General features: G+C 39.6%; 1 protein-coding gene and 1 pseudogene across 1 annotated transcript; one reads left to right on the forward strand and one right to left on the reverse strand.

The window, feature by feature from the left end:
- The first annotated feature begins 13,425 nt into the window (after positions 1-13,425).
- On the forward strand, positions 13,426-80,456 carry LOC131903418 (zinc finger protein 420-like). Its single transcript, XM_059253983.1, is given in 9 exon segments — positions 13,426-13,561; positions 49,952-50,215; positions 62,557-62,801; positions 64,033-64,156; positions 64,770-64,862; positions 69,868-69,953; positions 75,545-75,671; positions 76,590-79,195; positions 79,197-80,456. Coding segments are annotated over 9 exon segments (3,807 nt in total). The 3' UTR covers positions 79,323-80,456.
- Positions 80,457-114,563: 34,107 nt separating this feature from the next.
- On the reverse strand, positions 114,564-117,868 carry LOC131894156 (zinc finger protein 883-like; annotated as a pseudogene).
- Between the last annotated feature and the right edge of the window lie 26,311 nt (positions 117,869-144,179).

Genomic DNA, 144,179 nt, shown 5'->3' on the forward strand with positions numbered 1-144,179 from the left:
TATGGTTCTAACTAAATATTGTATAAAATTATAGTAATGAAACCATATAATATTGGTTTAAACCCACAACCAGCAATGTAAATGAAGGACAGACAGCATCACTCCCATGCACAGTCAAAAAAATGTATTTGCCTCTGAGTACTAATAATTATTGATAATTCAAACACTTACAATAGGATAATCCTGAGATTTTATTCATCAGAATTCACTAGAATCGTTTATAATGAAATAGAATGTGGCAAAACCAACCTCATTTCCTGTTTCTACTGTCACTTGAACCCTTCCCCATCCCTTCACCCCTTCCTCAAACCCTCTAACACACCTGGATCCTTTGCTACTGTCTCCTCTCTCCACCATCCAGGACTCTTTGTTCAGATTCACAGGTGAGCAAGACTCACTGAGCAATGTGGGCCCTGCACAAGAGAAAGAGATTCTTCAGAAATCACCTAAAACTTTTCATGGAACAAAAATAAAAGATGCTAACAACTGACAAAAGAATAAACTTGAAGGATAAAGAAAATATCAAGAAAAACTTCTCTCTCTGAGGATGTCACTTTACTCTCTGAGATGTGAGACTCATTCACACACATCTCACATAAATGCAGAGTAGTTTTCTCAGGAACCCTGAGGAGGAACAAGCGAGACTGCAAGAAAACTATTCTCACCCTCAGAATCCAGAGTGCTGTACTTCTACAACTGATCTCTACAAAAATCCCTGCGAGCAGGGTCAAGGCATTCTCACTTCTCCCACAAGAAGTACACAGTCACAGCACTGAACGTCAACAAATTCTGAAATAAAAAAGGACAGTTTGGCCATGGGTAGTGTGCATGGGTAGAGAGCTTTCCCTCAACCAAGGAGACATTTTCCTGATACAGGTGAGTGCTCATAATTATTCAAATGATGCTTTCTAAAATTTTGATTCAATCTATAATTATAAAATACTGCAGCCTCATATACTGTCACAGCACTCATACTGGGCTTCCCTGGACCAAAGATGTAACATGAGAACACGGCATATGAAGACACATTGCTGAATGCTGTATTTACATCCTAGACTGCACATACCTCAGAAGAAAAATTAATAAGGAGTAAAAGGTCTGCTAAATGTTTACAACCATATCTGTGGCACTCGATTAAATATATTATCTGTTTAATCATATCTGCACTGCTTCCTCATGTCATTATTATATACAAAGCTCTCTGAGGATGTCTAGTCTCAGGAGCATAGGCAAGTAGTAAAACAAGGAAGTTCGAAAGCATGAATGAATTTAAATTCTAGGAGCCTTGGCACTGCCATAAAAGTGAAGAGAAGTATGTTTGCAAACAACAGACAATGCAAATGCTCTACTAGGTTATTTTAAGAATTATTTTATGGCCGGGCGGTGGTGGCGCACGCCTTTATTCCCAGCACTTGGGAGGCAGAGCCAGGTGGATCTCTGTGAGTTCGAGGCCAGCCTGGGCTACCAAGTGAGTTCCAGGAAAAGGCGCAAAGCTACACAGAGAAACCCTGTCTCGAAAAACAAAAAAAAAAAAAAAAAAAAAGAATTATTTTATGACAGAATAGCCTGGCAACCATAATTTATGTAGATGTAACCAACCTTCTTATTAAATAAGAAACACAGAACCAATGCAAAGAAGAAAGCCAAGAGGTCAGAGCTAAGAGCTAAAACCTTACCCTTCCTCCTGCAGTGGTCCTACCTCTCCGAACTCACTACCCCTGTGTTAATGTCTTTATATAGTGTTCCTGTTCTGCCTTCTCATTGGTTGTAAACCCAACCACATGACCGCCTCGTCACGGCCTGTCTGTATAGGCCTCCAGGTTTTCCTTGCTTGGTATTGAGATTAAAGGCATGTGTGTCCAATAATGGCTGTATCCCTGAACACACAGAGACTTACCCAGCTCTGCATACCAAGTGCTGGGATTACAAGTGTACGCCACCACTGCTCTGCTTTCCTATGGCTTGCTAATAGCTCTGACCCCCGGGCAACTTTATTTATTAACATACAAATAACATTTTAATACAAATAAAATATCACCATAAATTTAAGTGAAAAACATTATGGTAAGACTCACCTGATGGGATTTCAAACTTCCCAACAATGGAAAAATATCAACAACAGAGCATTGACGTCTGTGTCTGTAAAGATAGTGTCAGAAAATGGGTTACCTCTGGCGGCCACCCGGGGTGGGCCGCTAAGAGAACACGCCACATGCAAAAGGCCTAGTGCAAGAAGTTCATTTGGGGAGGAGGATGAGCAAAAGCCCGTTCTCACATGGGGACATAAGAGAGGCAGACAGACAGACAGAAAATAGTTAACAGAGCAAGTGAGGAGCAAGAGAGGGAAGTGTGAAAGACAACTAGAAAGCTGCCATACAAAGCTGGCTTTACCTCGACACCCAAATTTGGTGAGCCCCCAAAAAATATACGCAAGAAAAAAGCAGAGACCAGTTGCCAGGATGGACATGGACACAGAAATTGTCTATAAATTACATAGAAATGGAATGTGAGCTCATTTAATGCCAAGAATGAAAAACCATTTCAACCCCTATGAATTAATCAATGTAAGACACCAAAAATGTAGACTCAGTGAGAGAAGAAACATGACTGTCAATAGATCCATGAAAGACCCAGGTCAAAATATGACATTAGCTCCATATAAATGCTCTGAAGAATGTGAGAGCAGAAGCAACATACCTCAGCATAATAAACAGAATGAGATACAAACTAAATACTATAACATAACACTAAAAAATGACAGCTGGAATAATTTTGCTCTAATCAGAACAGAGAAAGATGTTCAGTCCCTCCATCTTCTCTCAACCCAAAGAGTCAGTGAGTAGACAGTTCAAGAATGACAGAGAAAAATTTATAGGAGACAATATAGGAGAACGAGAGAATCAAGTGGACCTCCTACAGAAAAATATAATTCTGCAATTTAAAGACTATAAACACCTACAGGAAAGCTCAGATCTGATAGCCCTGTCAATAAGCTACATAATCTATATTGATCATCACTTAGTTGTTTTTTTTTTTTTGCTCTTGTTTTTTCATACAAACAAGAATATGCTGAAAAGTCAACAGACCACTCACAGTGCCTAGGAATATCTTGGAGTCCCTGTTGGTAGCATTCAGAGAGTCAAAAAACATGCAGGCTTGGATTGGGGAGGAAGTTTTCCATGGCCTACCAGCTTTGCATCCTGTGTGCTACAATCCTAACCTCCCAAGGAAGGCATATGCATGGGTATCATAGAGACAAGACTATTTTGTGGGTAACAGAGGCTTTCTGATTCAATCTGAGGCTGGCCCACTGAAGTAAATACATAGGTGGTAAAAGGAATGTCACCAAAGCCAATGATGAGGAAGGAAACAAGCCCTAGATGGGAATCAACTATTGTCATTTTGCTACATATGCAAATACTCAAACTGCCTTTAAGTGATTTTGTTCACTCTAATAGCCTGGTGATGCTTTCAGTCTTTAATTCAAACTATGATTTCAATGGGCAACAGTCATGTCAGAGGACTATAGAGAGAAAGCCTCTCAAAAGGACAAAAAACAAAGACACCAAAAAACAAACAAATGTAAAAGTCAAAATAGTTCCTTAATCCTAGTAAATAGCAATGTTTAAGAAGTGTGTTCTCGGGCTGGAGAGATGGCTCAGCCGTTAAAGGCTAGGCTCACAACCAAAAATATAAGAAGTGTGTTCTCTCCAAGCAATAGTGGTGCAGGCCTTTAATCTCAGCTCTCAGCAGGCAGAAGCAGGTGGGTCTCTGTGAGTTTAAGGTCATCCTGGTCTATAGAGAGAAATTTGTCTCAAAAATAACAACAACAACAACAACAAATCCCCAAGGGCGTACGTGAATTCACTTTTGAGTACTGAAGAAAAATGGGGAAGTGTTGACACCAAGACTACACAGAGAATCCCTGTCTTGAAAAACAGAAAAATCACGTCTTTTTCAAGAACCTGGAATGCTGAAAGCAACAATATTCAAAAAATTGAAGAATACATAAAAGACATGTAGTGGGTAGCCATTCCAGCTTTGATCTGGAAGTTCCAACCCCCATTGAGACTTCGGCAACTGTCACGCCTACAAGGCAGGGCCAAGGGAGGCGCCTGGAGACCCGAGATCTGGATCGGCGAGTGCGCTCGGTTCCGGGACCCTGGATGGTGGAGGTGGGCCAAGCAGAGCTCCAGAGAACACCGCTGGACTGTGATACACCTTCCCCAGACCCCGTGCGACCTACCTATCCCTTAATTTGTAAGTTACGCCATTAAATAAATCTCCTTTTAACTATGTGGAGTGGCCTTAATAATTTCACCAATATCACATGTGAACACTGAATTACTAATGGCAAGTTCTCATTCAAACATATGAAGAACATGAAAGCATGTTTGTAAGAATCTAAACTAAAAAAGGCTACAGGCATTTTTTTAACATAAAAAGTGAAATCTTCCTAAAATATGTAATATTGTGCAAAACCATGAAGAGGTCAAAAATTTTGAGAGAAGGTTCAAACCAAGAGTTAATTTTTAAAATATTTTAAAATTATAGCAACACAAAACATTGAGAGCTGACATGAAGACAGAAGAAATAGGATATCAACAGGAACACAATATAGATGGAGTTTAATACTCTGTAAAGACATTAAGCAAACTTTTTTTTCTTTATTTGTTTTTTGAGACAGGGTTTCTCTACATAGACTTGGTGCCTGTCCTGGATCTCGTTCTGCAGACCAGGCCGGCCTCAAACTCACAGAGATCCACCTGGCTCTGCCTCCCAAGTGCTGGGATATATTAAGCGAATCTTATCAAAATCCTGTTGGCATTATTTTAGGAAATGGAGAAATTAACCTTAAATATAGAGAACATGAAAGAACTACAAAATGCTCCAAAACTCTAAGAGCAGGAAAAGCCAAGAGGCATCAATTATTCTATCAAAACATTATATTAAAATTATGACGAAAACATTTAATATTCATATGAAGACATGATCAGCAATGTGAATAGGAGAGGGACAGCATCACTCACATGCAAAGTCTAGTAAAATTATATTTGCTTCTGAGTATATTAATACTTACATAGAATACCTACAATAGGAATTAATACCTACAATAGAAATAATCTGATATTATACTCAGTGGAATTTTTTAGAAACATTTTAAATGAAATATAGTCTTGCATTTTCATGTCCTGTTTCTCCTATCCCTTGAGCTCCTCCCTATGACTTCCTTGATCCTTTGACCATACCTGGATTCTTAGCTACTGTTGCTGCTACCTTTTCCATCCAGGGCTCTTTGTTATGCTTCAATGGTGAGCAGATCTGGTTGAGCAATGTGAAACCATAGGATAAAGAGATTCTTCAGAAATCACCTGGAACTTTTCTTGTATCAAAACTAGAAGATGCAGAAAAGCTACCAAGTGAATAAACAGAAAGGAGAGAGAAAATATCACAAAATGTCTTTTTTCCTCTCAATATTTAACTTTCCTCTATGAGATGTGAGACTCATTCAAACATAGCTTATAGGCATGGAGAGATGTTTTCCCATGAATCCTGAGAAGCAGCAATGGAGACTGCTGGTCACCCACAGAAACCAGACTGTTATACAAATCCACGAGAGTCTGTTAAAGGGTATCAATAGATTTATTAAGATATAAAATGGGGAGAAATACACTCATGGATACAGAACAAAGTATAAACAGCTGTTGTCGTCCTCAGTTCTGCCCGGCAGAGTATGGAACCAGTTGTCCGGTCTCCAGCCACCTCAAGAGAGCATGAGTGCATGGTCCCTCCTCAGTTGTAAGCAGTCACATATCCAGAGAAAACCATACCTCTATTGGGCCAGATATCCCAAGGCCACTAGTGAATGAATTCCCACATTTCCCCTTTTTGTCTAAATAAGAAGGTTCTAAACCTAATACAAAGTTATATACAAAAAGAACAATTATCAAGTATTGTCTAGAAGAGAGAAAAGGTAATAAGATAAACAAAAATGGAACTACAACCAACAAAAACAACATCAAGCAAGAAGCATATACTAAATGTTCAGGCCAAAGATAATTGGCAAGTTACAGAGATTACTCCAATATCTGTCCTATTATGAAGAATTTAAATCATGTACCTGAAATGTTCTTAGTTAAAATATGAGAGGATTGTAACTATAATTACCTAGTCTTCAACCCCATCAAAGACCTAAGAAGAAAAATAATATTACCTGAGTAAGTTGGAAGTATAAACAAACAACTTCAAAAACATGCAAGGTATGACTGAAACAGCTGGCTGCCTGGACATTCACCCAATGTTTCTCTGCAGCATTGGGGCAACCACTATTGGATACAGGCCTAGAATATATGAGACCATATTCAGAAGCAGGAAATTTTGAAAGAGTGTCCTACCCTGTCTTGGCAAGATTTGGCAGTTGCTTTTTCCTTTGTCCTGCTCATCTGGACTGGAAAGCATGCTTACTGTCAGCAGGGCAGTTCTTTGCCCAACAGGCTACTTTTGCCAAGAAGAAAACAAACTCCATATGCCCATCATCCTCTTGGGAGTAGATCAGTGCTACCAGGAGCAATTGTGTCTCAGGTCAACAGAATTCTAAGTTATTAAAACATTTAAATGCCATATTCTCTAGGTCTATGAAGTGTTTGAAGATTACCTATCCATCTGACGTATATTTCTGTATATCTAGAAAACATAACTAACATGGCTATAAGTATGACAAGTATGGGTGAATATTAACCTTTAATTCTTACCAACCTAAATATCTTAAAGACTAAGGCTTGAGATTATAAAAATAATTTGTAGACAGATGTACAGTATAAGGACAATGATCTCAAATTTGTGACAATATACAAAAATCTTAATCATAGGTAGAAATGTATAGTGCAATATGACAATACTTTAATTTGTATCAATATACAAAATATCCTAAATAGAACTAGAACATACAAACAGTTTGACAAAAATAATTTTACATTTGTATCAATTATACAAAAAATTTTTTGAACAGGAGTTGGAACATATGTACAATATGACAAATACAGTTTTGTATTTGTATCAATATATAAATTATCTTAAACAGGAATAGAAAAATAATTTTACATTTGTATCAATATACAAGAATCCATACCAAGGCAAATTACCTAAAGCTGATAGTTGCTAAATTAGTTTACAAGTAGATACAATAATCTACCTTATTATTCTATTCTATCTATTCCCCTTTTCTTTTCCAAAAGAGATTCCTGAGCCTAAACTTTATTGTTTCACTCCCAACACTATTACAACTTATAACCAACCACTAACACATGACAATTATCCATAACCCTGAGAAAACAAAAACCTGTTGGGAGAGGGGACGTCTTCTTCTTAGAAATGCTTCCTGCTATCTAGGGGGGCAATGGTAACTCTATGGGATCCTGTAAAAAACTAAAACAATGATTAAGTCTCATTAGGACTAGCTGTATCATTTGTAGCCAGTCTCAGAGTGTTTGGTAAAGCTTATCTGAAGTTCTGGCTACAGGTAAAAAAAAAAAATGGTGGACCATCTCAGATGGAACTGTCTTGAACAGTTTATAGTCCAATGCTGATCTTTGAGTAATGTTTATTGCATCAATGGCATCATTACGGACCAGGTAGAATTGTTATGGAGCCCCATCTTCTTTCTGGATACTTCAGATATCACTGTTATAAAAATTTATTGTTCACTATGGAAAACTTAAACATTATTAATATCAAAATGGAAAATTTAAATTTTAGGAAAGCACTATATATCTAAAGAAAATTTCCAAAGAGTCAAGAATAAATATGGGGAGGAATAGAATTTTGACAACAATAGTCCCTAGATCTTTGGTTTTCTTCTGTCCCACACCATGTAACTCTTCTAATATGAGACAGAAACTCTTAAATGTTTCTTTTAAATACATGCTTGGATTTAGAGGAGAAGAGAGCCATGCTCCAATTCCAAAGCCAGCTTTGATTTATACTTGAGTTAGGACTACAATTTTTCTTAGAAGTAAAGGATATGGATGTTTAGGTAATGAGATTTTACCCTGTAGAGAATATTGGTACCATTAGGTCTGGTTTTTCCTTGCTTGGTAATTTTTTCTGGATGTCTTTACTTCTTCTTTAGATGTCTAGATATCCAAGGTCTTTCGATTTATTGAAGATGAGTATTTTAATTTTTCTGTAAAGACAAAAACAGAATCCTGCCCCGACCTTTGTTTGGTGAGTTTTCCTTACAACTTGTAGAATTGTCACATTGTGGATGAACTCTCACTTCCCCTTATTAAGAAGTCTCTCCTGTTCTAATCAAATCTTTACTAATTTTGATGGTATCCATTGCTTTTCTTCTTCTGTGCAAACAAAAATGAAACCACTTCTCCAATATAACACATATCCTAGTTTCCATTCTGAGGTCAACACATCTTTAAAGTACACAGACTGATTTAACTCAGTAGTGTTTTCTGTTGTCCAATATCTCTCCACAGCTATTGTTTCTTTCTCATTAGCATTAAGAAAATTCAAGGTTATTGAGGCATTACACAGTCTATCTTTGGGAGTTTTAGTTTCCCCTTTTCTGTTTTTAAGCATTTCTTTTAAAGTATGATCAGCTCTTTCTACAACTGCTTGTCCTGTAGGATAGTGTGGTATATCTGTAGTATGCATTATATTATAATAGGCAAAAACTATCATTTTGCAGGAAACACATGCTGGAGCATCATCAGTCTTAATTTATACAGGTATACTCATTGTGGTCATAACTTCTAATAGGTGTGTAATTATACAATCAGCCTTTTCAGAACTCAAAGCAGTTGCCCATTGAAATCCTGAAAACATATCTATTGTATGGTGTACAGATTTAAATTTTCCAAATTCTGCAAAATGAAACACAACCATTTGCAAACTTTGTATAACTTTAGGATTACTTCCTGCAGGTAATGGAGTTTGGTTATAGAAGGAACAACTAGGACATTTTTTTTAATGATTTTCTTGGATTGTTGCCAAGTGATAGAAAAATCCTTTTTTTAAAAACCTTTGCTATCGACATGGTGATTTATGAAATTCTGAGGCCTCCAGAACATTTCCTATTGATAGGCAATCAATTTCATCATTACCTTGTGCTGCAGGACTTGGCAGATCCGTATGGGATCTGATGTGTTTTATATATATTCCTATTCTGACTATTTTCTGCAATTGTATATGTAAGGAAGTTAATTCTGATTTGTCAGGAACAAATTCAGCAATTTCAATATGTAAAAGAACTCTTTCTGCATATGGAGAGCCAGCAACTATAGTGAGAGGTTCTGTAAGTACATCAGTACCATAAGAATGGCATACAATTCTTTCTTTTGCATAGAATTGTAAGGGCTTTGAGCCACTTTACTTAAATTTCCTGATTTATATCCTGTCTTTCCTGATTTATTTGCATCAATAAGGAATGTAGGGACTCCAGAGGCTGGTGTTCTCTGTGCAATGTGAGGAAGGACCTAACTGGTTCTTTTTATGAATTTAAATCTCTCATTTTTGGAATAATTATTTAATCTCTCCCAAAAAATTACTGTAAGCTCTTTTCCAATATTCATTATATTTCCACAAAGAGGAAATTTCCTCATTAATTAAAGGTACAACAATTTCTGCTGGGTCCATTCCTGTCAATTTATAAAGTCTTAATTTTTTTTTTAAAATCAAATCAGAAATCTTTTAAACATAGTCTTTAAGTCTTTTAAGTCAATAACTATAACAGGCCATTCTTTAGGTAACAGAGGAGGCAGAGGCATTCCAGGCTGTAGAGAGCCCATAGGCTCAATTATTTACTCACTCAATTACTTATGACTCTCAGATCTCTCAGCATTCTCCATTTTCCAGATTTCTTTTTAATAACAAATACAGGAGAATTCCAGGGGCTGGTAGAGTCTTCAATATGTCGAGCATTTAGCTGCTTCTGAACCAGCTGTTCTAAGGCCTGTAGTTTCTTTGATGTCATAGGCCAGTCAGTTAACTATTTTAAAGGTCGGGCTGTTAATACCTCTGAGAGTTCAATAGCTGTTGTGCCCTGTTTTTGTACACCCTGAATGGCCAGTGACTGTTTTTTATAGTGTCTTATAATACTATTCCTAGAAACATGAATTGTTTTATGGTCTGTTTCTGAGACTGGGGGAATGTTAATCTGGGTATTCCATTGCTGTAACAGATGAAGACCCCATAGATTCACTGCTACATTGGCCACATATGACCTGAACTTTCCTTACTGTCCTTCTGGCCCTATGCATTCAACCCATCTTGTGTTTTGTTTTACCTGAGATAGGGTTCCAATCCCTAGGAACTGAACATCTAACTCCTGAAGAGGCCAATTCAGATGCCATGATTCTGGTGTAATTATAGTCACATCTGATCCTGTGTCTGGAAATGACTGGACCAAGTTTGACTTGAGGGACTGCAAGAGGCCACCCAAGGAAGTCCCCAGTGGTAAAGGGTTGCCTTGTTTATCCCTTGTTGATCTGCATTCGTTCATCCAATGTTGGCCTTTGCCACATCTTCTGCATAATCCAGAATGTTGGAGCATTCTACTGGGGTCATTCCTAGAAAGAAATATTGTTCTTAGGAATGCCCTGTGTACAATTTCTTCTTCTATGGCCTGCTTTACCACAATTAAAACATTTGGCACTTTGATTTCTCTTTAGGCCATTGGAAATAATCTCTCCTATCCAAGCCTCATCACTATAGTTATTGCCTATGTGTTGGATCCATTCTTCTATGGTTGTTGATCTGACTTTTCAAGGTGCAATTATCTTTTTGCATTGTAAATTAGCATCTTCAAAAGCCAAAGATTCAAACTAGTACTCACCTAACTTCTTTTTTTCTTTTTTTTTTTCTTTTTTTTTTTTTTTTTGGTTTTTCGAGACAGGGTTTCTCTGTGTAGCTTTGCGCCTTTCCTGGGACTCACTTGGTAGCCCAGGCTGGCCTCGAACTCACAGAGATCCGCCTGGCTCTGCCTCCCGAGTGCTGGGATTAAAGGCGTGCGCCACCACCGCCCGGCTCTCACCTAACTTCTTGATCTGATAATGCTCTATTTACAGTCAATCTTCGCAAAAAGTCAGTGAAGGGTTCTTTTGAGCCTTGTATCACTTTAGTAAATGGCTTAATTCTTTTTCCTGATTCTTGAATCTTATCCTAAGCATTTAAGGCTGCCATATGGCATGGGAACAAGATGTGCTCATCAAAGGCAGCCTGCTTATTTATGTCAGCAAAACAGCCCTCACCAAGTATTTTATCTTGGGAAATCTCAAAACCTCTATCTAATCTTACCCTGCTGCTCAAGGGCCATAGCTTCTCCTCTCAACCAACTTTTCCATTGTACTGATGACTATATTCTAATACTGCTGAGACTAATTGATTTCAGTTATTTTGAGTGATTTTGAGTCTTCCCAGAAGACTATCTATTCAGCATCTGTCTTACATATGCTGAATGCGTATCATAGGAGACTATTGCCTCCTTAATATCTTTTAAATCTTTCATATGTATTGGTTCCCATTTACAATCTGAATATCATTCTAGATAATTATGATTTGCTGACATTTCAAAAACAGTTCACAGGATTAATAAGAGCAGGTGAGCTGACCAATCTAGGAAGCTCATCTCTAACTGTGTAAGGTACTGGTGAATTTAAATCCACTGTAACTTCTTTCATCTGTACCTTAACTCTCTTTTATCAGTTTTTACAAATTCTTCTAAGGCTTGGAATCTACTTGTAACTGCCTTCTGTAGTGTCTGAACCTCTTGAACAGTGAATGCTTCCAAAGACTTCATTAGATCAATCAGTCTCTTGTTTTCATCAATGGTGTGTAATTCTAAAGATATTGTCTTATCCATCAATGCTACTTTGTCATCCTTAGAGATTGTCTGTATGGCATGGAAATTGCCTTCCAAAAGCAATGTTCTATCTGCCAATTTCCCTTAAGCATTTTTCATGGAATAAATTTTGTCTGCAAATTTATAACTACCATATTCCATGGAATAACTTTGTCTGCCAATTTATCACTATCGTTTTCCATGGCATAAATTTTTAAGCCAGTTTATCAGTATCATTTTTTATGAAATAAAATTTTCAGCAAATTTGTCATTATTATTTTCAATGGAAAAATTTTTTTCAGCCAATTTATCATTATCATTTTGCAAAGTCTGTATCGTATCAATTAGTTTTTCATCTTTGGCTCTGTTATCAAACCATTTTTAAAGGATATGATGTGAATTGAGAGACTGATAGCAACTACAGCTAAAGATTTGTACATCTCAGGTTGGTCGCATAGCTCTTTTAATTTTTGTTTGTTGGTTTGTTTTTCAAGATAGGGTTTCTCTGTGTAGCCCTGGCTGTCCTGGCACTAGCTCTGTAGACCAGGCCGGCCTCGAACTCACAGACATCCGCCTGCCTCTGCCTTCCGAGTGCTGGGATCAAAGGCATGAGCCACTACCGCCCGGCACATAGCTCTTTTAAAATTCCATCCATTGCACAAATGAGAAAAATTTTAATTTCCTGCATGGTAATATTATCTGCCATTGCTCTAGAAAAAGTTTACAAATTCTTAAAAAAAAATTTATTTATTTATTTATCTATCAGTTTAAAGTGTTAAGTTATGTAATTTTACTCAGATAAAAATCTTAGGAGAGTGTCCTAGGTAACCAGAAAGGTATGGCTGGCTGGTTTGTGAGATAATTTTAGTATATAGTGATGACGTTTGGCCTCCAGGTGTCACTGGTGTAGCACCAGAGGGCGTCCTGGGACACTGTAGCTCTACTCTGATTTGCATTTCTGAAGTTGACTGACCTGTAAGTTCTAAGAAACTACATTGAATTGAAAGCAACTACACCAAACAGATTTTGGTTAGAGAGAAAAGAAAAAGCGCAGCCCGCTGGCACTCATACACGCAACAGGTGCTGAGGGGCCGCTGGCCATTCATGAGTGGGCATAATGTACCCGCAACTCCCGCAGTGAATTTCAAGCAGCAATTGGAGCCCACTCAGAGCAGGGCAGGGGCCAGTGGGACGTGCACTAGCTGGATAGCTGGCGAGACGGAACACGGACAGTGCAGGCCAATCTGCCATAGGCAGCATTCCAATTTCGGACCTCCAGGTGCAGAAGGACATGCAGCTGCCGCCGCTGGCCTCTGTGGCCCTCTGTGCTTAAGCAGAGAAGAAAGGTGCTGTGGCCACACTGCAGAGCAGGCCCACTTGGCTGAGGGATTGGCCAGCAGGAGGCACTGCTCAACCCCTGCAGAGACTGTGGAACACAAGTGGGCTGGGGATGGGGGAGTTTAGCGGCACACTGTGCAAATGTGCCATGCAGTGAGAACCTGCCTGTGTGTACATAGCAGACCTGATTGGGCTGCTTGCCCAGGGACTGCAAGGCAATTGCCAGGGGAGTGGCAGAAATGCTCCTGGGCCAAGGCAGGAACCAGAACGAAGCCGAACAGAGGAGGGGGCAGGAATTTCAGGAGATTCGAGTTCAGACCCGAATCAGGGAAATCGAGCCAATCGGGAGAATTGGGCTTCGAAGGGGGATTGCTGGTGAGGGTTATTAATCTATCCCCACCGTTGCCGTACAGGGCAGTGCGCCCCAGTAGGGGCATTTGGGGTCTGAACACATGGGCACCACAAATTAAGTGAATCCATGAGAATCTGTTAAAGGGCATCAATGGATATATTAAGATATAAAATGGGGAGAAACGCACTCATGTATACAGAACAAAGTAAATACCTGTCGTCCTTGGTTCTGCCTGAGGGAGCATGTGACCAGCTGTCCAGTCTCCGACCACCTCAAGAGAGTGTTAGTGTGCACCCCTCCTCAGTTTTTAGCAGTCATGTACCCAGAGAAACCCATACCTCTATCGGGCCAAATACCCCATGGTCATTGGCAGAGCGAATTCCCACCCACCAGACTGCTAGAATCCTGCAAAAGCAGGTATCTGTAGAAAGGCTCGAAAACGGGGTCTTGGCATTCTCCCTCCTACCTCAATCACAGCACGGAAGGGCAACAAAGCTTGAAATATGAAACAACACTTTGGCCCATGTATGTACAGGCAAAGTGCTTTTCTTGAACCAAGGGGACACTTTTCGGATGTAGGTGACTTATCATAATTATTCAAGTGATGATTTCTAATTTTATTTTTACCTACACTGGGCTTTCTAATCATAAAAATAATGTGGCTTGATGTCCTCTCACAGCATGCAGACCGGGCTTGCCTGGATATAAGCTGTAAAATGTGAGCTCAGCATATAAAGACACATTTCTAAATGCTGTATTACATCCTAGAATGCATACATTTAGACAGAAAATTAATGGGCAGTAAAAAGTTTTCTTAGTACACGTTAAGGTTCTTAGCCATAAAAGGTACATTGGATGATATATATTTTTTTAATCAATAAAATCTGAACTGGTTCCTCATGTGATTATTATCTACAAAGCTCTCTGGGAATGGCTATTCCCCAGGGCCATAGGCATTCTCTATAATAAGCACGTGGTAAAACAGGAGTTAGAAACTATACATGAATTTAAATTTAAAGTGCTTTGGAATCACCACAATAGCAAAGAAAATCCTGTTTCTAAACAACAGATAATGCAATTGCTCTATCAGATTATTTTATAACTGAATATTCTGGCAATTGTAAAGTAGATGAAAAATTACGTTAAGATTCACTTCATAGAGTCTCAAACTTATTGACAATGGAAAGATATCCACAACAGAATTTTGAAAGCTGTGTCCTTCTGAGCAGCCTCAGTGAGTACCTGAGTCCCTTCCTCCTGTGTCCCAGCCCCGCTGTTCCTTTGACCTGTGGGTTCCAGAGCCACCAGGCTGTGGTTCATGCCACTGGTTGCTGACTGGTGAATTTCCCAAGCCACAGAGATGGTCAACTGCAGCTGAGGAGAGCTTTGAAGTCCTCAGAATATCTGACAGGGATCATTTATACCGAATTACGGACTATGCAGATCCCCAAGGTCCAACAGAGAATGTTGAATTTTCCTGTCACTTAGCCAAGTTACTTGGAGTGACTCCTTCTGGCCTCACACACTACAAAACCAGCTTCCTATCACATGGCTCTTCAAAACTTTGCCTATGGCACTCAATATCTCTTAATTAATTTCTCAAGTCCACAAATCTTTTTTCTTTTCCTCAAAACTGGCAGGTGTCCCCATGCACACCATAAGGGACCACTCTGTCCTCTTAGTGTCAGGCTGCCCTGGACCTCCTCTGCACAGCCTCCCCACATGCTTGCTGCCAGCCTAGACCAGAACTGGATCAATTAGGATACTGCAAAAAGTTACCTAGCCCACATTCTGGGTTCTAACCCCTTCAGACACAATTTATTCCTTCTCACTTCTCATTGGGGGTTACCAGCCTACTGGGCTAAAAGTGAACAGCAAAACACAGACAAAAACAAACAAAAAACAAACAAACAAAAAACCCTGTAAACTCTGATGCTCAGGTTTCATTCCAAAAAATTAAATAGTTGAGTATTAAAACTAAGACAAAACACTCTTGACTCAAAGGACAAACCGCAGGAATATCTCTTAAGGACAGCAATTTAAATGATGTCCAAGATATGTAATACAATTTTCTGCACCTGATAATATGTTTTTCTGCTGACACAGTAAGCATGAGCAAGCTTTACTGAAAAACCATAGCAGGTTTATTTGAGCAAAGAACCCCCAGGTGGGTTCTCTAGTCCCAGAGATCAAAGCATGAAGAGCCATGCTCACTAACAAAAGCAGGGAGACTTTATAGGTTGCAGGTGAGGAGTGACGATGTGTCAACCACAAGCTGGGTTTGTGCCCAAGTATGGTCAAAGGCTGAGCACTTTAGGCAGGGACTTGGGCACCTGGCAACTTCAGTGAAGAAAACTGCAGTAGCCACCAACAGACATAACTGGGCTTTTTGGTCCATTTCCTTTGTTTGGTGACACTCTGAGTGGTGGGTTTTAGAGAGAGAAAGAGAGACAGAGAGACAGAGAGAGAGACAGAGAGACAGAGAGAGAGGAATGAGGGTTGGCTGATCATGCAGGGGGAGCTAAAGGTGCCAACCCAACAATATGGAACTCAGAAACCAAAGTTATGTTCAAGGAGATCAAAGCATTTATATCATCTGAATCAATTCAAGGAAATAGAATCAAAATGATACCTAGGCAAGTAAACATTAGCAAGTGATTGTAGAGATGAGGACAATGTAAGATATGAAAATTGAATTCAATAAAAAGTTGGAAACACAAAAGAAATCTCACACTGAAGTTAAAGAACAAATGAAAAATACAATAATAACTGAAATGGATCATGTAAGAGAGAGAATATCAGGGGTTGAAGACAAGGTAGAGGAGCTGGATGGCTCAATCAGGGAAAATAGTGGATTAAAATAAAATGCTTGATGTAAGTAGTACTAGTTAAAGGTAAAAGGAAAGTTCCACCTGTATATTCTTCTCTTATACTAAATATTCTATATTTTAGACACAGTAACTCACTCTGAAGAGCTTTCCTGAGAAGCTGTATAAACACTTCATCACTATGTAAATGAAATACTACTGAAAATCTATTTTTATCATTCCCTCTCAGACCTCCATTATTACCAGTCAATATCCAGAACTGTAATGTTAGCAATGTTGACATGGAGGAAGACATGTCAGGAACTCAGGATTTGGGAAGGAAGTAGGTGTCTGAGGAAGTCTATGGTCAGTTAGATCATTGCTAAGAACCTAGTGTGAATTCATCCTCTTTCACCACCAATTTGCTATATTGTAGATTTACTCACTAAGAAACAAGTTTGTCTTCTGAGAGGCATGCTAAAGGTGCTTTGAAGAAAGTTATGAAGAAACACATGTCATCTATTAAAGCGCCATGGCAGATCATAGTTAGAGCAAACTATACATAGAAGAATACAAGAGAAATTATTCAGGCAAAGGAAAATCACAGACCAGGTTTCCGGATGAAAATAGACACAGAGTTTTTGTCTATGTTATACAGAAACAGAATACAAGTTTGTTTAATGCAGTAGATGCAAAATTGTTTCAGCACATAGAAACAAATCAATATATGTCATTACATATCTAGGCTCAATGAACAAAGAAGCATGACCATGCCAATAGATTCATCAAAACCCTGTGGGAAAATAACACATTATCCAGTATAAAAGCTCTAAAGGGGAAAACAGAAGGAATGTGCTTCAGCATAATAAAGATAATGCAATGAAATCCTAAAGCTAACATACCACAAAATTAGAAAATGGAAATAGTGCCATGCTAATCAGAACATAAACAATGGTGGCCCCTCTCTCTCTCTCTCTCTCTCTCTCTCTCTCTCTCTCTCTCTCTCTCTCTCTGTCTCTCATAACTCAAGAAAATGCATCAGTTTGTGCCCAGAGTAAAAAAAATGCTTTTTAATAGACATATTCAGAAATGTCAAAAAGATTGTTATTCCATATATAATTGCAAAATTCAAAACATAAATATTCCAGTGATGGTCACATATGTCTTTAGTCTCAGAACTCGAGGCAAATACAGGTTTTGTGAAGTGAAACCATGTTGGTCTACACAGCATATACCATGGCATCTAAGGCACCTCAATAAGAACATTTTTCTAAAATAAATTAAATTAAATTAAATTAAACGGAAATATAAATATACCATGAGAAAGTTCAGATCTGATGACCATATTGAGAACATATAAAATACCTGTACAATAGAGTTTGGTTTTTTACATAGCAACAGATGCTGAAAAGTCAGAAGACCACTCCAATTTTCTTAGTAAATGGACTCACCAGCATGGCATTCAAACTTGAAATATGCCTCTCCAGGCTGCTGAGACAGAAGAATCACCAATGGCTTTATCCGATGCTGACCATGCATACTACAATACAAACCTTCCAGGCAAGGTATGTGTACTGCTGTAACATTGCCAAGACTATTTTATGAGTTACAAGTGTTCTGGTTGGATCTGCAGCTGGCTCCACATAAGTAAACTCAGGCATGTCACTTGAAATCTGGATAAAATTCTACGAATGGAATGGTCAAAGGCCCTAGGAAGGAAATCATTCCTGACATTTTGTTACATGTACAAATTACTCAAACTCTCTTTACATGGTTCTCTTTGTGGCATGGCCTAGAGCTGCTTTCACCCAAGGTCAGAGAAACTTGTTCACAATGTACAAGACTATTTCAGAAACTCTTAATTAGTCCAATGTAGATAACAAGTAACTGCTGACTGCACAGCTTATAATGAGATTATCATATCAACACATTCAAACCACAGGGATCATTACAGTAGACACAACAAAAGATTGTAGAAACTGGAAGATGGGGAGTTGACCAATGCTGATTTGGGGGCAAAATTTGTAAATTTCAATATAACTAAGTATTTAGAATGGCTTCACAATATGCTTTTAATGCTTGGCTTATTCTTAAAATGAAACTGTAAACAAAAACTGTTTGTGTAAGGAGAGGAAAAAGGAAAGTAGAAGGCAGACCTCTACAATGAAAGGTTTGACTGATAAAAGTAATGGAAGAAAAACTGCAAGCTGAAAAGTCCTCCCACACTCATAGAACACTGACACATTACTAGCACATATTCATTCGAATAGACAAGACAATGTAAAAGGAAGTTTGTGTTCTGTAAATATCTGAAGCAATTCCTATGAAAATCCTCCATATATTTTATGAAGAAATAGCAAATGATATGAAATGTGAAAAAACACAAAGCACTTAGAAACCCTGAAAGTAAGATCAAACCCATACATGACATGAAACTACATTACCATAATGCCATGAAAGGAACAGCAGGTATGAAATGGAAGATAAGGTTGATGGGGTTTAACACTCTATGGAGACACAATGCAATTCTTCCCAAAATCCTGCAGGCACTGTTTTAGGATATGGAAATTTAATTCTAAAAGAGATAGAATCTGTAATAAAATAAAAATGTGCCAAAAAAAACCCTGACAGTTGGAAAAAACTTGAATGCAGAAAATTTTGAAAGTTTATACTAAATTCAACAGATAGTAATGGCAACCAGTCAACATTGGTATGAAGACATGGCCAGTGATATGAATGGAATAATGACAGCCTCATTCCTATGCAGTCAAAAGGATATTTCCTCCTAGTATTAACTCTTACAGAGTATGTCTTCTACAACAATTCTCAATAGAACTCTCCAGAATCATTTCAAATGAAGCAGAATGTCACAAAACTGATTTCATGTCTGGTTTACAGTGTCACTTTAACCCCTAATCACCGTTGCCTCAATGCTGCCAACATTTCTGGATTCTTTGTTACTGTCTCCTCTCAATTCACAATCCAGTGGTTTTTTTTCTACTCCACGGAAAGCGAGCCTGGATCAGAAGTATGAGAAAGGCATATGGGAAAGACATTCTTCAGAATGCACCTAGATTCACTAATGTAGAACTGTGCTCAGTAGAAAAAGATTTAAAAAAAAAATAAGAAGATTCTAGAAATGATTTCTTAACAGGCATACAGTTTGAAAAGACCAAAATTTATGGAGCATTTTAACCTTGGATAACTTGAGGCCCACTTCTAATTGAAATTCACTCAAAACTCAAGGGCATAAAGGAAATGTCAGATTGTCATAACAATATTATACAATATTGAGTTTCTGAATTAATCATGGAACAAAAACAAAAGGAACCTACCACCTGACAAAAGAAGACACGCAAGACAGAGAATGCACCATGACAAGGTTCCTTGTCCTTTGAGAATTTGACTGTATTGGATGACACATGAGACTCATTCACACACACCGCATGCATATGTAAAGTACTTTGAAAGGGAATCCTGCGAACGAACACAAAAGCTGGGCATTGTGGCAGGAGGTTTTAATCCTTGCACTCTGAAGGCAGAGGCAACAAGTTTAGCATGATCTACATAGTGAGTTACAGCAAAGGGAGGGCTGTGTAAAGAGACACTGTCTGGAAAGATAACAAATAAAATAAATAAATAAAATGAGCACTTTATTGCTGGGCATAGTTGTGCATGCTTTTAATTCCAGCACCCAGGAGACAGAGGCAGGTGGATCTCTTAGGTCAAGGCTACCCGGGTCCTCAAAGTAAGCTCCAGGACATTCATGGCTGTCACACAAAGAAACCTTGTCTTGAAAAACCAAAAAAGCACTTTATTTGTAATATAATGTGCATACAACTTATGTAGAGCACTGGGCCTTGTGCACTGGAGAAGCCAGGAAAGCTTGACACACAGCTTGCCTCTTCAACAGAATGAGGTTGAAGCTGCTATTCCTAGAACACTAGGAATGATGTTGTTTTACAACCCGGTGATCCTTTGCTGTCTGTTGAGACAGGCTCTGCCTTACCTCCCAGAATATGTTTTTACTTATCCAAGACCTTTCCCCTAAATCTTCAGCATTGCTTTTAGACCATAAAACCCACTGTTATGAGTGAGGTCACTAGTGCTTTACAGTAGCCTGAGTAACTTCTATGTTATCTTAGGTCAGGCCAATCCTAACAGCCACAGGCAATGTGTTTACCTCAGTCAAACCTCTATACTCTAAATCTTGGGCACTATCACTGCATCAACAGTACTCATTCTTTTGAAAAAGCCAGTTGTACTTTATAAGGAATCTCAATGTAAACATGTCTTAAATTGTTGTACACTTGGGATTCAGTTGTGTTATCGGACTACTTTTTTCAAAAATTGTGTTGTGCTTAAATATGACTAAAGCAAAATGATCTGGGTCAAACTCAAAAGTCCTGTTCCAGCACCCATTACGATAAAATTGGGCTAAGCTATATTTCATTCTGTCCCTTCGTTGATTAGTTTTTCCATCCCAGCTATAAAGCCGGCAGGGAAATCACCACAGCTGGCACAAAAACAAGAGGCACACAACTCTCAGAGAAGGTAAGAAAAGTTTATTGGATGGACTGAGAAGAATCAGAGCCTTATAGTTATAATGAGTAGTGTTCGATCTCCAGTTTACAGACCTTCATCCAAAATCGGTATCCTAAAAAGATTAAGGCTCAATATTAACTGACTTCATGTATAAACTAGCAAATAGAGGAGAAAATTATCTCTGTTCTAAACTCTTTATCTCAAGATTTATATGTTCATTGAGTATAGTTAAAAAATTTGTAAAATCTGTAACAAAATTTTAACTTAAAACTTGTAACAAAGGGCTGATAATTAAATCTATAAATAGGTAATTTTTATTTACTATAATGTATATATGTATGTATATATGTGTGTGTGTATATATATATATGATTCTCCTTTTTTTTTTTTAGAAAAATTGGCCTGCTACATTTTAACATAGAAAATAGTTTTTTTTTGTTTTTTTGTTTTTTTTTTTTTTGGTTTTTTGAGACAGGGTTTCTCTGTGTAGCTTTGTGCCTTTCCTGGATCTCGCTCTGTAGACCAGGCTGGCCTCGAACTCACAGAGATCCACCTGCCTCTGCCTCCCGAGTGCTGGGATTAAAGGCGTGCGCCACCACCGCCCGGCGAAAATAGTATTTTTCATAACAGTCTGTCTTCATCTTAGCTGATGCCTAATGAGGATAAAAAGAACATGTACCTGCTAACCATCTTTACAAACGCTTAAAAATATATGCCATGTAATTTACCACCATCTTAATATGACCACGTGGCATAAAACAATTAAGACTCTTAAAATTTAGTCTTACTAAGCCTTCTGTTTATTATGTCTTCCTTTTAGGCTAAAGACACAATGAAAAGTCACCAAGTTGCTTTGGATTAGAATGGATTTTTGTACAGTAAATTCCTAAGGTTATTGTAGTCAGGAGTTTTCCTGTGTCCTGCATCCACTTGATGGAGAGTAAACACACAGAGGTTTATATTAATTACAAACTGTTCAGTGTATGGCTCAGGCTTACAGTTAACTAGCTCTTTTATCTTAAATTCACCCATTTCTATTAATCTATGTATCACCATGTGTCTCGTGACTTTACCTGTGTTCCATTATACCTTGCTCCCCTGTCAGCACTCAGTGTCTCTCCTGACTCTGCCTTCATTCTTCCTGTACCTTTGCTCAGATTTCCTGCCTAGCTGTAAAATGTCTTGTCATAGGACAGAGCAGCTTTTTTTATTAACCAATGGTAGCAACACATATTCACAGCATACAGAAAGACTATCCAACAACACTTCCCCTTTTCTGTCTAATAAAAAAAAGGTTTTCATTTTAACCTAGTAACATTACATATAACAGTTATAAAATAAGAATTAGTCACAATATCTAGTCTATTTGTAGTTGCCAAAATTAAAGAAAACACTCTATCATCTATCCTATATTTGTGAATCTAAAGTTTCATATCTAATTTATCTTTTATCATAACTAAGTAAAATTATAACTATCTAATCTTCAACTGCATCAAAGACCCCAGAAGGATATAATATTACATGAGTAAACAGGAAGTGTATTGTAAGCAACTTCCAAAATTCTAGAAATGTCAGACATCTGGTTGCCTGGACAATAATCCAAAGTTCCTCTGTAATGTTGGGGCATCTATCTTCAGCCTGCAGGTGTAGAGTCTCTCGCATACTTTTCAGTAAAGCAGGAAATTTGAAGGACTGTTCTGCCTAATGGCAAAGTTTGTCAGTACTTTCTTCTGTGTCCTGAAGAATGTATGGCAGTTTCTTCTGCAAAGCAGGAACTTGAAGGACCATTCCACCTTGTTTGGGAAAAGTTCAGTGTTCACTTTCCTACAGGTCCTGCACATCCAGTTTATGCAACATGCTATAAGCAGTCTAGAAAATAGCCGTTTCTTATCCAAATGGCTAGCCTTTTCCACACTGTAAGCAAAATCTTTAATGAGATTTTTTTTGATGTCCATCACTCTCTTTAAAGTAATTGTTGCTGCCAGGCACAGACATGTCTCATTGTGCAGAAAAGTAAGTCCTTAAAACATTTTAAATGTTATATTCTGTATGTCTTTGATGGGTTTGAAAATTACCTACCTAATTGAAATATATCCTTGTATACCTAGAAAACTTAATATGACTGTAAGTATGATTATCATAGATGACTATTAATCTGTATTATTTAATGATACATTACAATTTTAAATGTGTTGCATAAATGTACCTTAAACAAGAGTAGAAATATACAGATAGTATAATAAAATTGCCCTTAAGTCGGTATTAATAAACCAAAATCCATATCAATGTAAAGTATTTTCAGATTAACAGTTGTTTGATTTGGATTAAAGTAGATTCAATAATCTATCTATTGTTCACCATTTCTATATCATATCCTTTTTTCTTTAGAAAGAGATTGATTATGACCATTAACCATATATAATCAGCCCTCTTTGAATAGGAACAAAAACACATAAGTAATATTTTGTTGATTTGGGTGTAGCTTTCCATACAACTTCCTGCTAATTGGGGGTGCTGGCAATCTTATGGGGATCCTGAGACAATTTAGAATTATAGTGAAATCTTGGCTGTAGTTGCCTTGAAGGTGTTGTAGATGTTGGATCATCTGGGTTATGGCTGTCATCAGAGGCCTTTCAGGGGATCTTGCTTGATTGTGGGGCGTTTACCCAACCATCCTCACAGTTCCCCAGAGTTTTCTTGAGTACGAGCAGCAGGAAATATTAGATAGAAGGATTTATTGTGGAGAATCTTGTAGAGATAAACAGATAGAAAATAAAGGATAGCCTCGAGAGGGCCTGGAACCTATTCCAACGGGCCCCGGACTGTCTCTGACCCAGGGTTTTTATAGAGACGCCAAGGGGTGGAGCAAAAGACCTCCTCCCCCAGCACAGCCAAGTGCAGACCATCCCAGACACCTGCACTCAGGCCCATGGTATAATCATCCTCTATGCAGACCTGCTGGGTAAAGCCACGAGGAACCCGAGAACGGGCTCCCACAGGTCCCCCTTTCTTAATATATAAAAAATAATTATTAATGACTTACAGCAATCTCCATAGCTGTTACACCTTCCAATATGGGAGTAGAGGATGATAAAGATGGCATTTCTCTTTTGAATTAGGTCCAAGGTGACTACAGCAGTCTTAGCTGCCTCAAGCCCTTTCTAAGTCAAAAACTCTTAAGGCGACTACAAACTTAAAGAATCCCTTAGATTCATCATTACCATTAACAGGTTAACATAAATATTGCTATACATAGTCACATTTCTCCCAATCTTACAACTCAAAGCAAATTCTTAACAGAACCATTTGAATTAGCGTATATGGTGCTATATATAGTTAACAATTTTCTCCTTCTTACAACTTAATCATTTGAATTTCCTTGCTGACAGAACATAGGAAAAACTTCGATGTATTCACAAACTTAAATATTTTCTTAATTCCACAAAACCAGGGTGAATTAATATCAATAGTTTTCTGCAAACATAATTCAGTCTCATAAACTCCTCCTTTTCTTTATAGTTTAAACAAAATCTCAAACCTAGTTAGAGGAACCCAAACTTATACAATTCCTACAAACCCATATTGAAAAACAATATTTTTCAATCTAACCATTAACACTTTAAAAACTTTAGCAAAACATCCAAAAGCAGTTTCTTAATAAAACTCTTTACACTTTAAAAGTAGTCTCTTAATATACTCCATTTGCATTTCTTACTAACAAAACATGGCATTAATCCACTCAAACAACTTTTGAAATTAGACAAAGGAATATTAACTCTCCCCCTTTTCTTTATAATTTAAGCAAAATCTCAAGCCTAGTTAGAAAACCCAAACTTTTCCATTTAAACAGTTCCATTTGTAACACAAAACCAGTTCTGTAAGTAATTTCATTTTTACATAAACAGTTCCACAAAACAATTCATGAATCATCAATTAATAAAGCATATATGCATACACAAAACTGCATCTTGATTCTAGGTAGAAATAATAAATTTCTTCATTTAAAGAGTTCCATTTTTAACCCAATTCCAGAAAACAGTTCCTAGGTCATTACTATAAGTAAACTCAAAATTGTCCCATTGCAATGAAATCTCTACTGTTCATTTCATTTCTTAAGTCCCAAAATTCAAATGATAAATTCTGGTATGAGCCTTCCAAATATGAAGAAATCCATAACCAAAATCTTTTTGTAGTTTTATCTCATTTTAAGTTTAAAAAGTTCAAACAAGAAATAAATTCTGGTATCAGGCTTTCACTTCCAAATATGAAGAGACGTTTTACAACCAAAACTTTTTGTAGTTAACAATTTTAGTTCAAACAAGCATCTCTGCAACTTTTGTTCTCACAGACCGACCTTTTTATGTACAGTAGTATTCTAAACCGCACTGTTTTTGATGTTAGCTCAGGTTTTTCTGTATTGCGTCGATTTTCCACGGATCTCAGCTGCGGATGCCTTGTGCTGGTTCTGGTGTCCGCCATTCTTAGCTTCTTAGCGGCTTCTGGAACTTTTGAAAACCGCTCAGACTGCCTGCTTTGCAGTCTGCTAGGACACTAAGTTCTGTATCTCAGGTTTTTTCACCATATACATTAAGCATAGACTCACACTCAATATTTACACTTTTTTACAAACTCACATATAACTTTTTGCCTTGCAAAGCATTTAGACTCACATTCAACATTTACACGTTTTTACAAACTCATATAACATTAACATCTACTTATTTATACTCCTTAAGGAAACTATAGAACTACGTTAGCAAATATATTTCTTATTACTTCTTATATACTTATATTCATTCCATCTTATTTCTTATTTAAACTTACATTTACAACTAACATCTTTACTTCTTACAAGCTTATTACTACATGTTTTAAGACTACTTTAGATACTTCTTGCAAGCTTATATTCTTAAAGGATCTATAGATCTATTTTACAAACTTATATAGGGCTAACATTAGCATATATTTAACTTAGCAAACACCTAAAGATTTCTTAACACAGATCTAACAAGAGAATTTTTACAAATTCATGTATCTTATTTTCATCTTTTTCTATGTCTTACTCTTAATTATTATTACTATCTCTATTAGATTCTCTTAACTAGGCAAGAAGTATGTACATCATTTCTAAAGTTTAGAGTTTATAGTCAGCTTTGCTATAAAACACTGGGATTTAGTGAGTGTTGTTGTTATAGAATTGTGATAGTTGTTGCTAGGGGACTATAACCTTCCCGGGATGACGCCACACTCCAAAGTTGCCAGTTCTCTCAGTCGTTCCGGAACCAGCAGAGATGCACTGTCAGCGGTAAACAGTTTTTAACTAGAGGCTGTCCCTTCACCCAAACTCATGATAGTTCCCCTAAGTGCTTCAATTCAGACAAATGTTTCTATTACAGCAGTACTTTTGGTTTGTTCTACGGAAAAACTTCACTTCACGCTGAGGGTGAAATTACTGTATTTAGCTGCTGTAAAGCTCCTCGCCAAATACTGCACAGCTATTAGATGATATAAAGTATTTTTCTAAAGGAGCTAGTAAAGCCAAAAGCGGCACAGCTCTGAACTCTATTTCCTCACTGTTTGCATTAACCAGTGACAAAACCTCAGAAACACTAATTGAGCCACTTTCATTCTGGTTTCTTTATAGGAACGTCATTGGAGCTGACCCTTCCTTAGTTCCACGCTCCTTACCAAACGCTCCGGTAACCACCGAGCTTCATTCTCCTCTTGTGAAAAAACACAAACATGTCCTCGACCCCATATTAACACAGGATCGGGACCCTTCCATAATCCCAAGCAGGAATCTTTCCATTTTGCATTACCCTCAGCTAAAGGACCAGGAAGATTGGAGTGAGCTCTAATACGGCCCACAAAGCATGGCAGCTTTCTTTTGTGAATAGCATCTTGAATTTATTGAAACATTTTGACTTGGTTGTTGTTAGTTCCAATATTTTCACCAAAACTGTTACTATTCAAAAGGAGTCAAGAACATAGATGTTCTTTTGACCCGTCCCGGGGCCAGGTTATTGGGTGAAGCCTGAGGAGGCACCCCCTGAAAGATCAATGGGGGCGAGAGAGAAAGGAGACCAGGCGCATAAAGAAAGACAAAGTCAGTCTGAGTCGCGTCAAGGTCTCACTTATTGCAAGGGGAGTCAGGCTTATATATGCTGGTAGCTAGCCAAAGTAGGTATGGGCATGGAAAATTACTAGGAGGAAGTTAGGGTAGGATGGGGGTCAGGGTAAGGTCTTTTTGTTCCAGGGCTTGATCAACAGACCATGCAGCAGACCATCATGTTTCAGGAAGTTAATCTAAAAGTACATACTGCGGTTTTGTTAAGAAACGGTTGCTATTGAAACTGTTAACAGAAGATTAGGTAAACAGCTTTTTCCCATGAGAATCAGCTAGGCTACTTGGCTCCTGACATTCTTTCATGAAACATATCCTTCATTAGCTTACTCTGAAAAAAAGCATTTCCAGGATTTAGTATTTTCATTTCATTAGCTTTAACTCCTGATATTAGCAGCTGTGATATTTAGCATTGATTTCTTATAAGAAACTTTCAGGTGAAGCAACTCTTTTGTAAGACAGCTTTTCTGAAGTTTGTTTCCAGTCTACAAAGCAGTCATTTCTTTTTGAATGCCTGTTTCTTATCCCCTTAATTAGATTTGCAAAGGAATCACTCATTGCAGGCTGTTTGTTCAAGAGGTAAATAATTTTTAATTTCACGTAAGTTTCTTCATATCTAAGACAAAGTTCAGTGTATAAACTGCTCTCTCTTGCTTTCTTAAGGATTTTAAAGTGGCTTGTTTGCTCTTAAAGGTAGCTTTTTGTCATCCAACTACCATGACAACTTTGCACAGCTATTAGGATAAATAAGGCATTTTACCAATGGAGCCCCAAACCGCGAAGCACCTAGCTCCGTATCCTTTCAATTTTTCATTGGAACTGACACTTAAACTCTTAGATGATTTTCCTCCTTATTCTTTTAAAAGCTGTATTTTAAGTTTATCATGAACGTATTTTCGAGCTGACAAAAATGTTTCAGGGCAATGTCGCCGAAATCTTTAGTGGAAAAACTACCTTTCCCAGAATGCATTTCCCTTATATCAGTCCATCAGTCCCTTATATCAGTCCCTTATATCATTTCCCAAATCAGTCATTTCCCATAGTTCTTTTCAGGTCTGAGAGTCAACTAGTTCTCTTTTACCAGACTTGCTTACAAATTCTTGCCCGGGAGGTTTGAACAAAGTTTTTTGCTTTTGCAATGGGAGATTTGAACAAGCATTTTACATTTTCAGCTTTGGCACATTGGAGATTTCTGGTCTCTCCTCAGCTGGCTTCAACAGATGTCTCTCCTTCATTTGACACTGGCCCCCAAATCAGAACTGCACCTGCCTCGTTAGCGTGCATCGAGGTGGGCAATTTCTGATAGCAACTTTCCTAGGGGCTTGTGTTTGCCTTAGCCAGTCAGTGAAAAACAAGATCATTTACAACAGAGCTTTTCCATAGCTCCTTCAGAGAGATTTTCTCCCACTGATTTTATTCTCGTTTTGCTTGTTCCTTCCCCTCTAGATGCAGAGCTTCAGGTATCTGTCTGTGGCTCTGTACCTCTGCTAGCTGCCTTTGGGGATAGGGCCTTTTTTCTCCCCCGGAATCTGCCTCAAATTCTAGCAGCTTTTCACAGGTCATGTATTTTCTGGGGAGGAATACGTCCCTTCTGTTTCTTCGGAGTCTTTTTCCCAGACAGTTCCCAGTTTGGTCTCAGTTTATCCCCTCTACCCCAGAAACAGTTTTCGACACTACAGTGGGGGCTTTCCCTGCTACTGAAGGTAGGGGCTTTTTGTCTGTTTTCCGGGTCTGTGTGGTTTGCATACAGACTGAAAATCTAACAAGGGAGGTTTTTGCCATTTCTAAACTCCCATTAGAACAGGCGTTTTGCCTCATCAGGCCTTCACCTGGCCCAGTCCCCCAGTGGGTTGTGTTTGCTTGTCTGAGTGCTCAAGGACAGAGCTTATGCCAGAGATCGGGAGCTAGTTGAAACAAAGCTTTTCTCAAAGAGATGCTTTCTCTGACAGAAAAGAAAGCTTTACTCCTGGATAGTGCTGTTCTGCCCTAGCTGGGCTCTTTCCCCAGACAGCGTTCTGACTCAGCAGCACAACTGCTTCAGACACAGTTCAGCTTTACTCTTTTCCCAGAAAGGTCCTTACTCTGATAGAAAAGCTTTTCTCAGATTTCTTTTTTTTAGCTGTGGACCTATCAACCCGGGACTTGTAGGAAAGTGGACAACTGTGCCATTCTCACTGGCTTTAGCTTTGTTCATTGGCAATCTTCCCCTGGGTCCTGCACCTTCCTGCCTCAGCTCTGTGCTCCAGGAAGTTTACAACTGCAGGAACACTAGTATCCCCGAAATGCACTCCAACTCAGAGACCCTGGCCAGTCGCCACTGGGTTTTTGCTCCGAAGGTAGGATACAATGCTTGAGGGGATCTTTGCGTTAGGAAGATTAGGAGCACTTTTTCAAAGACGCTCACTCAGAAATAAAACCCTTGATGCCTCAGCTGGGCTGTAACTGAAAAGCTTGGCTTTTTTGCTTTGCCCAGTAAAGTTTCCCGCTCTTTTGGGCTCTCTGTAGCTCTTTACCCACACTCTCCCAAGCATTTCCCTCATGGTACTCTGACCCACTGTCTTTTACTAGCTTGAAGAGACAGAGCTTAGAAGAGGTTTTTAGGAACTTGTCCCTGCCTCCTGCATTGCAGGGAGGATTGTTAAAGCTTGAAAGAGAACTTAGAGAGGTTTTGTGGTCTTAAGAGGTTTGTTGTTTTCCCTTTGAACTAATCACAGGTGGTCCTCATACTAATATCTTCAGGTGATTCTAATTTTTGTCCTTCTGAGAGAGTTCTGAAAGGCTTTAGTTTTTAAGTTTTAAGAGCTTTTGAGAAAGATTAAGGCTTTTTAGAGAGATTTTTTCCCCCAAATTTTCCAAGAAAAGCTTTATAGTTTAAGAGAAAGATTTTTTTTCCCCAAGAGAGAAAGACCAACTTTTCCCAAAACTTCCCAACTTTAAACTTTTTGGCTTTTTACATCCCCATTTTTGCCTCAGGGAGAAACCACTTTCTCCTGCCGCTTGGACTTAGCATTTCAGCTGTCCCCAGGTCAAAAGCTTCCATAGGAAACTTTTTCTTCCCCATAAGCTCAGAGAAGAGCTTTTTTACTACCCATAAAGCCCAAAGAAAGAATTTTTTTCCCAGTTTGCGTTCATAGCCCCCAAAGTTAGAAAATTGAGTTTTTCTGTCCAGTTGCCTTACTTATCTTAAATTTTTTCTACACAGTCTTACATTTCTAAGTTTTTCCTATACTATATTACTACCCTATATCTTATACTTATTTTTCACAGATAGAAATTGAGAAAGGGATAGAAGATAGAAAATTTTGACAGAAGAGAATTTCGCTGCAGCATCGGACATCCTTCCAGTCCGCTTTCCTTTTCTCTCCAGGATAAAACTCCTGCCTCTCAAAAACCCCACTGGCAGGGCTGACAGCACTTTCGCCAAAAACTCTAATAAAACTATTATTTTCCTTTATCTTTAGTCCCTATTATATTGTCTTTAGTCCCCCCCTTTTTTTCTTTAGTCCCTTTTTTCTTTTTTCTTTAGTCCCTGTTCAGGCGCCATTCTGTGGGGCGTTTACCCAACCACTCCCACAGTTCCCCAGAGTTTTCTTGAGTGTGAGCAGCAGGAAATATTAGATAGAAGGATTTATTGTGGAGAATCTTGTAGAGATAAACAGATAGAAAATAAAGGATAGTCTTGAGAGGGCCTGGAACCTATTCCAATGGGCCCCCGACTGTGTCTGCCCCAGGGTTTTTATAGAGACGCCAAGGGGTGGAGCAAAAGACCTCCTCCCCCAGCACAGCCAAGTGCAGACCATCCCAGACACCTGCACTCAGGCCCGTGGTCTAATCATCCTCTATGAGGGCCTGCTGGGTAAAGCCACGAGGAACCCGAGAACGGGCTCCCACACTTGATCAAACCATATAAACTGGAAAGCAATCCATAGGTTCTCATCTTCCATGGAAACAAAAGCATCAACTCTTTTCCAAGGCAACATATCCTGAGATCCAAATTTTGAAATCAAGATACATTTAAGATACATATGTTGGTTTAAATTAGTAGCCCCCACAATCAAATGTCTCTCTGGGGATAAAAATCCCAAAGTAAATGACTACAATTCATCAATAGAATTGGGAGAGCACTCCCTAAAAATACTGATGATACTTTGCATCTATTAGATCCTGTAATTATTGAAGCCACTTCAGTGCATTTATTGCCTATTCCAGGATCAATTATTGGAACCCAGAGAGAAATATCTAAATTGGTCAGTATGAATAGTAAAACTACAAATATATTAGTAAAAATTCAATCAAGAGATGGGTGAACTGAGGTCCACAGTATTACAATATAGAACTATAGATTATTTGTTGCTCAATCATAAATTTGGTTATCAACAATTACCTGCATGTGTTAATCAATGTGTCAGATGTTTCTCATACTATTGACATAGAGTCAATGGATTCAACCAGGGCCTCTGTTAAGGCTGCAATTTTTTCTTCAAAAACTTAGAAATGGGGAGATGTAGAGAACATAAGAGCCTTGTGCACACAGATAAGTACTAGAGAATCCAGCAAAGTTAAACACACGGCTTACCTCTTCAATGGAATGAGGTGTAAAGCTGTTCTTCCTGGAATGCTAGGAATTATGTTGTTTTAGAACCTGGTGACCTTTTGGTATCTGATGAGACAGGCTCTGCCTTATCCCCAAGAATTTGTTTTTATTTATTTGTAGTAGGCAAGGCCCATAGGGCCAAGGAAATTGGCCCAAACCAGTTGTCAGGGCATGCACAGAAAGTATTTCCTTATGAGCCAACCTGGTCTGCCTGAGGGCCTAGCAATAGGTTCTGTCAGCGTTCCTGATCACTGTCAGAGTTCCTGATCACTGTCAGAGTTCCTGATTGTGCCCAGCCAATGAGGGAAGACCACGCAATGCCACCAGATTGGGACACAGCCTGGGTGCTGGGAGGAGGGTATACAAGGCCTTCCCTGTTATTGAATAAACGATTCTGCTGTTTGCCTTCAACTGACTCCTGGTCTGTGCCATTGATGCACACCTTCTCACACCCTCCCTCCAAGGCAGCCGTTAGTGTCAAGCAACATCTGGCATCCAACATGGGGTTCTGTTACTTTCTCTTTCCCAGTGTAGATTCTGATCATCTCCCTCCCTTCACTCATGGTGCTTGACAGCACCCCCTAGATGGTGTGTTTTGGTGAGAAGGACATTCGGTTTTGTGTTCTTTTGGTCCCTGAAGCAGGTAAACATTGGGATCTCCATTTCTTTCCTTCTTTTGTGTTGTCTATCACGTTTGTCTGGCTATCCCATTAGGAAGGCACATTTTTTTCTGTTTCCATTCAACAACTCCACAAAAGGACTGATAATCCAGGAGGGGTGCCTAGAGACACCTTGTGGGCATAAGACCATGGCCTAAAAAAACCACAAAAGTGCCCTACTAAGCACAAGACATAAGGGTCTGATACAAATTTTCACCCATTGACAGTCATCTTCTATTGTCTGCTTTCTATTTCCCTCTAAAAGATGGGTAACCTTTTCATCACCCCTACCACTTCCATGTCAGATATCTCTTTGATATTTGATGATAAGAAGACAGTCAGTTTGAGCCCTGCGAAATGTGTCAAGGAGAATTCAGCTCTCATTAAATCATGTGCTGCTCCAGCTTCTGCTCCACCACCACTGTGGGCAGCCATGCCCCCACCACAGAATTCTTTGGGTGATATACTCCAGTGCACACCTCCCTGAGGAGGTGGCTACTCTCCCGCAGGGCCAGGCATCTTACAACTCTCACAGCCTACACCACTGTCAGTCTGTAGGCCCATAGAAGGCTTCCCTGTCAAGGTAAACAGCTAACACATGAAATTTTCCAATTAAGTCAGACAAAGACAGAGGTTATAGCCTTTGATTCTTTATTTTCTGGAAAGGTTTGGCATGATGTACAAAGGCTGTTTGATCCCTCCTGGATTTTAACTCATGTTTTGATTGGCAGGGTGGTGCTCTTAATCTTTTTTCTTTTTAAGTCTCATACAGCATACCCAGCAACAGGCAGAAGCTAAGGCGACTCCACAGGTGTTAAAGGCTCTTAGACATCCAACACATAGCCCTCCAAAGCAGGTTGTGCATGTCTGGCTTTCTGAAATTGATAAGGCTACTGACTAACCGTCCCTACCCAGGGTGACTCCCCAGGGATGAACGCTCTTTGACGGCTGATAGTATTTGGCAAGCCCACCTAAGATAGGCACAATCTAATTGCTGAGCAACTCTGAGGCCGGGTAAAGACCGCCTGGGCATAGAACTCTGACTCCTGCTGAGCACCTACGTAATAAAATAAAAGTGTGGATATGTGGTAGGACAGGCCCATAGTGTCGAGCAAAACTGGCTCAAACCAGTTGCCAAGGCAAGCACATAATGTACTTCCTCAATGGCCAATCTGGAGTCTGCCTGAGGGCCTAGCAAGAGGTACTGTCAGAATTCCTGATAGTGCACAGCCAATGAGGGATGACCACGCAATGCCATCAGATTGGGTGATTAATAACCAACAACCTTTTTAGGATAGGTACTCACAGAATCTAAATGCCACTCTCTAGAAAAAGTTAGTGGTAGAACATGGAAGTTGGGAAAGAAGAATTGACTTGACATTTCAAAATTTTTGTTGTATCCAAAATAGAAAAGACACAAATTTAATGCTACAAGATTATGTTTAAGAGAATATTCTGATGCCAGCTGGTGGTGGTGCACGCCTTTAATCCCAGCATTCTGTAGGCAGAGCCGGCGGATCTCTGTGAGTTCGAGGCCAGCCTAGTCTACAAAGTGAGATCCAGGACAGGCACCAAAACTACTGGTACAGTATCAAAGAAACCCGTTTGCAAACTACAGACACTGCAGATGCTCTACGAGATTATATGGTGAAAACATTCTGGCATCTATAAAGAAAAAAATCACGATACACCCCACTTCATAGGATCTCAACCTTACCGACAACAGAACGATATCCACATCAGAACTTCAGATCCGGCTTCCTCGAGCACGCAGGGAAACTGCTCGCACCCCGGTCCCTTCTCCCCTCCCGTGTCCCAGCCCCGCAGCTCCTCTGACCTGGGAGGTTCCAGGGCCGCCGGGCTGCGGTTCCCGCCACTGCGCTGCTGACTGGTGACTTTCCCAGGCCGCCCCGCGCGGAGACTGCGGCTCCGGGGAGATTTCGTGCCCCCGAATATGTGACTGGGTCTTCATCATGCAGTTCGCGACAACGCGGCTCCACGAGTCCAACAGGGAATGGTGGAAATCCCTGTCCCTTCAGCCTGGTTTACTGAAACCTATCTGTTCGGCCCGGCCAAATACATCGGTGCTTCCGGTTATGTGCCTCTTTCAAAACACCAATCTCCAGCTCTTTTTCTTACTTTTTATCTAAGTCCACCCCGCTGTTTCTTTTCTCCTAAAGGCCAATGATCAGGCAGGTGTTCCCTGCCCCAAAACTCCTGTGATCTAGATCAATGTCCCTCCTCCTTGGAGACCCGCTCCTCCCACTGGGTCTCAGGCTGCCTTCCCCACAGCTCCAGCTGTCAGGCTGCCCTGGACCCGCTCTGCACAGCCTCCCCACATGCTTGCTGCCAGCCTGGACCACAACTGGATCTAGGAGGACGCTGCACCCTGGGTTCTGACCCTGTGTTCTGACCCCATCAGATACAAGTTATCCCGCCTAAGTTCTCATCTTGAAGTACAAGCCTCCTGGGTGAAACACACAGCAAAAGAAAACAAACACCCTAAATTCTGATGCTCAAGTCTCATTCCCAAAACAAATTAAAACTAAGATAAAACGCCCCGGGTTCAAAGCACAAACTGTATCTGTATCCCCTAAATAAAAATAGTTAAATGATATCCAATATACAGAACTCAAAAACCATAGTCATGCTCAAAATGGTCAAAACATGTAAAGCATGTGAATTAACTCAAAGAAGACTGGAACAAAATGATCCGTAGGCAAGAAAACACTAGCAAATGCCTGAAGGATTCCAAGACATTGTAGGGTATGAAAATTAAATTCAGTAAGTACTTAGAAACACACGCACACACACACACACACACACACACACACACACACACACCCCAAACTGAAATGAAACAGGAAATGAAAAATACAATAATCCTCATAATTCAAAGAGATCAATCAGGTAGGAGACAGACTATTAGCCTTGAAGACAAGGTGAAACAGCTGGATGGCTCAAAGAAAATAATTAAAATAAAAATGTTCAGGGCTGGAGAGATGGCTCAGAGGTTAAGAGCACTGACTGCTCTTCCAGTGGTCCTGAGTTCAATTCCCAGCACCCACAGGGTTGCTCACAACCATCTGTAATGAGATCTGGTGCTCTCTTCTGGCCCGATGGCATACATGCAAACAGAACACTGTATACATAAGAAATAAATAAATCTTAAAAAAAAATAAATAAAGTAAAATAAAAATGTTCTATGAAAGTAGCAATAGTTAAAGTTAAAAGAGAAGTTCCATCTGTATTTCTACACTTATTCTGAAATATTCTAAATTTTTGAAACAGTAACTCATTCTGGAGAGCTTTCCTGAAAAGCTGGATTATCATTACCATCATTATGCAAATGAAGTGACACTAAAAAGCCATCTTTATCCTTTCCTCACAGACCTCCACTCTTACCACTCAAATATCCAGAATTACACTATTAGCAACATTGACTTGGGGGAAGACAATTCAGTTACTCAGAGTTTAGAAAGAAAATAGGTATCTCAGGAAGTCAGTAGTCAGTCAGACCATTAACAGCCCAGGGCTGAAGTCATGCTGTGCTGTGAGATGGAGATGTTGTGCTTGTGCTAACACAGAAACAAGTTGGTCTTCTGGGAAGGATACTGAAGATGCTTTTATGAAAAACACAGAAAATTCCTTTTGAAAACTCAGGGGTGAATGTAGAAGCTTGTGGCTGTTCAAGATGCATAAAATAAGCCATTGAAATGGGCACAGCCTTAAACAGCTCAGTTACACTATCCCATCAATGCTCTGGGAATATTGAGGAAGGGACAGTGGGAAGGAAATAAGAAAACATGGGGAACGGCCAGGACATGTCATGCTCTAGACTCCACACAGCTGTTGTAATCAGTAACCCAGAGCAACTGTACTCACCTGCACTGGGCTCAGTCAAGGCAGCCTTGGACACAATTAGTCTAGGAAGGGCAGAGGCTCAGAGGACCCCACCCTTATAGCTCTCAACTGTGGCTATGGAGAGATTTTAGGAGAAGGGGAATCACTGTCTTTACTTGTGTCTCTTCTGCTAAGCCCAACAGGTTCCAAAACATAGCTCCAAACTCACATTCTCACAGATGGCCCTGGTTAATCTTGGTGGGTCAAAACAAAATGAGTAGAAATGAACATGAGAGAGAGTTATGGAATAAAGGAGAGAGAGAGAGAGAGCAGGATAGAGAGAGAGACAGACAGAGAGAAGGATGTGTATGGGCCAGAACTGTAGGGAGTAAGGGATCAGAGAGTGCACTAAGCAAGGTACATCATGTGGTATAGCAAAAAGATAACAATAAAAGTTAAAGTTTTTCAATTTCTCTCTTTATCTGGTTTGGTATCAGGTAATATTCATAAAGAATCTGGAATCTGGGCTGGAGAGATGGCTCAGAGGTTAAGAGCACTGACTGTTCTTCCAGAGGTCCTGAGTTTAATTCCCAGCAACCACATGGTTGCTCACAACCATCTGTAATGAGATCTGGCACCCTCTTCTGTATACATAATAAATAAATAAATCTTTTTTTTTTTTTTTTAAAAAGAATCTGGAAGCCTTGACTCCATTTTTTTTTTGTTTTGTTTTGTTTTTCGAGACAGGGTTTCTCTGTGTAGCTTTGCACCTTTCCTGGAACTCGCTTTGGAGACCAGGCTGGCCTCGAACTCAAAGAGATCTGCCTGCCTCTGCCTCCAGAGTGCTGGGATTAAAGGCATGAGCCACCACTGCCCAGATACCTTGACTCCTTTTTACACTAGAGAATACTTTAAGTAGATTCAGTATCAATTATTCCCTGAAATTCTGACATAATTCTAGAATGAATCAATCTGCTTCTAGGGTTTTCTTTTGAATCATGGTGCATTTATTTCTGCTTCATTGTTGTTGCTGCTTATGAACCTGTCAAATTAGTTCATGTTGGTGTAATTTTGGTGCTTGGTATGAATCAGGAGTGATCATTTCTTTTAGCTTTTCCTAATTTAGTTCCATGAAGGCTTTAAAGTCCGTAGGTATCAGATATGTTTGTACACTCATGTCTCCTGATTAGGCTGTGAAGTTAGCTAGGGTACTCCTCAAGTCATGTTGACAAAGAGTCCTGTATGCATAGATATCAGGTAGATGCAGACTAGATCTTCTTAAAGATTCCATCTCACCCCAGAAAGAATGACTATAACCAGGATAAATAACAAATTCTGACATGAACGTTGGAAAATCGACACTGTTGTACACTGCTCGTTGGTGTGTAAACCACAGCAGCCACTTTAGAAAGGATTCTATATTATTCCCAAAACACTAGAAATAGAACTATCATGCATGCTATATCAATTACCCCTTTATCCATTGATCTGATTGTTGCCTACAATTCCCTGTGTACTCCCATTTCCATCTGCATAGGTTGAGGGAAAGAGATTCCAGAATTACTCAAGCCCCTTTAGAAATTCTCGCTAAGAAATACATTTGTCACGATTATGAGGATCAGGTTTCTCTGGTGTGTTCTGAGGTTTAAGCTGTGCTGTCATGATCATGAAAAGTAAATAAGCATCCTAGCTCTGCCTGGAGGTGTGCACACAGGAAAACCAACGCAAAGATAGGGGTCTGTCCTTAAAGCACAGGGTTTGGAGCCCATGGACACTCTTCAGATGACAAGACTGCTTGCTTCACTTTGTGATAAGTTCTATTGTTTCTCTCCATATGGAAAAACAATGATGTCATTAGCTAATAGATTCTGCATATGTGCATGGATTAAACACATTAGTGATTAACTCCATATCACAAATAATCCTAGCTGAGTCAAGTAAAAAAAAAAATGAGAGCATTTTCCCTTGGACTCATTAACTAAGAACAAGTCCAGATGTGAATTCTCTACTTGAAGTTCCCTGTTCCTTACATTCCCTGGTTCTCTGTTCCATGAGTTTGAGTCTGTGTCTGCCTGAAAGTTGTCTTGTGAATCTACCCTGTGTGTCTGTTTGCTCTGTGTGTGTGTGTGTGTGTGTGTGTGTGTGTGTGTGTGTGTCTGTTTGCTGTCTCTCTGTCTCTCTCCCTCTGTGTGTGTATGTGTGTCTGTCTGCCTGTCTTTGTACTCTATATATATATCTGTCTATAACAGTGATTTTCTCTGTCTTTATTAAATAGCATAGAAAGCATCATATGGAGTAGGGATGAGACATTAAACCCCTTGGAACTGGAATATGGATGGCTACAACTCAACACATGAGTGCTATGAACTGACCTCTGGTCCTCTGCAAGGGCATGAAGTGTTCTTTATTACTGAGCCATCTCTCCAATCGCCAGGTAACATTTTCAAGACAAAAGTTTTAAAGGTTTGCATATTCTCAATCTATGACATTCCCAGGAAAAAAAGTTGACATTACATTGAACTTGAATGTATTTACTGGAGAAGCAACCATTTTTCCCTGAGATTGTGTCTCAGAAAGAATGACTGGACCTCTTCTTGCCTTTTCAAATCAAAGTGTCAAAAATGCACATATAAACTACATTGATGTTAACAACAGATACTGGAGACAAAACAAGAGCAATAACATACACCCACAGTATTAGTAGAAGTGCAACTTACTGCACCCACAGTGCAACTCAGCATGGAGCCTCTTGAAAAATAAAACAAACAAATTAAAAATGAGGCTGGGTGTGAGAGACAGGACGAGGTGGAGCTCTGTGTGTTGGAGCCCATCCTGGTGTGCATGAAGAGATGTAGGTCAGCCAGGGCTAAAAAGTGAAAATAAAATTGAAGCATGTATTTCCCACAAAACATTCACTTCAAATCTGACACAACACACTGAGAGTGAAGGATTTTAAATGACAAAAAGATTTGCTCTGGGAATTTATTTCATGCGTTCTTAAAGAAACACTTTATTTAATAGTAAACTTTTCACACTTCAGCACTGGGACTGTCACTGTGTCAAAGCACCAGGACAGCTGCGTGACCACGCAGAGCCTCGGTGAGGAAGACGATGAGTAAGGCAACCATCAAACAGATGACCCCCGTGGCCTCAGACAGGGAAAAGCCTGCTGTGGGCCGCAGGAACATATCATAGGAACTCAGCTGGTTATGGCAAAGTCACTACCTGAAGGGACCAAGGAATTCCTCCAGAGGAAGCCAAATCCCAAGGAGCATTTAGTGTTACTTGGCTTGTTGTAGATCAGCTGTCTTCTGTTATGAATATCACGTGTGCCTTCATAGTTTTCCCAATTGACTTTTCCCTCAGAAGGGTTAACAGTGTGGACTGATCACTCTCTGGACATATACATTCCAGGTATTTGGAGAACAGCCTCAGGAAAGGCTTTCTCTGGAATCAGATATCTCCCTTGGCCACTTTCAAGGACTAGCAGTAATATAACAGTCCACATGCAAGTCTCCTGATTTAAGGTAAATTCAACAAGGAGACACCGCCTAGGTCTGGTGGATCTTAAGTAATAGCTTTACGCAATTCAGCTCGGACCCTTCTTTTCTTACAGCCTTACTAACTTTATAGACCTCTAACTCCTTATCTAACCACTTCTAGGAATATTTAGATAACCTTCTGCACTGACAGCTATGCTCAGCCAGAACCCCAGTTCAAGCCTCCCTGTAATTATCATCATTGGCAGCATCCAGCCAGGTCCATCCCCAGATGGAGGAAAGTACCTTATCAGAGATACCTCTGTACCTCTAAGAACAGACATAAGCATCCAGACTACCCATTTGAGAAGGCCTGGCGGATGTGCCAATTAAGCTTAACTTCCTCCTTTCCCAAATCTTACCTCCAGTTCCAGATCTCCCTTTAACTATCACCAGAGGCATCTAGCTCTACGCAGGTTGCCTAGCGACTGAGCACACTTTCCCCCACCCTGCATAAAAATGGCAGATAGCTTGGACAGATAGGAGCCACAGGAAAAAAGGAGACAGTTTTATTTTCTCCCAATGAACTAGCAACTTATAGATTCTTAACATTTTCTACCAATCATGTTTAAGACTATAGTTGAGCACGTAAGATCCCTCTTCTTAGATATTACCTGAATTTAGCTTTTAGTTAATTCATTTCCACATTAGTCACTTCCCTTTTGTGTTGCAAATGATAATTAACAATTACTGCCCTCTATGTGATTCGTATCACCGCCCTGTTTGACCCTGGCAGCCTGGCTTTGCATGGCTAAGGGATTACCGCTTCTAAGTTTATATATACCAGGACTCCCAGGGCACGGGAGGATGGAGAAGAAGATTGGGAAGAATAAATGACTGGACTAAGAGCTCGGTGTGCTGAGATTCTATTTCCTGAAAATAGTCCTCGCTGTTCGTAGTTCTCTCTCCTGAGACCCTGGGATGTATAGTGGTAAGGCTGATCCCTCTAATATATAAGAAAAGCCCAGGACAGAACAGGAGAAGGGCAGCTTCTTGGGAGATGGTTTCCTGGCATAGCCAATAACCAAGCTGTCAAGCACCACATCAATGCCAGCCCCTGATCCCTGATGCAGCCGTACCAACTTTGGCAGCCCAAGTACCAATACACTCTGCTGTGCTGTGAGTATCCCAGGAGGACACAGTGACCTGGAAATCCCATCTGACCTGCTGGACAAGGGAAATGTGGGGGGTTGGAGGTCTGTTGAGATGGGGCCTGTGGTCAACAAAGAAGCCAGGCAGACACCAGCCTGTTTAGATCACTGGCAAGGAGAGGATTAGAACTGGAGAAATAAGCACTATCTAGCTGGTCTGCATTACTTCAATCTAGCCCTTATCAATTTACCCCTTTTCATGCCAGATCTTAAGAACACCAAATGCTGAGTATGAAGGAAGGTTTTAAAAGAAACATCATGAACCTGGATAGTAACAAAGAAGATAGGCAGCCACAATTTTGGAAGGTAGCAGACACTCCAACACAAAACTCTCAAAACACACAAAGAAAGAATACTGACCGAGGATAAAATGTAGCGTTTGCTAGAAGGCTATATTATCAGCTTGGGTTCATTTTACTCAACCGTTTCCAAACACATGACACAATCACTAGTAGAATGATATGGAGAAAATAGACAGAAATGCTGGGAAAGTTCAATGTCTAACACTTAGTGACAGATAATAAAATCCAACAGAATATTAGTGAGAAAGAAAATTATGAAGAGCATAGAAAACGAATAATGCCCAGCAGCCTAGAGAGTCAACCACACAACAGGAGAAGATGCCCAGTCTTCCCCAACTCCAAGGAACATTCTCCAGTGTGGAAGACTGAGAAAGAGAACAAATTTTCAAATCTATCAAAGATAAATGCTGGACAATTTTATTTTTGTGCCTAACTGGAATTCAAATATCAACAACAGAAAGAAAGTAAAATACGTAAATGGCCAGTGAAAACTGGTACATTACTAGCATGTTCATATTCAAACACGAGACAATATAGAAGGTGAGTATACCATTACACTCAGGCAAAGGACGACATTAAAACAGAACTAGAAAATTAAGCTCCTCTAATGTTAGGAATGGGTCTGAGCATCTCAAAATAATGGTGAGTTAAAAAAATCTTACTTCTGTGGGAGCAAGCATAGCTGTGCCGAGTCCAGCATGCAAACACATTCAGCAAGGGTCCGACAGGACTTCGTTCCTAACTGGAAAGGGGCCAGTGTTTGACTGGTCAGACCTCACCTCACATACTTTTGACAATGGCTAAGATAAAACAACGCAGTTGACAACCTGAACACAGTGTTGAGCACCAAATGAAAATGTTATTTAACATTTTGACCTCAAAAGTATTGTTGACCCTTGAGAAATTTGAAATAATCCCAAGCAGCATAAGTTATATTTTTCTGAGATGGAATTGTGTCTTATTTCAGCTTTTGACAGAAAAGATGACAAATTCTGTTTACATTTCTCACACTTATTTGTACATTTCAAAATGTCTGGTGAAAGCCACGAATGGTAGCGCATGTCTTTAATCCCAGCACTCTGACCAGCCTGGTCTACATAGTGAATTCCAGGTCAGCCAGGGATACTCAGTGAGATCCTACCTCAGAAAAGCATGTCTGAGGGCTGGAGACACGGTTCAGTGGTTAAAGTACTAGCTGCTCTTTCAGAGGACACAGGTTCTATTCCCAGCACCCACATGGCAGCTCACAACCATCTGTAAATCCAGTCCAGGGGGAACATTGACCTTTTCTGGTTTCCGTGAGTACTTCATGCAGAGGGTCCAAAGACATCCATGCAGATAAACACCCAACACATAAAATAAAAATAAATAAATAATTTTATAAAAAGCCCAGTGGAACCATCTGGGGTGATGTTTTCACTTTCTGATTTACGTATAGGAGGAGAAAAAGAAGTATATTTTATTTATCTGGGTTTAGCAGAGGAACCTGAGCTCAATACAGCCTTGGTTTTACAGTGAGTAATCTAACACACTGCTGCCTGCTACCTTAGTTTTTAATGTTACTAATCGTTTGTTCTGTAGTGTTGGTGGTCAAACCCAGGGACCCACAAAACTACATCAGTGCTTTATGACCCATCTACCTCACTAACCCTGTTAGCAATTGTGAAGTCTTTGCTCACAAATACCATCTGCCTTCCTCCTGTATCTACAGTGGAGGCACCAGCCCATGTATCCTTGTAATCAGGAGAAGGCGGGAAGCTGATAATGGAACAGGCAAACTCCTGTTCTGCAAGAATGGAATGGGGCCAGGCTGGAGAGATTGCTGAGAGGTTAAGAGCACTTGAGGCTCTTATCCAAGCACTTAGGTTCAATTCACAGCTCCCACATGGTGACTCATAGCTGCTGTGACTCCAGATCTAGGGATGCAACACCTTCTTCTGACTTCCAGATACACCAGGCATGCATGTGGTTCAAAAACATACAGACATAAAAAAATACATAAAAATTTAAAAGTGAAGGGAATGAGAAGAATTATTGAGGTAAGTGAAGTAAGAGAAGGGACAAGGAATTCGAGAGAGGGAAACCTACTTATTCCCATCTCTCTCTTTCCCTTCCTTCCAGGCTGGCCTCTCACTCCTTACAGAAATTAGAAAGCCATACCTATCGAGACAGCACCATTCTTAAAGAGTTTAAAGAGATCTGGAATAAGGAACCAAGAATGCATGTTAGCACAACAGGCTGCCTGTAATTAAGTCTAGGAATACAGAGAAAGAGGATGCCCGAGCAAACTGAATTGTAAGTCTACCTGCATCAGCAAGCTCTGAGTTTGATTTAGGACCCTCTGCTGGTTTGAATGAGAACGCTGCTCACACTCCACTTTTCCCTTCTGGGCACATTTGCTAAACTTTATTTTGAAGGAGGGATGAAAGAAATAAGAGAAAATCAGAATAGATTTTCTCACTTAATTAGAAGCGCACTGCACTATACAATGCTCCCAGTCTTTTTGGATGAAGTTCTTTCCGAAGAAGACCCACTCAAAAATCCTGTTGGAGAAGGAGTGAATATGACCAGAAAGAAGTACTGCAGGCAGATTATGACGTTTTCCAGATTTGGAACTTCCCACACAGTCTCAGACTTAAGGTGAAAATAGGAAAGTTTAACCAATATCTTCCACATGGTGAACAGTACTAGTTATCTGAAGACATGATAGAGTGTGTCACAGAAGTGGACAGGTGGGTCTGACCTAACAGTACTGGTTTACACTACCCAGCTGTAACCACTGTCAAGTGGGGCCATTTGTGCTTTCTGAACTGAAACAGATTGTCAAGTAATAATCAATTTCTGCTCTCCTAAAACTGTCATAGTAGAAATCATAGCTGTAAAATGCATTTGGGGTCTCCAACATTTCATTTGCAGATCTCTGGGAAATGAGTTCTTCTTTCATTTTCTCTTTTTAATAGGGGATTTTTACTGATTATTTGAGGATTCCAGGCATGTATACAGCAATATTCTTTTGGTACCATTCTGATTACTGCACAGTGTTTTCTTCTCTACTGCTGAATCTCTGACTGAGCGGTTAAAAACATTGAGGCTAATTGTAAGTAAGGTGTTGGAGAAAAGAGAAAGCATGCAGGCCACTAATTGATATTATAAAATGTTGTTCAAGCATTTTTACCAGGAGGTCATAAATGGGAAATGTATCTAAATATACATTAAAGTTTTCATGGCTCATTTTAGATATTTTACAAATTATAAACTTGGGTTTAATTAAATTTGTTTATTTTCTTTTTTATGTGCACAGATGATTTGCCTGCATGTGTGTCTATGCACCACATGACTGCCTGACACCTGTGAATATCAGAAGAGGGATTCACATCCCCTAGAAATGGAGACAGCTTTGACCCCATTTTGTAGGTTCTGTGTATGAAACCTGCATCCTCTTCAAGAACATCAAATGCTACTGACCACTGAGCGATCACTCCAGCCCCCAAACCTAACCAGTAGAGAAACTGGTCAGCAGATGACTCTTCCTTTGTCCCCTTCCATCTTGCACAGCTTCTTTAAACAAACAATAAGTTGTTAAGATTCTTTATCTGAGTGAAAAGGTACTGGTAGTAATATACAATTGCCTTTTGGGAGTGCTGCAAATGAAATACTGTGTGTTTCCCTGGGAATTTTAGGGTATATTCCTAATGTGTCTGGTTTTATAGTATTCGCTCAATACTGCCTTGACTTCAAAGTTGTGTGTTGAAAGGCTTTAGCTTCAGGAAAACCTTCAGTTTGATCTGAAGTGATAGCTCAAGTCACTCATATAGAGTGAAATCAATTGTGACTATTATATTCTCAGAGAGATAAGGAGAATCATGCTCAGAGAACAGGGCTCATGGGCAGAAATTTAGCTACTGAGTTACAAATGCAATTCAGAGGAGAGAAGCAAATCTCAAGCCTGCCCAAACTGGCCCCATTTCAACATTACCAAACCATCAACTGGAAGGAAATGGAGGACTGAAAAACCCCATCTATGCTCTACTCCCAAGTATACCTAATTCAATGCAGAAATAAAAGACATGTGAGGATATCAATATGACATGACACAAAATGCCACAACCCTGTACTTAGGTGAGAGTAAACTCAATGACATACTAAACAAAGAATTCAAAGAATGGTTAGGAGAATGTACCATAAAATAAAAAAGGTACCAATTACTTCCTAGGGGGATTCAGTGAAATTCCAAAAACTTGCATATCTTAAGGAACATATTTATGATGTGACAGAAATTCAATAAAGATAACAAAATAATGGAAAATGAAATGGAAGTGGTGACACATACCTTTAATCCTGGTTTATTGGCCTTTTTTTTGTTTTGATTTTTATCTTTGAGTTTTTGTAATTTTTTTGGTTCTTGGGTTTTTTTGTTTCTTTTTTTAAAGATAAAGAAAACATAATGTTTAGTGCATAGGGAGTTGTAGACTATTTGGATATTTGGTAGGATATAAAATTGATCAAAATATATGGTATGAAAAATATATCAATAAAAGGTAGTAAATGAAAATAAGTTCAAGTCATTAAAGAATGAAATTGAAGATTTCAGAAGATGGAAATATGCTTCATGCTCATGGATTGGTTCAAATAATATAGGAAACATGACCATCCTAATGAAGATAAACAACAGATTAAAATTCCCATCAAAATCCTGACATAATTCTTCATTTTATTTTATTTTATTTTTTTACTTCTGGTGTTTGGTTTTCTCTTTGTAGCCCTGGCTATCCTATAACTCACTTTGTAGACCAGGCTGGCCTTGAACTCAGAGATCTCCCTGCCTCTGCTTCCAGAGTGCTGGAATTAAAGGCGTGCACCACCACTGCCAGACATCTTCACAGATCCTAAAGGAACAATTTTCAGCTTCTTTAGTTTCATGGAAACATGAAAAACCCAGGAAAGTCAAAACAAACCTGAATAATAAAAGAACTGTGGGATATTGCACTACAAAGCTATAGCAATAAAAACACCATGGTATTGGGGGGGGGGGACAGATACGTTGATCAATGGCATAGTTAGTGAGCTAAAAATCAGCTAAAGAATGAAATATTGTTGGGCTCCCTGCTCCAGGGTTTTAGCCCCAAATCCGATGGTTTCTTTGATATGGCATAGGGGGAGACAGAATGAAGTGCTTTGGAGCTTGCAGAAGACAGAAAGAAAGTGTGCTACAAAATTCTGTAAATGACACACATCCTCCAAACTGTGCTGTGTCAGTGAATGACATTGAACTCATGGGTAGATCCTTATGATTCATTGTCTGGGAAACATTTCTTCTCTACACAAAAATGTAGTGATTTACTAGGGAAAAAAACTTTACAAAAGACTGCTTTTCCCTTCACTGCATGGAATACCTTTTCCAAAGTCTCACATCCCATGCTGTAGCTTTAACTCAGGCTGAATCCTTGCCTGATAATCAAAGAGGGCTGGTGTTCTAATCCAGTCATGGCCCAGAATTCCCAACTATAAACTGCTCAGCCTCTCCTTATGCAAATTCTGTGGTTTTGGCTCCCATTTTACACACAAGAAAAACAGTACATGACTGAAATTCCAGGTCTGAAATAGGGTGTCCATCATCAGCTCAGGGATGTTCAGAAATGATTTCATGTCATTGAGCCTTGCTTAGGAATTATTTTGGACACACAAATCAGTCTATAGAGAACTTATTCATGTAAACACTGTTTAGAACATAAAAAAGTTTAATTCCCCCAAGTTGAAAATAACTCCCTTTAGAAATTTTCTTTTGGTGTTTTCATGTTAATGGGCCATCATGAACTTCATTAATTTTTAAAATATAGCATTTTTCTATTTTCCCCTTTTATTGAAAATACTTTGCTCACTGAATATATACTGATTAAAATTTCTCCTCCCTCTACTCCTCCCAGTTCCTCCTGACCTCGCCTCCCATCCAGATGAACTCCCTTTCTGTCTCTCATTAGAAAAGAACAGGTTTCTAAAAGGCAACAGCAAAACATAATGAATCAAGTTATAATAAGCTAAAATAAAACCACCACTTCAAAGCTGGACACGGCAAATTAACCACTACGACAAAAGAGCCCCAATAGAAGGCACAGGAAGTTGAGAGCCACTGGTTCACACACTCAGGAGTCCCATAAAAACACTACACTGAAAGCTACAACATATACACAATGGAACTAATGATTATCCACCTTGGCCCTGTGCTTGGGCCTTCATTCTCTGTGAGTTCATATGATCTTTGCTCAGTTTATTTAGAAATCTTGTTTTTCATGGTGTCGTCCATCCCCTCTGTCTCTTATGCTCCTCCTGCCTCCTCTTCTGTGGGTTACCTGGGCTCTGAGATGTGGGATTTGCGGGAGACAATCCATTTAGAGCTGTGTGTTCCAAGGTCTCTCTCTGCTTAATGTCTGGCTATGAGTCTCTGTATTTGTTCCCACATGCTGCAGGAGAAAGCATCTCTGATGGTGACTGAATAAGGGACAGATTTATGAGTATAGCAGTATACCACTAGGAGTCACTTTGTTGTTGTTGTTTAGACCAGTAGTATTTTGGTTTTACCACAGTCTCTGGATATCTAGTCTCTGGTTCTTGGTCACCAGAGCAGTGTCACGTATGGATTCAGGAACTCTAAAAGAAACCATCACTTCTCCTGATTCATACCACACACCAAAATTACACCAACACGAACTAATTCTAGAGGTTTATAAGCAGCAACAACAATGAAGCAGAAATAAATGCACTCTGTTTAAAAAGAAAACCCTAGAAGCAGATTGGATCCTCACAGAATTTTGGCAGAATTTCAGAGGATAACTGATACTGAAGCTACTTAAAGCATTCCGTGATGTAAGATGGAGGCAAGGATTCCAGATTCAGTATGAAGTTAAAATTACCTGATATCAAACCAGATAAAGTGCAAAAATGAAAATTTTTAACTTTTATTATTATCTTTTTGTCATTTCACATGGTATGCCTTGCTTAGGGCACACTCTGATCCCTTACTACCTACAGTCCTGGCCCATACACATCCTTCTCTCTGTCTCCCTCCCTCTCTATCCCCATCTCTCCCTCTCCCTCATTCCATAACTCTCTCTCATGTTCATTTCTACTCATTTTGCTATTAACCAGGGCCATCTGTGAGGATGTGGGTTTGGAGCTATGTTTTGGAACCTGTTGGGCTTAGAAGAGACACAAGTAAAGACAGTGATTCCCCTTCTCCTAAAATCTCTCCATAGCCACAGTTGAGAACTATAAGGGAGGGGCCCTGTGAGCCTCTCCCCTTCCTAGGCTGATTGTGTCCAGGGCTGGCCTTGACTGAGCCCAGTGCAGGTGAGTACAGTTGCTCTGGGTTACTGATTACAACAGCTGCGTGGAGTCTAGAGCATGACGTGTCCTAGCCCTTCCCATGTTTTCTTATTTCCTTCCCACTGCCCCTTTCCTCAGTATTCCCAGAGCATTGATGGGATAGTGTAACTGAGCTGTTTAAGGCTGTGCCCATTTCAATGGCTTATTTTATGCATCTTGAACAGCCACAAGCTTCTACATTCACCTCTGAGTTTTTGAAAAGAATTTTCTGTGTTTTCCATAAAAGCATCTTCAGAATCCTTCCCAGAAGACCAACTTGTTTCCGTGTTAGCACAAGCACAACATCCCCATCTCACAGCACAGCATGACTTCAGCCCTGGGCTGTTAATGGTCTGACTGACCACTGACTTCCTGAGATACCTATTTCCTTTCTAAACTCTGAGTTACTGAATTGTCTTCCCCCAAGTCAATGTTGCTAATAGTGTAATTCTGGATGTTTGAGTGGCAGTAGTGGAGTTCTGTGAGGGAAGGATTAAGATGGCTTTTTAGTGTCACTTCATTTGTATAGGGATAGTAATCATTATCCAGCTTCCCAGGAAAGCTCTCCAGAGTGAGGTACTGTGTCTAAAATTTAGAATATTTCAAATAAGTGTAGAATATACAGATGGAACTTCTCTTTTACCTTAACTAGTGCTACTTGCATGGAGCATTTTTATTTTAATTCTTTATTTGGGGGGGGCATCCAGCTCCTCTACCTGTCTTCAAGCCTGATATTCTGTCTCCTACCTGATTGATCTCTTTGAGTTATTATTAGGGTTATTGCATTTTTCATTTCCTGTTTTATTTCAGTTTGGATTCGTTTTTCAGTGTTTCTAAGTACTTACCGAATTTAATTTTCATACCCTACAATGTCTTGGAATCCTTCAGGCATTTGCTAGTGTTTTCTTGCCTACGGATCATTTTGTTCCAGTCTTCTTTTGAGTTGATTCACATGCTTTACATGTTTTGACCATTTTGGACATGACTCTAGTTTTTGAGTTCTGTATATTGGATATCATTTAACTATTTTTTCTTAGGGGATACAGATACAGTTTGTGCTTTGAGCCCAGGATGTTTTATCTTAGTTTTAATTTGTTTTGGGAATGAGACTTGAGCATCAGAATTTAGGGTGTTTGTTTTCTTTTGCTGTGTGTTTCACCCAGGAGGCTTGTATTTCAAGATGAGAACTTAGGCGGGATAACTTGTATCTGATGGGGTCAGAGCACAGGGTCAGATACCGGGGTGCAGCGTCCTCCTAGATGCAGTTCTGGTCCAGGCTGGCAGCGAGCATGTGGGGAGGCTGTGCAGAGCGGGTCCAGGGCAGCCTGACAGCTGGAGCTGTGTGGAAGGCAGCCTGAGACCCAGTGGGAGGGGCGGTCCCTGATGGGGCGGGTACACCTGCCTGACCATTGGCCTTTAGGAAAAAAGAAACAGCGGGGTGGACTTAGATAAAAAGTAAGAAAAAGGGCCGGAGGTTGGTGTTTGGAAAGAATCACGTAACCGGAAGCAGCGATGTATTGGGCGGGGCCAAGCGGAGCCGCTTCAGGGAACCAGGCTGAAGGGACAGGAAATTCCACCATTCCGTGTTGGACTCGGGGAATGGCGCGTTACGGGACTGGGTGAGGAAGACCCGGCCGGGTATTCGGAACCTGAAACCTCCCCGGAGCCGCAGTCTCCGCGGGGCGGCCTGGGAAAGTCACCAGTCAGCAGCGCAGTGGCGGGAACCGCAGCCCGGCGGCCCTGGAACCTCCCAGGTCAGAGGAGCTGCGGGGCTGGGACACGGGAGGGGAGAAGGGACCGGGGTGTGCTCGCCGAGGCTGCTCAGAAGGACACAACTTCCAAAATTCTGTTGTGGCCCGGGCGGTGGTGGCACACGCCTTTAATCACAGCACTCGGGAGGCAGAGCCAAGCGGATCTCTGTGAGTTCCAAGGCCAGCCTGGGCTACAGAGTGAGTTCCAGAAAAGGCGCAAAGCTACACAGAGAGACCCTGTCTCGAAAAACCCTAAACAAACAAACAAAAAATTCTGTTGTGGATATTTTTCTGTTGTCGGTAAGGTCGAGATCCTATGAAGTGGGGTGTATCGTGATTTTTTTCTTTTATGGTTGCCAGAATGTTTTCACGAAATAATCTCGTAGAGCATGTCCAGCGTCTGTAGTTTGCAAACGGGTTTTCTTTGATACTGTACCAGATAAGCGCTCCGAGAATTGTAATTCATCCATGGTTTCTTAACTCCCCTGCTGCACTACTTGCCTATTCAATAGAGTGGGCTTTGGCCGGAGGAATTGACTTCCCCAGAGAGCTTTGTAGATATTAGTCATATGAGGAACCTTTGTAGATTTGATTGAATTAGAAAATGTACGTTACAAAGCACCACAGTTATGATTGTAAATATTAACATTTACTGAGCAAAGTTTTACTCGCCATTAATATTCCATCTGAGATGTATGCAGTCTGTTGTAAACACAGAATTCCGAAATATGTCTTCATATGCTTAGTTGTTGATATTACACCTTAGGTCTGATGATAAATGAGGACACGAGTACTTTAAATGTGGTTGAGGAGAAGGTTTATTGTAGGTATGAGGGAGAAAATAGCCAGAGGCATCTGGAAGGGCCCAGAATGAACTGGTCCATGAGAGGGGAGAGAAGAGGAAAGAGAGAAATGAAGAGAAGACAGGAGAGAGGTGGAGGCCAAGAGAGGAACCTGGAGCCTAATGGCCAAAAGAGCACCTAGCAAAAATGTCCGCTTGATATGTTAATGGGTACTTCAGTTAGCCATTTGACAGGAGTATTTTGCCCTCTGACAAGGTCCAGGCAAGCCCCATATACATGCTGTGAGAAGACATTATCAGGCCACACTATTTTTATAGATAGAAAACTCATTAAGATAAACACAATATTAGAAAGCACCTTTTGAATAACTATGCTGGGACACCTTCATCAGAAAAATGTCTCCTTGTTCTAGAAAAGCACTCTGCCCATGCACATGTGACAAACTGTTGTTTTTTATGTCGTGGTCTGTTGACATTCAGTGCTGTGACTGTGGACTTCTTGTAGGAGGAGTGGGAATGCCTGGACCCTGCTCTCACAGCTTTTTTTCAGAGATCTCATCTTGGAGAAGTGCAGCAGTCTGGTTCTGAGGGGCAGAGTAATTTTCTTGCAGTCTCCCTTGCTCGCCCTCAGGGTTCTTGGACAGACCACTCTGCATGTGTGTGAGGTGTGTGTGAATGAGGTTTCACATCCCATAAAGTGAGATCCTCAGAGACAAAGAGACGTTTTTCATGATATTTTCTCTCTTCGTGTTTATCCTTTGGCAGGTGTTACCTTCTTTTGTTTTTGTTCCGTGGAAAGTTCCAGGTGCTTTCTGAAGATTCCCTTTCCCATATGCAAGTCTCACATTGCTCAGTGAGTCCTGCTCACCTGTGAATCAGAACAAAGAACCCTGCATGGTGAAGAGAGAGGAGACAGTAGCAAAGGATCCAGGTGTGTTACAAGGATTGAGGAAGGGGTGGGGTAGGTGTCAAGTGATAGTTGAGACAGGAAGTTGGTTTTGGTAGATTCTGTTTCATTAATGATTATGGAAAATTTCACTGAAAAAAATACTAGATGTTGTAATACGGATTTCCCTTTATTGACTGTGTGTTAAGCAGTCAATTGTTCTCAGTATTTGAAAAGTTGTGAGTCTCTAACATGACTGTTGCTCATTGAAAACAAAGTTTCTTTGACCCAGGCTGAAAGCAGCACCTTGGATATGGGTGTGAACTGAGCCATTTAAAGGCAGGTTGAGTATTTGTACATACAGCAAATATCAGTAGTTTGTGTCTGTGTAGGCCTTGTTACCTTCCTTCCTTATCATTACTTGTGACCAGTACATACCAGGTTCCCAGTACTCCATGTATTTCCTTCTGTGTTGCTGGCCTCATACTGAACCAGAAAACCTTCTGGTATGCATAAAATAGTCTTGCCCCTATGACACCTGTGGGCATGCCTTGCCTGGCAGATTGGGATTATTGCACACAGGATCCAAATCTGGTTATGGCCATTGATAACTGTGTCCTCTGCCCCATCTTGCATAGCAGTTTTTGACAAAATGAATTCTACGACCAGGGAGTCCAAGATACCTGTAGACAGTGTGAGTGGTCTGATCTGAGCTTTCTCAAGAGGGTCCCCTTGCTTTCTGACTCTCCTATTCATGAATTGTTTTGTGAAGTTCATTACAGTTGTAAGACTTCTCTCGGATATTCACATGCTGATGCACAATATGCTTTGAGCTGTGATCCAGGACCTTATATTTAACACACATGTGATTGTTGTGTGTAAAATCAGCACAGTTAAGGATAATAGGGATTGATGCATAAGTAATAGATTCAATAACTGCTGTTTCCTTAAGAAAAGTAAACTAGCAATGCTTAGGAATAGAGTTCTCAGCAGAGGCCCTTTGTGTTTCACTGTCCTTAAATGTAAGCTCAGAAGAACCTCCACTTAACCCACAAGGAACAATAATAAACTTCTGATTCTTAGCTAAACTGCACACCTTTGAGAAGGTCAGTTAAGTAACTGAGGAATAATGAACTCTGTAGAAGGAGCTCTCTGAAGGATCATATGAAAGAAATTTCTCTGTTTTCTTGTGTATGCTTTTGAGACACAGTCATTATATATAGAATTGATCAGCTAAAAACTATGTAACTAACCTGGGCTGTCATCTCACCATCTGTCAACTGACCAGATCCTCTTGCTTCAGCCTCCCTAGTGCAATGATTAAAACCATGCTGTCCCAGGACTAAACATAGAGACCACATCTCAGAAAATAACTAAACAAAAAGAACAATATGCACACAACCATAAGCTCTTTCTGTAATCTAAAAGCTTTCCATTTTTAAAATTAGAAATAGAATAGTTTAATCCAATAGTAAAAACAGCACATTCTGCCGGGCGGTGGTGGCGGCGCACGCCTTTAATCCCAGCACTTGGGAGGCAGAGCCAGGCGGATCTCTGTGAGTTCGAGGCCAGCCTGGGCTACCAAGTGAGTCCCAGGAAAGGCGCAAAGCTACACAGAGAAACCCTGTCTCGAAAAACCAAAAAAAAAAAAAACAAAAAAACAAAAAACAGAACATTCTATGTATACTGCACTGTATTTCCTTGCTCTGAATATTCAGTTTTCTTTGAAGTTCTCATTAAAATATAGATAAGAGGGCTGGAGCGATCAGGCAGTATATAGCATTGCTTACTCTTCCAAAGCACACAGAACATGTAAAGGAAGAACCATGAAAAGGTCATGTTGATAACCAGCATTTCCCTTATTTCTGGGAGTCTCTGGATAGTTCAGGGAGTTTAAACAGGTTCAAAGTAGGTAAATACAAAGGATGAATCAGGAATTCTGTAAGAAGAGCATTCTTACTTACAAAGACTAGATTGCTTTAATTCTTCAACATGACACCCTTGTACAAAGCCCTCTGAGCAGAGTCCAGACAGTCTCATCCTTGAATGTCACCAGACCCTATCATGGAAAATTACCCATTTACGGTGAGCTCCTGGACAAAATGCTTTCTGGTGTAAAAGACATATAAGAAATTAGAGGCACTTTTAGTGATATAAGTGAGGTATGAATATTGGTCAAAGACAAGTTTTCTAAAGGTGTTACAGAGATGACTCAGCAGTTAGGGATACTGGCTTCTTCTTCTAGAGGACCATGGTTTGGTTCCCAGCACCCTAGGGCACCATTCCAGTCCATGAGAACTGATACTCTCTTCTAAACTCTATAGGCAGGGGGCACAGATAGCAGTGACATATTTATTCAGCCAAACATATCCAGTCACATAAAATGAGCATGAAAGTTAATTTTAATAAGAGATATTTTCTAGAATAATCATACTCTGTATTGTTTTTACTATATTCTACATTGTAATATGGTCTCATAATCAGCAAACTTGTAGGGAATATAAGATACACATTATAGATCTAGAGGCAGATATGTACCATTATGAAGAGTATGTTGACATCAATCAGGATCCCAGTGTCACATCTCAGATGCAAAAGTTATTTTGAGCGAAACTTTGCTTTCAAATTTTACAATTGTTAACCTTGATCAAATGTGGACACTGGCTCAATCCTGTCTGCAGCTGGGCCTCATCTGGTTCTACTCTAACATGCCCAGTTGAGATTCTCTGTACCCTTTCCAGAATGAAGAGAATACAGAATGCAGAAGTCATAGAATAAATACAAGTCAAAGAAGTTGTTTGTTGTTGTTTTTACCAGTAAGGACTGTAACTTCAGTGCATATAAACAATGATCCAATCAAGTAATAGAATCAAGTATTTTGTGAAGTTACTTAATAGGAATATTTTGATAATCATGAAGCAAATAGAAAAATCAGCATTTAGCCGGGCGGTGGTGGTGCATGCCTTTAATCCCAGCACTTGGGAGGCAGAGCCAGGCGGATCTCTGTGAGTTCGAGGCCAGCTTGGCCTACCAAGTGAGTTCCAGGAAAGGCGCAAAGCTACACAGAGAAACCCTGTCTCGAAAAACCAAAAAAAAAAAAAAAAAAAAAAAGAAAAATCAGCATTTGACAGCACTAATGTTTTTAAATTTATCTATGACTAGGCACAACGATTACTGATGAATAATGATTTCAAAATTACACGTGTGTTTATACTGCTGAATGTGGAGAATAATATAAATGAATGTACTATATGTCAGTGTGTTCAGATGAAATAGAAAGATCTGTGGTTGAAATGAATGTATTATCTATGTGAGGATTATACTGTCTTTATTAATTTTGAATAGATTGACTCAATTGAAAATTTATAGCTTCACATTTCAACTATTCTTTTCTTTAGTATTGGAGCTCAGTTGTCTAACAGGATTTTAGGTTTCATAAACATAGTATCATTTATGATTTTTTTCTTAATTTTGTAAAAAAATAGGTTAGTTAGCTGCATAACAAATGTGTAGCACAGATGTGAACCTGGTGGCTAGAAAGGTATCTGTGCAATAAGGACATTTGCTGTTTATGCATGGAAACCCAGCTTCATTCTCTTTATATGTAGGGCAGGTCAAGACAGTACCTGACTCCAATGCCAAAGGTTTGGAACCAACTTTAGGGCTCAATGGCCATCATGTAGGCATGCATAGCACAGAAAAACATGCAGGTGAACACTCACATACTTAAATAAAACTATTATTTTAAAGAAATGGAAACCTGTCAATTGCAATAATTGTTCAGAATCTCAACATACATAATCCATAGTTTCAAGAAAAGGAAAAACACAGAGTTGGGAAGCTTTCCAAAGAAAAGGAAAGACTAAAGTCACCAGTTATATTTTGTTTTGGTATTCTCATTTTAAAGGGACATCATGAAATTCATTGATTTTATAAGCTAGCTCTCTTCTTTTTCCCCCCATTTATTAAAAATAGATACTTTTCTCACACAATATATCCTGATTACAGTTTCCTGTCCCTCTACTCCTCCCCGTTCCTCCCCACCTCCTCTCACTTTTGGGTCCACTTTCTGGCTCTCATTAGAAAAGAACAGGCTTTTAGAGGTAATAACAAAGCACAACAAAATTAAATATAATAAGCTAAGATGAAAAACCATCACAATGATGTTGGACAAGGCAAATCAGTAAAAACAAAGGAGTTCCAAGGGCAGGCACAAGAATCAGAGTCCCACTCATTCACACACTCAGGAATCCCATAGAATTACTAAACTTAAAGCTGTTAATCTATACACAGCTGCCTGGTGCCAACCCACGAAGGCTCCGTGCTTGCTGCTTCAGTTTCTGAGTTCATATGATCTTTGCCCAGTTGTTCTCTTGGTATACTCAATCCCCTGTGACTCTTACACTCTTTCTGCATACTTTTTTATGAGGTTCCCTCAGCTCTGAGTAGTGGTAGTCGATGAAGGCATCCAATTTAGAGCTGTGTGTTCCAAAGTCTCTCTGTGTTTTGTCTTGCTGCAGGTCTCTGTATTTGTTCCCAATTGAGGCAAGAGGAAGGTTTTCTGATGGCTGAATAAGGCACAGATCTTTGAGTATAGCAGAACATCATTAGGAGTTGTTTTATTAGTGTTTCTTTTCTTTTTCTCTTTTTAAATTAGACCAGTAGTATTTGGCTTTATCATAGATGTCTGTGCTATCTAGTCTCTGGGTCACCTGAGAAGTGTAGGGTATGGGTTTCATCTAGTAGATTGGACCTTGAGTCAAATTGAACAATGATTGGTTACTCCCAAACTCCAAAAGCTTTCTGCCATCATTGTCTGTAGCTTAAGTTTTCCTGCCTGGCCCACAGTCAGGACAAATTTCTCTGACCTGCCAGTCCCACAGCCCCTCAGACCCAACCAAGTAAACACAGAGACTTATATTGGTTACAAACTGTATGGCCGTGGCAGGCTTCTTGCTAGCTGTTCTTACAGCTTAAATTAATCCATTTCCATTAATCTATACCTTGCCACATGGCTCATGGCTTATCGGCATCTTTACATGCTGTCTTTCATCGTGGCAGCTGGCAGTGTCTCTCTGACTCAGCCTTCCACTTCCCAGCTTTATTCTCCTCCTTGTCCCGCCTACACTTCCTGCCTAGCCAATGGCCAATCAGTGTTTTATTGACCAATCAGCAACACATTTGCCATACAGAACATCCCACAGCAATTGTCCTAGAATATTTTACAGGTAGGACAGATTGTAGATAGAAAGATGTGGTCAATTGTGGCTGGGTTAATGCACATGTTTCTCTTTTGGTAACCTAGGAAGTACTTTCCTGTTCCAACAACACTAGAACATAGTGGTGAATGTTCTATGTAGGCACCAGCTACACCTGTCCATGTTTAATGAGTTGTGTGGGTCTTGTCTTCAGCATTAGTGCCTTGCTGTCACTTTGTGCAGAGCAACCTCTTCTTTTGGCAACAGCGTGGATTATTTGAGGATTTCCATGGGACCCCTTTAGCCAACAACTCAATTGGATGTATCCTAGTCCTGGTACTGGAAACTTTATTTGGCGACTAGAGATGGCCAATTGGGACTCCATCTCCTTTATTATTTGGAGATTACCTTCATATATTTACAAAAGAGCACTTTGCAGTTCTTGTTTTTCTTACAAACATCAGAGGATTGCAAGAGTGCTACATGCAGCCGAGCTGTGGTTTTTTTAAATTGCTTATTGTCAGAATCATTAAGTGTGGCAAGCAATATTATGAAAATAACTCTGACCTTCTAAGAGACTAGAACTTGTTGCTGGACCCCACAGCCAAAGTTAATAATACATCTTGAGGAAATTTGAGACTTAACCATGCTATGCTACTGTGTACTCAGCTTCTTTGTTTACCATGCTTTTAAGAAAACAATGTAAAAATAAACCTTATTTTCCTTGTATTTCTCATGTTGTCAACTGTTATACCCTAAGGTAATGCATAGCTATAACGTTAGGTTATGGGCTTTTCCATGCCCCCAACCAGATAATGCATATGTGTTGTTCGCTCAAAGTAGCAAATACAGAGGCTGAAAGTAACCTTCTAAAATGAATATGACCTGTAGGTATTGACTGATAAACAGTGATGTTTGTAATACTGTTTGTTATCTTGATCAGGTGGTGTCAGTTGGAGCCAGTGACTTAATCCCTTGTAAAACTCTGTTAAAGATTTCAGTAAAGTATCCCATTCCTTCTGCATGTGATTCTTTCTATGCTGTTCAATAAAGACAGAGCACAGAGACTTGTTAGGGTCAGAGAGACACATTCAGACACACACACACACACACACACAGAGACAACAGACTAACACATAGACATATTCACAAAACACTCTTCAGACAGGCAAAGATTCAAATTCATGCAACAGACAGAATGGGAGGGACAGAGATTCAAGTAGAGAATTCCAATCTGGATTCATTCTTAGTTAAATGTTTCCAAGAGAAAATGCTTACATTTCTTTCCTTGACTCAACATGGATGCATCATTGGTGACAAGGTATTAATCACTAATGTGTTTAATCTAAGCCCATATGCAAAATCATTAGCTGGTGACATCATTGATTTACTTTTGCCTATGCAGGGAAACAATAAAATGTACCACAATGTGAAAAAGTGGACCTGTCATCTAAAGGTGCTCATGGGCTCAGAACTCTGTGCTCTACTGACAGACTTCTAGGTCTGGGTTTGTATTTCTGTGGGCTCCCCCTCCTGCAGACCTGGACTGCCTTTTATTTGTCACAATAATGCCAGCACAGCTCGATCCTTAGAACCCACCAGAGAAACATGGTCCTCATTATAATAATGAAAAATTTATTTCTTAGCTAGAATCTGTAAAGAGATCTATGAATTCTAGAGTCTCATTTCTTTAGCCTTGCTGATGGGCATGGGTGCACATATAGAACTGTAGAGAACAACCAGGAGGCCATCTTGGATAAATGGCTAAACAATGTAGCATATATGGTACTTTTATTTCTCGTTTCTTGAGAAAAATCTAGCCTGTTTTCCATAGTGGCCACTCTAGTTTATACTCCCCAAAGCGATGTATAATATTGTTCCTTTCCTTACATTCATGCCAGATTTTGTTATTTATCTTGGTGAAGGCCATCCTGACTGGGTGCAATGGAATCTTAAGGGAGATTTAGTTGCCATCTCCCTGATAGCTGTGTACACTGGACTTTTTAATCAACAGGACTTGAGAAGGACCCCAGCTAGCTGCATATCCTTATCAGCAGATAAGTACATATGAGCATATCTTGTCCCTACTGACTTTAAAGACCTCTAGACAACTGGTTTTGAAACTCCAAAGGAAGTGGCCAAATCTCAATTCATATCCAATACCAATATAACACCACCATGAAATAAATGGATGATTAAGCAGCAACAGCAGTGAAGCAGCAATTCATGCACCCCATTAAAAACAAAAGCCCAGGAGCAGATTGATTCAACACAGAACTCTGTCAAGACTTCATAGAATAACTGATACTGAAGCTTCTTAAAGTGTTCCTTGATTTAAAAATGAAGCTAGGCTTCCAGATTCTCTATGAAGCTAGTATTCCCTAATACCAAACCAGATAAAGACACAAAAACGAAAGTACACACTGAAGTGGTCATTTAAACGTTTGCTATTATTTTGCCATCTCACATGATATATCTCGCATAGTGTACGCTCACATTTCTTACTCCCCACAGTTCTCGTCCGCAGTGCCAACACGTCTCTCTGGCTTCCCCTCCCTCCCTCCCTGTCTCCCTTCTCTCTCTCTGTCTCCTTATCTCTCTCTTATTTATTCCCTACCTCGTATGTTCATTTCTGTTCATTTTGTTCTTTGATCCACCAAGATTAACCAGGGCCACCTATGAAACTGGGTTTGGAGCTATGTTTTTGAGCTGTTGAGCTCGCAGAAGAAACACAACTAAAGACAGTGATTCCTCCTCTCCTAAGTTCTGTCCATAGTCACAGCTGAGAGGTAAAGGGTGGGTGGGGCATTGTGAGCCTCTGCCCTTCCTAGACTGATTGTAGCTAGGGCTGGTCTTGAGTGAGGCCAGTGCAGATAAGTACAGTTGCTCTGGGTTACTGATTACTGTAGTTGTGTGGAGTCTCGAGAATGGCATGTCATGCCCATTCCCTCTCTTCCCCTTATTTCCTTTCCACAGCCTCTTCCTCAATATTCCCAGAGTCTTAGATGGCATGGTATAACTCGCTTTTGGAAGTCTGTGACCATATACCTTGCAATATCACCATCTAGTGGTGAAAGCAGAACAGTGCAGGATGAAATCAACACTAGGCCGTTAGCAGTGAGCTGATTGACCATATGACTTCCTGAGACACCTATCTCAGTAAAGCTGTCCAGAGTGAGTTATGGTGTCTAAAATTTAGACTATTTTATATAACAGGAGAACACGCAGCTGGAATTTCACTTTTATGCTGAACTAGTGCTACTTGCAAAGAGAACTTTTTTTGATTCATTATTTTTCTGACTGAGCCATCCAGCTCCTCTACCTTGTCTTCAAGCCTGATATTCTGTCTCCTACCTGATGTGTTTCATTTATTGTTAGGTTCATTGCATTTTCTTTTCTTGTTTCATTTCAGCTTTTTTCTTTTTATTTTATTTTATTTTTTTTTTTTGGTATTTCTAACTACTGAGTGAATTCAGTTTTCATTTCCTACATTTTCCTCCTGTCCTTGAGCCATTGACTAGTGTTTTCATGCCCATCAATTAGTACCGTCAATCAATTATTACATTTCTCATTTCAAGTTTTTTTCCTTGGTATTTCTTACTATTTATTGAATTCAATTTTCATATCCTGCAATGTCCCCATTTCCTTCAGCCATTTGCTTGTGTTTTCATGTCCATCAGTCATTTTGTATTTATCCCCTGAGTTGATTGACATGCTTTATATTCTTTGACTCCCTTGATCATGACTCTGGATTTTCTCTTCTTCCTCTTGCATATCATTTAAATTGCTCTCCTTAGGGGATACAGCTATGGTTGTGATTTGAATCAAGGACAGTGTGTCTCTTTTAATATTTTGTGTTCAGAATGGGACCAAAACAAATCAGAGTTTACCCTGTCTGTTGTATTTTATAGTGTGGTTTGATCCCAGAAGGCTGGCGTCCCAAGATGAAAACTTAGGCAGAATAACTAGTATTGAAAGGGCTCCGTACCCAGGATGGAGGTTAGGTAGCAGAGTGCAGAGGCCTCCTAGATCCAGTTCTGGACTAGGCTGGCAGCAAGCATGTGGGGAGGCTGTGCAGAGTTGGTCCAGGGCAGCCTGACAGCTGGAGCTGTGTGGAAGGGAGCCAGAGACGGAGTGGAGGGACATGGCTCTGAGGGTTAGGGACACTATCCTGATCAGAAAAGTTATAGGTTAAAGGAAAAAAAATGCATCTGTAAAACTAATTAAGGAATGGGAAGTGTGTGGCCTGAGTGTTTAAGAGGAACCACTGGGATGGTGGTGTAGTGGGCGGGTCCAGGGGGACCCACTTAAATGATCCTGCCCAGAGTGACAGGAAACTCCACCATTCCCTGAGGGACCTGGTTATAGTCACCCATCATCAGTGAATAGGCCAGAACTGGATCCTGGAGGTCCTAGAACTATCAAGGTCAGAGGAGCTGTGCAGCTGAGAAATGGGCAGGAAGGGAACTGCCATGTTTTCCACAGCTGCTCATAAGGGTGCCTTGTCTTAAAGCCTGATATTCTGTCTCCTACCTGATTGATCTCTTTGAATTATTATTAGGCTTATTGCATTTTTTATTTCTTGTCATTTCAGTTTGGTTTTTGTTTATGTATGTTTAACCAATGAATTCATTTTTCATATCCTACAGTGTCCTCATTTTCTACAATCATTTCCTTGCCAATGAATCATTTTGTTCCTATCCTCTTTGATTTCCATGCTTTATATGCTTTTACCTCCTTGAACATGACTCATCTTTTTGAGTTCTGTGTATTGGATATCGTTTAAATTGCTCTCCTTGGGGGTTACATGTATTGTTTATGATTTGAGCCAAATGCTTTTTATCTTAGTTTTAATTTGTGTTGGGAATGGGACTTTAGCATCAGAATTTAGAGTGTTTGTTGTCTTTTGCTGTGCGTTTTTAACCCAGGAGGCTGTTTTCCCAAGATGAGAAATTACGCCAGATAACTTGTATCTGAAAGGTTGAGAACTCACTGTAGGGTTCAGATATCGGGGTGCAGCGTCCTCCTAGATCCAGTTCTGGTCCAGGCTGGCAGCGAGCATGTGGGGAGGCTGTGCAGAGCGGGTCCAGGGCAGCCTGACAGCTGGAGCTGTGTGGAAGGCAGCCTGAGACCCAGTGGGAGGGACGGCACACTGGGGCGGGGACAGAGCATGATGAGAGTGGTTTAAGGGAAAAGAGTCTGTTGGGGGCGCAGGAGGATTGTTCAAGTAATTAAGAAAAAGAGATCGTGGTAGGCAGGTGTAAAGAAAATGCGTAACCGGAACCGGGGCGTATTGGGCGGGGCCAGGAGGAGAAGGTCCATGGAACCAGCCTGAAGCTACAGGGAATTCCACCATTTTGTATTGGACTCCGGGAGCCCAGTGGTCAGTACCTGGGTGAGGAACACAGCTGGGTATTTGGGGACCTGAAAACTCCCCTGAGGCGACCCTAAGCTGCAGTCGCTGCCCAGGGTCGGGACCCGAAACCTCCCCGGAGCCGCAGTCTCCGCGCGGGGCGGCCTGGGAAAGTCACCAGTCAGCAGCGCAGTGGCGGGAACCGCAGCCCGGCGGCCCTGGAACCTCCCAGGTCAGAGGAGCTGCGGGGCTGGGACACGGGAGGGGAGGGACCGGGGCGTGCTCGCCGAGGCTGCTCAGGACACTGTCAGCTCCCACCGCCGGTGATGGAGTCGGTGGCAGTGGAAGTGGTAGTTTACATCGCCTGCAGCCAGGCTCAGACATTTCCACTCACTGCAAGCTGGGTGCTTCCCTAATGGCCACTCGCACCCCTCAAAAGTGTTTGTCACAGTTCTCTCTCTTGCTCGTCACTTGCTCTCTTGTTTTCTGTCTGTATGTTTGCCTCTGTCATGTGCGCACTCCGAGACAGCCTTTTGCTCTTTTTTTTTGTTTTTGTTTTTGTTGTTGTTGTTGTTGTTTTTTGTTTTTTCGAGACAGGGTTTCTCTGTGTAGCTTTGCGCCTTTCCTGGAACTCACTTGGTAGCCCAGGCTGGCCTCGAACTCACAAAGATCCGCCTGGCTCTGCCTCCCGAGTGCTGGGATTAAAGGCGTGTGCCACCACCGCCCGGCTGGCCTTTGGCTCTTTTGCTCATCCTCTTTCCCCAATAAACTTCCCGCCCTAGACCTGTTGCACATGGCATGTTCTCTTCCTGACCACCTTGGCCGTCCTCCAGAGGTACCCCGTTTTCCGCGGCTTTATCCTTACAGACACAGCTTTCCAAATTCTGTTGATATCTTTGTGTTGTCGGTAAGTTTGATATCCAGGAAATGGATCTTATCGTGATTATTTTCACTTATCTGACAGTTGCCAGACTGTCATAAAATAATTCTTAAAATAACCTAGTAGAGTATTTTTATTTTCTATTGTTTGCTAACAGGGTTCTTTCTGCTATGGTGGCAGTTCCAAAGCTCCTGGAATTTAAATTCATCCATGCTTTCTAACTCCCGTTTTACCATTTGCCTCTTCAAGAGAGAGTGGCCTTTGTCCCTGAGACTAGACATTCTCATAGAGCAGATAATAATTACATGAGGAACCAGTGCAGATATAATTAGACAGAAAATATATTTTATGGAGTCCCACACACATGGTTGTAGACATTAAGCAAACCTTTTACTCCCCATTAGTTTTCCATCTGAGATGTATGCAGTCTAGGATATAAACACAGCATTCAGAAATGTGTCTTCATGTGCTGTGTTCTTATGTCACATCTTCGGTCCAGGCAAGCCCAAAATAAATAGTGTGAGAGTCTATCAGGCCACAGTATTTTATAGTTAGCACACTCATTAAAAATTGAATCAAAATTTTAGAAAGCCTCATTTGAATAATTATAATCCCTCACCTGTATCAGGAAAATGTATCCTTGCTTGAAGAAGAGCATTCTACTCATGCACACATGGCTAAACTGTCCTTTCTTATTTCAGGGTTTGTTGACATTCAGTGCTGTGACTGTGTACTTCTTGTGGGAGGAATGGGAATGCTTCGACCTTGCTGATGGGGCTTTTTGCAGAGATCTGTTGGAGAATTACAGCAGTCTGGATTCTGAGGGTGAGAATAGTGTTCTTGCAGTCTCCCTTGGTCCTCAGGGTTCCTGAGAAAACTACTCTGCAAGTATGTGATCTGTTATTTGTAGACTAAAGTTTCTCAGTCTCGCCCAGGCCTGCTCAGGCAGCAGCCGTCTTTATAAAATAATCACTCAGAGGCTTAATTACAAACTGTTTGGTCTGTAGCTCAGGCTTATTGCTAGCTAGCCGTTACATCTTAAGTTAACCCATGTCTATTAATCTATGTATCGCCATGTGTCTCATTGCTTTACCTGGCAGCTCTAAGCGTTTCTCGGACTCCCCCTTTCTTCTCCCTGTATCTCTGTTGGATTCCCCCCACCCCCCCACCCCGCCCCGGCTATAACCTGTCTTGCCATAAGACACGCAGCTCTTTATTAACCAATGGTAGCCACACATTCACAGCATACAGAAAGACCATCCCATAGCAGTGTTTGAATGAGTCTCAATCTTAGAGAGTAAAGTGAAATCCTCAGAGAAAGAGAGACATCTTTCTTGATATTTTCTCTCTTTATTCTTTTGACAGTTGTTAGCATCTTTCATTTTTGTTTCATGAAAAGTTCTAGGAGTTTTCTGAGGAATCTCTTTCTCCTGTGCAGGTCTCACATTGCTCGGTCTGTCCTGCCCCCCCATGAAGCAGAACAAAGAGCCACAGATGATGAAGAAAGGGGAGATGTTAGCAAAGGATCTAGGTATGTTAGAGGGTCTGAGGAAGGGGAAGGGATGGGGAAGTGCACAAGTAACAGGACATGAAATTGGTTTTGCCACATTCTATTTTATATTCTATTTATATAGCATCTCAGGGATTCTAGAAAATTCCCTGAGAATAATCTCAGGATTATCCTATTGTAGTCATTGGAAGTCTGTGTATGTAATTGTTAATAGTCACAAAGGAATACAGTTTTATTTGATTGTCCATGGGAGTGATGCTGGCTCTTTCATTCCCATCGCTGGCTGTGTTCTTTTAACCAATATTAAGTGATTTCCTTTCTATAATTTTACTATGGTGTTTAGTTAGAACCATTTAGACTACTTGGTTTCTCTTGCATGCAGAGTTTTGAGAGCATCTTTTAGTTCCTTCAGGTTCTGTGTCTTTTAGGGTACTTTCTCTATTTGGTTTGCAGGTATTTTATTGAGCATTTTTGCGTCTATGTTCCTGCAGGAAATTGTTTTGTAATTCTCTATCATTGTTGACTCTGTGATTTCAGTTTGATGGTGACTATGGTCTTGTAAAATGAATTTGGCACTGTTCTTTCTGTTTCTATTTTGTGTAGTAATTAGAGGAGTATTTGTATTAGCACTTTTTTGAATGTCTGGGAGAATTCGGTGTAAAACCATATGGCCCTGGGCTTTTTGTTGGGAGACTTTTAATGATTGTGTCTATTTCCTTTGGGGTTATAGGTTTATTTAAATTGTAGGTCCAGATTTAACTTTGGTAAGTGGTGTCTATTGAGAAAACCACCCATTTCTTTTAGTTTCTAATTATTGGACTATAAGTTTTTAAACAATGACCCAATGATTCTTTCGATTTCCTTCGTCCTATTGATACATCCCCCTTCTCGTTTCTGATTTTGTTAATTTGGACATAATTTCTACATCTTTTAGTTAGTGTGCTTAGGGGTTTGTCTATCTTGTTGATTTTTCCTAAAGAACTAGTGTTAGCATTCTGAATATCCCCTTGGGGTTGCCCAGTGTCCTGACATCGTTCTACGTAAAAGCCTCCATTAAGAAAAACCCCTTCCTTCCTCTCTTCCTCCCTCCCTTTCTCACCATGATGTAGTGCACACCTCTGCTTTCCACCTTTCCCTCTCTTTCTCTCTCACTCTGTCTCTCTATACCCTCTCCCTTCCTCCTTTAATAAAAAACTCTCCACATGCATGTCATGTCTGCCTGGTGTGAGTAACCTGCCACCATGCTGCGGCCCACAGGGTCTGTTTCCGTCTTGCCTGGAGCACCCTGGCCCAACCCACCAAGACCTCTCGTGCAGCTTATCATAACAACCAACTCTGTTTCATTGATTCTTTGTAATGTTTTCCTTTTTATTTTATCGATTTTAGTATTCAGTTTGTTTTCTGCTATCTACTTTGGCGTGAACTTGCTTCTTTTCTAGAGCTTTCAGGTGTGCTGTCAAATTGCTAGTATGTGGTCTCTCCAATTTCTTTATGTAGGCACTTAATGCTAGGAATGTCCTTCTTAGCACCATTTTCATTGTGTCCTATAAGTTTGGGTATAAAGTATGCTATGGAGTCCAGCTCCAAGTCTCTACACACAGGGTTCGTAGAATAAACCATAGCGTAGCGAAAACTAATTTGGGACTTTATTTATTATGGAATAAATTCACACAAAAACTGTTTGGGTCATGCTCTTTTATTATTCTGCTTCAACTTTTTCTTCACAGCTGATATACACATTTAATAGCAATTTTCAGCAGTAAAAAAGGTTAGAGAAAACTCTTGTCAGGGTCTCAAAGCATTCCTTGTATAAGGGATAAGAAACACAGGCAGCATAAGCTTGCCAGCTATTGATAGTGGGTGGCTGCAGCTGTGGATGTAAAAGGGAGGTTTCTGCCTGTACACTGTCTTCCTAAGGATATAAGCCTAAGAATTTAGAAGGGTAGAAGGCCAAACTATTAAGAGATCTAAAGAAAAAGTAAAGAAATCATGTACTACTCTACATTTCTTTCTCTTTAAAAAAAAAAAAAAAACAAATTGTACCTACAATTTTTTATTTTATATAACTTGTATACAATGTTCCATACCCATTTTTAAGATAAATGTGTTTGTGGGATTCACTCATCACATATTCACCACCATGCTGACTCAGTACATTCTGAAGGACCTAGTTGGGGGCTCTTTGCAAGTCAGTCCCCTACCCAAGACTTGGGGCTACCACTGTTTGCTTTCTGCTACTATAGATTAGTTTTGTTTTTCTTAAAACTTCCTATGAGCAGGATCATACTCTATATTTTGATATTTATCCACATTTTATAGAAATCCATAGTTGGGTTTCATTGCTGAGTTCGGCTGGGAATAGCCACACAACTTGTATATCCACCACCTCCTGAGGAACTCCAGCTGTTCCATTATTTGGCTGTTATGAATACTATTATGAATAAAGCTATCATTTTGATTTTTTTTGTAGAAACGAGCTTTTTTTTTCTCTTATATAATTACCTTTGAGTGTAATTGTTGAGTCATATGAAAGTATATTTTTAATTTTATAAGAAGTTGCCAAGCTGTGTTCCAAGGCGTGATACAGTTTATATTCTCACCAATAACACACCAGGGCCACATTGCATTCTCAGGAACAGCGGACATGGCCAGTCTTTCTAATTTTCCATTTCCACCAAGAATACTGATACTGACCTTCATTTCATGTGCTTTTGGCCAAGCATGTATCATCTTTATGATGTGTGTGTTCACATATTTTGCCCATTGATTTTTGTCTTTATAGGTGGTTCAGGTATTTCTTATTCCTAGTCTGTGGTTCATATCTTTAGTTTTCTTCCCATGGTCCTATGTGTACTTTTGTTGCTATGGCAAACACTCTGTCCAAAATCATCTTAGGGGAGAAAGGATTTATTTGGCTTATCATTCCAGGTGACCATCCTTTATTGAGGGAAGTCACAGGCAGGGACTCAAGCTGCTGATATCACACCCACAGCCAAGAGCACAGAGAAATGTGTGATGCTACCTGCTTCTTGCATCTAGTTTTCCCTTGTTTTCTATAGTTCAGGAGCCCCTGCCTAGGGAATGGTGTTGCCCACAATGGGCTAGGTCTTCCTACATCAATAATCAAAACAAATCCCCCCCAGACATACCCATAAGCCAACCTGATCTAGACAGTCCTCCCTCATTTAGGCTTCCAGTGAATCTAGCAAGTAGAAATTCCAAGCAAACCATTACTATTGTTGCTATGGTTTTGAGACAGGATTTCACTACATAGGCTGATTTTGAATTCACAATACAACCTCCCCACTCAACCTCCTAAGTGCTGGGATACACACACACACACACACACACACACACACACACACACACACACACATTTCTTAAGTGTATTTAACATTATAGGCTAACATTATGTGGCAAAACTGTCAGTTTCTCTTGACAGCTTCCAGCAGGAGAGAACAGCTGGGAACCTTATGCAAGTAACCAATGGGTGGAATGGTGTCTGTGGGTAACCATAGCCACCTGTGTAAATCAGATGGGGAAGCGAGCAGCTTTGATTCACATCAGTGCTTTCGTCAAAGGCTGGCTAGCAGAAAAGAAGAAAAAGTGTCAGATTTTAAAAAAAAAATGTTTTCTGTCCTGTAGCCAGAGCATGGAGGGAACCTTGTAACTTTTTTGTGCAGTGCTATGAAGCCAGGCCATCTCCCTGTAATTCCGGCCATCTATGTAGCCTTTCTCACTGTAACTAGGCATAAAGCTATTTTTCTCTCACATGGTTAGCCGGTTAACAGCTTTTTCCTGTTAATCATGTAAATATCAGGACTTAAACACAGACATGTAGTTAACTGAGCCTGATATCTTATATCATATAAAATGTCAACTACTAAGGGGTCAGAGCAGATGAACACTGTGAGTCTCGTTATCAGCTGCCATTGTTGGAAGCACAGGGCAATTCAGTATCTGATGGACCTTGATTTAACAAAGCCAGACACTTTGTAATTTCATCTTCGAGTTTGACTGTGAAAGTCTTGTTTGTGATCTATCCACAGAGACTCCTGGTCTGGCCAAATTGCCTTGTAAGTAAGCTAATTATAGAGAACAGGCTTCTAAGTTTCTCACTATTATGTGTAACAAAGACTGAACTATGAGAGCTTGTTTTATTTACCAGAAATACACAGTGTAGGGAGAAGTATGTATGATCACATCATCAAAAAAGCCCTTGGTGCCTTTCTTTCCTACCTTAATTTGTTTTTGTTATTCAGATTTCTTTAGCTCACTCTTATGGCACTGGATTCAATAAGAATCGGGAGTCTGCATCTTCCTCTCCTTATAATTTTCCTGCTAATGCTGTTCTTCTTTTCTCTTTACTCTTGGTCTTGGTGTAACATACCTGCCCATTACTGTAGTGAGCTGTGTCCCATTTCTTCCTGTTTCCTTTAGAAGTTTATTGTAAAATCTGTTGAAGTTTGTCTAATGACATTTCAGTTTTCTACTGGGAATTTCTTATCACAGGGATTTGGTATTATGTGAGTTCCTTCCTCCCTTTTTTCCTTCCTTCCTTTTTTCTTTCTTTATTTCTAGTATTCTTGGTGGTAAAATTACTAGTATTAATGTACTTCCTTCTAGGTAGAAATTGTTGTTTACAGGTTTTGTGTGTTGGATATAGTTTAGTACCCCACAGCTCTCTATTTGTCAGTTTCTTTACATAATGTGATATTGTGTTCCCCAATATATTGTGCACCCTAATAAACTTATCTGGGGTTAGAGAACAGAACAGCCACTAGATATAGAGGCCAGAAAATGGTGGCACACACACCTTTAATCCTGGCCTTCCGAAGGCAGACACCTGTCTGGATCTCTGTGAGTTCTAAATATATCCTTCTGTGTTCTCCTGTGTATAGGAATGTGAACAGATTTCTGGTATCATTTTGATTTGGGGGGTCTTTTAATGTGGTTTTGCATTGTTCAGAACAGAGTTGATTTAATTTTAACTTTGTATTTTTGATACCTTGATGTGAAATTTCAGCAAGAATTCCAGATTTTGGTCAAGAAATAGAAACTCAGAGAAGAACAACAAGAACAATGAATGCTTCTCTGGGAAATACTCCCAAGGTCAGTGTCATGTTTACATTTTTTGAAGTTTGTTTTTATTATTGAAACCATTGAAGACTTTAATTCTCTACCTCTGGTAATGTTATCTAAAGTGTTTGTTTTTTATGATTTATCTTTTTTTTTTTCTTCTCTGGTAATCAAGAGTAAGTCTGTAGATCTTTCACATACATAGCATAGCCCTTTCTCCTTATATTTTCATTCCATGTTTTACTTTGAGGACATAAATTTTCATAGACTGAAGACATGACATTGTGAAAGAGAATATATTGCAAATGGTATTCAAAGAATATATTGATGGCCAGTATCTACATAGGAAGGAAGTTCTCATGTCCCAGGTCACGTTTCCAGAACCAGACTTATGAATGTGGACAAGCAAATACATGGACTTTTTTGGTGACATCACTGAGCAATTTATGGAAAAGTAGAATTGGAAGAGATTCACTGTCTTGAATCCCAATAGTAAATATATCAGCACCTTAGAGAGTATGGATGATGAAAGGAATGTAGCTGGAGAGCTTTTATCTCCAGGTCCCGCCAAGTCCCGCCAGTCCCGGAGCCCACTTATAAAATAAACACACAGACGCTTACATTATTTAAACTGCTTGGCCATTATCTCAGGCCTATCATTGTCTAGCTCGTACTCTTATATTTAGCCCATTTCTATTAATCTATACTTTGCCACGTGGCTCATGGCTTACTGGTACCTTACATCTTGCTTGTCCTGGCAGCAACTCCAGGCAGTCTCTCCCTCTGCCTTCCTGTTCCCTCAGTTCTCTTTGTTAGTCCCGCCTATACTTCCTGTCTGGCTACTGGCCAGTCAATGTTTATTTATACAGAACGATATCCACAGCACTTCCCCTTTTCTTCTTTTTCAAAAAGGAAGGTTTTAACTTTAACATAGTAAAATTACATATAACAAAACAATTATCGAGCAAGAATTACATTTACAATATTAAAGAAGATATCCTATCTATCTTATATTTGTGAGTTTAAGGTTTTATATCTAACTTACCTTTTATCATAACTAAGGAAAATTTTAAGTATTTAGTCTTTAACCACATCAAAGACCTCAGAAGGATATAATACTACCTGAGAAATGGGAGAAGGATGCAAGCAACTTTCGGGAGTCTTGTATGGTAGACAGAGTCAGCTGGCAGCCTGGACAGTCATCCAAAGTTCTCTTGTAAAGTTGGGGCATCTGTTCTCAGCCCACAGGGCTAGAGTCTCTCAGTTATTTTTTTTTGTGTGTGTGTCCTGTAGAATGTCTGGCAGGTTTTTTTGTGAAGCAGGAACCTAAAGGACCATTTTGTCAAGCAAAGTTTAGTGGTTACCTTTTCATGGGTCCTGCATATCCAGTCGATCAAGCAGTCTAGACAAGAACAGTTTCTTGTCCAAATGGCTATTTTTGCCAAGAAGAAGATAAACTCCATATAGAGTGTCTTCGATGCCCATCCTCCTCTCTGAAGTAAATCCGGTGCTGCCAGGAGCAGACATGTCTCACTGTCCAGAAAGTCTAAATTTTTAAAAATATTTTAAATACCACATTCTGTAGGTCTTTGAAGTATTTGAAGATTACTTATCTATCTGAAATATATCTATGTATACCTAGAAGACTTAACTAACATGGCCATAAGTATGGTTATCATAGATGACTAAATATTAATCTACTTAATTATCCATTCTAATCTAAATAAGTTATATAAACATAATACCTCAAACGACAATAGAAATATATATACAGTATAACATTAAGTTTAAACTTGTATCAATAAACTAAAATCTATACCAATGTAAAACATTTTAAACATAAACTAAAATCTATACCAAATGTAAAACATTTTAAACAAGTTGTTGTTTTTTAATAGTAGGTTTATTAATCTACCCTTTTATCCTATCATATCTATATCCTATATATCTATATCATATCCCACTTTCTTTAGAAAGAGATTGTATTTATAATCAACCTGTTTTAAATAAAAATATTGGTTTTTTTTCTGTCCCACACCAGAGGGCTCTTTTGATATGGGACAAAAGAATCTTTTAACCTTTTATTTTAGGAATATGTCTGGGTTTAGAGAGGGAGTGAGCCGATTCCATCTCCAAAGTCAGCTTGGTATATTTGAGAATTTGGGTGTAGCTTCTCTTACTAATTCCTGCTGGAAGGGGGCACTGTATCTTATGGGGACATAAAGAAAATTTTAGGATTATGGAGTAGTCCGTGAGGGTGCATTGTCTGAGCCAGTTGCCTTGAAATGGATGTTGGATCATCTGGGCCATGGTGTCATCGGAGACCTTTCAGGTGGTCTTGGCTGGTCAAACCTGATGTATCTTAAACTGGAAGAAATCCATAGCCTCTGGCTTTCTATGAAAACAAAAGCAGAGCCTCCTTTCCAAAGCAACATATCCTTACATCCAAATTTTGAAGTCAAGGAACCTTTAAAGTACACATTTTGGCATAACTCAACAGCTTTTACAATCAAATGTTTTTCTTCAGTTATGAATATCAAAGACAACATAATCCAGATTATCTGTGTGATAGCCATCTTTACGTGGCTTATTACCTTTACTGTTTTTTTAAAGACTTTGTTTTTAAAAACTATTTGTTTATATAACTGTATATATTTATTGTTGTCTCTCTTTCATACCTACGTACATTTTTACATACATTGTAAACTATTCCATCTGAATCAGTCTTATTGTGAACCTATTGCTTTAAACTGCAGCATTCTGAGACTGAAATGGCGCTGTGGCTGCTGGCTCTGCCCACTTCAGCTTCCCAACATGGCAGTGGTACGTTTTCTGCCAGCTCTGGGAGCCATCAACTCTCAGAAATAGTGGGTCTATGTGTAGCAGTGTGTAGCCCAGAAACCTCTTTTTGTTTTGTACTAGCAAAGGCTAAATCCACCATGCAGCTTAAGGTGACACTTGCAGAGGCCTCATTCCCACTATAGGGCAGGTCGAGCGCGCACGCCAGGAACCCGCCATAGTAGATAGCAGGTCAAACACGCAGGCTGCCGCTAACTTGAAAGAGACAACTAGGAACTGTTTTTAGCTCTGTTTTAGTATCTTTTTTTTTTTTTTTTTTTTTTGTTTTTGTTTTTGTTTTTTTTTTTTTGTTTTTTTTTGTTTTTTTTTTTTTTGTTTTTTTTTTTTCGAGACAGGGTTTCTCTGTGTAGCTTTGCGCCTTTCCTGGATCTCACTTGGTAGTCCAGGCTGGCCTCGAACTCACAGAGATCCACCTGGCTCTGCCTCCCAAGTGCTGGGATTAAAGGCGTGCGCCACCACCGCCCGGCCTGTTTTAGTATCTTTTTACTCAGGTTTTAGGTGGAAACTCTTGCCAACACGTTGGGCGCCATTTGTAGCTGCTGAGCTTTTCTCTCCAGTTCCCGCCAAGTCCCACCAGTCCCAGAGCCCACTTATAAAATAAACACACAGACGCTTACATTATTTAAACTGCTTGGCCATTATCTCAGGCCTATCATTGTCTAGCTCGTACTCTTATATTTAGCCCATTTCTATTAATCTATACTTTGCCACGTGGCTCATGGCTTACTGGTACCTTACATCTTGCTTGTCCTGGCAGCAACTCCAGGCAGTCTCTCCCTCTGCCTTCCTGTTCCCTCAGTTCTCTTTGTTAGTCCCGCCTATACTTCCTGTCTGGCTACTGGCCAATCAGTGTTTATTTATACAGAGCGATATCCACAGCAAAGGAATAACATTTTATTTAAGTATATATGTGTTCTCCATATTTTTATGCTCACAGCATGATGCATTATTCACCTGCATCCCTGAGTTCAATACGAAACAATGCCTTTGCACTGGAGACAAACACTGTAATGAACTGCCATGTGTGTAGAGAAAATTAAATTATATTTCTCTGCAGGAATAGCAAGTGCCTTTACCTCTGAGCCATTTCTCTAACCCCAGGGTTTACATTCTTGTTGTATATTTGTGAGGCAGATAATGCAGAACCTTGCATCTTTTAGCTTTTGAGAAAGGAAGGAAGAATTAAAAATGACACTTAACTATGTAACCTAAAATCCTGTTAGATGATAAGCTCAAATACTGAAGCAAAGAATAAAGTTGAAATGAAAGATTTGAGTTTTCCATTGATCCAATCTCATGAGTTCAAAATTAATGAAAAATTAGTGTGATTCTCACAAAACTTAATACATTTGTTTCAATCAGAGTAGACTTTCTACTTGATCTGGATGCATTGTCACACACATTCCATTTTTTATACAATATTTCTAACTGTTCTGTAGTGAAACACCATATAGAATTCATGAAATTGTTATTATCTGTACTGTTATGTCAACTATTAGAAAAATTTACATAATATTCTATTTCTGACTTTTCTATTTACTTCTTGGTTATGAAAATTTTGTCATAAAATAACGGCACCAAATATTTGAGTCTGTGTGTTGTTTGTAACATTAGATGTATACGCTGATGTTACACGCCTTACTATTTAAAGAAAACACTCTTTATTTTTATTCTTATATGGATTATGCATTCCAAATTCTCTATCTTGGTTTCAGAAAGGTTGCAGCATTGCACCTAGGTCTCAGGATCTCAACTGAACATGTTAGAATATAGTATGGTGTGGCCCAGCTACAGATAGGATCAATAGAGTGTCTGTAGTTGAGTTGGATTATAGAATTTGGAAGCACAGTTCAGTTTAGCTAATCATAAGTTAACCATCTGAGACTGACCCAGGGAATCTTATTTGATATTAACACATACTTCATGAAGGTAAATTTCTGCATGTGGACCTCACATGTGTGTTATATTCCCTAAAAGTTTGCCAATTGTGATATTGTTAATGTCGTCCTCTTCGTAGAGATAGAAAATACAGTACAGCCTGTGGCCATTTTACTCTTTTAGTATAATTAAATTTCAGTTTTAGTTTATGTATGTGGGTATAATTGCCTGAACATATTAGTGTGTGCTATGTCCAGTCTGTATAGTTCAAAAGTGAGCTTGGGATCTCATGGAATTGCTGTTAAAAATCTGTTGTGTAGTACCACCAGGGCTCTGGGAACCCAACTACATTTTAAAGGACTAAAAATCATTACAGAATCCAAATAGCAGAGACCATTTTCAAATGTACTGGTTGTGGCAAATCCTTTATCTGCTGTTCACATCTTAGAAAACATCAGCAAATTCATGCAGGAGAGAGACCTTAAGAATGAATGTAAGGGCTGGGCGGTGGTGGCTCATGCCTTTAATCCCAGCACTTGGGAGGCAGAGGCAGGAGGATCTCTGTGAGTTTGAGGCCAGCCTGGTCTACAGAGCGAGATCCAGGACAGGCACCAAAACTACACAGAGAAACCCTGTCTCGAAAAAACAAAAACAAAAACAAAAAAAGAATGAATGTAAGCAATGTAGTAAGTTGTTCATTGCATTGTCTATGGAAGGGCAGCAGTGATAACATCTATCACAGTTCTGTAGCCCTGCAGAAAACTTTGTCTTTGAACAACTGCTATGCCTCATCTATGTCACAGATGTGTCTCTAATTCTTTAGGGACTTTTATTTAGGAATGCATTTTGTACAGCAGCAATGGTATATCGGTATTTTTCTCTTGCAGTGTCTGTTAACATTCAGGGATGTGGCTGTGGATCTCTCCAAGGAGGAATGGGAATGTCTAGATTGTGCTCAGAGGGCATTGTACATGGATGTAATGTTGGAGAATTACAACAATCTAGTCTTTGTAGGTAAGAATGCTCTTCTCTAGAATTCCTGATTCAATCATTTTTATTTACAATCTTTGTTTATATGTAATCTCTCTGAACTGTCTAGACACTCCCAGAAATAAGGAAAATTCTGGTTATCAACATAGCTTTTTCATGGTGCCTCCTGTACATTTTTCTCTGTTCTGTGGGAGCATAAATAGTGCTATATTCTGTGTGATCTCTCCAGCTCTCCCTTCTAGTTTTTAAAGAAAACTTCAAAGTTCAAAGGAAACTGAGTATTCAGAGCATGAAGTAAATTGCAGTACACTCAATAATTGGATTATTGTGACTATACTATTGGATTTAATTACTCCCCTATTTCTGATTTTTACAGTTTAGGAGGTTTTAAGTGAAAATTGATCTGTTGGTAGTTAGCATGGGTTTTTGTTTGCTTCTTTTATTTATTCAGTTTTTGATATGTATTCTTTATGTTTAGCCCTGAGAAGGGATGATTTTAATCCTAGCAGTATGGATGCAGAAACAAAACCATATGTTGTATTCTATCCCTACCTTGGTTACCATATGTGTTCCTAGCTGACCAAAGTGATCCAGTGTGGCTGTCTCAAAAATGTATACAGGAAAATAGATAAACATTATTCATATGATCTTTCAAAGTACTTCCCTAATTATTGCTTGGTCACTTATTTGTCCTATGTTCTGCAAGGTACACAGTTTAGATAAAGGAGAAAGCCATAGTCGGTCCTTTTGGTTTGACATAGGTCAGACTGGAGTTTCTTCTGAGCATCTATTTAATGATGTGAGACAGAATAGACCTCTGGTGAGAGCTCTATCCCTGAGAATTGGAAGTTTATATGTAATAGAAAAACTTAAGGTTATCAGTCATTAAATCTCTTACTCATGCTTTAATTCCTGTTTTCCCTCCTTGTGGCAATTTTCCAGGTCAAAATCAAAGAGTCCAGAAAGAACACAAAAATACAGAGCTTGATAAATCTTTTGACTGTCAACATAAACTCACACTGAAAGGAACCAATAGTGGAAAGAAAGCATACCAAAGCAGGAAAGGTAGAAACTGTTTCAAGACAGACTCAAGCCTTAAGAGACATCACAGAACTCATACTAGACAGAAACCCTATAAATGTGCAAAATGTAGTAAATCCTTTACACGTTTGTCACAACTCAAACTACATTGCAAATTCCATTGTGGAGAAAAATCTTACACATGTACAGACTGTTCTAAGTTCTTTTACCAGACTTCAGAATTTAAAAGACATTTGCATCAGAAAATTTGTGCATCTGGTGAATATGATAAATTCTTTACCCAGAAAATGAATCTTAGAACTCATCAGAGAAATCATACCGGACAGAAACCTTATAAATGTATTGAATGTGATAAATCCTTTACCACTGCCTTGCATCTTAGAACTCATCAGAGAATGCATACAAGAGAGAAACCTCACAAATGCAATGAATGTGATAAGTCCTTTACTCGGAAAGACCGTCTTAGAAGACATCAGAAAATTCATACAGGAGAAAAACCTTATAAATGCAATGAATGTGACAAATCCTTTACCCTGAAAAGCAATCTTAGAACTCATCAGAGAATTCATTCAGAAGAGAAACCTTACAGATGCAGTGAATGTGATGAATCCTTTACTCGTAAAGACCATCTTAGAACTCATCAGAGAATGCATACAGGAGAGAAACCTTACAAATGCAGTGAATGTGATAAATCCTTTATCAGTTGCACAGAACATAGAATACATCAGAGAATGCATACAGGAGTGAAACTTTACAAATGTAATGAATGCGATAAATCCTTTACCCATAGAGGTCATTTTAATACTCATCAGAGAATTCATACAGGAGAGAGACCTTACAAATGTATTGAATGTGACAAAACTTTCATCCGGAGAATCCATCTTACATATCATCAGAGAATTCATACAGGAGAGAAACCATACAAATGCAATGAATGTGGTAAATCTTTTAACGAGAGAGGCAGTCTTAATATTCATCAGAGAATGCATACAGGAGCGAAACCTTACAAATGTGTTGAATGTGACAAGTCCTTTACCACTTCCTCACATCTTAGAACTCATCAGAGAATTCATACAGGAGAGAAGCCCTACAAATGCAGTCAATGTGACAAATCCTTTACAAGTGGCACAGACCACAAAAGACATGAGAGAATTCATACGGGACAAAAACCTTACAAATGCAGTGAATGTGATAAATCCTTTACACATAGAAGCAGTCTTAGTATACATCAGAGAATGCATACAGGAGAGAAACCTTACAAATGCAGTGAATGTGATAAATCCTTTATCAGTTGCACAGAACATAGAATACATCAGAGAATGCATACAGGAGTGAAACTTTACAAATGTAATGAATGCGATAAATCCTTTACCCATAGAGGTAATTTTAATACTCATCAGAAAATTCATACAGGAGAGAGACCTTACAAATGTATTGAATGTGACAAAACTTTCATCCGGAGAATCCATCTTACATATCATCAGAGAATTCATACAGGAGAGAAACCATACAAATGCAATGAATGTGGTAAATCTTTTAACGAGAGAGGCAGTCTTAATATTCATCAGAGAATGCATACAGGAGCGAAACCTTACAAATGTGTTGAATGTGACAAGTCCTTTACCACTTCCTCACATCTTAGAACTCATCAGAGAATTCATACAGGAGAGAAGCCCTACAAATGCAGTCAATGTGACAAATCCTTTACAAGTGGCACAGACCACAAAAGACATGAGAGAATTCATACGGGACAAAAACCTTACAAATGCAGTGAATGTGATAAATCCTTTACACATAGAAGCAGTCTTAGTATACATCAGAGAATGCATACAGGAGAGAAACCTTACAAATGCAGTGAATGTGACAAATCCTTTATCAAAATATTCAGTCTTACTACTCATCAGAAAATTCATAGAGGAGACAAACCTTACAAATGTAGTGAATGTGACAAATCCTTTACTCGGAAAGACCATCTTAGAACTCATCAGAGAATGCATACTGGAGAGAAACCTTACAAATGCAGGGAATGTGATAAATCCTTTACCCTGAAAAGCTATTTTAGAATTCATCAGAGAATTCATACAGGAGAGAAACCTTACAAATGCAGTGAATGTGACAAATCCTTTATCAGGACATTCAGTCTTAGTATTCATCAGAAAATTCATAGAGGAGACAAACCTTACAAATGTAGTGAATGTGACAAATCCTTTGCTCGGAAAGACCATCTTAGAACTCATCAGAGAATGCATACAGGAGAGAAACCTTACAAATGCAGGGAATGTGATAAATCCTTTACCCACATAGGCAGTTTCCATACTCATCAGAGAATTCATACAGGAGAGAAACCTTACAAGTGTATTGAATGTGAAAAATCCTTTACAACTGCCTCACATCTTAGAACTCATCAGAGAATTCATACAGGAGAGAAACCTTACAAATGCAGTGAATGTGAGAAATCCTTTGTCAGTTGCACAGAATGCAGAAGACATCAGAGAATTCATACCGGAGAGAAACCTTACAAATGCAATGAATGTGATAAGTCCTTTACCACTGCCTCACATCTTAGACATCATCAGAGAATTCATGCAGGAAGGAAACCTTAGAAAGGCAGTGAAGGTGACAAATCCTTTATGAAAACTACTGTAGAATTCATCTTAAAAGTTCATGCAGAAGATAAACCTTACAATGCAGCAAATGTGACAAATCCTTATCTATAAAGGCAAACTTAGAACTCATCAGATAATTCATACAGGAGAGAAATTTTCCAAATGCCATGAATGTGAGTTCACCTCAAAAGCTATCTTAGAACTTATTAGAGAAATCATATAGGAGAGAAACCTTAAAATGCACTGAATGTGACAAATCCTTTAGCAAGAAAGGCCATTTGAGACCTCAGTAGATAATCTATACAAGAGAGAAACCTTAGCCAATGTCGTGAATGTGACAGAGCCTTCATCAGTTGCTCAGACCATAGAAAACATCAGCAAATCCATACAGTAGAGAAACCCTACATATGAATTGGATGTGAAAAATCTTTTACATGTGTCCCCATCTCTTAGAAATTAGAATGTTCATACACAAGAGAAACCTTACCAATGTATTAAATGCAAGAAATCTGCCACAAAATCATCCTGGGAATACACCAAAGTGTTTATACAGGTGAGAAAGTTTACCATGACTATGTGAGAAAAAACCTTTACTGTCTCTCAAGTCTGTCAACATAAAATTATGAAAGCTTTCAGTAACATTCAAATCTTAGAATATATCCAGAATTTATACTGAGAGAAATTCTAAAGATGTTAAAGTGTAGGAATATTTTCATTAGAACTTTTTATACCTATGCAACCTTAAATGTTTCAATAATGAAGATACAACACAGAAACCTGGAGAATGTGCTGTTAAGTAACCGTTTCCTGGTGACTGCAGGCATGTGTGTTGTATAGGAACTGAGTCAGAAAACCTCAAAAGGTTTTCAAGCGATCCCTGAAACTGACAGATTTCAGTATGCTTAAATCAAATGAAGAAATTCAGATCCTAGTCCTTGAAAAGGTTTTGACAAAATGATCCACCAAGATAGGATGCTTTTTATCTAGTTGATATGCCTACAGGTGTGCAGTGTGCTCCCATTGTTATATATGTATATGCTGTATCCCATGCTGGTTTGGAGCTTCATGATAAAAACTGTCTTTGAGTCCCCTCTGCTCCAGTAAGCAACTACTTGACCCTATTTCTCAAACTAACCCTAATAAAGCTCTTGGGTTTAACAGGGTTGACTTGGTTCTCTTTTCAGTTCCCTGTTGGGATAAGTAGCTTCACAGGTATAGTGCATTTCCCCAGGAAAATTGTCTCTTTAAACATGTGCTTAAGCAACTGTTCCTCCAAACTTGATGTACAACAGATAATAGATACCAGAAAGCATTTACATCACTAAAGCAGGGAAGACTTTTTGCTCACTGCTCCAGGTTTACTACTATAATAGTACTTCATTCAGGTAAATGTGCTCCACACAGAATGTAAAGCCTTGGGGTGTTGTATTATATTTTCTTTGTTCTGACAAATAATTGCGTGCCTGGAGATCAAATGGTGGAGCTAGCCACTAGTTACCCATAAGAGCCTGGTAGTGGAGGCTCATGCCTTTAATCCCAGCACTAGGGAGGTAGAGACAGGAATATAAGGCGGGTGGAGACCGGATCCCCCCACACACACACTCACCTCTAATATGTAAAAGTGATTGTAACTGCCTTGATTCTCTGATTTATTTTTAAGCTTTCGTCCTAAGTCCTGTCTCTGGGTTTTTATTGTTTTATGTGCCTGTCCTACTACATATCCACCATTTTATTTTATCATGTGGATGCTCAGTGGGAGTCAGAGTAGTATGCTCTGAACTTGTTTGCCCCGCCTCAGGGGTCTCAGCAACTGGACTATACCTGTCTTAGGTTGGCTTGCCAAAGGGTTCTTAACCTGACTATCAGCCCTTGAAGATCATTTATCCCTGGGGAGTCACCCTGGGTGTGGAGGGACAGGCAATGGCCTGTGCATTTCAGAAAGCCAGGCATGCATAACCTCCTGTTGAGAGCTATGATCGGATGTCTAAGAGCCATTAACACCTGTAAAGTCGCCTTAGTGGCCACCCTTTGTTGCCAGATGTCCTGTAGGAGACACTTAAAAGGAGGAAGTTTAAAAGTACCACCCCACCAATCAAAATGTAAGTTAAAATTCAGAAGGGATCAACCAGGCTTTTTACATCATGCTAAACATTTTCAAAAAATAAAGAGTCAAAGACCATAATCTCTGTTCTTGTCTAATGTGATTGGAAAGTTTTGTGTTTTAGCTGTCTACATTGACTGGGAAGGCAGCTATGGGCCAATGGACTGTCAGTGGAGCAGGCTGTGAGGGTTATAAGTTTTCCTTTAAAGATGTTTTTCATCCTCATCTGTTCTTTTGTATAAAAGTAAAGCTAGCTTTTTGTGATGATGGTCTAGCATTAATTTTCTTTCAGTTTTCAGCTATATTTTTCTGTGGGGCATTAGTATAGGAATTTGTAAAGGAATTAGAGAAAGGGGGAACCCACTCACAGTGGGGAATCCATCTGGGACTCTGGATTATTCACAATCCATACCAAAACAACTCTTCACAGAGAGATCTTCTATTAAGCAGGAAAGAAACGTTAAAATGACTGCTTTCTGACTCAGCAGGAAAACGAGCAAATGGCCTTGCAGGTGGAATTCTTAAGAAGAAAAGAAGGGGAACTATGTGTTAGAATGGGCTAGCATGCAGTGGTAAAGGAGATAAAGGAGAAGGGGAAAGGGACAAGAGAAATGGGACAGGGATATTTGTCCTGGAGGGACAGAACACTGCCGCTGGATACAGGGATTAGAGATCTGGCACAAAAGCAAATGACAGTTTATAAAGGTAAAGGGGAAAAACCCCATGTTGGGATGAGGTGATTAATTTCAATTGGTATGTTAATCAGAAGCCCCTGAGGGACTTCAGTACTTCCATAGCTGGACCTTGGGAGAAAACCTCAGGAGGATCAAGTAGTGAAAGAAGGGAATATAGACCTTGGTGGTTAGCTTTAAAGATGTAATCTAATGCCTTTAGCAAGGCAGAGGGAATGGGAGAGAAGGGCAAGACTTTCCAGAACCACATGTTCCAATGGGCTAGTGGCCTTTCAAAGAATTCAGTGCTGAATCTGTCCAGTCCTCAGGCACTGTTAGAGGAAATTCTGACTGCATCGGTTTCATTACTTGCTTATTGTTTGGCCTAGTTTTATGACATAGGAGTTTGAATTGTTCACTTGTTTCTAGGAAATCATCCTTTTCTTCTTGAATTCTCATTAATATTGTATCAATTTCCACAGTACTCCATAAGGTAACATTAATGTCATTGACATATATTGTGGTATCCCTTTTTCAGATCTAATAATATTACTTTTTGAGATTCAGTCTCTTATTTGGATTGGTGAAGAAGAGTTTGTCACTATCTGTGTCTCTTTACTGCAAGAAGTCTGTACATTGACTCTATCCTTTGAGTCTCTATATCATTAATTTCTACCCTGGGCACTGACTCTCCAAACCTCCAGATGTGATAGAGAAGGGCCAATTTCTCCCTTTCTAAATCCTTTGAGTCTCTATATCATTAATTTCTACCCTGGGCACTGACTCTCCAAAACTTCCAGCGTAATCAATCAGATGTGATAGAGAAGGGACAATTTCTTCCTTTCTAAATGGGTTCGATGGCCCAACAGGATTCAGCATTTGGTCAGGAAATAAGTTGAATTGAGGGTTGTGAATTGATTCCCCCTTAAGTCACATGTTGATCCTGTGAATTCCACTGATTGTCTCATGGAACCACCTTCAGAATGACACATCCTGATTCTATTGCTACTCATAATTTCCTTCTCCTTTTGTTAGTTTTAAAACAATGAATTCTCAATCCTTGTGTCCTTTGATTTCTGCTGCATAGGGTCAGTGAAAAATGAATTACGTCTGTTTCCTTCATCAAAGTTGATAATTTTCAACTATTGCATCATATTTGTAGATGTAAGCACTACAAGCTGGTTTTCTGTTTATTGTCTTAATATTCTTGATGATATTGTTACTATCCTTCATTTAGTTCTCATTCATCTCATTTAGCTCATTGAGTACCTGGAACTCACTCTGTAGCCCAGGCTGGCCTCGAACTCACAGAGATCTGCCTGGCTCTGCCTCCTGAGTGCTGGGATTAAAGGTGTGTGCCACCACCACCCACCTCTTTTGAATTCTTAGTGTGGTAAATATCCATCATTGATTTGAGAGATTTTGGTATTTTATTTATCTAGGTCCTTTGAACAGTTTTTTGACTATTGTTTAATTTGATCATAAGAAATTTGGAGCTGTGTGTTATTTCTATATGATGGAAAAAGGTTAGAACAGTTCCCCCAAATCATGAGAGGTAAACATAGCCTCAGTCCACACAATGACCAGGATGATCAGGTAGAAGGATGGTAGTATTAAATGACATCTTCTCTCCCATTGTGACTCTAAAGTACTTGAGCAGTAGCAAGGAAAGAAGCCATCCAAACATCAAGATTAAATATCAATTAAAACCATTAAATATCAAGAAAAGTATTTCATATTAGATTAAATGTAATGTCAGTGTAACAAAGTGCTATGTATATACTTATGCCATAGTCATGAATATGTGTAGTAATAGTATTGCAACATTCACAATGAGTCCTTAATTTTGATATATGCATTAGCATGTATGTATGTGTTTATATTCACATATGTGTATTTATATGTATCTATGCCAGGAGACCCATGTCACGCATTCTTACTTACATATGGAACTACAAAGTTGATTGCCAGAGAGGAAATCTATAACAACCAGGAAGTGAAGGGCATCACTGTAGTCATATATATTACTAATTGGGAACCTAAAAACTGCCTGGAAAAATACCAAGACACAGCTCTATCCATGTTTAGGAAGATAGGTGATAGGATTCTGAAGGATCTGGCATAATCAGTGATTAATTAATTCCAAGGGCATACCCTGAGAATGAAGTCTCTTCTCTCCAGCAGCCATCATGTAGTTTCTGCCATGCATTCTCCTTGATGATTATGTCTGAACATTGTCTGAGACAATGGTTCTCAACCTGTGAGTCGAGACCCTTTGAGGTTCAAACTACCCTTAATCAGGAGTCACCTAAGACTATTGGAAAACACATTTCTGATGATCTTAGGAACTGAGGGACTGCTCTTCTATCTCCAGGCAGGTCTGCTCACATGCAGATGCATCCGCATATGAGTACACAGAACTGTTTTAAAGGCTCACAGCTTTAGGAAAGTTGAAAAACACTTAATTTTAACATTTAGCATACAGACATCCCATTTAAAGACATACAGCTTAAATTATAATATTCTATCTATAAGTGCATTCACATGGATTTCAAGGGATCAGTATTCTCACACAAAAGTGTGCATGCAACTTAGAAAACAGGTCCACATTGAAAGGAGGAGTAAATTGGAAAGATACATTTTACCCAAGTGAACCATGTAAAGCCTTCTTAGATGATGGTAAGAATGACTCTAACTAGTTTGTCATCTAAACTAGATGACAAATTTATTATCATTTTGAGAAAAAAACCATAATATTTGGCAGATAGACATGTAGTCCTCCAAGACAGTTTGACACACATGGTAAATACATGTACTGTGTCTACCAGCTAAAATGAAATGAAATGTGATTTTCAGATAGAGGAATTCTGGGAGAAATCAGTGGCACACAGAATACACCAGTGAGTCATGGAGGAATCAGGAACACAATATGGAGGAGAGGTAATGAACCACATGGCAGAATGTAGATTAATACAAATAGATTAATAAAGTGATTTTTTTATTCTATTATTTAATAAAACTCAAGTGTCAGATATTGGGATAAAAGATTGATGATAGATCTACAGAGTAATGGAGAAACTTTCCTCTCCATGCTTCCCATATGGAAAAGGCCATGAATCTTTCCAAGCCCCCTCTATTCCTTCCTGTGTCTCTCCTAATCTGGGTCCAGCAAAACCTCTATGGTTAATTCTGGTCAGCGCATTGCTAACTCCACACCCTGATTCAAGGTCAACTTTATTGGCAGTCTTGGGAGTTTCACACGGTGTAATCAAAATGTCCCACAACAGGTTAATTTAAATTATTTGAGCTAGTTAGGAACATGCCCAAGCTACCTAATCAATAAATCTTTTAAGTATAATTGGATTAAAAGTGTCTTTTCTCTTGGATCACAAACTCCATAACCCTAGGTATTTTCTACTAACCTACAACTGCTGATAGCAATGTGCACTGGTGGAAGATTCTGGAGCCCCTCAAACCTTTTGTCAGAAAGTGACTGATCTGGGAATGTGACTGTGTTCATATTGGAGACAATTTTCTGTTTATTTTGAGAAAATAACATCTTCCCCTGCCTTCTTCTATCAGTCTGGAAGCCGTCCTTTTCCTGAGCTGTGAGCTTGTGAGGCTATCATTTAAAACTTCACACTTACCTCATGATACTATATAAAGAACACAGTGCCAAGTTCCTCATTCATGCTTTTGGGACTCTTCTTCCTCTAAACCTTATTTCATGAGGGTAACTATTGTCACCTGCCTTTCATTAAACAACTGCTGTCAATCTTGCAATACCCAGTATGCTCTCTATTCTTAGCTCCATTGAAAGCTCTTGTTCCTATCCCAAGCTCCTTTGTATAGATAGTTGGAACATCATTTGCTTATATCAAGCGGCCTTTTGTGTTTTATATATAATATATATGGCTCACTGTGAATAAAGCCTAAGTATTTATTACATTTTATTTGCTACCATTCATTCTTTGTGTACTTTTCTGACCCACACAGCTTTGTATTCCATGAAATCCCTTTGTCATTTTTCTTGGTTATTTTCTGTGTTCCTGGAATCTCTTTCAGATTGTGTTTGCTTATTTCTAAATAATGAAGTATTTAATCATGCTTTCCTCTAGCACTTTGGAATTTCAAGTTTTCTGGGCAGTTCCTTGTTCTAGTTAGTGGTTTTTTTTTTTTTTTGTAGGGTGAGAGAGATGGACCTAATATCACTTGTCTACACATGGATAATCATTTTGCCCAGCACTGAATGTTCAGTGCGCTCTCTCTCTCTTCCTGGGTTGGTTTTTGATGTATTTGGCTTACTTTGCTGTGGGATGTTCTGTATGTCAAATGTGTTGCTCTAATTGGTCAATAAATAAAACACTGATTGGCCATTGGCTAGGCAGGAAGTATAGGCGGGACAAGAGAGGAGAATAAAGCTGGGAAGTGGAAGGCTGAGTCAGAGAGACATTGCCAGCCACCATGATGACAAACAGCATGTAAAGATGCCGGTAAGCCACGAGCCATGTGGCAGGGTATAGATTTATAGAAATGGATTAATTTAAGCTTTAAGAACAGTTAGCAAGAAGCCTGCCACGGTCATACAGTTTGTAACCAATATAAGTCTCTGTGTTTACTTGGTCAGGTCTGAGCGGCTGTGGGACTGGCAGGTGAGAGAGATTTGTCCTGACTGTGGGCTAGGCAGGAAAACTTAAGCTACATTACTTTGTGTTTTTTTCTGGGATCTCTGTTCTGTTCAATATTCTATGTGTTTGTTTTTTTTTAATATGTAGGACCATACTCCCTTTGTCCTTGTGCCTCTGTTATCATGACATATGTTCATATCTTGTGTGATGCCCCCAGTAATAAGATTTTTAAGGATAATTTCGATATTTGTGATTTTCTTGTGTCCATACGACTGTTTCTATATCTATGTTTGTGGAAAATATCAGTAATTGCTTATCAGATTGCATCAGTTCTGCTGATTGCTCTTAATAATATAACTATGTGCAGGATAGTTTTATGTCAACTTGACACAAGTTATCAGAGGGGAGAGAACCTCAATTTAGAAAATGCCTTCAGAAGATCTGACGTAATTCTTAATTAGGGGTTGATGAGAGAGGACCCATCCCATTGAGGGGGGTGGATTAGTGGTCCTTGCTTGTATAAGAAAGCAAGCTAAGCAAGCTAAGGGAAGTAAGCCAGTAAGAAAAATGACAAAGGGATTTCATGGAATACAAAGCTGTGTGGGTCAGAAAAGTACACAAAGAATGAATGGTAGCAAATAAAATGTAATAAATACTTAGGCTTTACTCACAGTGGGCCATATATATTATATATAAAACACAAAAGGCTGCTTGATATAAGCAAATATATCGTCTACATGGCTTCTGCATCAGCCCTTGACTCTAGGTCTGGCTTGTTTATGTTCCTGTCCTGAATTCCTTCAATGATAAACAGTAACATTGAAATGTGAACCAAATAAACTCTACCCTACCTGACTTGCTCTTTGGTCATGATGTTTCATTGCAACAATAGAAACTCTAGCTAAGACAAACCACATACACCATTTCATTCATTAGTCAGTTTGCATGGAAGGTCATTTCTTTGTGCACCATTACTTTTCATTTTTCTCTTAAGTGCCTTGAAATTTTCTTCATAGAAGTGAATTCAACATTTCTTTGTGTTTTTCCTAGATTTTTCAGAAACAACCTGAATGGCTTAAGTTTCTAAATTACTTTTCACATGTTCATTATTAATAAATACAATAGTCAGGGGCTGGAGAGATGGCTCAGAGGTTAAGAGCACTGGCTGTTCTTCCAGAGGTCCTGAGTTCAATTCCCAGCAACCACATGGTGGCTCATAACCATCTGTAATGAGACCTGGTGCCCTCTTCTGGTCTGAAGGGATACATACAAGCAGAACACTGTATACATAATAAATAAATAAATAGAATAGTCTTTTTTGTTAGTTTTGTGCTTTTCAGTAACATGTGATGCACTTAGCAAATTTAACATTTTCCTGTGGTGACTCTGGAAAGTTTTTTGCTTGATCACATCATCATTAAAAAGGAATTTGGTGCCTTTCCTACCTGTTTCTCCTTAATTCTTTTTCTTACTCAAATTTTTTCTGGAGCACATGTTATATTACTGTCCTTTTAGTGTTTCTGCTAATCCTGTCCATTTTTTTTCCCTGCACTGTAATGTTGTCCTCAGTATAACATACCTTCCCTTTACTGTATTCAGCTCTGTTCCATTTCTTCCTGTTTCCTTTAGGAGTTTATCATAAAATCTCCCCTGAAGTTTGTCTTATGACATATCTTTTTCTACTGGTATTTTCAGATCATAGGGCTTTTATTCATATTTTTTCATATTTTTCTGGGTAAAATTAGGGATAGTAGTTTACTTCCTTCTAGTTAGAAATGATAGTTTGCTAGTTTTGTGTGTTGGAAATAATCTGGTATTCCGCAATTCTATTTATGTATTTCTTTTGTAAAATGCCTTATTTCCTGGGTTGTCATGGCTAATTTCTCTCTGATTTTTCTATGTATACTTTGCCTCTAATTATTATCTTCAGCACAGCTTGAGTGGATGACTGTTGTCATTTTATAACCTACTTCATATGCTCTTCCTTCTCCATAATTTTTAAGAGCCCATGTTTCTGGGTGCAATGATAAGGTTCATAGTGATTTTCTTTCATCACTCTAAATATACCCTTTCATGCTCTCCTGTCTGTAGGAATTTTGACAAGATTTCTGGTATCACTTCAGTTTGGGGTATTTTTTTGTGTGGTTTCAGATTGACCTTAACAGAGTTGTATTAATTTTAGTTTTGCATTTTTGATACCTTGAATTGAAATTTCAATGAGAATTCCAGTCTCTATTTCTGACAGATAAACTCAGAAAGGAGCAGCAAGAAGAATGAATGCTTCGGTGGTTAATGGTCCCCAGGTCAATGTCATGTCTACATTTCTCTGAAAATTGTTTTTATTGTTGAAACCGTTCAAATCTTAATTTTCTACCACTTGTAATGTTATTGAAAGTGTTTATTTTGCTTTATTTACCTGTTTTTTTCTTCTCTTATAGTCAAGATTATGTCTTTAAATCTTTCACCTATATCGCAGAGACTTGTTTCATAATATTTTCACTCAATTTTATACTGTGAGGCCATGAATTTCCATGGACTTAAGACTTGAAGTTCTAAAACAATCTATTGTAAATGATGCTCAAAGAAATATATTTATGGCCATTTTCTACGTAAGATGGACTTGTGTCTTTTTGTATTAATGAGGGAGGACGGTCTCATGTGTCATATAGTTTGTATTTTTGGATCAGTTTTCCAGAAACAAGCTTATGAACGTGGACATGCCAATACATGGACCTTTTCACTGACATCACTGATCAATTTTAGAATAGTCAGGTGAACCCCGCTTCAGACAGGATCCATCAAGTGTGCATATTTAAGCAAAGTTGACAATTACATAATTTTGAAGCATACTTTTGTTGATTATAGCTTTACATCTGAGAATGATACTGGGATTCTGTTTGACATCAACACATATTTCATAAAGGCACATTCCTACATCTAGACCTAAAATGTGTATGGTATATTCCCAAGCTGCTGCTGAGTGCATGTCTGGGTCCATGGTCCTGCTGCAGCTGGGGCCTGTTGTGATGTTCATGGCCCATGTTAGCACCAGGGACTTTGGAACCATGCTGTGCTGAGCCAGCTCAGTCCTTCTCTGGTCCTATGGTGGCTGGTCCTGCCCCTTCCTGAATATCATAGTAGGCAAGCTGGCCCTATTCCTCAGAGGAGAGATTTCCCTCCACACTATAGACTCACCCCTCACTATAAGTATGCACCTCACCTGGAAAGCACACTAGAGCTGACCCTGGGGTTGGGGACACAGGTGAGCTGACCCTGAAGACGTGAGGGCCAGAAAGTGACCCTGCCTACCCCCACCCCCACCCCGTCGTGTGCCATATGGTGGCATGGGTGAGGGAACGATGCCCCCCCCCCCATCCACTGCTTCCTACCTGTGACAGGTGAGAACTGGTCCTGGGGTATCTAGTGAGAGAACTAACCCTGCCCTACACCAACTACAACACACAGGCCCTGTATTCCACTGAGGCCTAACCTGCAGATTCCAAAGCAAGATCTCCATGATACTAGACAACGACAGGGTGTCAGAGAGGAGCACTGGGGAGAGCTCATTATCAGTGGTGTGGCAGAAACCAGAGGCCTAGAGTCAGATCAGTGATTCTGGTAATGAACACTTCCAAGTAAAGATGAATGGACTAAAGGGTAAACTGTGTCGCAATGGGCCACACTACAGCTTCTACAAGATTCTTCTTTTCTTTTTCTTTTTGTTACTGTTACTATGGTTGTTTGTTTTTGTTGTTTTGTTTATTTCTTTGTTTTTTGGTTTTTGGTTTTTCTTTTAAACTTGGTTTTGTTTTGGGGGGAGGTTACAAGGGCAGGGGGCAGATAGGATGCAAGGGGACAGGGAGATAAGTGGGACTGGAATGCATGGTGTGAAATCAACAAAGAATCAATAAAAGTTTAAAAAAGAGGAAATGAAGAAAGAACTCATTTTTTTTTTCAGGAGATCTGCATTGAAATGCTGCATTTATGTGACCCCCAAATACATTCTACAGCTAGGATTTCTACTGTGCCAGTTCTAGGAGAGTAGAAATAATTATTACATGACAATCCACTTCAGTGCAGTAAGTTAGGAAGCACAAATGGCCCCACTTGAAAGCAGGCACAGCTGTGTAGTGTAAATCAGTACCATTACATCAGACCCACCTGTCCACTCTATCATGTCTTCAGATATAAATAGAGCTGTTGACCATGTAGAAGACATGGGTTAAACTTTGCTATTTTTACCTTAAGTCCAAGACTGTGTGGGAAATTCCAAATCTGGAAAAGGTCATAATCTGTGTGTAATATTTATTTCTGGTCATAGTTACTACTTCTCCAACAGGATTAGTGAAGTGGGTCTTCTTCAGAAAGGAGTTCATCTGAAAGACAGGGAGCATCGTACACTGCAGTGTGCCCCTAATAAGTGAAAAAATCTGTTCTGAGTTCATTTTGTTCTCTTTAATCCCTTCCTCAAAATGCAACTTTGTTAAATGTGCCCAGGGGAGAAAAGTTAATGAAAGAACAATGACAAAATTATCATCACATTTCTAGGATTTTAATTCTTTGAAAAGAAACAACACACACATACACACACACACACACACAAAATGAAAAAATATAGACACACATGTACAGACACACAGGCATATACACACTGACATACACATGTAGACACACTCATATGTACAGATACATAATTACTGAAAAATAACTACACACAGACATATAGACAGTTGCACATACACAAATACAAAGACACATACAGGGACACACACAGACAACAACCCTTGAACATATATACAATACACACATAAATGCATTTTTGCATGGACACAAACTTATGTAGAGAACACATATGCACAATACTACACACACATAATACATAAATAGACATAGAAATAGACAAACACAAACAAAACACATATACATAACACAGAGAAACACATAGTCACATAGAGAAACACACACACACACACACACACACACACACACAGATTACTGATACTGAGCTAAATCCCACATCATTTTCTGTGTGATCATCATCAAGCACCAAGGCAGTGAAGTCCTCAGCATCTACAGTGGGCCAGAATTAGTTGAGAACAATAATGCAAACAAGCAGGTACAGTGCCCATGATATTTTTGTCAATTACAGAACAAGTTTGTATCACTGAAGGAATTCATAAGGAAAGACTGAATATGTTTCTAATATTAGAACAGATGTGAAATTGCTAAATACTTCTCTAATGAAATCATTGACCTTCATTGATAAATTCTAACATGCACTCCACTGCCTTCTTCATAAAGATGTATACTCACATCTAGATTTACCGGCTATCAAATAAGAATGTTCAGGAATTCTTCTATTTGGGAACTATTTTCCTAGCTTTCTGATTTAAGCATCTGATAGATTCTTAAATAATACAACATTGGTGATACTATGTACCATCCGGTGGAAGACAAAGTCTCTCTGAGCAGTCAGAATCTGGTCTTTTCCCATTTTTGATTAACTACTTGTTGAAGAAGCATGTCATGGATGACACAGGCCACCACACACACATCATTGTATTCATGGTAAGTGCCATCACTAAGGGCCATGTCAATACTCTGTAGTGTTATCCATTCTGGTGAGGCATTGAATGAGCAATTCTTCAGTGTCTGACAGTACCCATGTCGAAGACCATGGTGCACATCTTTGTTACTACCCACCATGCCACAGGAATCTTTTCAGAAGATTCTTGTGGGGTTAAAGGCAAGTGTCTTTTCCAAGCAAACATATGAGATCTCAAGTGCTGGGATTAAAGGTGTGTATCACCATGCCTAGCTCTGTTTCCAGTATGGCCTTGAACTCAAAGAGATCCAAACAGATCTCTGCCTCCTGAGTGATAGGATTAAAGGCGTGTGCACCACCACTGTCTGGCCTCTATGTCTAATCTTGTGGCTGTTCTGTTCTGATTCCCAGGAAAGCTTTATTAGGGTACACAGTATATCACCCACAGGTGCATAATGATATCTATGAGATTGCTCTAGCTACCTTGCCTTTACAATGCAAGGACAGGGTGTAGTCAGAAGAGGTGCACACTGACTGAGAGCACACAGTTGTTTAGGACCACCAAGACAAATTTGAGAGGTAGATCTTGCCTCTCTGATTCTGCATATGCCAAAATGGGTATCTAACATCCGACATAGACAGTCCTGTGTCCACTGAAAAGATGAACAGGAAGGTGTCTTATTTACATTTTTATTGTTATGAAGAGACACCAGGACCAAAGTAACTCCTGTAAAGTAAAACATTTAATTAGGGTGGCTTGCAAAGTTTCAGAGACTCAGTCCATTATCATCATGGCAGGGAGCACGGCAGACATGGTGCTGGAGGAAAAGCTGAGAGTCATACATCTTGGAGGCAACAGGAAGTTGACTGACACTCTGGGCAGTATCCTGAGCAGAGGAAACCTCAAAACCCACCCCCATAGTGAAACACTTTCTTCAATATTTCTCCCACAAAGCTACACCTCTTAATAATGCTACTCTCTGTGAGATTATGGGAGCCAATTACATTCAAACTATCACAGAGGGTGACAAGCCATCCTGGCTTTTTGAATTGTTTCTTATTGTATGTATGTGTGGGCATAGTCTGCATGTGCATGTGCCCATGTGGGTGGAAGCACAAAGATGTTCTTTCTTATGTTCATTCTTTCTTATAGTGCCTGTCTTAGTTACTTTTCATTTGCTATGACAAGATTTTATGACCAACGCAACTATAAGAGAAAGTATTTAATTTGGGGACTCATGTTTCCAGAGGGTTAGAGTCTATGATCATCATGGCAGGGGAAATGGCAGCACACAGTCAGGCATGAAGCTGGAGCAGTCATTGAAATCTTACATCTGACCCATAAGCACAAGACAGAGAGAGAGAGAGACCTAACTGGGAATGATGCAGGGTTTTGAAACCCCAAAGCCCACCCTCAGTGAAAAATATTCTTGAGCAAGGCCATGTCGCCTATCCTTCCAAAACTGTTTTCTCTACTATGGACCAAACATTCAAATATATGAGCCTACGGGGGGCCGTTCTCATTCAAATCAGCAGAGGGTCCTCAATCAAACTCAGAGCTGACTGACACAGGTAGTCTTGCAATTCAGATTGCTCTGGGATCCTCTCTCTGGTTTCCCAGGCCAAGGTGGCTTGAGCTGATCTGAGGCATCATTAGTTAAAGCCAGTGAAACAAAAACTACCTCTTTTTCTTTTTATAGGTGTGATAAAGGAAGTGTATCACCACAGATTGTCCCACTTGGCTTTTTCAAAAGATTTGTTTATTAGATATGTCTTTGGACTATCTGCATTCAGTGCTAACAGTGACCAGAAGAGGGCAACAGATCCCCTGGACTGAATTTACAGATGGTTGTCAGCCACCATGTGCATGTTGGGGACAGAACCTGGGTCTTTGAAAGAGCAGATCACTGAGCCACCTCTCCAGCACTCAGATATTTTTTTTCTCAGGCAGGGTCTCACTGAGTAGCCCTGGCTGGCCTGGAGCTCACTATGTAGATCAGGCTGGTCTTGACTGACGAAGATCCATCTGCCTCTGCCTCCAGAAGGCTGGGATTAAGACATACACCACCACTCCTGGAATTCACCAGATATTTTTAAATGTACAAATAAGTGTGGGAAATGTAAAGAAAATGTACTGTCTTTTCTGTGAAAGGGTTAAATAAGACACAATTCTGTTTTAAAAAACATAAAGAAGCCACTTGATAGAAATGCAATTTCTCTAGGGTCATCCCTTTTGAGGTCAAAATGTTCAAAAAGGGTTTCGTTTGGTGTTCTAAATTGTGTTCAGGTTGTCAGTTGTGCTATTTTAACTTAGCCATCATTACAAGTGTATGAGGTGAGCTCTGACCAGTTAAACACTAGCCCCCTTTCCTTTAAGAATGAAGTCCTAGTGGGACCCTTGTTCACTGTGTTTGCATGATGGACTTGGCACAGCTATGCTTGCTCCCACAGAAGTAAGATTTTTTTTTAATCTTGCCATTTTTTGAGACACTCAGACCCATTTCTAACATTGAAACAGCTTAATTTTCTAGTTCTGTTTTAATGTCTTCCTTTGCCTGAGTGTGATGCTTATTGAATATTTGTATTGATCAATTGGCTATATGTTGTTTAATTCATGCTTCAGAAATGTTCATATACTATTTATTGAATTTTGTTGGATCACATTCACATTAATTGGAGATGCAATGAATAAGAACAGTCTCTGCGTTGTTTTCAAACATGTTTTTATGTTGCATTTTGTGACTTCTATAAAAAGACATAATACGAGGTGAAGCCATTCATGTCACTATTTAAAATTTCACTAGTCAGCCTTGATTGTACACACCCTAATCCCAGTACTCAGGCACCACTGAGATGCTTTACCAAAGCTGAGGGAACATGCATTGCTCCAAGCAGATCACTTGTAGAACATGTGCACATCCCTGGGTTCAATCCCTAGCACCTCAAAACAAAAACACACTTAAAAATACAGCAGAGAATTTTGCCTTTCCCTCTGTTTTGAAATCCTACAGGCAGGAGTATGACTGGCTACTCTTTTTGAGAAAATTTTATTTTCTAAAATTTAGAAGTAAATGTTGCCTGGAGTACTGGAGAGAAGGCTCAGTCGTTAAGAACACTGGTTGCTCTTGCAGATAATCTAGTTGATTCCCAGTGCCCATAACCATCTGAAACTCCAGTTTGATGGGATCTGAACCCTTTTCTGACCTCTATGGACACTGCACTTATATGGTGCATCATCATACATGCAGACAAAATACTCCTTGAAAGAAAATATTGCCGTGGAGCATTTTTCTCTGTATGTGTGTGTGTGTGTGTTTTGTATGTGATGCATGTTTGTATGCATATTTTTGTATATGTGTGGGAATGTGCATGCACATTCCAGAGACCAGTTCAGCAGTGTTCATGTACATGGTGTCCTGTAAACATATTGATAGGGGACATGGATGAGCAAGATCTCTGTAGTAAGATATGAAGTCCTTTGGGTATATGCCCAGGAGTGGTATACCTGGGTCATATGAGAGTTCTATTATATATATTTTTGTAAAACCTTTAATCTTATTTCCACAAAGGTTGCTCTAGTTCATACTCTCATTAATGTCAATGACAGTTCCTTTTTCCTCACATCCATGCCAAAGTTTGTTGTCATTTGTATTCCTGCTGATGGCCACTGGACATTTGAAATAACTTCAAACTCATTTCTCCAGTGGTTAAAAATCATGCATATACATACATGCAGACATAGACATACACATAAGTAAAAATCTTTTTTAAATAAAAAAATTAGAAAGCTGTCAATTTCAGAAAAAGGATGGAGTTTTGCATTGAAAATAAGCCAAGAAATAGAAGTGTTGTGTATTCTTTTTCTCACACTGGAAGTTAGAATAAAAACAATGAATGAAAATGAGGACATGGCCACTCCTAGATATGGTTGAAAAGATTTTTATTGTAGATGTGAGGAAGAACTCAGCCAAAGTAGAGAGAGAAAGTGGCAGATTGAATATGGCCTGCTGTGGATATCACTCTGTATAAATAAACACAGATTGGCCGGTAGCCAGACAGGAAGTATAGGCAGGACTAACAGAGAGGAGAATGGAGGGAACAGGAAGGCAGAGAGGGAGACTGCCTGGAGCCACCGCCAGGACAAGCAAGATGTAAGGTACCAATAAGCCACGAGCCACCTGGCAAAGTATAGATTAATAAAAATGGGCTAAATATAAGAGTAAGAGCTAGACAATGATAGGCCTGAGCTAATGGCCAAGCAGTTTAAATAATATAAGCGTCTGTGTGTTTATTTTATGCGTGGGTTGTGGGACTGCAGGGGGCTTAGTGGGACCTGGAGAGAAGCTCTCCAGCTACAATGGCCTGTAGAAGAGACCAGGTCATGAAAGGAGAGAGGGTTGGGAAGAACAAGAGAGGGAGAAGAACCAATGAGACAAGAAGGACAAAGACAAGAAACAAGATGGTGCATGGCCAGCATGGCTGGGTTATATGAGAAGAGAAGCTGGGAGAAGGGAAACAAATCTCAGGAACTGGAGAGGTTTAAGAGGTTTGGTGTGTTAAATAGGCACTTCAGCCATTTGTCCTGTGTTTCTTTGTGACCTGACAAACAACACCTGAAAATACTCAGGCCTTTCCTGGCCAGGATAAGGGCAGCAGGGAGAAGACAGTACAATAGAGGGCAGTACTGTGTGCAAATGATCATGTGAAATAATACAAATTGTACATAAATAATTACCCTCTACAACTCAATGGCAAGACCCTGTTGCTGAAGCTGTCACATACTTAGGGACAGAACACATGGAGGAGAGAGAACATGGAGCTCTATGATAGCTTAGAGTGGAATCATAGAGCAGGAATGTAGAATCCGGTTGTGGAATGGGAGGACAATGTAGAGAAGGCAATACAGACAGGAATAACTAACACTACAGATCTCTCTCAAAAGCCTTATGAAAATCTAGACTATAGATGCTCCCCAAAATACACACACATATGTACATACAAAAACATTTAAAACTGAGTTACTCGGTAGCATGACAACAAAGCCCCTACTAGACAATACAGTCTAGAATTAATCAAAAATTTTTGAGTATTGTAACAGGACCCCAGACTTTAGTAGGCCCCCAGCCATTAGCACAATTGACTTGATGATAGAAGTACCATTCAGGCTGTAAAACTCAGCACATAGACAACACCACCTTCCAAAACTAAAACAATGTCCTAATCCATCAAAGTCCATATAGTTCTGGGAAAGTTTCAAAATGTACTAATCTTATTTATTAGCTTCTGTAGTTCTGCTTCTAGCTAACTGTTCTTGTTAACTAAAGTATGTCAACACAGAACATAGTTTTTATGCTTAAAAGTTTACCCTGAGAAAGGTTCCGTGCTATTCTGGGATCAAAAATACCCAGTGTGGTTGCCAGCAGGCTAATGAAGACTCTCTATTGGCTTAAACCCATGTCTAAGCATTCTCTCTGATGAATACTCCATAACAGTATAATACAACATGACAGTATAATACAACTTGTCACTAACTTTTTCCTTCTGTGTTTCTTCTTTGCAGTGATTACTCATCCTTCCCCTGTGACCTATGATAATTTGAAAAAACTCAAGCATATGTTGGCTGCTTCCCACATCTTAAAGTTCCACTTAAATATTTACACTTAACAGTTTTTTTAAAAGATTTATTTATTTATTATGTACACAGAAGAGAGTACAGATGGTTGTGAGCCACCATATGGGTGCTGGGAATTGAACTCAGGACGTCTGGAAGAACAGTCAGTGCTCTTAAGTGCTGAGCCATCCCTCCAGCCCCTTAATACAGTTTTAATTTGAAGTTTAAGTATAGATATGCAGAGTGAAACTACATCCTAAAGGGTCTACATGTTCTCACAATAACTGACAATTGGGAAATCATTTTTAGAATTTTCTCTTCATCTTTTGAACAAAATCCTATGTTAGGAAATTCATTGACCTCTAATAAATCTATTGAGTGCTATGTGTGTATTTGTAACACAGGTACCACATTTGAGATCGGTGTGATGTCTATTTTTTTTCTTGGAATGTCATATATTAAGACTATGCAAACTTTTACTTCTGTTTTTAAAAACATTACATGGGGGCTGGAGAGATGACTCAGCAGTAAAGAACACGATGCTATCACAGAAGTCCCATGTGGTGGCTTTTAACCATCCACAATCCCAGTTTCAGGGGGATTACTGACCTCTTCTGTCTTTGCAAGGCACTAAGTGTGCACATAGTGCACATATGCAAGCAAAACAGTTACACATATGAAAATAAATAAATTGAAAATATAAAACAAGTTTTTAATCTAAAGTGTTTGTTTTCTGAAAAGACTTCCTTTTCTTTTTCTGATAACCAAAATTTACCCTTTAAATCCATGTCTCTTGTGTACCACAGCCTTGTCTCCATTCTGTCTTCCCCTGATTCTTTGGTGAGGGCAAATGTTCTCCATGAACTTAAGACCTTTTTTTTTTTTCAGATTTATTTATTTTATGTATAAGAATGCTCTATCTGCATGTACACCTTTATGCCTGAAGAGGGCATCAGATCCCACTATAGATGGTTGTGAGCCACCATGTAGGTGCTGGGAATTGAACTCAGGACCTCTGGAAGAGCAGCTAGTGCTCTTAACCACTGAGCCATCTCTCCAGCCCCCCCAACTTAACACCTATAATTCAGAAAAGATTAACACTGTGGCCAATGATAAATAAATATGCCAATACCCAATTACTGTAAAGAATGGATCTGTGTCTTTATGAGTGAGGCCTCATGTGACATGTAGGTTCAAGTAGAGGGTCAGGTGCCCAGAAACTGTGCTGTTTAATCACATATAACTCTGGACTGGAATCATTGAGAAATTTGTGGAAAGGTAGAGTTAGAAAAGACCTACTCTCTTGCCTCCTAGTACTGACTACTTAAGCTTTCTAGGGAGCACAGAAATTGACAGGCATGTGTGGCTTGATCATGCCACAAAACAGTTATTTTTGTAAGTAGATTCAGGTCACAGTTTCTTTGTTTCTCTTTTTGACCTTTAATGTCATGAAAGTAATGATGTGCCCACGTATTTGCTGACATCTGGAATCTATTTGTCTCAGAAGAATTGCTGCTCTTACCATTCACTTGGTTAGGATACTCAGGTGTAATTTACCAAATTAGAGAGACTAGTAAGTGGTTTTTTTTCCCTTTGAGGGGGGCGATGGAGTTGTCCTACCCCTTAGCTCCAGCTTGGCAGGACTCTTTATGTAGCATTATGTTGAATCTTTAAGTACTAATTTTCTTGAGGGCATGGACTGAGTGATGTACATAAGACACCACATTTCATGGAGAAACTGAAAACCCCTGTCAATTACATTCTTTTTTATCTCTGTATGGAAGGAAGTCTTTCCTTATTTTATAGGTGAAGGTTCTGAAAATGGGCTTTTATTAATAGGTTCACATCTCCATTTCTTTTCAATGGCACAGATAAACATTTAATATTGCTTCTTTATATTTTCAGATATATGAAAAAAGAATAATATATACTTCTATATGTAACATAAATTTCTGTTAGAGAATAGCCTAATTACTAAACAAAACAAAACTAACATAAATAATAAAATTACTATATTTGGACCCAATAGTTTGATTTGTCTCTTGAGCCATTCTGTTTTATAAGATTTATTTATTTTTAATTTCTGCATGGGTTCTTTATTTTCCTGCATGTTTGTCCATGCTTCATGTATGTGCCACTGCCCATGGAGCATCATACTTCTGGAACTGGAGTTGTGAGCAGCTATGTGGGTGCTGGGAATTGAAACCAGGTCCTCTGGAAGAGTAGAAAGTGTTCTTAACTGCTGAGTTCTCTCCCCAGCCCCTTTTGAGCCACTGATATAAACAAAGTAACACTTGCAAAGCAATGTAGCATAACTAGAATTCTCACATAGCCGGGCGGTGGTGGCGCACGCCTTTAATCCCAGTACTCGGGAGGCAGAGCCAGGCGGATCTCTGTGAGTTCGAGGCCAGCCTGGTCTACCAAGTGAGTTCCAGGAAAGGCGCAAAGCTACACAGAGAAACCCTGTCTCAAAAAAAAAAAAAAAAAAAAAAAAAAAAGAATTCTCACATAATTTAATCTATTCAATTTATTCATAGAAAATTTTTATTTTACACTTGAGTGAGTCTATACTCACTTCATTTCATGGTTATATGGGTATTTGATTTTGGGGGGAATGCTCTCATTTTATTTTCAGTTCTTCACTAATGACAACATCTGTGAAATTTCTGAAATTGTTATTTGTGTGTTGTGCATACATTTAGGGAAGAATTGGATAATCAACTGGGAATAATGCTTATTTTGTATGTACTTTATACTAGCCCAAATATTATAATAGAATAATCTCATGGACCATTTGATTTCATGTGCTAATGTTTGTAGAGTTGACATCATGCACTGTGGTTACACTTTTTGTTACTATGGCAAAAACAAGGAAAGAAGGAAAGGAAGGAAGGAAGGAAGGAAGGAAGGAAGGAAGGAAGGAAGGAAGGAAGGAAGAGAGCAAATAGGGGCACATATATGTGAGGGAGGAAATTATATAATATTATAATTTCAAAATAAAATTTAACAATAGCAATAAATATTTTCTAGTTAAAGGTAAAAAGTAGGGCTGGAGAGATGGCTCAGAGGTTAAGAGCATTGACTGCTCTTCCAGAGGTCCTGAGTTCAATTCCCAGCAACCACATGGTGGCTCACAACCATCTGTAATGAGATCTGGTGCCCTCTTCTGGCCTGCAGTCATACATGCTGTATACATAATAAATAAATAAACCTTAAAAAAAAAAAAGGTAAAAAGCAAAGATGTATTTCAAATGTAGAAACCTGAAGAATGTGACCAGACCCTTAAATACTCCTTCAATATTACTGTGCATCATAAAAATTCATGATTGAAAGAAATCATGTAATTCTACACCATAATGCGATCGTTGTGTCTATTTGTCAAATCTTTTATCTAGTGCTTAAATTGTAGACATGATAGAATGTTGATCCTGAAGAAAAAACCCGAGAAAATTCTTCAATCAAGACTCACCTTTTATAGCCAGGGAGCAGTAGTAGCCACGCCTTTAAACCTAGCACTGGAGAGGCAGAGGCAGACCGACCTCTGTGTTTATAAGGTCAGCCTGGTCCACAGAGTGAATTCCAGGACAGCCAGTGCTACACAGAGAAATCCTGTCTCAGGAAAAAAGGAAAAAAAAAAAAAAAGACTTACCTTTTACTCACATTCAAAATAGTCATCCTCAAGCCAAACTGTACAACTTTAGCAAGCATGTGAGAAACTTTATAGTGACAATTTATGAATGTGACAGCACATGCTTGATCACGCACAGCCAAGAATTTCCCAATTGCATGCTGAAAAATCATATTTAATTAGTCAAGAAAATAAAGAGTAGTCTTTTGCCCACCTCCAAAGCACTAGGATAGACTGATACTAAAAATATTAAGTCACAAGATTTCAAGACATTAGACAGGATGGTGCCCTATAGTGAGCAAAACCAAACTAATACATGGATTTGACATGTATTTCATTGGAAGGGAATACTTATATTGGACTAAATATGAAAATATTCTTTGGAAAATTGTTTTTAATTCCAGGATTGGAGTTTGTTGATATGTAAAACAATTGGTTGGTTTGATCTGAAATAAACTGGTGCTGTGTTATTTCCAAATGATTCTATATTAACTTTTATCCATTGTCGCCACATCAGAGCGGATGAAACTAAGACAGGATACAGGTAGTTATGGAATGGTCCCTAACCATCTGAGGACTCCAACCATCTTGAGAGAGTTCTCATTTCCTTCATGGATGAAGGCCTCTTTGCCTGATGGATGATGATGATGATGGTTGTATGTGTATGGATGCTTTGCCTGCACATGTCTGTGCACCACGTGTTCTTGGTATCCACAGAGGCAAGAAAACAGTGTCATATCCCCCAAGACTGGAGTTACAAACAGTTGTGATCTTCCATGTTGGTACTGGGAATCAAACCTGGGTCCTCTGGAAGAGCAGCCAGTGCTCTTAACTGATAAAACATCACTATATCCCATGGTTTCTATTTTTGAGGCAAATTCTCTCTATATAGCCCAGGCAATCCTAGAATTTACTTTGTAAATGTCTGTCCTTAAACACAGAGAGATATACCTGCCTCTGCCTCCTTTGTACTGGGATTAATGTGCCACCATGACTAGCTCCTGCTAGGTTCCATTCCAAAACCATTAGAGTATTAAAACTAAGACAAAACACCCTTGACTCAAAGGACAAACCATAGCAATATCTCCTAAGGAAAGCAATTTAAATGATACCCAAGATATGTACAATTTTCTGCACCCAATAATAGGTTTCTATGCTGACACAGTAAGCATGAGCAAGCATTACTGAAAAAGCATAACAGGTTTATTTGAGCAAAGCAACCCCCAGGTGGGTTCTCTAGTCCCAGAGATCAAAGCATGAAGAACCATGCTCACTAACAAAAGCAGGGAGACTTTATAGGTTGTACGTGAGTAGTGACAATGACAATGTGTTAGCCACAAACTGGGTTTTTGCCCAAGTATGGTCAAAGGCTGAGCACTTTAGGCAGGGACTTGGGCAGCTGGCAACTTCAAGGGAGGTAATTGCAGTAGCCACCAAGAATACATAAATGGGCTTTTTGGTCCATTTCCTTTGTTTGGTGACACTATGAGTGGGTGGAGTGTGGAAAGAGAAAGAAATGGGGCTTTCCTGATCATGCAGGGGCAGCTGGATGTTCCAACTGAACAATATGGAACTCAAAAGCCAGAGTCATGTTAATGGATATCAAAGCATTTGTAGCATCTAAATCAATTCAAAGGAACAGGAACAAAATGATACCTAGGCAAAAAAAAATTAGCAAATGATTGTTGGAGATGAGGACAATGTAGGATATGAAAATTGGATTCAATAACAAGTTAGAAACACCAAAGAAATCTCAAACTGAAATTAAAGAGGAAATGAAAAATACATTGAACCTAATAATAACTGAATCAGATTGTGTAAGAAACAGAATATGCAGTGGGGAAGAGGCGTGGTCCTGTCTCAACTGAATGTACCAGGCTTCGCTGACTCCCCATGGAAGGCCTTACACTTTTGGAGGAGGGGATAGGGGTGAGTCAGGCAGAGAGAAGGCAGGGGGATGCAGGACAGGAATGAGAGGGATATCTGTGTTTGGTATGTAAAATGAATTTAAAATTTTTTAAAGAAAAAAGAAAGTTATGAAAATACATATGTCATCTACTAAAGCATCATGGAAGATCATAATTAGAGCAAACTATTCATAGAATAACACAAGAGAAATTATCCGTGTAAAGGAAAGTCACAAACCAGGTTTGAGGATGAAAATGTCTAGACTCAGAGATGTTGTCTATGTTACACAGAAACACAATTCAAGATGATTTAATGCAATAGATGCAAACTTGTTACAACACATAAAGACAATTCAATATATGTCATTAAATATCTAGGCTCAATGAAAGAAGAAACATGACCATGCCAATAGATTCATCAAAATCCTGTGGGAAAATAACACATTATCCAGTATAAAAGCTCTAAAGGGAAAACAGAAGGAATATGCTTCAGCATAATAAAGATAATGTGAAGAAATCCTAAAGTTAACATTCCGCATAATTAAAAAAGGGGAATAGTGTCATGCTAATCAGAAGAAAGGCAATGGTGTCAACTGTCTCTACAGTAACTTGACAAAATGCATCAGCTAATGCCCAGAGTTCAAAAAAAAGATGCTTTTTAAGGGACATATTCAGGAATGTCAAAAAGATAGTTATACACAATTCAAAACATATACATATGCCAGTGATGGTCATATATGTGTTTAGTTCCAGAACTCAAGAGGTAGAAACAGGCTCTGTAAGGTGAAGCCAGCTTGGTCTACATAGCATGTTCCATGGCATCTAAGGCACCCCAATAAGAACATTTAAAAAAAATGAAAGAAAATATAAATATCCCATGATGACTATATAGAGAACATATAAAATTCCCATACAATATCATTTGTTTTTTACCTATGAACAAAAAGATGCTGAGAAATCAGCAGAGCACTCCATTTTCTCAAAGTACAATGGACTCACTAGCATGGCATTCAAACTTGAAATATGGCTCTGCAGACTGCTGAGACAGAAGAATCATGAATGGTTTTATCAAATGCTGACCCTGCATACTACAATACAAACCTTCCAGGCAAGGTATATGTACTGCTGTAACAGTGCCAAGACTATTTTATGGATAACAGGTTTTCTGGTTGGATGTGCAGCTAGTAAACACAGTAAACACAGGCATGCCACTTGAAATCTGGATAAAATTCTATGAATTTCTTCCTCTAGGAGGGAAGTCATTCCTGATATTTTGTTATATATAAATTACTCAAACTCTCTTCACATGGTTCTCTTCACAGCACAGCCTAGAGCTTTCACCCAAAGTCAGAGGAACTTGTTAACAACGTACAAGACTATTTCAGAGAGTCTTTATTAGTCCGAAATAGATAACAAGTAACTGCTGACTACACAGCCTGTAATGAGAATATCACATCAGTGCATTCAAACCACAGAGGACATTACAGAAGAGACAACAGAAGATTGTAGAAGCTGGAGGATGGGGAGTTGACGAATGCCAATGTGGGAGCAAAGTAATTAGAATGGCCTTACAATGTTTTAATGTTTGGTTTATTATTAAAATGAGACTGTAAACAAAAACTATTTGTGTAAGGAAAGAAAAGAAGAAAGCAGAAGACTTCTAAAATGAAAGGTTTTGTTGTCAAAGGGAATGGAAGATGAACTGCAAGCTGAAAAGTTGTCCCATACTTATGGAATACTGACACATTGCTAGCATATATTCATTCAGAGAAGACAATGTAAGAGGAAGTTTGAGTTCTGTAAATATGTGAAACAATTCCTATGAAAGTCCTCCATGTATTTTGTGAAGAAACAGCCAAAATAATCTGCAAATGATATAAAGATGTGAAAAAACACAAAGCACTTAGAAACCCTGAGAGTAAGATCAAACCCATACATGACATGAAAATACATTATCATAATGCCATGAAAGGAACAGCAGGTATCAAATGGAAGACAAGGTAGTTGTGGTTTAACACTCTATGGAGACACACTGCAATTCTTCCCAAAATCCTGCAGGCACTGTTTTAGGATATGGAAATTTAATTCTAAAAGAGACAGAATCTGTAATAAAATAAAAATGTGCCCAAAAAAAATCTGACACGTGGAAAAAACTTGAATGCAGCAAATTTTCAAAGTTTATACTAAATTCAACAGATAGTAATGGCAACCAGTCAACATTGGTATGAAGACATGGCCAGTGATATGAATGGAATAATGACAGCCTCATTCCTATGCAGTCAAAAGGATATTTCCTCCTAGTATTAACTCTTACAGAGTATGTCTTCTACAACAATTCTCAATAGAACTCTCCAGAATCATTTCAAATGAAGCAGAATGTCACAAAACTGATTTCATGTCTGGTTTACAGTGTCACTTTAACCCCTAATTACCGTTGCCTCAATGCTGCCAACATTTCTGGATTCTTTGTTACTGTCTCCTCTCAATTCACAGTCCAGTGTTTTTTGTTCTACTCCACGGAAAGCGAGCCTGGGTCAGAAGTGTGAGAAAGGCATATGGGAAAGACATTCTTCAGAATGCACCTAGATTCACTAACGTAGAACTGTGCTCAGTAGATAAAGATTTAAAAAAAAAAAAAAAAAAAGAGGTGGTGAACGCCTTTCATCCCAGTACTCGGGAGGCAGAGCCAGGCGGATCTCTGTGAGTTCGAGGCCAGCCTGGTCTACCAAGTGAGTTCCAGGAAAGGCGCAAAACTACACAGAGAAACCCTGTCTCAAAAAAACAAAACAAAACAAAAAGTCCCATTTTGGGCTGGAGAGATGGCTCAGAGGTTAACAGCACTGGCTGCTCTTCCAGAGGTCCCGAGTTCAATTCCCAGCAACCACATGGTGGCTCACAACTATCTATAATGAGGTCTGGTGCCCTCTTGTGCAGACAGAACACTGTATATGTAATAAATAAATAAATCTTTAAAAAAAATAAGAGGATTCTGGAAATGATTTCTTACCAGTCATATAGTTTAAAAAGACCAAAATTTATGGAGCATTTTTACCATGGATATCTTGAGGCCCACTTCTAACTGAAAATCACTCAAAACTCAAGGGCATAAAGGAAATGTCAGATTGTCATAACAATATTATACACTACTGAGTTTCTGAAACCTAACACCTGACAATAGAAGACACGCAAGACAGAGAATGCATCATGACAAGGTTCCTTGTCCTTTGAGAATTTGACTGTATTGGATGACACATGAGACTCATTCACACACATCTCATGCATATGTAAAGTAGTTTGAAAGGGAATCCTGTGGAAGAACACAAAGGCTGGGCATGGTGCACTCTGAAGGCAGAGGCAGCCAAAGATAGCATGGTCTACATAGTGAGTTACAGCAAAGGGAGGGCTGTGTAAAGAGACACTGTCTGGAAAGATAAGAAATAAAGAAAAAATGGGCACTTTATTGCTAGGCATATTTGTGCATGCTTTTAATTCCAGCACCCAGGAGGCAGAAGCACGTGGATCTCTTAGTTCAAGCCTAACTGGATCTTCAAAGTGAGCTCCAGGACATCTATGGCTCTCACACAAAGAAACCTTGTCTTGAAAAACCAAAAAAGCACTTTATTTGTAATATAATGTGCATACAACTTATGTAGAGCACTGGGCCTTGTGCACTGGAGAAGCCAGGAAAGCTTGACACACAGCTTGCCTCTTCAACAGAATGAGGTGCGAAGCTGCTCTTCCTAGAACACTAGGAATGATGTTGTTTTGCAACCCGGTGATCCTTTGCTGTCTGATGAGACAGGCTCTGCCTTACCTCCCAGAATATGTTTTTACTTATCCAAGACCTTTCCCCTAAATCTTCAGCATTGCTTTTAGACCATAAAACCCACTGTTATGAGTGAGGCCACTAGTGCTTTACAGTAGCCTGAGTAACTTCTATGTTATCTTAGGTCAGGCCAATCCTAACAGCCATAGGCCAGTTGTACTTTATAAGGAATCTCAATGTAAACAGGTCTTAAATTTTTGTGCACTTGGGACTGAGTTAATTGACTATTGTTATCTGAATATTTTTTTCAAAAATTGTGCTGTGCTTAAATATGATTAAAGCAAAATGATCTGCATCAGACTATAGAAGTCCTGTTCCAGCACCAGTTATAATAAAACTGGGCTGAGCCAAATTTCATTCTTGTTTCTTTGTTGATCAGTTTTTCCATCCTGGTGTAAAGCCTGCAGGGGAATCACCACAGCTGGCACAATGTGGGACACACAACCCTCAGAGAAGGTAAGAAAAGTTTTCTTTAAAAAGAAATTAGGGGTTTAGGAAATCCGGATCTCGCACCCAAGGGGTAGTGATCATAAGTGATCATATTGTTCAATTATAAAAATATTTGTTTTAGATCCAAAGGAACAAATATTCAAAGCAAAAGCTCTACAACTTTATATGCATATCCTATGAAAAGAGAGATAAAGTCCATGTTAATTATTTTACAAGTTGGAGTACGATAATGTATCGTTTGCAGCTACTCAGACAAAAAGGGAGAGATGGAATTTTTCAGCCACAGATATGGGAAGGTCTTAGTAGGATGTGCCACAGTAGACTCCAGATGCACAGGCTTTCCAATAACACTCATTGAGTGATCTTGCTAGAACTCAAAGCCCTTGAACTTCCAGCTTTTATGACTGCCAAGGTTTGATGGAGCACAGTGAGTTCCAAGGAATGACCCACGGAACTCCAACACCACAACATGAGCTAGCTTGCCTGCCTCAGAACTTAATGTATTTATTTGATTGATTTTTGTTTAAATGTTTAATTTTTCTCATAACTGAAATAACTCAAAGTTAAAGGTCCTTTTATGGGGAATGTTTTATTTTTCACTCATAGTGGGAATAACTAATTTTCAATAGTCCCTTCATGGGAGAAAAAAAAAAAACAACAAAGCCTATAGTATAGAAATAATTGCAATCAGGGTACAAAGCACTAAGCCAATGAATGCTGTTTGAATTTCTAAAGGTATTATTCATATAATATATGGAGTATATTATCTTTTCCTGATCATCTAATTAATGCTTAAGTAAGTACTTAACTTTCATGGTAAAAGCAAAAATTTTAAATTGAGTCTTATTATTAGGAATGCTCTTATCTGTTTAGTACTACTAGAGATTTGTCTCTGTTCTTTAAGTTGCTTTCTGAACGTTCTCAGTTAAATTCTACAACAAATGTACCATTTAAAACAGTACAGGCTATTAACTTATTAAGTAATACAGTTACCAAAGAGGTAATTCAAAATAAACCCTTAAAGATAAATAGCCTAAGAAAATCATTGTGCTGCTAGAAAAAAAAAATCAAGGTCTTTTATTTGTTATACACTGATAATAATTGAAGGGGTTACATTAACATGTTACTGGGATTCCATAAAAACTCATCCAAAATTTTCCCTCTTAAGATTTTGAACATGCCCCATGGGTATTGCCTAAAATAATGTCTAAAAACTCAATAGATTTGGGATTTTTTAATCTAAAAGATACTGCTTTTAATGCTTTTTATAGATGACCCATTAAAGGGACAAGAAACATATATTCTTTTTTTTTTTTTTTTTCCGAGACAGGGTTTCTCTGTGTAGCTTTGCGCCTTTCCTGGAACTAACTTGGTAGCCCAGGCTGGCCTCAAACTCACAGAGATCCGCCTGGCTCTGCCTCCCGAGTGCTGGGATTAAAGGCGTGTGCCACCACCGCCCGGCGAAACATATATTCTTATTTAAATACCACATATTTCTCAAAGATTGTACCCATTCCAAGTGATATAGCTAAAAAGACTAAGCTTGCTACAATCAATCAGTTTAATTAGATGTTTCTCAGTGATTAAAATTTTTAACTGACTTTGCTGTCTCTTTAAATGTAGATGATTGTTTATTGGATGAACTAAGAAGAATCAGTCTTATAGTCATAATGAGTAGTGTTGGATCTCTAGTTTATACATCTTCACCCAAAATGGGTATCCTAAAAAGATTAAGGTGCAATATTAACTGACCTCATGTATAAATTAGCACATATAGGAGAGAGTTATCTCTCTGTCCTATAGACTCTTTATCTCAAAATTTACAAGTTCATTGGATATAGTTAAAATATCTGTAACAAAAATTTAGCGTAAAACTTGTAACAAAAGGCTGAAAATTAAATCAATATATAGGTAATTTTAACTTACTATAATGAATATATATGTATGATTCCACTCGTTTTTTAAAAAATATGGCTTGTCTTCATCTTAGCTATGCCTAATCAGGATAAAAAAAAAACCAAAAAAAACAAAAAAACAAACAAAAAAACCATGTGCCTGCTAGCCATCTTTACTAAGGTTCAGAAATATATGCCATGTAATTTACCACCATCTTAATATGACCATGTGGTATAAAACAGCTAAGACAATACTCTTAAAACTTAGTCTTACTAAGCCTTCTGTTTATGTTATCTTTCTTTTTGGATAAAGATACAATGAAAAATCTCCAAGATATTTTGGATTAGAATGGATTTTTCTATGATAAATTCCTAAGGCTGTTGTACTCAGAAGTTTTCCTGGGTCCTGCAGCCACTTGATCCCAAGTAAACACACACAGGTTTATATTAATTACAAACTGTTCAGTGTATGGCTCAGAGTAACAGTTAACTAGCTCTTATCTTAAATTCACCCATTTCTATTAATCTATGTATCACCATGTGTCTCGTGGCTATCCCTGTGTTCCATTATATCTTGCTCCCCTATCAGCACTCAGTGTCTCTCCTGACTCTGCCTTCCTTCTGCCTATACCTTTGGTTGGATTTCCTGCCTGGCTATAAAATGTCTTGCCATAGGCCAGAGCAGCTTCTTTATTAACCAATGATAGCAATACATATTCACAGCATACAGAAAGACCATCCCACAGCACTTCACCTTTTCTGTCTAATCAAAAAGAAAGGTTTTCATTTTAACATACTAAAATTACATATAACATAAGAGTTATCAAGGAAGAATTATAGTTACAATATCTAGTCTATTTGTATTTGGTAAAATTAAAGAAAATATCATCTATCCTACTTTTGTGAGTCTAAAGTTTCATATCTAATTTATCTTTTCTCATAACTAAGTAAAATTATAACTACATAGTCTTCAACTACATCAAAGACTCAGAAGCATATAAAATTATCTGAGTAAACAGGAAGTGCATTGGAAGCAACTTCCAAAATTCTAGAAATGACAGATATCTGGCTGCCTGAACAATCAACCAAGGTTCCTCTATAATGTTGGGCATCTATCTTCAGCCTACAGGCCTAGAGTCTCTGGAATACCTTTCAGTGAAGCAGGAAATTTGAAGGACTATTCTGCCTAATGGCAAGGTTTGTCGGTCATTTTCCTCTTAGTACTGCAGAATGTATGGCAGTTTCTTCTGCAAAGGAGGAAGTTTAAGGCCAATTCCACCTTGCTTTGGCAAAGTTCAGTGGTCACTTTCCTATGGGTCTTGCACATCCAGTTTATATAACATATTGTAAGCAGTCCAGACAAGAGCAGTTTCTTACCCAAATGGATAGATAGCCTTTTCCACATTTCAAGCAAACTCCATAATAAGTTTTTTCGATATCCATCATCTTCTTTAACGTAATTGTTGCTGCCAGGAGCAGATGTGTCTCATTGTCTGTAAAAGTCTAAGTTCTTAAAACATTTTAAATGTCCCACTCTGTAGGTCTTTGAAGTGTTTGAAGATTACCTACCTAATTGAAATATATCTTTGTATACCTAGAAAACTAATATGACTGTATTATTATCATAGATGATTAAATATCAATCTGTATTATTTAATGATACGATACAATTTTAAATGTGTTGCACAAACACACCTTAAACAAGAGTAGAAATATACATAGAACATAACAAAATTGACCTTAAATTTGTATCAATACACCAAAATCCTTATCAATGTATTTTAACAGTTGTTTGATTGGGATTAAAGAAGATTCAATAATCTATTGTTCACTATTTTTAAAACATATCCATCTTTTTTATTTAGAAAGAGATTGAGTATGACCATTAGCCATATATAATCAACCTCCTTTAAATAAAAACAAACTATCATAAACAATATTTTGAGAATTTGAGTGCAGCTTTCCATACTACTTCCTGCTGATTGGGGGTGCTGGCAATCTTATGGGGATCCTGAGAAAATTTAAAATTATAGTTAAATCTTGGCTGTAGTAGTCTGAGGCTATACAGTCTCAACCAGTTGTCTTGAAGATGTTCTAGGTGTTGGATCATCTGGGCAATGGTTGTCATCAGAGACCTTTCAGGGGGTCTTGCTTGATCAAACCATATAAACCGGGAAGCAATCCATAGGTTCTCATTGTCTGTGGAAACCAAAGCAGAACCTCTTTTCCAAAACAACATATCCTTAGATCCAAATTTCAAAAACGAGATACCTTTAAAATACGTATGTTGGTTTCACTTAGTAGGTCCCACAATCAAATGTCTCTCTGTAGTTAAAAATCCCAAAGTAAATGACTATAATTCACCAATAGAATTGGGAGAGCACTCCATAAAAATAGTGGTGATTCTTTGCATCTATTAGCTCCTGTAATTTTTGAAGCCACTTCAGCCCTTTCATTGCCTATTCCAGAATGAATTTTCGAACTCAAAGAGAAGTATCTAAATTGCTCTGTATGATTAGTAAAACTACAAATATAACTAGAAAACTATTAGTAAAAAGTCAACCAAGATATGAGTGAACTGGAGGCAACAGTAATATAATATAGAACTATAGATTATTTGTTGCTCAAAAATAATCTTGGTTGTCAACAATTACCTGGCATGTGTTGCTTGACTGTATCAGGTTTTCTCATACTATTGATGATCAAATCAATACCCTGTATAAGGAGATAGATAATAATCTCTCAAGTGACTTTTATAAGCCCCTTGTGGCTAAGAGCCTTTCCTGTTTCCTTGGTTCTGTTAGCTATTCTTATAATTCCCTTATGCTTGTATTAATTAGACTTTACATAGAGTCAATGCATTCAACCAGAGCCTCTATTATGGCTGCTATTTTTCTTCAAAAACTTAGAAATGGGAAATGTAGAAAGCAGTCTTGTGCACCCAGATAAGGAGTGGACAATCCAGGAAAGTTAAACACACAGCATACCTCTTCAATGGACAGGCTCTGTCTTATCTCCCAGAATTTGTTTTTACTTATCTATAGTAGAGGCTGGGCCCATAGGGTCGAGGAAATTGACTCCGATTGATTGCCAGGCTGAGGGCTTAGTAACATGCACCGTCAGAGTTCCTGATCATACCTAGCCAATGAGGGACAACCACACAATGACACAAGATTAGGACACAGCATGAGTTTTGGGAGGATATATGAGGCCTTCCGTGTTACTGAATAAATAAGTTTGTTGTTTGCCTTCAACTGACTTCCAGTGTCTGTGTTGTTGATGCTGTGCCTTCACACGCCCTATCCTTAGGGAGCAGTTAGTGTCCAGTAGCATCTGGCACCCAAGGTGGAGCTTCTGTTACTCTCTTTTCTGAGACAGATTCTTTTTTTTTTCTTTTAAGATTTATTTATTTACTATGTATACAATGTTCTGTTTGCATGTATTTCTTCAGGCCAGAAAAGGGAGCCAGATCTCATTACAGATGGTTGTGAGCCACCATGTGGATGCTGGGAATTGAACTCAGGACCTCTGGAAGAGCAGCCAGTGTTCTTAACCACTGAGTCATCTCACCAACCCCCCTGAGACAGATTCTTATCGTCTCCCTCTCTTCACTCATGGTGCTTGACAGCCAGCCCCCAAGATTATGTGTTTTGGTTGAAGGGCCCTCAGTGTTGTGATCTTTTGGTCTGTTCAGCAAGGAAGCATTGGGACTCCCATTTCTTTCCTTCTTTTGTGTTGTCTGTCATGTTTGCCTGCCTGTCCCATTAGGGAGGCACATTTTTTTTTCTGTTTGCTTTCATCTAGAACCTCCACAAAATGACTGGACAACCCATAAGGGGTGCCTGGAGACATCTTGTGGGCATAAGGCCTGAGGACTAAAAAGCTACAGAAGTGCCCCACTAAGCATAAGACAAGGGTGTGATACAAATTTTCACACTTGTTAATGGTCATCTTCTTTCTGTCGTTTGCTTGCTGTTTCTCTATAAAAGATGGGTAATCTTTTCTACACAAACACCACTATGTCAGATATCTCTACAACATCATTTTGGGCCCTGCAAAATCTGTAAAGGAGAAAGCAGCTGTAATTATTAAGTCATGTACTATTTCCCTCTCTGGTCTAACACCAGTGCAGGCACCTATGCCACCATCAAGGTATTCTTGGGGTAAGATACCCCACTACATGCCTCCCTCAGGAGGTGAATAGTCTTCCACAGGGCCAAGAGTCTTACAACCCTCACAGCCTGTACCACTGTCAGGCCATAGGCCCATAGAAGCCTTCCCAGTCAAGGTGGATAGCTAACACATGAAATTTTCCCATTAAGTCAGAAAAGGACAGAGGTTATGGCCTTTGACTCTTTATTTCTTGAAAGGGTTTGGCATGACATAAAAAGACTGTTAGATCCCTTCTGGATTACAACTCATGTTTTGATTGGCAGGGTGGTGATTTTAAGCTTTCTCCTTTTTAACAGTCTCTTACAGCACATCCAGCAATGGGCAGACACGAAGGGGACTCTACAGGTGTTAATGGCTCTTAGGCATCCAAATCATAGCCCTCCATCTCTGGTTGTGCATGTCTAGCTTTCTGAAATTGATAAGGCTGCTAACTGATCCTCCACACTTGGGGAGACTCCCCAGGGATGAACACTCTTTGAGGGCTGAGAGTCAAAGACAGGTAAGTGCTTGTTTGGCAAGCCAATCTAAGACAGGCACAATCTAATTGCTGAGCATCCAAGGCAAGGTAAAGACAGCCAGGGCATAGAACTCTGACTGCTGCTGAGCACACATGTAATAAAATAAAAGGGTGGATAAGTAGTGGGGCAGGCCCTATAGTCGAGGAAATTGGCTCAAACAAGTTACCAAGGCAAGCACATAACGTACTTCCTCATGGGCCCACCTGGATTCAGCTTGAGGGCCTAGTAACTGACACTGTTTCTTACATTTTATATATTGGTAAGGTTTCTTGGGCATGAATAATCTAATGTCTTCTAAAACATGGGGGAACTGATAAAGAATTTTTGACATGTAGTACACATGAAGGGTTTCTCTCCTGTATAGAATCTCTAATGTTTTCTATGATCTGAGCAACTGACAAAAGATCTGTCACATTCCTACATTGGCAAGGTTTCTCAACTGTATGAGTTCTCTACTGAGGTCTAAGATGGCCTTTCTTGCTAGAAGATTTGTCACACTCACTAAATTTCTAAGATTTCTCTCTTGTATGAATTTTCTGGTGACTTTTAAGATGGTCTTTCCGGGGAAAGGATTTGTCACATTCACCACATTTGTAAGGTTTCTCTCCTGTATGAAATCTCTGATGAGAGCTGAGGTTGTGTTTATGGAAAAAGGATTTGTCACATTCACTACATTTATAAGGTCTCTCTCCCGTATGAATTCTCTGATGAAGTCTAAGTTGTGAGGCACTGGTAAAGGATTTGTCACATTCAATACATTTGTAAGGTTTTTCTCCTGTATGCGTTCTCTGGTGAGCTGTAAGACGGTCTCTTTGTGTAAAGGATTTATCACATTCACTGCATTTGTAAGGTGTCTCTAATGTATGAGTTCTCTGATGAGCTCTAAGATGGCCATTCCGAGCAAAGGATTTGTCACAGTCACTACATTTGTAAGGATTTTCTCCTCTATGTCGTCTCTGATGAATTCTAAGACTGAATACCCTGGTAAAGGATTTGTCACACTCATTGCACTTGTAAGGTTTCTCTCCTGTATGAATCACTTGGTGAGTTCTAAGATAGTCTTTATGGATAAAGGATTTGTCACATTCACTGCATTTGTAAGGTTTCTCTCCCGTATGAATTCTCTGATGCGTTCTAAGATAGTCTTTGTGGACAAAGGATTTGTCACATTCACTGCATTTGTAAGGTTTCTCTCCTGTATGAATTGCCTGATGAATTCTAATATTGCTTTTATGGGAAAAGGATTTGTCACATTCACTGCATTTATAAGGTTTCTCGCCTGTATGAGTTCTCTGATGACTTCTAAGATGGTCTTTTGTGGTAAAGGATTTGTCACATTCACTGCATTTGTAAGGTTTCTCTCCTGTATGAATTCTCTGATGAATTGTAAGAAAAGATTTATGAAAAAAGGATTTGTCACATTCAATACATTTGTAAAGTTGCTCTCCTGTATGCATGCTCTGATGAGCTCTAAGACTGACTTTGTGTGTAAAGGATTTGTCACATTCACTGCATCTGTAAGGTTTCTCTCCTCTATGAATACTCTGATGCAATTTAAAGGATGAGCCACTGGTAAAAGATTTGTCACACTCACTACATTTGTAGGGTTTCTCTCCTATATGAATTCTCTGGTGAGTTCTAAGATTGGCTTTCTGGGCAAATGGTTTGTCACATTCACTACATTTGTAAGGTTTCTCTCCTGTATGAATTCTCTGATGAGTTCTAAGATGTGAGGCAGTGGTAAAGGATTTGTCACATTCAATACATTTGTAAGGTTTCTCTCCTGTATGTATTCTTTGATGAACTCTAAGACTGCTTCTCTGTTTATAGGATTTATCACAGTCACTGCATTTGTAAGGTGTCTCTCCTGTATGAATTCTCTGATAAGCTCTAAGATGGTTTTGTCGACGAAAGGATTTGTCACATTCACTATATTTGTAAGTATTCTCTCCAGAATGTATTCTGCAATGTCTTTTAAATTCTGACGTCTTGTAAAAACACTTAGGACAATCTGTACATTCGTTGGGTTTTTCTCCACAATGGAAATTGCAATGTACTTTGAATTGTGACAAATGTGTAAAGGATTTACTACATTTTGTACATTTATAGGGTTTCTGTCTAGTATGAGCTCTCTGATGTCTACTAAGGCTTGAGTCTGTCTTGAAGCAGTTTCCACATTTCCGGCTTTCGTGTGGTTTCTTTTCACTATTGGTACGTTTCAGTGTGAGTCCATGTTCAGAGTCAAAAGATTTATCAAGCTCTGTATTTTTGTGTTCTTTCTTTCCTGTGTGGACTCTTTGATTTTTACCTGGAAAATTGCCACAATGAAGGAAAACAGGGATTAAAGCATGAGTCAGAGATTTAATGACTAATTATCTTAAGTTTTCTATCACATATAAACTTCCAATTCTCAGGGATAGAGTTCTCTACAGAGGTCTATTCTGTCTCACATCATTACATGGATACTCCAGTCTGACCTATGTCAAACCAAAAGGACTGACAGTGGCCTTCTCCTTCATATCTAAACTGTGTACCTTGCAGAACACAAGACAAATAAGTGATCAAGCAATAATTAGAGAAGCTCCCTGAAGGATCATATGAATAATGTTTTATCTATTTTCCTGTATGTATTTGAGACACAGCCAGACTGGATAGCTTTGGACAGCTAGGAACACATTATGTAACCCAGGTAGGGATGGAACACAACATATCCTTTTGCTTCTGCATCACTACTGCTAGCATTAAAATCATGCTTTCTCATGACTCAACATAAAGTTTTCTCATCTCGCCGGGCGGTGGTGGCGCACGCCTTTAATCCCAGCACTCGGGAGGCAGAGCCAGGAGGATCTCTGTGAGTTCGAGGACAGCCTGGTCTACCAAGTGAGTTCCAGGAAAGGCGCAAAGCTACACAGAGAAACCCTGTCTCGAAAAACCAAAAAAAAACAAAAAAACAAAAAAAAAAAAAAAAAAAAAAGTTTTCTCATCTCAAAAACTGAATAAACAAAACAAACGAAAATCCATGCTAACTACCAGAAGCTCAATTTTTGTTTGAAACCTCCTGAACTGTAAAAATCAGAAACAGGTGAATAGTTAAATCCAACAGTAAAATCAAACTATTCAAATTGTTGTGTGTACTGCAATGTATTTCCATGTTCTGAACAGTCAATCTTCTTTGAACTGTGAAGTTTTCTTTAAAAACTAGAGGAGTGCTGGAGAAATCACTCAGAATATAGCATTGTTTATGCTTCTATGAAGCACAGAAAAATGTAAATGAAGGCACCATGAAAGAACTATGCTGATAACCAGAATTTCCCTTATTTCTGGGAGTGTCTAGACAGTTCAGAGAGATTACATATAAATAAAGTAAGTAAATGAAAAGGATGAATCGCGAATTCCATAGAAGAGCATTCTTACCTAGAAAGACTAGATTGTTGTAATTCTCCAACATTACATCCATGTACAATGCCTTTTGAGCACAATCTAGACATTCCCATTCCTCCTGTGAGAGGTCCACAGCCACTTCCCTGAATGATAACAGACTCTGTAATGGGAAGTTACATATACATCATGTGCTGCTGAACAAAATGCTTTCTTAGGTAAAAGAAACTAAAGAATTAGACACTTCGGTGATGTAGATGAGGCATGGCAGTTGTTCAAAGATAAAGTTTTCTAGCAGGGCTGCAGGAATGTGTTAGAGGTTAACCACTGCTTCTCTTCCATACACAATTTAATGAAAGATTTATTACATTGCTTCCATTCTTAAGGTCTCTATCCTTCATGAATTTGCTGATATTTTCTAAGATCTGAGCAGCAGATAAAGGATTTGCCACAGTTGCTACATTTGAAAATGGTTTCTGCTGTTTGGATTCTGTAGTGACTTTTAACGTCCTTGAAAATGTAGTTTGGTTCACAGCACCCTTGTGGCACTATACAACAGGTTTTAACCCCAATTCCATGGGATCCCATGCTCACTTCTGAACTATACAGACAAAAGGTATACACAGTACACAATCATATGTTCAGGCAACAATACCTGTACATAAAATAAAACTGAAATTTAATTATAGTAAAACAGTAAAATGGTCATAGCCTGTACTGTATTTCCTATCTCTATAAAATGAGGATGACATTAATAGTATCACAGTCAGCAAACTTTTAGGGAATATAATACACATGTGAGTACTACTTGCAGGAATTTACCTTTATGGAGTACGTGTTAATATCAAATGGGATCCCTAGGTCAATCTCAGATGGTTAACTATGATGAGCAAAACTGAAATGTGCTTCTAAATTCTACAACTGTTGACCTCACTCAACTATGGATACTGTATTTATCCTATCTGTAGCTGGGACACATCACACTAAATTCTACCATGGTCAATTGAGATCCTGAAGCCTAAGTGCAATGTTGCACCCTTTCTAAACCCAAGATATAGAATATGGAATGCAGAATCCACTGTTTTCTTTAAATAGTAAGGAGTGTAACATCAGCGTGTACATCCAATGTTCCAAACACATAAACTCAAATACTTTGTGCAATTATTTTGACAATATTTCACAATGACTAAGTAAATAATCAGAAATAGACAGAATTATTATGTAAATTTTTATAAAAGTTGACTCAACAGCACAGATAATAGCAATTTCATGAATTCTATATGGTGTTTCAAAACAGGACAGTTAGAAATATGTGTAAAAAATGGAATGTGTGTGACAATGAATCCAGATCAGGAAGCAACATTTTGTGATTGAAACATATATATTAGGCTTTGTGAGAATCATACTAATTCTTCATTAATGTTGGATACATTACTACTCATGAGATTGGCTCAAATGAAAACTCAAATCTTTTCAACTCTATTATTTTCTTCAGGAATTGAGCTCTCTCATCAACCAGGATTTTATATTACATAGTTAAGTGTCATTTATAATTCTTAATTTCTCAAAAACTAAAAGATGCAAGGTTCTACACTATCTGTCTCACAAATACACAACAGGAATGTAAACCTTGACGTTAGAGAAATGGCTCAGAGGTATAGCATCTTGCTGTTCCTGCAGAGAAATCTAATTTAACTTTCTCTACACACATGGCAGCTCATTACAGTGTGTAACTCCAGTGTCAGATTTGTTGCCAAGCTCAGGGATGCAGGTGAATAACACATCATGCTGTGTGCATAGACGTATGGAGAACACTCATATACTTAAATAAAATGTTATTTGTAAAAGGAGAAGTAGAAACCTGTCCATCCCCACAACACTTTAGAATCTCTCCATATGAAATACATGGCCTCAGGGGGAGAAAAAACAGGGTGGGAGCAGCCTTATACCTCCAAAAGCAAAGAAGAGTAAAGGGTTTAAGTGGGACATTTGTTTATGCTTCAAAATTGATGGCTTATGCACAGCACCAATTCAATTCTCTCCAGAAAATTCTTAGTAATATATCCTACATGGTGCAATACAAAGGTGGAGACACTGGTACTTATACCCTTCTGAAAAATAAAAAACAAAAATAATAATAACAATAATCATCTGCCTATTGACAACTTACAACTGAGTATTAAGAATCTCAATGTTCAAGGCCAGCCTGGTCTACAGAGAGATCCAGGACAGGCACCAAAACTCCCTAGAGAAACTCTGTCTTGAAAAACAAAAAGAAAAAAAAAAAGAATATTATCAGGACTTCACAGATGAGTAGATTTCCAATAGTAACACGCCTATTATCACTGTGTAATATTACATGTCAAAGGGAGAAACAAGTATACTTCAATTTGCACGTGAACACAAACACTTTAATTTTATGGAAGAAGCCAGCAACTTATTCCTTCTATCATCCATACTATCTAGGGTGCTGATATATTTACTACTGGGATTCAAGACAGTGAATCTTCACTAATTCTACTTTTCCATAAATGGTTCAGTGAAGTCATCAAAAAAGTCCATGTATTTGCATGTCCACATTCATAAGCCTGGTTCTGGAAACCTGACATGGTACATGAGAACTTCCTCCCTCATTAATATAAAAGGACCCAGTCCATCCTATGTAGATACTGGCCATCAATATATTCTTTGAGTACCATTTGCAATATATTCTCTTTCAGAATGACAGGTCTTCAGTCTATGAAAATTTATGTCCTCAAAGTAAAACATGGAATGAAAATATAAGTAGAAAGGGCTGTGCTATGTATGTGAAAGATCTACAGACTTACTCTTGATTATCAGAGAAGAAAAGGAAGATAAGTCATAGAAAACAGACACTTTTGATAACATTACCAGAGGTAGAGAATTCAAGTCTTAAACGGTTTCAATAATAAAAACAAATTTCAAAAAATATAAGCATGGCACTGACCTCGGGAGCATTTACCAGAGAAGCATTCATTCTTCTTGTTGTTCTCTGAGTTCCTGTCCCTGGACCAAAAACTGGAATTCTTGTTGAAATTTCACATCAAGGTATCAAAAATACAAAGTTAAAATTAATACCACACTGTTATGAACAGTGCCAAACCACATAAAAGACCCCAAAATCAAAATGATACCAGCAATCTTTTCAACATTTCTATAGACAAGAGAACACAGAAGGATATATTTAGAGTGGAGAAAGAAAATGACTGTGAACTTCGTCATTGCACCCAAAAACATCAGCTCCTAAAATTAATGGAAAAGCAAGAGCACATGAAGAAACTTATGAAATAACAAAGGTCATCCACTCAAGGTGCACTGCAGATCATAATTAGAGGCAAATTACACATACAAATAGAAGAATGAAATTAGTCATCATAACATAACAAATAAAGCATTTTACACAAGAAATTGACAAATAGGAGAGCTGTAGAGTACTAGACCATGTCCACCACACAGAACCAGCAAACTACTATTTCTACCTAAAGGATTAAATTAATATGGGAAATGTTACCAACAACAAGAGAGAGAGAGAGAGAGAGAGAGAGAGAGAGAGAGAGAGAGAGAGAGAGAGAGAGAGAGAAAAGAAGGAGGAGGAAGAGGAGGAGAAGAAAGAGGAGGAGGAGGAAGAGGAGGAGGAGAAGAAGAAGAAGGAGAAGAAGAAGGAGAAGAAGGAGAAGCAGGAGAAGAAGAAGAAGAAGAAGAAGAAGAAGAAGAAGAAGAAGAAGAAGAAGAAGAAGAAGAAGAAGAAGAAGAAGAAGAAGGGAAAAAGGGACCATGGGCAAGGGGGGGGGGGAATGAATGAATTCACATAATACCAAATCCCTGTGATAAGAACATAGGCCACGCCTTTAATCCCAGCACTTGGGAGGCAGAGCCAGGTGGATCTCTGTGAGTTCGAGGCCAGCCTGGACTACCAAGTGAGTTCCAGGAAAGGCGCAAAGCTACACAGAGAAACCCTGTCTCGGAAAAAAAAAAAAAAAAAAAAATAGGTAGGAAAGAAAAGCACCCAGGTCCTTTTTAATGAAGATGTGATCATACACACTTCTCCCTACACCATTTATTTCTGGTAAATAAAACAAGCTCTCATAATTCAGCCTTTGTTCCATATTATGGTGAGAAACATAGAAGCCTGTTCTCTATAATTAGGTTACTTACAGGCAATTTGGTCAGATGAAGAGTCTCTGTGAATAGATAACAAGTAGGACTTCCAGAGATTAGACTCAAGGATGAAATTACAAGGTGTCTGGCCTTGTTAAATCACGATCATTCAGAGACTGAATAGCCCTGTTCTTTCCCCAACAGCAGCTGATAAGGAGACTCAGTGTTCACCTGCTCTGATCCTTTAGCAATTAACAATTTGTAGGAACATCCTAACCTCAGTTCATGACACAAGATACAAGGCTCAATTAACCCACTGTCTATGTTTAAGTGTTACATGTCTATGTTAATTTACATGATTAACAGGAAAAAGCTGTTAAGCAACTAACCATGTCCAGAGAAAAATAGCTTTATGCCTAGTTACAGTGAGAAAGGCTACATAGATGGCCGGAATTACAGGGAGATGGCCTGGTTTCATAGCATTGAACAAAAAAGTTACAAGGTTCCCTCCATGCTCTGGTTACAGGACAGAAAATGTATTTTTATATCTGAGACATTTCTTCTCTGCCAGCCAGCCTTTGGCAAAAGCTCTGATGCAAATCAATGCTGCTCACTTCCCCTTGTGATTTACACAGGTCACCATGGTTACACAGACATAATTCTGTCCATTGGTTATTTGCATATGGCTCCTAGCATCTGGGCTGCAGCAGTTCTCTCCTGCTGGAAGCTCCGAAGAGAAACTGACAGCTTTGCCACAGAATGTTAGCCTATAATGTTAAATACACTTAACGAATGTAATAGTTTAGCCTTTTGCCCTTGTAACCTCTTAGGCTAATCACCTTAGGAAGTTAGTGTACAGCCAAAAATCCCCCTTTTATATCCACAGCTGCAGCTGCCCACTATCAGAAGTTGGCACTTATATAAGGAATGCTTTGTGACCCTGAGAAGAGTTTTCTGTAACCTTTTTTACTGCCTAAAGTTGCTGTTAAATGTGTATATAAGCTATGAAGAGAAAGCTGAAGCAGACTAAAAGAACAGGACCCAAACAGTTCACATGTGAAGTTATTCCATTTTTACCCCTCAGGTAAAGTGCCAAATTAGTTTTCACTATGCTGTGGTTTATTCTACAAATCCTGTGTGTAGAGCCTTGGAGCTAGACTCCATGGCATACTTTATACCCAAACTTATAGGACACAATGAAAGTGGTACTAAGAAGAAAGTTCATACCACTAAGTGCTCAATAAAGAAATGGGACAGATCTCACACTAGCCACTTAGCATCATACCTGAAAGCTCTAGAACAAAAAGAATCAAGTTTACTCAAGAGGAGCAGATTGCAGAAAACAAACTGAAGACTAAAATCAATAAAATAAAAACAAAGAGAACATTACAAAGAATCAATGAAACAAAGAGTTGGTTATTTAGGAAAATCAACAAGATAGACAAACCCCTAAACACACTAACTAAAAGATGGAAGAATAATGTCCAAACTAACAAAATCAGAAACACAAAAGGGGGACCTATCAACAAACACCAAGGAAATACAAAGAATCATTGGATCATAGTTTAAAAACCCGTAGTCCACAAAATTAGAAACTAAAAGAAATGGGTAAATTTCTCAATAGCTATCACTTACCAAAGTTAAATTAGACTCTGGTAATGAGGAAACCTTCAACCTGTAATCTATCCTGCCTGCAAGATGTGCTGGAGCAATGGTGGTGCAGAACTTGGGGGAGTGTCCACACACATGCACAGTCAAATATATTTTTTAATAGTATTGATGCTTATATGGGAAACCAATAACCTGTACAATTAAATAATCTAGAGAACATTTCCAGTAGAATACTCTAAAACAGATGTTCTCAACCTGTGGGTTGCAAGCCTTTATGGGGGTGGGGTAGGAATGGGGGATGGGTGAGGAGAGGGGAGGTAGAAAGACTTTTTCACAGGGGTTGCCTAAGACAAGAAAAAAACACTTCTGATGGTCTTAGGACTGAAACATCACTCCTGTATCCATCTCATGATTCTGCGCACATGGAGATAAGCCCACATGTAAGCAGCTGGAACTGACTTTAAGTGTTGCAGCATTAGGAAGGTTGAGAACCACTGCTCTAGAATCATTTCTAGAGAAACAGAATGTGGCAAAAGCATTCTCATATCTCAGTTGCACTTTCATTGTGTTTATTTTTTTCTTTAGATTTTGCATGTTAGCTGATGGGTATCAATGTTTTGCTGCATGTATGTAAGTGCTCTATATTTGTGCCTGGTGTGAACTGTGGTAAGAAAAGGCATCAGGTCTCTGAAACTGAAGTTATAAATGGTTGTCAGCCTCCACATTGATGAAGGGAAATGAACCCATGCCCTTTTCTAGACAAGAAAGGGCTATTAACTGTTGACTCACCTCAAAACCCCTACCTCCATGCCTTTTCCACTGTCACATGAACTCCTCAAAACCTCTACCTTAATACGTACAAAATAGCTGGTATATTTTGTACTGTCTAATTTCTCTCTGCCTTCCAGGTTTGTAGGTTCTGCATAAAAGTGAGCCGTTCTGGCATATCAATGTAACTACCTGAGAAAGAGATTCTTCAGAAAGCTCCTGGATTTCAATCACAGTATTGTACGAATAAAGAGAAAATGATGTAAAGGATTTTACGAATGGCTCACCAGGTCTTATCCAGTATATAAATACTGACAACAATTAGGGACCATATTCTGTTAGCCTAACTTGAGTCCCACCACTTCTAATCACAGCTCAATCAAAACACAAGGGTGGAAATGGAATGGAATGATTGGGATGACAGAATTATACACCACTGTGTTTCCGAGTTTATCTTAGAACAATAATTAAAGACTAACTAACACCTCCTTAAAAGGACAAACACAAAGACTATAGTATCATGCAAAGCACTTTTTATAAGGCCCTCGAGGCCTCCATGTGGCCAAACAAGCCTTACGACCTGCAGCTACGAAACTCTACCCACAGAACACTCTAACTGCCCTAAAGTCCAGACACAGCCCCTCCAGATACAGGCACACACGCTTCTCTCATAGAGTGAAAATCCCACGCTCTAGATTTGCAACCCTAACAATCTTTACACTGGAAATCTCCACATGGAAAGTTCCACCCCTAAGAAACGCTATATAAACCCTGTCTTCTGCTCAGCTCTCTGCTGCTTCCTGCCCAAGCAGAAGCACACCCTTGGGTTTTCCCTCCAAATAAAACTCTTGTGTGAAGTTTGCTGTGTCGTGTGACTGCAAGAATACCTTTCCCTTCAGAGTTTTAACACTTGCATTGGGTAATCTTTCCCCATGGGAGCAGAGCTGTAACACTTGCACTGGGGAATCCTTCCACATCCAAGTTCCAATTCAGGAAACTTTTCCCCTTAGAGATGTAACACAGTGATGCTCTGATTGCAATAGGCTCTCCTGCTACCTGCCCTCCTCATCTGGGTTTAAGATGCACTTGGACCCGATCCCTCATCTCAGGTCCACGTGATACAGATTCACCATCACCTTCTGGTTCACAGATTGCTGGGCAACCCATCCACCAGAAGCAATTCACTGTGTTTCCGCTTTGGCTAGTGCAAATGCTTCAGTGAATCCAACAAAGTGACAGTTGCTCACAGAGCACCCCACTAATACTCTAGGAGGAGGAGGTACCCTGCATCCTCAAGGCTATGGCTTGCCCTCTTCCCCTAACCCTGTTCCCCTACCCTTGGAGATGCAATCTTGCAGTTTCTTTAGGCCCAACTGAGATATTGCACCGCTTCCTACCCTCTTCTCCCATCTCCTCTTTGGAGGTGCCCATAATCCCTAGCTCCTCTAGGCCCTTGTGGCTTTTGAGACTCCATTTTCCAACCCTTTCTGTGATGAGACCCCTCTCCTAGAGCTCCTTTCATCCTTGCCTTCTGCACCCCTTGCCTTCTGGCCTTGATGAAAGCCTTGGTACCAGGTGCCCCGTCTCTCCTTCAGCAAAGGTGGACTAAGTCTGTGAGCCCTGCTGAATGCAGTTAAGTACACACAGAATGGACTGGGTTTTCCTCCAGTCCTGAGTCCTTGGGGATACCTGACAGAACAGGCTACAGTGACATTTTTCCTCCCAGGCCTCTCTCTCATCCATGGGAAGTGTCTTCCATACCCTCTCATGCCCCATTGAGATATCTTTTAGAAAATCTCCAGTCTTTCCACTAGATGCTGGATCTGAAGTCCCCAAATTTATTTGCTTTTGCTACCAACTCTGGCCTCTATACTGTTAGAATTCTGCCCTCACTCCAGCTACATGATTGCACATGCGCAGTTCAGGAGTTAAGCAAAGAGTCTTACATCTTACATCATCAGTGTGCGCTCACGCAATCAGCGCATTTGTGGGGTAGCTCCGTAAGCCGCTTCATGGGGAGCCCTTAAAAACTCTACCCTCTCTCTCTGCTCTGCTCTCTCTCCCCCCACCCCACTATCTTTCCCTCTACTCTCCACATGTGCTCCCCACCCCCCTCCTCCTAGTAAAACTCTGAAACTAATACTGGGTTCTGTTGTGACCGTGACCTATCCACATGGTAACCAGCGCTGTTTATCATTCATTTCACATATCCTCAGACAATCAACCCAAAGGGCCACCTAACAGCACCCTAGAACCTAACATTATCTAGAACTATTACAAATTCTGAGAGCAATCAGGGAAATTGAAAGAGATTTCCCCATTCTCTATTTCTCTTTGCACTGCCCCAAGCCTGTTTGTATTTGTCTGGTTCCCCCCTCTTTCATCCCACAGTATATAAATGTCCTATTTTTCAGTTATTGTTGATGGAACTGTATGATGTAAGCTGGGAGTCATAAGCCAGACCTAGCAGGAGGGGGAGAAATCAAAGGATCAGGACAGCTGCAATGTGCCCACATCTCACACACACTTCCCTAGCTTGTAGTCTCTCAACTCTCTCCTACAGCATCTTCTGTCTTTACTCAGGGCTCAAAAATTTCCTATCTCTAAGCCTTCTTTTTGTCTCAGCTCACTGGATTCAGTTTTACAGAAATTCAGATGTCTTATTGGTATGAATGACATTAGCCTGCTGTTTTATGCTCTCCCATGATGTAGAATATTATTTTAAGGTGTGTTACATTGTTTATGTTGTAGAATATTTGTTTAATCATTCAAAGATGTATTGCAATTTTTTATGTTTCATTCGTATAACTCTGTAAGGCTGTGTTACTCTGCCTGTCTAAAACACCTGATGGTCTAATAAAGAGCTGAATGGCCAATAGCAAGGCAGGAGAAAGGACAGGCAGATCTGGCAGTCAGAGAGTATAAATAAAAGGAAAAATCTGGGAGGTGAATAAGGAAAGACATCAAGGCCAGCCACCCAGCTGCACAACAAGCCAGGGAATAAGAAATAATGAAAGGTATACAGAAATAGAGAAAGGTAAAAGCTCAAGGCAAAAGATAGACAGGGATAATTTAAGAAAACTGGGCAGGAAACAAGCCAAGCTAAGGCCAGGCATTTATATTTAAGAATAAGCCTCAGTGTGTGATATACATGAGAGCTGAGTGGCAGGCCCCCTCCCGAAGACAAAAGAGCAAAAACGACCAAACAACCTTTTGGCATACCAATGTGGGCCGAATTTCCATGTAGGTCCTGAAAAAGCTGGGAAAAAAAGAAAGGAAGGAAGGAAGGAAGGAAGGAAGGAAGGAAGGAAGGAAGAGAGAGAGAGAGAGAGAGAGAGAGAGAAAGGAAGGAAGGAAGGAAGGAAGGAAGGAAGGAAGGAAGGAAGGAAGGAAGGAGGACTCGATGCTGTTCAGCTGGCAACACTTAATAAAAAATGCAAGCCAAGTAAAAACCACTTGTGGCAACAAAGGTACTGGCTGCATACACCTAGAAAGGTTGTATGCAGTTCCAGGTCATGCACCGCCGACCAAGCTACCTAAGATTGGCTTTCGTGACCCAGGAAGCAAGTGGAGCCATTAGATAGAGCAGTGCAGAGGAACCAGGTGTAGTTTAGTAGTATAATGTTTACTCATGCAATCAAAAAAGACTAGAAGTATGCACCAAAAGAGGCCCAGATGTAAAAAAAATCTCTAAACAGGTGACAGTGTGTTTTACAATGTACATAGGCTTAAAAAAAGAAAAGAAAATGGGTATAGACAGTCACAGAAAGAAAGAAATTATTTTTAAAAAATGAGGTCTTTAAAGAGAGGGTAAAAGTAATATAAATAAATAAAAAAGAATAAGCCATGTAGAGTTGGGAAATACACAGTCTGGATCCTGTATGTTATTGTATTGATTTTGCATTTTTTGATTGTTAATAAGCAAACAACAACTGCTGGCAGACATGGGCTTGTAAATAGGACTGCAAAACTGAACCAACCTAGATTCTTTGGGGCTATCTCAACTTTTAAAAAAAGTCAAAAATATTTGTCAAATGGAAATCAAAAATGCATTGGATTGTGGTTGTGTGTCATTTCTACTGGGAATTTATTCACCCAAGTTCCTATAAAGTCAAAAGAAGCAGGCAGTTGGTAGAAAGTCCTTTAGAATGTGACCTTTGCTTTTGAACATCTGTCCTTGGAGGGTTCTCTAGGACTAGTTCCCAGGGTCTTAACAAGAGAAATGTAAAAGACCACATGGCATTATGGATTAGATTCTGACACTGCTTATAAACTGTCCCTGACAGATACCTAAAAGAAAAGAGAAAAATTTTAAAAATTTAAAAAGAAAAAAAAATGCATTGGAGTTTTGTTCCCACAAGAGACAAGGGGTTGTGGAATTCTTCAGGAATAATATGGTTCAGATTTGATCAAGGGAGACCTCCAGAACCATGACAGGTGTTTCTGAGATATGACCTTGTAACTTTTTATTACTAACAACTTGTTAATGAATGGATATACATATGCTTGGGAATTTGTAACTGTAGAACAATAAAGAGCACACAGAATGAAGAGCATTTGCTCATGTGATATGTTCAAGAATCTTTTCCTTCCCTCGCTCCTGGAAGTTTTTCTCTGAGGTACTCTGGGTAAAGGCTGGGAGCTGGACTGGGACCCTACAGATAGGGTTTAAGACAATGGTATTAAAGCTACACCTCCATACAATGATATACAAGAATGTACCTCTGGCTGCAGCTCAATTGCTTTTACACAAATCAAAGAAGTTAACTTTTGGGTCACCTATTACTGTCTTCTCTCTACACTCCCTGTCCCAGCTTCTAACATACGTAAGTCTCCAAACACTACTCCCTTCCAGAGTTCTCTTGTCTTCAAGTAGCACTGGTAGAAGTTGGCATATTTACCTTCAGCCATGCAATGTCTCAACCTTTCAAAGTGACTCAAGCTGCTGATTTGACTCTCTTAAGACGTGTACAAATTATCTGTTTCTGCTGGATTCAACCACCCATCATAGTTGGTTCCAAATTCTAGAGTCTGCCTCATCAGATGACTATTCCCTCCTCCTGATCTAGCCATTCCTCTCTCCTCGCCTCCTCAGTAATTATCATCTCTGTCTCCTGGAGCCTGCTACACCTTCTGGAGCCCCACCATGTGGAAAAACCTCGAGTTATTAAGATCCTTGCTCCTCTCCCTCTACTGGAACCAACCTCCTTGTTTCCTTGCCTCCTCCACCAAGGGAAGGTCTGCTGGGCTGCACAGCTTCCTTAAGCTTCTGCAACATGTCCCACTGTCTCTCGGCTCCAACCTGAAGTCTCATGGCTTATCTATGCCATAAATGAGACTTTTCTCCTGCCTCTCAGCTTGAACTTGGAGTATGTAAAAGCTCCTTTGGATGGAGTTTGTTTTGCAACCCTGCCTCCCTTCCCCTATGGATGTAGATTTTACTAAAGCCTTGTTCTGTTACTACAGTGTGGCCTCGGTACAGTTCAATGGCCACAATTGACATGTTGGATTTTCAATGGTGAGAACTACTGTAGAGACTTCAATGAAGAATGAGACTGAATTCATGGAGACCTGAGGACACTCTAGTAGAGTGTCAGAGTGAATGACAGCTCACGAAAAGGAGTGACACGGAAGAGGGGTGACAAAGATACACTGAGAAGTTTAGGGAGCACTGGACAGTGTTTGTAAGATATTTGTCCATGGATGGAGAGATGGCTCAGAGGTTAAGAGCACTGGCTGCTCTTCCAGAGGTCCTGAGTTCAATTCCCAGCAACCACATGGTGGCTCACAACCATCTGTAATGAGATCTGGTGCCCTCTTCTAGCGTGCAGGGATACATGCAAGCAGAATACTGTATACATAATAAATAAATAAATAAATAAATAAATAAATAAATCTTTTTTTTTAAAAAAAGATATTTGTTCATAATAATGTGGCTGAGGGCTTACAAGCATAGTAAGTCAATGTGAAATGATATACAGAAAGATATTAAAAAGATTGTATAGAATTTAATGAAATAGAAACTAGACACAAATACAATGAGTCAAGGAAACAAACTTGTTTCTGTAAATTGACAAAAGGATGGATGAAGCACTTTTTACCTAGTCCAAACTAAAAGAATGAATCCCCAAGTAATAGAATTGGAGTTGAAAAAAAGATATTGCGACATATCCCAATAACATCAGACTTTCTTTATGGAGTATTCTGGAAAGTCATACACAACAAATTGGGACTGAAGAAGAAAGGGACAAGCTCCTAGAAATAAGTGAAAAACTGCTAAGGTATAAAGCTAGAAAGGCATTAAACAGTGCTGAGACTGAAGCAAGAACTTCCCTAACAGTGTCTGAGGACTGGACAGATTCAGAAGAGAATTCTCCTTTCCTTTAGACAAACCTTATACTAAGACCACAAGGAGAATATCACATAAAACACAAAGAAAAGGAATGGTAGAAAGTCATCATACAAAGCTAGCTTTACCTCAACACCCAAAGCAGCAGAGGCCAAATTCCCAAAGCAGATGAGCCCAAACAAACGTATTCAAAGAAAATCCACAGACCAGATTCCAGGATCAAGATAGACAGAGATTGTCTCTAAATTACATGGAAATGGAATGAGAGGTGATTTAATGCCAAGAATGCAACACTGTTTCAACACATAAATTAATCAATGCTAGACACCAAATATGTAGACTCAGTGAGAGAAGAAATAGGATCATGTCAAGAGATCCATGACAGGTCTGTGGTAAAGTATAATACCTGCCAGTTATAAAAGCTCTGAAGAATGTGACAAAAAAAGGAATATATCTCAGCATAAAAAAAGACAATGAGACACAATCCTAAACCTAACAATACAAAAGGACAGTTGGAATCCTTTTGCCAGATGACAGAAAAGGGTGACTTCCACACTCAAAACATTGCATCAATGGTTACACAGTTCAGACACAGAAAATTTTAAAAGTGATAATATAATTCAGTAATAAAGAAAGGGGACCTCTTCAATAAGAAATAGAATGCTGCAATTTAAAAGTGAAAATACTCATGAGAAAGCTAAGATCTCACAGACCTCCTCATATGCTATACATACATCACTTTTTTTTACATACCAATAAGAAGCTGAGAAGTCAGCAGACCACTCATAGGGTCTAAAAACCATCTTAGACTCCCCAGTGGTAGCATTTATAGTGTCAAAAACTGCTATGCAGGCTGGGACAGGGGGCAGAGATATCAATGGCCATAACCAGATTTGGATCCAGTGTGCTACAATACCAACCTGCCAGGCAAGGTATCATAGTGGCAAGACCATTTTGTGGGAAACAGAAGGCCTTCTGGTTTCATCTGAAGCTGGCTCCACAGAAAGAAATACATGGATGGAGCCGGGCGGTGGTGGCGCACACCTTTAATCCCAGCACTCGGGAGGCAGAGCCAGGCGGATCTCTGTGAGTTCGAGGCCAGCCTGGGCTACCAAGTGAGTTCCAGGAAAGGTGCAAAGCTACACAGAGAAACCCTGTCTCAAAAAACCAAAAAAAAAGAAATACATGAAATACATGGATGGTACTAGGAACCTGGCCAAAAGACAGTGATGGTGAAGGTCACAGGCCCTAGGAGGGACTCCACTACTAACATTCTGCCTCAGGTACAAATATTCAAACTGCGTTTTACTGATTCTGAACATACCATAGCCTGGTGTTGCTTTCGGCCTGGGTCTAAGAAACTTGGCTTTCAAGGGACAACAGTTATTTCAGTGACTCATAACTCAGCAAATACTGAGAACAATTAAATGATTACTGTATGGACTAAAATGGGAATTTCATCTTCTCATATCTCATTTGCAGAGAACATTACAGAAGAGATAAAAGATTTTAAGAGCTGGAGGATGGGGAGGTGACATGTGAAAAACTCTCTAGCCATATGACATGCCAGTTGGAATTATGGACAGATTACAGCCCGGATACTTGGCCCAAATCTGCCCAAATCATACATGAAATATGAGAAGGAAAACTGGGAAGAAAACATGTTTACCCTGCAACAGGACAGATGGTAACAAGGGGTAATGGTGAGTAAATAAACCAATGCAATCATTAAATAATAATACGTAATAATTATAAAATTTATACAAGCAGAATTTAAGAGGGAATATCAATGTCTTATTTGGTGGTAGAACTTTTGTTTGATACTATCTGATTTTGCTTTTATTTGATTAATTAAAACTGAACAGTAATAATAAAAAAAAAAACAGTTTGCAACCAGCCAGCAGGAAAGAGACCAGCAGGCAGGACATTCCACCACCACCACCCATTGGACTCTGTGACCTACAAGACCCACACCGCCACCCAAACCCACCAACCCAATCATCCTCCCGTGATCAATCATCCCCTGCAACATCAGCAGCTCCTAGAGGCACAAACCCCACCTATACCAGTTGGAAAAACAGACCCACTCTGCCGCCCAATCCCACCTAACCCAGTAACCTCCCTTGAACAGCCTTCTCCAGCAACATCAACAGACCCTATAGGAACAAGCACCACCCACACCAGTTGGAAGAACAGGCACAGGCAAACTTAGACCAGATGGAAGAACAGACTCCATAGGCACAGGCACAACTCACACCAGTTAGAACAGACCCAAAAGGCAGAAGTAGAGCCCACAAGAGCCAGAAGAACTAGACAATACACTGGATCTGGGCACACAAACCCCTATGAACCTCAGCTAAGATAACCCTACTCAACTTAACCACCAGCCAATCACCAGAACCCTTGGCCATTCAGGCCAAAAGGCAATAAAGGAAACAGACAATAAAGGAACAAAAGAGCCATCCAATAAAGATATCAAAAGAATCAACACCAGTACCTATAATTATCCAAACCCAGAAGAGTAAACAGCAGTGTAAGAATACATTCAACAACATAAAGAGCAATATGGCACCACCAGAACCTAATGGTTCTACAACAGGAGATTTGATCATTTCTTTTCGAGTTCCTACTTTAGTTCCATAAGGTCTTTAAAGTCAGCAGGCGTCAGATGCGCTTCTACACTCCTGTCTCCTGATTAGGCTGTGCAGTTAGCTCAGGTACTTCTCAAGCCATGTTAACAAAAAGTTCTGCGTACATAGCTATCAGGGAGATAGACTAAATTTCCTTAAAGATTTCATCTCGCCCGTCATAATGGTCATCACCAGGATAAATAACATATTCTGATATGAATGTTAGAAAAGGAACACTGTTATACACTACTTGGAATTATAAACTAGAGAAGCCACTTTGGAAAGCATTCTATATTTTTCTTAAAAAAAAAAAAAAAAAACCTAGAAACAGAATTATCCTATATACTATACTATTTAGCCATTTATCCATCAATGCTCCTCCGATTGTTACATACAATTCTCTGTGTACACCCATGCCCATCTCATAGACTGAGGAAAAGAGACTCCAGAATTACTCCGGCTCCTTTAGAAATTCTTGCTAAGAAATAGATTTGTCATGAGTATAATGAGGATCAGGTTGCTCTGGTGTGTTCTGAGGTTTAAGCTGTGCTGTTGTGTTCACGAGGTGTAAATAGGCATCCCAGCTCTGCAGGGAGGTGAGCACACAGAAAAACAAATGCAAAGGTAGGGCCCATCATTAAAGCACAGGGTTCCTTCTGAGCCCATGGGCACCTTTCACATGACAGGACTGAGTGTTTCACAATGTGGTGAGTTCTATTGCTTCTCTCTTTACGGAAAAACAATGATGTCCTATGTAATAGATTCTCCATATGTGCATGGATTAAACACATTAGTGATTTAACTCCTTGTCACAAATAATGCATCCTAGCTGAGTCAAGGAAAAAAATGAAAGCATTTTCCCTTGGAGTCATTGAACTAAGAACAAGTCCAGATCTAAATTCTAAACTTGAAGCTCCCTGTCCCTTCCATCCTCTGGGTATCTCTTCCATGAGTTTGAATCTGTGCTTCCCTGAAGGCTGTCTTGTGAATCTATCCCTGTGTGTCTGTATGCTGTATGTGTCTATCTGTCTGTCTGTGTTCTCTGTATGTATCTGTCTACAACAAAGTGTTTTTCTCTGTCTTTATGGGATAGAATAGAAAGCATCACATGGGTAGGTATGAGAAATCCTTAACAGACATTAAAACCCTTGGAACCGGAATATGGATGGTTACAAGCCATCACATGAGTGTTCTTTGTTGCTGAGCCATCTCTCCAACCCCTAGGTAACATTATCAAAACTGGAGTTTTAAAGGTTTGCATAGTCTCAATATATGACATTCCCAGAAAAAAAGTAGACACTATCCTGATCTTGAATGTATTTACTGGAGAAGCAGCCATTTCTCCTGTTGTTCTGCTCTTGAGATTGTGTCTCAGAAAGAACGACCGGACCTCTTTTTGCCCTTTCAAATCAAAGTGTCAAAAATGCTCATATAAACTACATTGATATTAACAACAGATACTGGAGACAAAACAAGAGCAAGAACATACACACAGTGCTAGTAGGGATCCAACTTACTGCACCTACATGCAACTCAGCATGCAGCTTTTCGAAAAATAGAACAAACAAATGAAAAATGAGGCTGGGTGTGATGGTGCACACCTTAATCTACCCATTTGAGAGGCAAGACCAGGTGGAGTTCTGTGTGTTGGAGAGTATCCTAGTGTGCATGAAGATTAGTTACAGGCCCCCCAGGCTACACAGTGAAAATGAAATTAAAGCATATATTTCCCACAAAATATTCACTTCAAATCTGACACAAAACACTAAGAGTGAAGGATTTTAAATGACAAAAAGATTTGCCTTGTAAATTTGGGGGAGACGGGGTACTTACAAAAACACAATATTGAACAATAAAGCTTTATTGTTTACACTTCAGCACTGGGACTATCACTGATTCAGATAACTGCATGACAGAGCCTCAGTGAGGAAGATGAGTAAGGTGGCCATTAAACAGATGATACCGATACCCATAGCCTCAGACAGGGAACAGCCTAGGACAGACAGAAGAAGGGTTGAACCTTGGGAGATGGTTTCCTGTGGCATAGTCAATAACCAACCTGCCAAACATCATATCAATGCCAGCCCCTGATCCAGCCATACCAACTGTGGCAACAAATATACTTTGCTGTGGTGTGAGTTTTCCAGGAGAACAGGTTAAGAATTACTGTTCTGGAACCTGAGTTATAGAAAGCTGTTAAGGCACAGGGCACATTAGGGGAACCGACCCGAGAAACTGCATGAGCATCAAGTGATCTTAACTGCTGAGCCACCTGTCTAGCCCCTGGTTTATTCCTTAATTAGCTACTGTGAATATTTAATGAACAGTGAGACGGAATTCATGGAGTATTGAGGACACCTTCTTAGAGTGCCAGCTCATGAAAGACAGTGACACAGAAATGAGGTGACAAAGAAACATCAAGGTTTAGCAGCAATAGGCATTGGCTGTAATAGACATTTGTCCATAATTATGTGGTTGATAGCTTATAAGCATAAGAACAGTAGATCTGAGATAGTATGTAGAAAGATATTAGAAAGGTTGTGTAGGAATTCAAGAAATAGAGACCTAAAGATAATACAGTGAGTCAAAGCAACAGACTTGTTTCTATGAATTGACAAAAGTACTGATGAAATGTTTCACCAAATCCAAGCGATGGAAGAGTGAATCCCCAAGTAATACAACTAGAATTGAAATGGGGACATTACAGTGCATGCCAATGGCATCAGCATTACCTTATGAAGTGCTGTGAAAAGTCACACACATAGAAATTGTAACTGAAGAAAATGATAAGCTCCTAGAAACAAGTTTCCTTTAACACTGTCTGAGGACTGGACAGATTCAGTACAGAATTCTCCTCTCTTTTAGACAAACCTTATACTAATGTCAAAAGGAAAATAGTAAATAAAACACAAAGAAAAGGAATGCTAGAAAGTCACGACAAAGAGCAGGCTTTCTTTACCTTGGCACCCAAAGCAGGTGAGCCCAAACAAATATGTACAAAGGAAAATCACAGACCAGTTGCCAGGATGGACATAGGCACAGATATTGTCTCTAAATTACATGGAAATAAAATGCAAGCTGATTTAATGCCAAGAATGCAAGACTGTTTCAACCCCTATGAATTAATCAATGGAAGATGCCAAATATATAGAGTGAGTAAGAGAAGAAACTGGATGTTAATGGATCCATGAAAGACTTGTGGCTATATATCACAATACTCAATATAAAAGTGCTGAAGAATCTGAGAACAGAAGGAACATACCTCATCATAATAAAGACAATGAGACACAAAACTAAACATAACACTACAAAAGAAGGATAACTGGAATCATTTTATTATAATCCAGACAAAGGGTGTCCAGTCCCTCCACACTAACTCAACCCAAAGCATCAATGGGTAGACAGTTCAAGAAGGACAGAGAAAAACTACAAGATGCTCCAAAATTCTAAGAGCAGGAAAAACCAAGAGGCATAAATTATCTAACTAAACATTATATTAAGTTCATAATAGCCGGGCGGTGGTGGCGCACGCCTTTAATCCAAGCAATCGGGAGGCAGAGGCAAGCGGATCTCTGCAAGTTCGAGGCCAGCCTGGGTTACAGAGTGAGTTCCAGGAAAGGCGCAAAGCTACACAGAGAAACCCTGTCTCGAAAAACCAAAAAAAAAAAAAAAAAAAAAAAAAAAAAGATTATAATAATGAAAGCATTTAATATTGATAAGACCCAATCAATGATATGAATGGCACAGGGACAGCATCACTAACATGAAAAACCAAACTAAATTATATTTGCCTCTGAGCATTAATTGTTACATAGAGAGTCTTCTAATACTTACAATAGGAATATTCTGAGATTATTCTCAGTGGAATTCTCTAGAATCATTTTGAATGAAATAGAATCTGGTGAAACCAAATTCATGCTCTGTTTCTACTGTTACTTGAGCCCTTCCCTATTCCTTCCTCAGTCCCTATTACATACCTGAATCCTTTGCTACTGCCTCCTCTCTTCACCATTCAGGGCTCTTGGTTCTGCTTCACAGGTGAGCAGATCTGGCTGAGCAGAAAGCACCTGGAACTTTTCATAGAACAAAAATAAATGATGAGTAACACCTGCCAACAAATAAACATGAAGGAGAGAAAAATGTCACCTAAAAAAATGTTTCTCTTTCTCTGAGGATTTAATTTTACTCTGTAAGATGTGAGACTCATTCACACACAGCTCATACACATGCAGAGTAGTTTTCCCAGGAAGGGAGACTGCAAGAAAACTATTCTCACGCTCAGAATTCAGATTGCTGCACTTCTCCAATAGGAGATCTCAACTAAAAGCCCTGTGAGCAAGATCTAGACATTCCCTCTCTTCCTACAAGAAGTCCACAGTCACAACAGTGAATGTCAACAAACCATGAAATAAAATACAACAGTTTGGCCATGTGCACATGACAGAGAGTGCTTTTCTTCAACCAAGGGGACATTTTTCTGATACGGAGGAGTGACCATAATTATTCAAAAGATGCATTCTAATTTTGTTTACTTCTAAAGTGAGTTTGCTAATTATAAAACAGTGTGGCCTGATATGCTCTCACAGCCTGTATACTGGGCTTGCTTGGACCTAAGTTGTAACATAAGAACACAGCATATGAAGGTACATTTCTGAATACTGTATTTACATTCTAGACTGCAATATCTCAGATGAAAAATAATGGGGAGTAAAAATTTTGCTTAGTAAATGTTAATGTTTTTAGCCATAACTGGAACGTTCGATAAAGTATATTTTCTGATTCAATCATCTGCAATGGTTCCTCATATGATTACTATCTACAAAGCTCTCTGAGGAAGCCTATTTCTCAGGGGCAAAAGCCACTCTATTGAATGGGCAAGTGTTCAAACGGGAGTTAGAAAGCATGAAATAATTTAAATTCCAGGAGCTTTGGAACTACCACGATAGCAAAGTGAACCCTGTTTGCAAACAACAGACACTACAGATGCTCTACTAGATTATTTTAGGAATTATTGTATGGCAGAACAGTCTGGGAACAGTAAGGTAAGTGAAAAAAAAACCACGATACACCCCACTTCATAGGATCTCAAACTTACCGACAACAGAACGATAGCCACAACAGAATTTTGGAAGCTGTGTCCTTCTGAGCAGCCTCGGCGAGCACACCCCGGTCCCTCCCCTCCCGTGTCCCAGCCCCGCAGCTCCTCTGACCTGGGAGGTTCCAGGGCCGCCGGGCTGCGGTTCCCGCTACTGCGCTGCTGACTGGTGACTTTCCCAGGCCGCCCCGCGGAGACTGCGGCTCCGGGGAGGTTTCGGGTCCCCGCGACACCCCGCCGGGTCCTCCGCTCCCAGGTCTGCACCACTAGGTTCCCAAGTCCAACAGGGAATGGCGGAATTTCCTGTAACTTCCCTAAACATCTCGGAGCGGCTCCTCCTGGACCCTCCCACTACAAACTCCACTTCCGGTTACGTACCTGCTGTAAAAAAGCCTACCGCGGGCTCTTTTTGTTGATTAGTTTTCCAGGTCCACCCCGCTGTTTCTTTTCTCCTAAAGGCCAATGATCAGGCTCCGTCTCAGGCTGCCTTCCACACAGCTCCAGCTGTCAGGCTGCCCTGGACCCGCTCTGCACAGCCTCCCCACATGCTCGCTGCCAGCCTGGACCAGAACTGGGTCTAGGAGGACGCTGCACCCCGGTATCTGACCCTGTGCTCTGACCCCATCAGATACAAGTTATCCCGCCTAAGTTCTCATCTTGGGATACCAGCTTTCTGGGTTGAAAACACATAGCGAAAGACAACAAACACTCCAAATTTTGATGCTCAAGTCCCATTCCCAGAACAAATTAAAACTAAGGAAAGCAAGTTAAATGATATCCAATATACAGAATTCAAAAACCTAAGTCATGTTCAAGATGGTCAAAACGTGTAAAGTATGTGAATCAGTTCAAAGATAGAAATGAAATGATTTGTGGGCAAGAAAATAGTAGCAAGTAGGAAGTTAGGACAATATAGGATATGAAAATTGAATTCAGTAACTAGTTAGAAACACCGAAAGAACCCAAACTGAAATGAAACAAATAAAAAATGCAATAAGTCTAATAATAACTCAAAGATCAGGTAGGAAACATAGTATCAGGCTTGAAGACAAGATAGAGGAGCTGGTTGGCTCAGTCAAAGAAAATGATGAATTAAAACAAATGCTCCACGCAAGTAGCACTAAAGGTAAAAGTGAATTTACAGCTGCATGATCTACTCTTATATGAAACAGTCTAAATTTTAGACACAGTAACTCATTCTGGAGAGCTTTACTGAGAAGCTGGATAAGCATTTCCATCACTATGCAAATGAAGTGACACTAAAAAGCCATCTTTATCCCTCACAGAACTCCACTATTGCCACTTGGAATTACACTATTAGCGATATTAACTTGGGGGAAGACATTTCAGGAACTCAGGATTTTGAAAGGAAATGGGTGTCTCAGGAAATCAGTTGTCAGACCATTAACAGCCCAGTGCTGAATTCATCCTGTGCTGTAATGCTTTCACCACTAAATGGTGAAATTGTTGTTTTGCTAACTCAGAAAAAGTTTGTCTTCTGAGAGGCATGCTAAAGGGGTGTTTATATAAAGCATAGAAAATTCCTTCTGGAAACTCAGTGGTGAATGGAGAAGCTTGCCAGACTAAATCAGCTTCATATTTAAAAAATAAGGCTGAGAATGGCAAGCTCACAGGTTTACGTTGCTAACAGTCTTCATGCTAAAAAAGACAAGCTCACAAAACAGGTTTCGATGAAGTACAAACTTTTGTAAAACTGCACAGGAGAGGCCTTGGCATGTTTAAGCCAAGGCACATGGCAGGTGAGGGAGACACACCATGCAGGCAAGGCAGGTGGTGGTGTGGAGCGCTAGAAAGTTACTCACACCATGCAGACACGGTATCCAAGCAGAAATTTTTTTAGATGGAGGGAAGGGAGAAGGGAAGAGAGGGAAGAAGAGAAAAGGGAAGAAAGTAAGAGAGAAAGTGTACACTAACTCGTAGCAAAAGAGAAAGGGAAGGAGGGGGGTTCTTAAAGGGGACTTTACGTAAAATGACGTGGTCAGGACGCTGGGCGGGTCTGAATGCTAGCATTCCTCCAATTTTGATTATTATGAAAAGGTGAGTTATGGATAGCAAGGTGCGGGGTATGAGGGCACTAAATTCTCAAGACTGCTTCCTCCTGATTTTGGGGCAAAGTGGAGAGGAAAGTTGGGAGTCACGGACAGCGCGGGAGGTCTAAGTGAAGAAGCGTTCAGTTAGCTGTCCTCCTGGAGACCTTTGAGGGAGCTGAGAAAGCAAGTTGCTAAGGGAAAAAGATAGTTATCATTGGCCTCGTGAGCAGGGCTAGCCATGGGAAGAGTGATAACTGCCAGAAAGAATGGAAGGGGAAAGTGCCCTGGTGTACAGAAGAGGCAAGGGTGGATGAGCCAGATGAAAGGGCAGATGTCCCCTTGAGTCTGGTGGTACCAGAGTGAAATTCCAGGAGCTTAGGGGAATGGCATGCCAAGGCAGGAGTACAGGAGCCATCATATCTGCTGTTTCTCTGGAGTGGGGAATGCCTTTATCCATCCTATAAAAGTGTCAATGAATTAGGAGATAATGGAGTTTTTATGAGTGGGCAAGTGGGTGAAGCCCACTTGTGCCAGGTGTGCCAGGTTGGTGTTCTTAGTTGGGGCGGTGGCTGGTGGTGTATCTGCAGGGCCCCTGAGGGTCTGGCCTTGGCACGAGTCTGGCAGGTGGGTGGATCTGTGCAGGAACCTGGCCTGTAAAACAACTGGAACAGATTTACATCTTGATGTCATAGAAAATGCTATGGCTTTGGGTTAAAAGGTATGAACATTTTCTAGTTTCAGCCCAATGAAACACATCTTTAAATCTATAACCAGAGGAGATTTACTGAATGGAAGTGGTTGAGTAAGTGAAGGAGGAGGAGGGAGGCTTCCTTACCCTTTCTAATGCTAACCTGCCTCCAAAAGCTGGGACCAGTAAAGTCCACAGACATTTAAGGACTCCCAAGACTGTCTGTAGTCAGTGCTCCATCAGCTTATCAAAACTGCATTTATCAATGTTAAAACTCTGAACTTATGAAGTTACATCTGAAACCAGTTTATCCTGTATCATGAAGTCTATGAATGAGGCACACTTATCTGTTCTTTTAACAGGAAACTACCAAGTATTAGCTCTAAGAGGATGAAGCCTGTGAATTTTACATAGAGAATTAAAAAGACAGCTGAAGCCTTGGTTGCTACTGTTGAACTGACAAAATCTGGTTGTCAAATGACATCAGAGATCTGAGAAGGATGAATTTTACCTGAGTTAATAATTGAAAGTGGCAGAGACTTACTTGTTGGCTACCTAGGGTCCTCCATTGTCATTGAGGGCAGAGGTCTCAGGACGACAACATCAGTCTACAGCTGCCAGGCCTAGGCCCACCAGGCCTCAGAAGATTTGACAGTTGTGGAGTAGGGACTTATGGAAGGACCAGCCTATCTTGTCTAGGCAAAAGTGAGGCAGTGGATTCCCCAGAGTCCTACTGCCCATGATTTGAAGAGGCCCTGGCAGCAGTTGAGGCAAAAGGCAGTAGTTGAAGTGAAAGGCAGTTTTTGCTCAGTGGCTGGTGCTGCCACTCTGGAGCAAGTTCTGAGTAGAGATTCTTCTGTGCCCATCCATCTTCTTTGGAAGAAATAAAGATGCTGCCAGGAGCCAGCATGTCTCTATCACGAAAAGATTTTTAACTAAACATTTTAAATGCCATATTCTGCAGATCTCTGAGCATTTGAGGACTGTCTGTCCATTAGGTATAAATGACTGACTGTCAACTTGTGTTCCCTAACAGTCTTCAATATGCTAGCAGCTTTCATAAGAATAGGAATTGATGTCTCCTGAGAAATCAAAGAAAAGCAACAGGGGAAAGATGCCAGCACCCAATGGGAACAGGAGAAAAGGGGTTTGTAAGTCAGGGTGTGGCCCAACTCTGAGAAAAGGACCCTCTTAGGGGACCAGAAACTCCATCATAGAATATATATCTTGTTTATCAGATACCCCATTTATCAAACATATGACATCATTTCTTTAAATTCTCTAGAAGCTTGGTGTTGAATATCTGGCAAAGACATAGGAATGAATCTCTAAGTTAGCTTTGTTAATCTGAATAGATCTTTGTAAATTTAAATTTCCATTATCATATAAAGTGTACTATAAACCAGTGTTGAATCAAATATAGCTTTACATCTCTATCATTATACAAAAGGTCCATACCAATACAAAATATTTGAGACTTGTTTTCTTACTCTAGAAGGAGATAAAATGAACAGAGAGGTCATCAGGACTAAATGTATTTTTTAACCTTAGTAAACCTTAGTAAAAGATGGCTGCCAGCCACATGGTCATCTACATCATGAAGTCACCAGCCAAGATGGAGGAGAACCACTGATCAAAACTTTTTTTTTTTTTTTAGGTAAATCCACGTCGCATGCGATAGGAATTCCAATCACGCCACCATGGTCTCACATGCCAGGCGGGACACTTAGTCATTTCCACCTAGTCACTTCCAGGTTATATATCCTGCATAACGCATGCCCCATGGCTGCGTGGTCATGTAATCACACGGCATGACCAAGTGATCTATGCACATGCGTGGAGTAGCCACATGGCCTGTGTGTGCAGGTGGGAGCTGGCCCCTAAAAGGCAGGCCCCATGTTCCCCTCCCCTTCTCACACGTGTCCTTCCACAGGCCTGATCACATCTATCCCTTTCTCCTTGTCTTAATAAAACTCTTGCTAGTGGATTCTGTCGTGTTTCGTGACTTTTCCTTGCAGGGTAAAAACCATCAGCATGCATATACTCCGAGAGAGATGTTAAACGGGAGTTGAATAAATAAGAAGGAAGGGAGAAGAAAGAAAGTGGAGAATTTTCTCGGTTCCCTGACTGTCTGGCCCAAAGAAATACTGAGGCCAGTCTCACATCCAGGGGGCTGGTCAAAGGCAGGTCAAAGGCTCCACCATAGACTCGAGTGGGGGTATTGAATAGAAGACAAAGCTGCTAGTGAACAAGAGAGCAGACTTGTTACAGTCATGAAGGAGCACATCTGCCATGGGTGGAGGCAAGGAAGGTCCTAGCGTGAAGTGGGTATCTGTGGCTGACCCTGCCAAGGTCATGCCACCAAGCAAACACGCCACATGCAGCAGAACTGGTGGAAGAGGTTTGAGAGGAGGGAAGGAAGAGTGAAAGACTGTGTCAGAGTGAGGGCTTGGGAGGGGCAGGCCCTGATCGCTCACCTTAGCCACAAATGTCCCAAAAAATACAGCACAGGTCCCACGGATGACAGGAGGAAAAGAAGTCACTATAGCCTGTAGCCGCGGGTGTCCCTAGGACTAAAGGGAGGGCTGAATGAGGATCAAACTGTTAAAGAGGGTTGTCACCACAGTCAACGGGGGACAGGCTTACCCTGGCTAAGTCAGAGGAGTCTCGGCACCTTTTTCAAAGACTTTTTGAAGAGGTCATTTTTAGTATTATTATGTGGCACTGTGTTATTCATGAAACGGCACAGTTTAACATTCAAGAAGAGTCATGAGGTACGACAAAACCCATTATAAGAGTTTATTAAGAGGGGAGTGCTTAGGCCTATGGAAATGGTTATGCAGGGAGAGAGAGGAAAAAGAGAAAGAGGGGGGAGGAGTCTGACCCACTTTTTATGGACCCCCCCACCCCCACCCCATCCTGCATATGTGCATATGGGCTTATATAGCTACAACCACAAATGCGCATATATTATGTGATTACACTGCACACAAATTACATGTCCATGCAGCACATGGATTATGAAGGTCATAAGGGCCTGGGATGACCTCTTGCTTGGCTGCTGCACAGCACATGTGCGGTCATGTAGATGGGGGAATGGCCAGGAATTCCAATAGCCATGAGACCGGAAAGAAAACTGAGCTCCAAGAGGGATCTCATCCATAGGAAAAGACCAGGATCTGCAAAAGCCATGGGATTTTGGGCTGTGGAATTATAGGCAGCACCCAGATGAAACTTACTTGA

Source organism: Peromyscus eremicus, chromosome 1 (genome assembly GCF_949786415.1).
Source record: "Peromyscus eremicus chromosome 1, PerEre_H2_v1, whole genome shotgun sequence".
Classification (NCBI taxonomy): Eukaryota; Metazoa; Chordata; class Mammalia; order Rodentia; family Cricetidae; genus Peromyscus; species Peromyscus eremicus.